Source organism: Oncorhynchus nerka, linkage group LG26 (assembly GCF_034236695.1).
Source record: "Oncorhynchus nerka isolate Pitt River linkage group LG26, Oner_Uvic_2.0, whole genome shotgun sequence".
Taxonomy (NCBI): domain Eukaryota; kingdom Metazoa; phylum Chordata; class Actinopteri; order Salmoniformes; family Salmonidae; genus Oncorhynchus; species Oncorhynchus nerka.
In genome coordinates, this window is record NC_088421.1 from 20,688,155 (window position 1) to 20,832,333 (window position 144,179).

The 144,179-nt window shown below is 42.7% G+C and overlaps 1 protein-coding gene across 1 annotated transcript; it reads right to left on the reverse strand.

Moving 5' to 3' along the window:
* Positions 1-4,907: 4,907 nt before the first annotated feature.
* On the reverse strand, positions 4,908-113,371 carry LOC115119781 (glutamate receptor ionotropic, NMDA 2C-like). Its single transcript, XM_065010238.1, has 13 exons — positions 113,283-113,371; positions 53,326-53,770; positions 36,897-37,495; positions 34,074-34,188; positions 28,676-28,887; positions 15,541-15,709; positions 12,501-12,654; positions 11,955-12,080; positions 11,517-11,746; positions 9,295-9,455; positions 8,745-8,932; positions 8,227-8,459; positions 4,908-7,154 (listed from the first exon to the last, which is right to left on the reverse strand). The coding sequence occupies exons 2-13, from the start codon at positions 53,752-53,754 to the stop codon at positions 5,526-5,528; spliced, it is 4,245 nt and encodes a 1,414-aa protein (XP_064866310.1). The 5' UTR covers positions 53,755-53,770; positions 113,283-113,371; the 3' UTR covers positions 4,908-5,525.
* Positions 113,372-144,179: the final 30,808 nt, after the last annotated feature.

Below are 144,179 nucleotides of genomic sequence, written 5' to 3' on the forward strand. Positions count from 1 at the left end.
CGACGCACAATTGGCCTAGCGTCGCCCGGGTTAGGGAGGGTTTGGTCGGTAGGGGTGTCCTTGTCTCATCGCGCACCAGCGACTCCTGTGGCGGGCTGGGCGCAGTGTGCGCTAGCCAAGGTGGCCAGGTGCACGGTGTTTCCTCCGGCGCATTGGTGCGGCTGACTTCCGGGTTGGATGCGCGCTGTGTTAAGAAGCAGTGCGGCTTGGTTGGGTTGTGTATCGGAGGATGCATGACTTTCAACCTTCGTCTCTCCCGAGCCCGTAAGGGAGTTGTAGCGATGAGACAAGATAGAAGCTACTACAACAATTCACATTACACTCCATGCAGTTTGGCTTCAGAGCGAAACACTCCACAGAAACGGCCAACTGCTTTCTTCTGGAAAATGTGAAGTCCAAGATGGACAAAGGGGGTGCTGTTGGGGCTGTGTTTCTGGACCTAAGGAAGGCTTTTGATACTGTTAACTATGAGATTCTCATCACAAAATTGTCCAAGTTCAACTTTTCCCCTGATGCCTTGAGATGGATGAAATCATACCTTGAAGGCAGAACTCAGTGTGTCAGAGTGAGCAATGAGCTGTCGCCCACTCGTAGCTATGATGTGGGCGTGCCCCAAGGGACCCTTGGGGCCCCTCCTGTTCAGCCTGTACATTAATGATCTGCCTTCTGTCTGTACTGGGTCTGAAGTTCAAATGTATGCAGATGATACAGTGATATATGTGCATGCAAAGAGCAAACAACAAGCTGCACAAGAACTCACTACTGTAATGGTCCAGGTTACAAAGTGGCTCAGTGACTCGTGTTTGCATCTCAATGTGAAAAAAACTGTTTGCATGTTCTTCACAAAGAGGGCAACAGATGCTACTGAGCCAGATGTCTATGTGTCAGGGGAGAAGCTCCAGGTGGTATCCGATTTTAAGTACCTTGGCATCATACTTGATTCCAACCTCTCTTTTAAAAAGCATGTGAAAAAGGTAATTCAAATAACCAAGTTCAACCTAGCTAATTTCCGATTTATACGAAATTGTTTGACTACAGAGGTAGCAAAACTGTACTTCAAATCTATGATACTCCCCCACTTAACATACTGCTTGACTAGTTGGGCCCAAGCTTGCTGTACAACATTAAAACCTATTCAGTCTGTCTACAAACAGGCTCTCAAAGTGCTTGATAGGAAGCCCAATAGCCATCATCATTGTCACATCCTTAGAAAGCATGAGCTCTTGAGTTGGGAAAATCTTGTGCAATACACCGACGCATGTCTTGTATTCAAGATCCTTAATGGCCTGGCTCCCCCTCCACTCAATATTTTTGTTAAACAGAAAACCCAGACATATGGCAGCAGATCCACAAGGTCTGCCATGAGAGGTGACTGTATAGTTCCCCTAAGGAAAAGCACCTTTAGTAAATCTGCATTCTCTGTGAGAGCTCCCATGTCTTGAATACACTGCCATCAGACACACATAACTGCACCACATATCACACCTTCACAAAATGCTTGAAGACATGGCTAAAGGTCAATCAGATTTGTGAACATGGTCCCTAGCTGTGTGTTGCCGCTTTCCATGTTGTCTGTTGTCTGTAGCTTGTGAGGTGTGGAAACACTTTGTTGCTTTTATGAATTTTGTCTTGCTGCTTTTTGTTCTATGTTGCTCTGTCTGTATGCTATGTCTTGCTTGTCCTATGTTGCTATGTCTTGCTTGTTCTATGTTGCTATTGTCTATATTGTAATTGTTTTTAATAACCTGCCCAGGGACTGCGGTTGAAAATTAGCCGGCTGGCTAAAACCGGCACTTTTACTGAAACGTTGATTAATGTGCACTGTCCCTGTAAAAATAAAAAATAAACTCAAACTCAAACTCAATTGGATACCACGAAATTGGGGAGAAAAAGGGGTAAAAATAAACAAATAAATAAATAATAATAATAATAATTTAAAAAATAAAATAAAGGAAAACCCTTTTGATTGGTACTATATAAACTCAGCAAAAAAAGAAACGTCCTCTCACTGTCAACTGCGTTTATTTTCAGCAAACTTAACGTGTAAATATTTGTATGAACATAACAAAATTCCACAACTGAGACTTAAACTGAACAACTTCCACAGACATGTGACTAACAGAAATTGAATAATGTGTCCCTGAACAAAGGGGGAGCGTCAAAATCAAAAGAAACAGTATCTGGTGTGGCCACCTGCTGCATTAAATACTGAAGTGCATCTCCTCCTCATGGACTGCACCAGATTTGCCAGTTATTGCTGTGAGATGTTACCCCACTCTTCCACCAAGGCACCTGCAAGTTCCCGGACAATTCTGGGGGGAATGGCCATAGCCCTCAAAGGTCCCAGACGTGCTCAATGGGATTGAGATCCGAACTCTTCACTGACCATGGCAGAACACTGACATTCCTGTCTTGCAGGAAATCACACACAGAACGAGCAGTACGGCTGATGGTATTGTCATGCTGGAGGGTCATGTCAGGATGAGCCTGCAGGAAGGGTACCACATGAGGGAGGAGGATGTCTTCCAAGTAACGCACAGCGTTGAGATTGCCTGCAATGACAACAAGCTCAGTCCGATGCTGCTGTGAAACACCGCCCCAGACCATGATGGACCGTCCACCTCCAAATTCTCCAAGGCCTCGGTGTAACGCTCATTCCTTCAATGATAAACGCGAATCCGACCATCACCCCTGGTGAGACAAAACCATAACTCGTCAGTGAAGAGCACTTTTTGCCAGTCCTGTCTGGTCCAGTGACGGTGGGTTTGTGCCCATAGGCGACGTTGTTGCCGGTGATGTCTGGTGAGGACCTGCCTTACAACAGGTCTACAAGCCCCCAGTCTAGCCTCTCAGCCTATTGCAGACAGTCTGAGCACTGATGGAGGGATTGTGCGTTTCTTGGTGTAACTCAGGCAGTTGTTGTTGCCATCCTGTACCTGTCCCACAGGTGTGCTGTTCGGATGTACTGATCCTGTTCAGGTGTTGTTACACATGGTGTGCCATTGCGAGGACGATCAGCTGTCTATCCTGTCGCGCTTAGGAGTCTCATAGTACAGACATTGCAATTTATTGCCCTGGCCACATCTGCAGTCCTCATGCCTCCTTGCAGCATGCCTAAGGCACATTCACGCAGATGAGCAGGGACCCTGGGCATCTTCCTTTTGGTGTTTTTCAGAGTCAGTAGAAAGGCCTCTTTAGTGTCCTAAATTTTCATAACTATGAACCTAACTTGTTTTTAACCTTTATTTAACTAGGCAAGTCAGTTAAGAACAATGATGGCCTAGAAACAGTGGGTTAACTGCCTTGTTCAGGGGTAGAACGACAGATTTCTACCTTGTCAGCTTGGGGATTCGATCTTGCAACCTTTCGGTTACACGTCCAACACTCTAACCACTAGGCTACCTGCCACTCCCAATTGCCTACCGTCTGTAAGCTGTTAGTGTCTTAACGACCGTTCCACAGGTTCATTAATTGTTTATGGTTCATTGAACAAGCATGGGAAAACGTGTTTAAACCCTTTACAATGAAGATCTGTGAAGTTATTTGGATTTTTACGAATTATCTTTGAAAGGCAGGGTCCTGAAAAAGGGACGTTTCTTTTTTTGCTGAGTTTATATGGGTGGGGACTCAGTCGGGGTCTCAACTCAATGTTGAGGGCAAAAATGTTATATACACTGAGTGTGCAAAACATTAACAACACCTGCTCTTTCGATGGTGTAGACTGACCAGGTGAATCCAGTTGAAAGCTATGATCCCTTAATGATGTCACTTGTTAAATCCACTTCAAAATGTGTAAATGAATGGGCAAGACAAAGGTTTGAAGTGCCTTTGAACAGGGTATTATAGTAGGTGCCAGGCGCACCGGTTTGGGTGTGTCAAGAACTGCAAAGCTTCTTGGTTTTTCACACTCAACAGTTTCCCGTGTGTATCAAGAATAGTCCACCACCCAAAGGACATCCAGCCAACTTGACACAACTGTGGGAAGCATTAGAGTCAACATGGGCCAGCATCCCTGTGGAACTCTTTCAACATCTTGTAGAGTCCATACCCCGACAAATTCAGGCTGTTCCGAGGGAAACTCAATATTAGGAAGGTGTTCTTAATGTTTTGTACACTCAGTATATTTTTTGGAAGTTGATCCGGGGGCCAGTTGCCCATCCCTGCCTTAGTCTGTTTTCAGGTAAGGCCCAGTGTGGACAATGATGGATGCCAAAGCTCCCCCTAGTCATTGGTAAATGAGTAAAGTGAGGTGTTGATGAACACCACCCTTTGAAGCCAGTGTGAAAGTGTGTGTGTGTAAATGTGTGTGTGTGTGTGTGTGCGTCTTGGCAGGATCACTGATAGGCTAATGTTATTGGAATCCCTTGATGAGCCCTGAGGGAAGATTTACTGTCACAGGTATCACTGCTCAGACAATAGCATGGCCATCCTGGTCATATAGACAATTCAAAGCCTCTGTTTGGATTTGTTACCTAACTGAACATGTTTCTATTCCATCTTTTTAAAATGTATTTACGATGTTCAGCAGAATACTCATACAGTGATTTGATAGATTGATGACATATCACAGTTTCTGAACAGATTATGTGGGGTGTTAGTAAAATACAAATGTGTTCTTGTCTTTTAAGGAGCTGTAGCTGACTTGTCTGCCCTATTGTTGGCATGTGAACTGAACACAGCGCTGTCTAGTGGATCTGATATCCAATGACCTTTCTGGATGAGTCAACAGAGGTGGCCCACTTAATGAACTGAAGCAGACAAACATCTAGAGTCCTGGGACCTGACCTGCTATTCCATTCTGCTGGCATTACAGATCATATGTTGAGTTTGACTTAGAAAAGGAAAATATAGACAATTCCAAAAGGGCCTTGAAGTGGCCTTGTCATTTATTAAAGAGTAGAGTAACAATGGAAATACAGATGATAATTAAACATGTTCCCTTTTAAAATCCAAGTCAAATTACATCAGTGACCACCGGAGCCAAAAAGCCTTAAACAGACAGCTTTCCCTAGAGCTCCTGGACTTACAAAAGTCGTGGAAGACATTTCTGTGGTTTGATAACAAAATTATTATTCTCTTTTTATATGTGTCTAAATTTAAATGGAAGGATACCAAAATGATTGAAGAGAAAAGTTAAATGTGTCTAAACTGAGTGAGCGGCTACAGTGTATTGTCATCCAGGTCTCTCGCTCTCTCTCTCTCTCTCTCTCTCTCTCTCTCTCTCTCTCACAGCAAGACAGCATTTAAAAATGTTTTAAATAACAATCAACAGGTTAAATTTGAAGGTATTAAATACTATTCAACATTGTCTTTTCTTTTCTTATCGCTTAATGTTTACTTGACAATGTCCCAGCAGTAACAGCCTTTCAATGTCCTCTACTTCCTTCCATCAGCCAAGGATATTATTGGTAGCTAATTCATTCGTTTTTGCCTAAACCAATGGCTGAGGGGGAGGCCCCAGGTAGGCTTTCCCCTCCCCAGATGGAGGGATAGTCCATCAGCCTGAAGGTATGGAGGGGGAGGGCTCAGACCTCAGACTCCAGACTGGATACCCTGCCCCAGGTCTTTGGCACATAGGGACTGTTGACTCTTCTGGCCACCAGGACCTCCCTCCGATCCCTGCTCCCAGACCCGGGCAGGGGGGGCTCCTCCCGCGACCGTCCCACCGCGCCCTCGTAGCCCCCAAACATATTGTTCTGGTACACCACCTGCCGGTCCCCCATACGGGGCACCAGGGCATTGTTGTTAGGGCAGTGGCTTGCACAGGGGAACAAGTGGCACATGTCCTTGTCGTAGAACTGCCCGGGCCCCTGGGGCAGTGGCCCCACGTATACAGGCAGGTCTGTGTAGGAGTTCAGGTAGGTGGAGTAGTGTCTGTGCACCACAGTGGAGGAAGAGCGCCGCAAGGCGGCTGCGTTCTGCAGGATAGCCTCCCTGTAGGATGGTAGCCGGGTGGACTGGGAGCACTTGAGCTTATGCTGCTTGTAGGGGTAGGAACGCATATGAGCCGGGTCTAGGTAAGCAGGCTCAGCGGCCAGGGGGTAGCACAGGTTGTTCCCCTGGCTGCCATACAGCTTGTGGGGCTTGGGGTTGGCCACCACTACGCGGGGGAACAGGTCAGGCATAGTGGAGGTGGAGGGCTTCTCGCCCAGCTGGCGGATCCTGTCACTGCTCCAGGTGGCCTTGAGAAAAGAGGCCCGGCGGTTGACCTTGTCCTTCCCCAGCAAGGGCACATCCTCCATTTCAGGCTCCAGGTAGGGCTTCATGCAGGAGTTGCAGCTGGCGCTGCCGCTGGGGTAGTGGCCCCCCATGCAGGCCATGGTTGATGCAGAAGGGGCGTGGTTGTTCAGGAGGTGGTTGGCCCTCAGCTCAGCCAGACAGGAGGTTGGCTCATCATAGTCGTTCCTCCCCCTGGTGTCTTGGGCCTCGGAAAACACGTAGCTGTGGGACCTCTTCTTCCTGCCCATGTGGTCAGGGGGGTAGCTGAACTTCCGTCCCAGGGGCCCCTTGTGGTGTTCCACATAGATGTCAGGCACCTGGAACTCTCTGTAAGGGACAAACGGGGAGGTGGGGTGCCGGGGCTGGGTCTCAACATACAGCCTGCTGCTGTGGTGGGGGTGTGGGTTGTGACTGGAGGTGCTAGGGGGAGCAGGGTCCCTCATGGCGATGTGGGGGCTGCTAAGGCTGGAGATGGGTAGGGTCCTCTCATAGAAGTGGTGGCTGCCACGGGCCGGAAGGGTGTAGCGGAGCGGGGTAGGCCGCGTCACCACCCTGGATTTGTCCAGCAGGGGCTGGGTGGCGCTGTCCGAGTAGTGGATTGGGAATGTGGAAGCGAGCGCCCTCTGGGGGTAGGGCGAGTGGTTGTCCGTGATGCTGGCGATGTAGGGCAGGCGGCTGTGGCTCATGTCTATAGTGGTTGCCACCCGAGGCGGCAGGCCAACCCGCACATTGTCGGCTCCTCGCCGGCTCCAGTTCTCTATGGTCTTGGTGGCATTGTCCAGGGAGTTCTCCACTCTGGTCGAGGTCACGATGTCCTTGGCTGTCTGCAGCATCTTCAGCATGTTGGCCTGGGTGTAGTTGGTGGTGACGTCAGGGTTCTGCAGGTTTCCGTTGCGGTCAGAGTCCTCCACACCGTTGAAGCAGCTGTAGATTCCCTGTAGAGATAGCGAAGGAGGAGGAGATTAGCATCCATCAAAAAGCCTTGTCAGGTTTTGGAACAGATCTACATTTCTCACCCTTCACAAAGTTTGACAAGATTAAATCCCACAGGTGTTAATTATCTTTGGCCATTGTTTCTAATCATGACTTTAGAAAACATTATTGCTTGTGTTGATAACATTCACTTTGAGCAAATACAATTTCTATTAACCTGTCTGACCAATGAAGTGAAGACAATTACACCGAGAAGTGTGAAAGCCAAATTAGATTCAGGATTGTCCAAAATAGTTTATAGACAATTTGTGTTGTTTTGAAAGCTTGTATGCATTCAGGTTGATGTTAAACACACAAAAAAATGTGCAAGACAGTAAATGAAAAAGCAGCAGCTGACCATGCACTTGCTGAATTAGTTTTCCAATTTTTATTCGGCCGGCTTTATTTTACTTTCAAATTGGGTCTCAGTCTAGAATGCTTAATGTCACCTCACCACGGTCAACACTGAGATGGATTGTTAATGGGCCTATTTAAATTCCATTTCAGATGGATCAGGACCGTAACAGTATTGCACGGTCTCCATAAAGTCATTTTATGGCTTTTTACTCATTTTATTTTTGCATCATTTTTATTTTAGTGCCCTTGAAATATCCTGATCATGTACATCTTTGACTTAGTGCATTACAAATATTTCCCAAGTGTTACTGTGAGGCAAAAATCTAAGAAAGACAGAACTTTATGGTCAGGAAGTCGAACATTTTTTTCTGCTGTGTTTGTGAAAAGAGAAACAACACATTTTATGGTTTCTTAGACTGCAAAATTATGCCGTTGTTGCTGCTTTCATTGAATTGTTGCTTACATTTTATGTCATTTCTTTATGGAATTCATTGCTATAAAAAATGGTTTTGTGCCTTAGATTAACAGATCAACTTTCCCATGGTGATTGGACCACATTCTCTGCAGAACCCAAGGCCTTCGCAATCTAAGACATGCCTCAGTGTGTACATCTCTATAGATTAGGCCTATGTACCCTTTCCACCCCTGTCCCTCGGAAGAAGGGTCAGCCACACCTACCCTGCTGATGGCGAGCAGGAAGTCGAGGCGTTCAGACTTGCGTACTGAGTGTCTCAGCTTCCAGTAGAGCAGATGTTCCCAGCTGAACACCAGGAGACTGAGCCCCATGGCCACCAGCAGCATGTAGAAGACGCCCGCCATGTTGTCTATGTCCAGCTTACTGCTCATCACCTCCTTCTTCTCGTTACGACAGATCCCTGTGAGCCACACTGTCTGCAGCTTCTGTGTGTCACCTGCAGCGAGCGGGAAGAACAGAACACAGAGAGGCTTGAAGGTGTTCATTAAAACACTCTTGCGCCGGTTGTTGTCATTGTGTGTCAATGCCAATCTCACACCCTCATCACTCCCCTCGACAAACCCTGACTCAGCATTTTACACTTGTTGTTCCCTGGATCACAGTCAAAACTCTATGTTACAGTACCTCTGAGTTGTCCATGGTGCAATGTACACCAGTATTTTCATTAAAGATTTACAATTAGCCACCCATCCCACTCCACACAGGGTTAATTGTAATTTACCATCCGCTAGGAACTGGAGCAGGGCCAGGTCTATAGGACGTTTCCATCGGGACTCCTTCTGCAAGGCGATGCCGTAGCCAGTGGTGGCAAAGACCTTCCCACTGCCGATGGTCACCAGCTTACAGCCCTCGTCTTTACCTGCCATGTAGTTCAGCACAGCAGCGTCATAGATGAAGGCATCCAGTTTCCTATAGATAATAACAATAGGGATTTATCTTGTGAGAAAATGCAATGATAGACAATTGTATTTTTTACTATTTACTTACCATTTAATAACTTATCTTATGAATTATAATTTCATCAAACATAAAATATTTGCTTAGGCATTTTAGAATGTGTTACGCTGATGGCCTTTCTAGGGAGTTTTTCCTAGCCACCGTGCTTTTACACCTGCATTGTTTGCTGTTTGGGGTTTTAGGCTGGGTTTCTGTACAGCACTTTGAGATATCAGCTGATGTACGAAGGGCTATATAAATAAATTTGATTTGATTTGATTTGATGTCTGTTTTCTGTCACTGACTATGTATAATGATTATTTACAGAGTGTTACCCTGATTTGAGGCTGTTGAGGGCGTCCTCCACACCCTTCTGGTTGTATTTGACCATGTGGGCATGCATCTCAGGGTAGTTGCTCCGGATGTTCCTCTCTGTGCTTCCATTTGGGACCGTACCAAAACGAAACGGTGGATACTGCTCCTGTGGCTTCTGGAACTGTTTGGGAAATGTAGAAGTTTGAATTATAAATGCATGAACAAGAAACATTTTGAACAGGATACCCAACATGTCTAGGAAGAATACATGCACTATTCATAAAAAAAATAAAAATACATTGACATACTTGAATATTAAGTAATAACATTTAATATGTTTTTCTTCCACCCTCTCCTAAGATCTGATGTCTCAACCCTTTTAGGTTCTAGATAGCACTTTATTTCTAAGAGTGTATGATATGCCAGGCAAACCCAGAGGCATGAATATAAACCTCAAAGAAACTAACACAATGACACTGATCACCTTGTCCTTGACTACACTAGACCACTGTCTCTTTGATATCTGCCTGTACCCTCAAGTGCTGTTCACTCAATTAAGTGGTCAGCTAAGGTTACCCTCTCTATAATTCCTCTCTCAATTCGACGATTAGAGGGCACAATGAACAGAAATTAAGTCCAGGCCATACTTTCCAGAGAATTAGAAAATTACTTCTTCCCCCTTGACTGTAATAAAAACTCCTAATTTCTCCTTATTTTGCCATGCCCCTTTGACGCAGAGTGGACCATGTTCATTTAAATACCCTGACTGTGCAATATACTGAAAATAAATTTTACTTGTTCATTAATGCAAATACTTCCATAAGCGATAATTCCTAGTAACCTTGGCTTGTCAGAATGAGAGAAATGTCCTCTGAGCCATTTCACATGAATTAATGAGACCTTTGGTGCCAGTCTTATGCATCCCACGTCTCACTGCTGTCTGGTGGAGGAGCTGGAGAGATGACAGAGTGTTGTCCTTGTTCCCATTTGTCCTGTATCCTGTACACTGGCTGCATTAGGATACTCAGCCTGTGTTCCTCATCTCACCCAACAGACCAATGTTGCTGCTATGTGAATGAGGGAATGCTGTAGCAGTGTGATAGTGCCCCCAGGCACAGGATGTCATACAATGCTCTGTGTTGTAAATGCCTGTTGGGAAGCAGTGAAAACCCTGACTAAAAGCATGGATGATGGTTGACCCATAGAGCTTGAGTCTAGCTGGCCAAAGTTAAGTGTATAGGATTCTTACAAAAATCTGTTAACATCTGACAGCTTGTACAGAAAGGAGAGACTAGCACAGACAGGGTCTAAAGAGGGAGGTGCCTGTCTGTACATGATGTCACTCTGAGGAAATGGCAAGGTCTTGTTCATGCATGACTCCATGCCTCTGAAGTGAACAGTCCCAGGAGGAGAAACAATCCTCTGTCACTACATAAACACCAGTTACTGTCCTTTAACCAGTTTGTATTCCGCACAAGCCTCTTGTTTGAAACACTTTCAGAAAACGTCCCTTTTTAGAGATCATACAGCTCAATTGAAATGTTCCACCTGCAGTGTCCAGTCAGTCTATTCTCTCTGAGCTTCTGTGGATTCTGCCCTGGTTGATCTGTAGACTCACTATCAAAATACACTTTATGGGTTCTCTTCTTTTTTCACAAAGTAGAGCTAATGGATTATGTGGGAAGAATATTAAATGAGTTCCCGGAATTCTAATGAGCAGTGGACAGCTTGGTCTTTCCCCTCAAATGCCTCTCTAATCCCTCAGTGCCTTAAAGCAGAGAGTCCACAAATCATTTCTAGCACTGAAGTTTTAACATGGACTTCCTTGTCAATACTGGTGTAGAGCACCTCCACAGGCCACACAAATATGCATAAGTTACTACTAGAATATATAATCACTGGCAGCTTGGCAAATCCACTGGTGTAATACAATCCAGGGGATTTTCACAGACATCATACCTAAAGACTTCAGGGATCTAATTTAATTTCACCACAGACGCTGGGAATCCTATTATGTTTTTAGTATGAGTGGAAAAAGTCACAGTCATGACATTGAGGCTCTGTCGTGGTTATTTGTATTCTCTCAAACCGTTCGCAGCCAGGCACTGTTTGCTCATCAGAAATAGGCCACTCTATATTTTGCCTAAGCCTAACATCAAACACTACAATATGTCCATAATTCTTTCCCCCTTTCAAAGACTGAACACAGACAGAATTACCAATGACTGATGAATCCTCCTACCTTTTTGTCACTCAGTCCAGAGACTGTGTCAGTGTATTGCTCCTGGATCATGAAGGCTGCCAGGTTGGCAGTGTAGGAGGCCAGGAAGATGACAGCGAAGAAGGCCCATACCAGGACCATGACCTTGCTGGTGGTGCCCTTGGGGTTCTCAATTGGAACAGAGTTGTTGAAGACGATGCCCCACAGCAGCCACACAGACTTCCCAATAGTGAAGGTGGGGCCTCCGGGATCTGGAGAAGGCAGGATGGTGGTTGTGGTAAAGACAGAAGGGATTCAGAGAGGACGTATATAACATGCGTTTGCTTTCCATTTCAATGTCATTTAATATTTTCTGTGATATAATATAGAGTTCTTTCAACCTACTTTTCCGTGACTTTCTACCTTTGCTGATACGGGAGGGTAGAGGTAGAGGGAAAGGTGGTCGGAGCTGACACTCACCCTTGGCGCTCACCAGACTCCGGTTGTACCCCACAGGGCTGCAGTACTCAAAGATAAACACTGTGACAGCTACCACCGTTAAGCACATCACAAACATCATCACCCACACCGCCGGACTGTAGGGCTCTATAGAGGAGGAGGGAGAGAGGAATCAGAACACCTATAGAAGAATCAGAACATCTTTCTGGCAAATGTTGAAACTATGTGCTCTGACAGCTGCTTGCTAGATAATGGCAAGGACAACGTGGTATTGTATTACCATAGTAGCACACTGTCAGCAGCTTCTGAAAGCTCTTTATGAAATATTAAAGTAAGTAGCGTAGTCTTGAACGAGTCTTTTGCGAGTCGACCCACTCATACTAGAAGAAGCCTTTCTCCTGTTTCTGTAGCGTGAGGCAGCTTGTTGTACGATATATTCAGTTGTGAGTTCTAAACTCTGTCCAGAGAAAGTAATATTTGCCATCTCTGTTTTCAGATGGTAAGTCATTTGTTATCTCTGTAGAGAAATGTTTTGTTTGTTTACATGAGCAGGTTTAACATGCTCACCAAGAAAGGCAGAGGGTGAGACGGTCCCATTGCTCCTGGCAACCATCACACTGATCCCCGTCTCCACAAACGGCACGGAGAAGTCGATAATTTCTGAGCGCTCTTCGTTTATGGTCAGCGAGCCAATGGCCATGTCCGCCCGCTTGTATACCACCTAGGGAGAACGGAAGAGGACATTGTTATGACATAGAAAGTCTACAGTCTATATGTTCCATGATCTGTAATAAATCGAATACTGTAGTAGGTGGGATTAGTGATGCCCCCTGTTGACCTGTTTGATTCATTTTATCTATCAACATTGATATGCAAGACTTAAATCCCTGTAGGTGATACACAGTGTGTACAGTATTATCCCTGATATACTACACAACCCATCCAGACAGATGCAGATAACAGCCCATGGTATCTACCCACCCATTCATGCAATGTCATCCATCATGCAATATCAATCCTACTTCCTAATCCATTAGATATTGCTGCATATAGCATAGACCTAATACCTGTTACGTAAGTCCCTGGCCCCGGCTGACAAAGTGTTACCAGCAGCAATTGGGCATTGTAAACACTGGCATACCAGACACCCCCGCAAGGCAGTGGGCCCACGAGCCATGGGGGCCCCACGAGCTCTGGCGGTCCATGCGCCTGTCATTGATGTCATCATTTTGACAGTAACCTTCCAAAAAGTAATTCATAAACCTTTTACATTTTCAGGAATGTGACTGAAAAAGTGAAGAAAAAAAAATTAACGGTTAAAGGTATAAGGGGATTTCAGTGAACAAATGTTGGGGTCAAGGCTACGACGGCGTACGACGGCGTCAATGCAACGAGTGGCACTTACTAAGGCGTACAAAAGCACATATCAGACCGAGAGCCTAATGCTTGTTAGGTCGTTCAGCATGAGCTTTAGTTCATAAAACAATCTCTTTGCAAAAGCAACAGTTACAGAGATGGTAAAAACAGCTTGATTGTCATAGCAACATCAAGGAAGCTGGGCAGAAGGGAGTTGTGCCAGTTCTGTAACATCTTTAACTTTAACAGTCTCAGGAAAGACTGTCTGGGTTGGCAATACTCAGTACAGAAAAACAGTCGTGCCCGCAACCTGGAGTTACAGGCTGTGGTGAAAACCTTTACAGACAAAAAGGGAGGACTTCAGAACACCAGGTTCAGGACAGAATTAAGGTACATTTAATTGATTTTGTGTAGGCTATTAGCCAGACAAAACCCGCTGAGTTCAACAATAAAGAGTGACTGAATTTATCCTCAAGCCGACAACTTTTTTTCCTATTGTTAGGCTACTTGATGTGACATTTTTTTTAAAGTTTATGAATAGCAGCTAAAGACGGTATATAGCAAAGATAGTACACTGCATAATGAAACAATCCCTAGTAAGCTTAGTAAGTGTTTTCAGGGTGGACAGACTGTATTGTTTGGCATTATTAGTCTGGTTTTATACACAACTTTCTATCCAATCTGGGAGAGAGCGCGAGGACGTCTCATGTCATGCAGGTTAAGGTAGCCTATACAAGACAGGTGTATATTTAAAAAGAAATCTATTGCTAGCTGATTAGTATGCTGTTGCATCTAATATTTATTTTACAATCTGCAATGGTTGAATTTCCAACTGTAATTACTGTAAATACATTATTGCCACGAGCCAGCAGTCTCAATATTACAGCATTGCGACTCCGTGTGTAGCTTTGTGAAATGTTAAGCTTAACATGAGAAAATGATGACCAAATAGGCCTACCAATAAACATGTATCCATTAGCTAATGCAAAGCTAAACCCTGGCACCATAGAAAGCCTATCATTGATTAGATAGGCATGCAGCTGCATAGACCTTGCAGAGATCCAGAGAAACTGCCAGTGGTTGTGAAGCTGATAACCCTATATAAAGGTTGTTGCTAGTCTAGTCAGAGTCAGTCCTGTTGTTCAACCCCTGGCAGATCCTCCTTCCCTTCCCCACAGTATGATATCTCCTCTTAATAACCTCTACTGACGTTTTCCCCTACAGAACTGTAATGTTTAACATGCTGATGGAATCGCCAGTGGGTTTACAGTCCAGGCACTCTGCCTGGCATTGTGTCAGCTGTTACCGGTGCTACTGTGGCCAATGCCCCAGTGAGAGCAATAGCTTCCCTGAAAACTAATGTTGTAACCTCAAACTCTTCCTGAACACAGTCAGCAAGGAGAATGAACTTCCAACAACTTCCTTCTGGAAAACTTCCCTGGTTTTCCAGAAAGTATGGTTGGATTCCAGATCTCCTACTTTTGCCCACCAATGGGATTTCGGGAAAACCAGGGAATTTATTGAAATGTTGCAACCCTGGTGCAACCCTTTATTTGGATTTGGACCATAATACCTATTTGTTTTTATTAAGGGATATTAATTCATCGTTATTCATTACTTTTTATTTTTAATATTTATCTGAACTCAGTGCCAACATTGTCACACCCTGATCTGTTTCACCTGTCTTTGTGCTTGTATCCACTCCCTCCAGGTGTCGCCCATTTGCCCAATTATGTGTATTTATACCTGTGTTCTGTGTTTGTCTGTTGCCAGTTTGTCTTGTCTGGTCAAGCCTACCAGCGTTTTCTCGTACTTCTGTTTTCTTTCTTGTCCCTGTTTTCTTGTTTTCCCAGTTTTGACCATTCTGCCTGCCCTGACCCTGACCCTGAGCCTGAGCCTGAGCCTGACCCTGAGCCTGCCTGCCTGCCGTTCTGTACCTTTCGGACTCTGCTCTAGATTACTGACCTCTGCCTGCCCTTGACCCATCATTTGCCTGCCCCCTGTTTTTGTAATAAACTTTTGTTATTTCGAACTGTCTGCATCTGAGTTTTATCATGAGGTCTGATAAACATAAACCTAAATCACCAATGTGAAGAATTGAAACACGACCAATTTGAATGGTGTCTCTGAGCTCAGAGGAGGCAGATATGTGAAATGGGGCTAAATTGATCACATTTAATGTATTTAATATGCTAACTTTTAGTCAGGTGACTAATTGTAATGCTTGTTAGAATAACCATCATCTCCTTACCTCTCCGATCATGCCGTTCCAACTGCCTCTGACCAGCTTGCCGTGCTTCCCGTTGGTGACCAGGTAGAGGTCGTATGAGAATTTGGTGGTGCGGGACAGCTTCTTCAGGATGTCTATGCAGAAACCCTTACAGCACAGTTTGGTGTAGGGCTCAGTATGACCTACAATACTGGGGAGACAGAGGACAATATAGTACACTAGAATAGTAAAGATTTCCTTAATCCTTCAACACTGTGACCTGGGTTAACACTATAGGAGCTAACCCAGCAAACCAAATTTGGTTCTGTGAAAGTTACCAGAACATTCATTAGGTCACGGCAAATGTTCTCATAAGACAAAACTGTCCAGTCGTGCTGATGATTCAAGAATGTTTGTATAAAACATTTGCCTCATGTTGCAAGAACATTCCTAGAACGCATTTAATCTCTTCTTTAAAGGTTCTCAGAATATTTTAGGTTGTGGGAACAATCTGGTGAGAACATTGTGGGGCCATAAGAAAATATATGTTCCCAAAACACAAAATCTGTCCAGTTGTGCAGATAATTCTGTTTAAAAAAAAATACAAAGTATGCTCAGTTGTGATAACATGCATACAATGTTTAAGTTAGTTTGCACAGCACATTCCTATAATGTTGTAAGAATGTTGACAGAACACCTGGTCTAAGTTCTTTAAAGGTTCCCAGAACATTTAATTAAGTTATGGGAGTTGTCTGGGATGTTGCAAGAATATTCTTGTGATATTCACACAGGATGCAAAAAACATTCCCACAGTGTTGCACAATTTCCAAATAAGTCCGTTTTTATGACGTTCATCATTTGTTTTAGGTTTAACATAATATTCCATTGAGGTTCACACAATATACATTTGACCTTGTCTGAAGGAATTGTTCAAGAAATGTTAAAAAATGTTATATTTAAGTTTTACCTAATATTACCACAACATTCTCAGCACGGGAATATGTAGCTTCTTAAAGCATGATAAAGCAGATTGGAATACATCCCCATTATGTTTCTCTTCTGATTTAATGACAATTTGCATTTGAAGGTGATCTAGAGACACATGGCATTTTAATTTCTTTCAAAGGACATTTGAACATTTACACATGATTTAATTCAGTCGCACACGACTCCAACACCATCATTAAGTTTGCATATGACACGACTGTGGTCGTGTGACGATGAGACAGCCACAGGGAGGAAGTCAGAGACCTGACAATGTGGTGCTAGCACTACAACTTCTCCCTCAACGTCAGCAAGACAAAAGAGCTGATCGTGGACTACAGGAAACAGAGAGCCGAGCACACCCCCATTCACATCGACGGGGCTGTAGTGGACCGGGTCGAGAGCTTCAAGTTCCTCGGGTGTCCACATCACTAAGAACCTATCATGGTCCAAACACACCAACACAGTTGTGAAGAGGGCACGACAACGCCTCTTCCCCCGCAGGAGGCTGAAAAGATTTGGCATGGGCCCTCAGATCCTCAAAAAGTTATACAGCTGCACCATTGAGAGCATTTGACTGCCTGATCACCGCTTGGTATGGCAACTGCTTGGCATCCGCAAGGCGCTACAGAGTATAGTGCGTATGGCCCAGTACATCACTGGGGCCGAGCTCCCTGCCATCCAGGACTTCTATACCAGGCGGTGTCAGAGGAAGTTGTCGAAGACTCCAGCCACCCAAGTCATAGACGGTAAGTAAGCATTTCACAGGAAAGTCTACACCTGTTGTATTCAGTGCATGTGACAAGTACAATTTTAATTTGATCATAGGACATTTCCTATGTTGACAATCTGCATATGTGGGTTCTGAATCTGCAATGTTTGGTTCACAAGCCAGGTCTGTTATCCTCTGCAACACCAGGGAAGCTCTCTTGCATTTTTCTTTTTCAGCATATAGCCATGGCAGTGTGGTCAGTCAGGAATTCCAGTTCAGCTGGCGTCTGAGACATGATTACTGATGATAGGACGACATAAACTGTATCTTGGAAAGTCGACACATTCTAGTTATCAGATTCACATGGAATTGTTGTGCAATTTAAATGTTTAAATATGAAACTATTTGTGAAAAGATTCAATGTAATTTCAGCTTCTTAATGAGAGAACGGTTTGTCACACCACTCTGCTCACTCAGAGGCCCCGCCCAAGTGAACAGACATGGGTTGTAAACTATGAAACACACCCTTCTTTCACCACTATATAAGCCCTGTTACAAAAATGTAATTTCCTGTTCCAAGGACGTGAGGACTTGCGGTCCCTACGTTGAAAGGACAAAGACCACCTACAGAACTAAGCCAACCTCAGCACGAACCTAACGAAATTAGCATTGAATTTCAATGTGAAGGTGACGACCTACATGCCGGAAGGATGAATTTCAACTATACCAGCCAGAATATAGCATGAGCTTAAAGTATGGCAACTTGTTATGAACTTTGAACTCTTATTTACTAAAGAAGTGATACCTACTAGCCGTTGCATTAGTGCAGCAACTTTAGACATGGGCAAGGAGAGGACGGAGTATCTGTTCTACCACACGACAACGGTACTACCAAGTAACCGTTCTACCACCAGACATTCTTCAAAGGACAACCCAGCCTTCCATCTACGGCCAACAGATCGAAGCGCAGCTCAGAGTAAATATTTGTGGCATTTTCCTTTTCAAAATTGGCGGTTATTTAGAATGCATAAGATTCTGTATTTATGATAGCATAGCTGCCTACGGCCCGATAGAGACACAAAGTATTTTTTGTTCCTCAGTCTTCCCGCTCTTTCATTCAAAACCCAACCCCCTTTCTTTGTGTAACCAGCCGTCACATCTGTTCCGTCCGCTAGGGACGTTTTCCTTTATGTCATAATTTGTAATCAATGTATGATCCATTCTGTGTAGATGTAATTCTGTGTGATTATTTAGGTATTTAGTAAATAAATCATTAAACCAAATGTAGTATTGCTTATTCAACTTGTTAGCCAGGGTTCGTAAAGATAACCAAGAATTTACAACTTTCAGATGAGACTAAATAAGGTGAAGATTAAATATTGACTGCTACTGATGTAAAGGATTACTAGGTCTTTAAGAGCTTTATAAACATTCCTCCGTGGTGCCCCGACTTTCTAGTTAATTACATTTACCTGATTAGCTTAATTAACCGCAACCTAGCAAATATTATGGGAAATTTCAACGATCCAATTTTGGTTTGCTGGGGTAACATTACTGGTACATTGTGTTATTACATTACCTGGAAATGTAATGAGAACTTTTGGAAATGTCTTGTGGTGGTTGTTCACAACATTTTAGTCAATGTTAGGAGAACATTACAAGGATATTTAATTTAAAACATAAAATTGTATAAATATAAAAAAACATTAATTCAATTATTTTTGAATGTTATCAAACATAACTGGAACTTAAAGGGAATCTTCGCTAATGTTCTGGAAATGTTCCCAGTTTGCTTGGAAGTGAGTCATTTTGACTCAATATGAACTTAAAATTGAAATATCTTATCATTTTTGAAGTTATCCCCCACTCCGTACTTGACCTTTAAGAGCCACATGCAGGTAAAAAGTTAAGCGTTTGGAGACATGAGCTCTATTTCAAAATATAACTTTTTCCAAGAATAACCACTGTTCCAGGAGCTCCACACTTGAGCATGAGGCAACAGATATCCTACAGTGTCATGTACTTTATAAGGATCGGACCAAGGTGCAGCGTGGTGTGCGTACATTCTTCTTTTATTAAAAGAATGAACACTGAACAAACTAACAAAACAACAAAACAAACTAAACGTGAAGCTAATACTGATAGTGCAGACAGGCAACTAAACATAGAATAAGAACCCACAAACACCAAAGGGGAAATGGCTACCTAAATATGATCCCCAATCAGAGACAACGATAAACAGCTGCCTCTGATTGGGAACCATATCAGGCCACCATAAACATACAAAAACCAAGACCTACAAAACCCTAGACATACAAAAACTCTAGACAATACAAAAACCCCAAGACAATACGAAAACCCCTAGACAATACAAAAACTAGCGTATCCACCCTAGTCACACCCTGACCTAACCAAAATATAAAGAAAACAGAGATATCTCAGGTCAGGTCGTGACATACAGTAACATAAACGAATGAAAATGATATACTTTTTTCTTTGAGATAATACTTTTTTCATTATCCAAGGCCTTCATTTATACAACCCAAATATTTTTTTCCCGATAGCATATATGAAATGTATGATCATATCTCCCTCAATATGATCAAGACAAAGGAGATGATTGTGGACTACAGGAAAAGGAGGACCAAGCACGCCCCCATTCTCATAGTGGAGCAGGTTGAGAGCTTCAAGTTCCTTGATGTCCACATCACCAACAAACTATTATGGTCCAAACACACCAAGACAGTTGTGAAGAGGGCACGACAAATCCCCCCTCAGGAGACTGAACAGATTTGGCATGGGTCCTCAGATCCTCAGAAAGTTCAATAAGCTCAAAAAGTTCTACAGCTGCACCATCGAGAGCATGGTTGCCTGACTGGTTGCATCACTGCCTGGTACGGCAACTGCTCAGCCGCTGACCTCAAGGCACTACAGAGGCCAGCCACCCTAGTCATAGATTGTTCTCTCTGCTACTGCACGGCAAGTGGTACCGGAGCACCAAGTCTAGGTCCTACCCCCAAGCCATAAGACTCCTGAACAGCTAATCAAATGGCTCCACAGACTATTTGCATTTTATGTTGTTGCTACTCTCTGTTAATTATCTATGCATAGTCACTTTAACTCTACCTACATCTACCACATTACCTCAATTACCTCAACTAACCGGTGCCCCAGCACATTGACTCTGTACTGGTACCCCCTGTATATAGTCTCGCTACTGTTATTTTACTGCTGCTCTTTCATTTTTTTTTTGTATTTTTTGTATTTTTTACTTGTCTATTTTTTATTTAAAATCTCTTAAGGATCCGCCCCTTTAAAAAATGTTTTGCCTAAAATGACGTACCCAAATCTAACTGCCTGACCTTGCCCTGAAGTAAGGATATGCATATTCTTAGTACCATTTCAAAGGAAACACTTTGACGTTTGTGGAAATGTGAAAGGAATGTAGGAGAATATAAAAGAAAAAACTGGTAAAAGAAAAAACCAACCGTTCTTTTGTAAAAAAACGTTTTACCATCATATTTGAAATGCAAGAGAAAGGCCATAATGTAATATTCCAGCCCAGGTGCAATTTAGATTTTGGTCATTAGATGGCAACAGTGTATGTGCACAGTTTTAGACTGATCCAATGAACCATGGCATTTCTGTTCAAATATTTGTATCAAGACTGCCCAAATGTGCTTAATTTGTTTATTAATAAGTTTTCATGTTCAAAATTGTGCACTTTCCTAAAACAATAGCATGGTATTCTTTCACTGAAATAGCTACTGTAAATTGGACAGAGCAGTTAGATTAACAGGAATTTAAGCTTTCTGTCTGGGAAATGTTGTTGTTACTTACAACCTCATGCTAATCACATTAGCCAACGTTAGCTCAACCGTCCCGTGGACGGGACACCGATCCCAAAGAAGTTTTAACACTTATTTTTCTTAAAACTGCATTGTTGGTTAAGGGCTTGTAAGTCAGCATTTCATTGTAAGGTCTACAATTTGATATATATTGTACCGTTAGAATGTTGGAGTCAAAATGACTAGGTTTGGCTTGAAGGGGTTCTCTCCAGGCCAGGGTTTCTAGTGTTAAGGCCAATACAAAGGCAGTCCAATTATTTCCTAGATCTGAAAGGAACAGCTATGCTTAAATCAAGAATGCAGACAACAAAAATATTGTTGTGAAATGTAATTAATCTGCTCACAGCTATCGGTTTTCTGTATATGAATATTGGTTTGTTTGTTACCATTGCAGCTTGTTATTGATTGAGACAGACAGGTGTGAGTTGATTAATATAAAGGTGGCCATTTGTCGATCATCCAGGGTTATTAATCAGTGGAGAAATGTTATTGGCTGAGAGTTTTTGGGGATATTCACAAGTCTTCACCTGATTCATGTTCTTATTGAATAACGACTACAGAGCTCCTGTACATGGATTGGATGTGAATGGAAGAGATGAGTGACCAATGGCATGTCATAATGATTCAATAACACATGGGGATGAATTAGGAACTCAGCTAATGTGGCCATTTTCAATCAAGATAGTCGATACACCAATTCCACCCATCAGGTTACAAACAGTAATAACATTGTTGTAAAGACATCTATTCTCGTTTCATAAAAGCCCATCGTTAACGTCACGCTACTGGAGCAATAGAGCAAGAGGCTTTATCTTATATGGCAAACATCTCATTAGCATGATTTCCTAAAGGAGATGTAGCAGGAAGAAACATACCAGAAGAAGGTGGAGGAGGGAGAGTGACAGAGAGAAACAGAATGGTATAAAAAGACCTCCTTGATGTGTGCCCAGGAGCTGACGTCAGGAGTGGGGTTGCAGGGAGAACTGGAGGGACTGGGCGGCTCCACAGGCCTGCGCATTATGTCATGGCTGCGACAGATGGACGGACAGCTGGGGCTGACCAAAACAAATCTGACACAAATTAATCACAAACAAACAAAGGCAGGAGTGAAACACAATGCTGGATTATTTGCTGCCTGGCTAATGGCGGGCTCGTCCATGGCAGATAACCAGCCTACATACTCAATCCTGTAGACCTTGCCCCATTACCAATGTCTTTGGGGCTTAAAGCAATACTTCCTCTTCAGGCATTGCTCTGTCTCTTTATTTCGGTGAAACGATTTGACCTAAACCTCAATGCAATACACACATCCTTATGCTAAGCCATGGTAACGAAGTGTACACCAGCATGGGGCCCACTACATGTGGAGCGGCTCGAATGACCCTGACAGAGTAGCTTTACCTGTATACACAACCACTGTACTGATCTACAGACACAGAGACAGAGAGAGAGAGAGACAGAGAGACAGAGAGACAGAGAGACAGAGAGACAGAGAGAGACAGAGAGAGACAGAGAGACAGAGAGAGACAGAGAGACAGAGAGAGACAGAGAGAGACAGAGAGACAGAGAGAGACAGAGAGACAGAGAGACAGAGAGAGACAGAGAGACAGAGAGAGACAGAGAGAGACAGAGAGACAGAGAGAGACAGAGAGACAGAGAGAGACAGAGAGAGACAGAGAGAGAGAGAGACAGAGAGAGACAGAGAGACAGAGAGAGAGAGAGAGAGAGACAGAGAGAAACAGAGAGAGAGAGAGACAGAGAGAGACAGAGAGAGACAGAGAGAGAGAGAGAGAACCCAGGGGAACTAAATGGACAGAACTAGCTGTGCATATCAAGTGGAGGAAGCTGACGCTGGTATAATCCATTCCTCTAAATTATCAACAGTTTCACACTAACTGGATTATGGGAGGGTCGTTGGAATATGTGGGTGGAAAACATAGTGACGTCATTAACAGTGTGTTGGAGACTTGAACAGGGTTCAAATTAAACATTGACTCTTGGGGGTCCCCAGCGTCTCTTAGGGAGACACAATGTCTCTTGGGGGTCCCCAGCGTCTCTTAGGAGCACACAATGTCTCTTGGGGGTCCCCAGCGTCTCTTAGGGGCACACAATGTCTCTTGGGGGTCCCCAGCGTCTCTTAGGGAGACACAATGTCTCTTGGGGGTCCCCAGCGTGTCTTAGGGAGACACAATGTCTCTTGGGGGTCCCCAGCGTCTCTTAGGGGCACACAATGTCTCTTGGGGGTCCCCAGCGTCTCTTAGGGAGACACAATGTCTCTTGGGGGTCCCCAGCGTCTCTTAGGAGCACACAATGTCTCTTGGGGGTCCCCAGCGTCTCTTAGGAGCACACAATGTCTCTTGGGGGTCCCCAGCGTCTCTTAGGAGCACACAATGTCTCTTGGGGGTCCCCAGCGTCTCTTAGGGGCACACAATGTCTCTTGGGGGTCCCCAGCGTCTCTTAGGGAGACACAATGTCTCTTGGGGGTCCCCAGCGTCTCTTAGGAGCACACAATGTCTCTTGGGGGTCCCCAGCGTCTCTTAGGAGCACACAATGTCTCTTGGGGGTCCCCAGCGTCTCTTAGGAGCACACAATGTCTCTTGGGGGTCCCCAGCATCTCTTAGGGGCACACAATGTCTCTTGGGGGTCCCCAGCATCTCTTAGGGAGACACAATGTCTCTTGGGGGTCCCCAGCGTCTTTTAGGGAGACACAATGTCTCTTGGAGGCGCACAACGTTGACATATTTGACTTTTTTCAAGGGACCACATTGATGTTGCAGCAGTTCGAGGATGTTAGAAACCTCTAATATAGAGCGAAGGAGAAAACAGACAGTCAGAAAGGGGAGAGGCTCATTCATAGCTCACCGACAGTGGCACCTAGGGAGGGGCGGTGTGGGGGACCAAGTGAACCATGATGAGATGCAGAGAGCACTAATGACACATCACCCTTAACCTCCCTCAGACATTCAGACTAATGGAGTGTGCCCTCAGCCCTCAGACACAGGGAAGAGGAGGAGGGCGAGGGGCAATGAGACGCGCAGACAGCCGATGGAGGCGCAGAGCTGCAGCCACAACAAAAGGAAACAACTGAAGTGTTTGGAGGAAACGAGCGGGTGGTGTGAGACATCACAGAGTAAACAGACAGGTCCCAACATCCCCTGTCTCACCAGCTGCCAGGGATCACTGCTGGGAGGTTAAGTGGGCTTCTGATTGCATCCAAACAGGTTGGGGAATATAAGAGAATATGTGTGTGTTTGTGTGTCTGTTTGTGTTGTGTGGTGTGTGTTTGTGTGCTTGTGGTGTGTGTGTGCACATGTGTGTTCACGTGTTTGTGTGTTTGCTACAAATGTGTGTGTGCTGTCACCACAAAAACAATTTGTGTAAATGGGTATCTGCTTGTTGTCTGAAGGAAATCCAAAGGCACAGTTGTTTTGGGTCCCTATATCCAGCAGGAATCCCTTGAAACATTCACCTTTGAAACAAACTTAATTGGACCACGGTGCTGTCCATTGTTCCTGCCAATGTGTGGCTCGGGGGGACTCACCCACTGCTGAACCCAGTCTCAGTTTTAATCAAATCAACCTATTATCATCTCGCTCTCATTAGGCAACATGGTTATATGATGACATCATCGTCTAACGTCAACGCTGCTGTTCTCCTAGGGATCACCAGCAATGGCAAGAGACTAATGCACTGACGTGTGGTCACTGTAAAGGTCTGCAACAAGCTAGTGAAGTGAAAAACGTTACAAAGAGCTTTACAGAAGAATAGGACTTGTCTCTCTGGACAACCTGACACATAAGTTTTATCAGTCTGACCACAGTGGAGCAGAGTGAACAGAGTGACTGTTTGTTTTGTCTCTTCAAGGAGGAATAAGCGTGTCTCCATGCGAAGCCGCACAGATGGTCCGGTACGCAGGCTTCCTCGTTTCTCTCGTCTGCTGAGGGCTTGAGGGATTGGAACAGAGGGCCCAGAAATACTCCCGCCTGACGGATGGCTCGTGGCGCTGGCACCCAGCTCGGACGAGTCGTGTAGGTGTGAGTTATGGGCGATACGGGCCTCGGCGGGAGTCTTGGGGCATGGAAGCGGTTTCTGAGAGAGGCCGCTGATGGCCCTTAATAAATGAGAATGCCAGGTCCTCTAGCTCCCTGTTCTGCCGGCCAGGAAATATGACTGGCGGCCAGGATTAAAAAAACACCACAGCCATGGGGTCCATTATTAGCATCAGCCCCCAGGGCTGGTCTTTAGGGCATGGCTGTTGGTGTTTTACCATTATCAATCATTGGGCCTCTATCTCAACCCACTAACTGCATCATTTAGTTGCTTACTTGGTTTAGCCAATTTCTCCCATATGAACTCAAGAAAAATGTTTCCATGTTCAACATGGCAAACTGCAATCTAAGTCAAGACAAAACACACTACAACTATGCAGATTATAATAATGGGTTGTTTTGGTCAATGCAAGCTAAAAAAAGATCTGGTCTGCTTCCCAAGCAGATTTTCACTGAATTGAGCTCATCCCCTCTTCTCATTAACAACCATTGTCAGTAATGGATAATGTTTCCTTTCCCCATATCCATTCACTAATGAACATCACTATCAGTCTCTAGGTGTCCAGGATTGATGAGGCGGCCTAATCGGCCCATCTAATTGATATCCCAGCAAGCAGCACATATATTTCCCTTATTGGGTCACACTGTGATTACTGTGATGTCTCACTCTGGCTGTCTGCTTTAATGAAGATCTCACCCCATTGTATGATAAGGACTCATGGCTGGGCTAACGGTAGGGGAAGAGACTGTTCATCCTATTCACACCTAATGGCACTCTCCAAGTTACAGTCCAAATGAATCAACCACAGCATGTTCTACATGTTGGAACGTGTCATTAATATGGTGTCTGTGGTAGTTCTTAGCTCAGTTTACGTTTAACATGTAGTGGCAACCCGTCATTCAGGGAAGGTGGGGGAGAGCCCCACCTGATTTGAGCCCCACCTGTTCAGCTAAATAATGTGTTGCCTGTTTTGCATGTTATTTTGGGATTAATATGTGTCAATTATCAGTTTGCAAACAAAAATAAAAACAAATAGTTATAAAGCTGCTTACAAACATGGTCTCTTTTTTTATTTCTTGAGTAAGGCAGCTCCAAAATGCAGGTGTTTCAGCCTAGCTCAGTGCTTTCTGTGGTGGTGGGGCAGCCAGTGGAAAATACGGAGAGTTCGTGATGTTCTTTAGTTGCACCGTGATTGGCTCAGTGTTCTGTCACTCATGGGGACACTACGTTACCGCAATATCTACAGGGAGAGCTCAAAAATTCAAACCCCATTGGGTGCTACAATAGAGTTACATTAGAAGGGCCCATCCAAGAAGGCTCAAGGTCATTGGCCACAGATAAAATGATGTCAAATTACATTATATCTACCATAGCTTGATCATGTCAACATCATACTTTCAAAATCGTAGCTAGCAAGCTAGACAAGCAGTCATCATCATGAATTAAGTCAACAGTCTACTGGCAAATTATTTTCATTCCTTGTCATATGAAGAAAAATTATAGATAAAACGTATTGGTGCTCATCGGCCATTGGACATAAACATTACACAACAAGTTGGTAATCACAAATTCAACAATGAGGGGTTTGGAAAAAATCAGTGGATAACTGCAAGCATTGCAAAGCAATCACGAGCCTGCTTCAGTGGAGTGGGTGTGTGGTCCAAGTCTGGGTTTAAGGGTATCTTTCCAAGCTTAAAAGGATAAACACTCACATGCCATGAGCCAGAAAAGGTTGAATACATCGGTCATGCTGGGAACTCTGAAACAACTGGGAACTGGGAACTCTGAAACAACTGGGAACTGGGAACTCTGAAACAACTGGGAACTGGGAACTCTGAAACAACTGGGAACTGGGAACTCTGAAACAACTGGGAACTGGGAACTCTGAAACAACTGGGAACTGGGAACTCTGAAACAAATGGGAACTGGGAACTCTGAAACAACTGGGAACTGGGAACTCTGAAACAAATGAGCTCTGACTGGGAAAATACGTTTTGAACGGTCATCCAACTCGGAACTCCGGCCTCTTTCTAGAGCTCTGACCTGAAGATCATTGACTTCATGATTCGACCTTGTTTATTTCAGAGTTCCCAATTGTCTTGAAAGGACCATAAATCCAGAGAATGACAGACTTTGATGACAAAGTTGGATTACAAACTTTGCCCACAAAGATTGCGGCTTCACCTTCCTGTTAAAGTGAGCACAACACAAGATGTTGAGTCCAAAATGTATTGTATGCTGCTGCATAAATGATGTAATATGCCAGGGAGATATGTATACTGTAGCTAAGAAAGTAATACTAGTCTATGTTGTGAAGTAATCTGTTAGTAGCCCATGTACCTCACCATAATAATTTGGTCCCTTTCCCCACATCATTTAGCCTACTGTTCTGACTTGGTGATGCACATGTAGCCTATAGTCTGTTTTAGAGAAATATAATAATTGAATATTGTAAGAGCTTTCATTGTCTGTTTATATGCCCCCTTTATTTATCCTATGGTTCTGACTTGGTATACAGGGAGAATACTGTAAGAACAACCCATATTCTGAATTCTGTCACTTTACATTTCAAAAGTGGTGAACAAATAGTTATATTGACTATGTCCGTCCTAGATCGCTCATTATTCTCTTAATCGAAATTACGGATGGCCTCTTATCCACTTGTCGTCCGCTTATGCCATAGTTTGTACATCTCAATTGTCAGTAGAACCACATTTTTGTTTTAAGCAAGTCAGCCATATCAGCTATGTTTTTTTTAAAGGCAGTAAACGAGGCTGAATTAACTGTTTCGCTGCCAGACAAAGCTCCGCTGATAGCCAGGTGTAGCAGTGTTAAGGATTCACTCAATGGTGCTGAACAGGTTTATGTAGGCCCCAATGCCACTCTAAATAATGCCACTTTAATAATGTCTACATATCTTACATTACTCATGTCACGTGTATATACTGTATTGAGACCCAATCACTGGACACTTTAATAAATGGATCACTAGTCACTTTAAATAATGCCACTAATAATGTTTACATATCTTACATTACTCATATCACATGTATATACTGTATTTTATTCCATCTACTGCTACTTGCCTATGCCACTCGGCCATCACTCATCCATATACTTACATGTACATATTCTCATTCACCCCTTTAGATTTGTGTGTATTAGGTAGTTGTTGGGGAATTGTTTGATTACTTGTTAGATATTACTGCACTGTTGGAACTAGAAGCACAAGCATTTTGCTACACTCACATTAACATCTGCTAACCATGTGTATGTGACCAATAAAATTTGATTTGAACAGTTTGTGGGCACTGTTTATCACGTTACAGTGCAATTAATGTATTATTTAGTGTTGTTTTGTGTTGTGTAGTGGCTTTGCTGGCATGCAGCTAAAAATGCTTTGGGGAGTTTGCCCCACCAAGATATACATGCTAAAATCGCCCCTGACAACAGGTAATGGTGAAACAGGATAATGGATGTACATCACCATAGTAGTACGCTACACTTTTATGCTCTGTTTCATTCTTCTCATCAGAAAAAGTTTGTGGTCATTAATATCAGAGAGGAATACTGTTCCACTCACGTCTCTGTCTTGTTGGACTGGCGGCGGCAGGGCACAGTGTTGCTGACACAGGTCCCAGTCATGGGGTCGACAGCCTCCACTATGACAAAGGGACGTTCCTCCAGTGTGGCCACAGTCAAGTGTCTGTTATCTGATACGGGCTCCAGATAGGTGCCGTAGCGAGGCCACACCGGGTATCTCATCTGCAGGATCCCCATCTCATAGTTCCCCACCTGGAAGAGGAGAAGGAGAAGGGAAAATAACAGGCATGAGTCATACTTTAGCTTATCGGTATTCAAACCTGCAATACAATCACATCTCAAACTACTCCTCAGAGATTTCCATGCAGCCGTGTGGGAAATGCCAGGATAGATTAAGACGAGGAAATGTTATTTCCAGGTCTGCATTTTTTGTTATCAATTTTCCTGTGTATTTTATTATAGAAAAAAAGGAAATACATTTTACTGTTGAATGCTAAGTGATGGATTCTCTCATTTCCACAAGGAAAACATACAGTCGATCAAATATATATCAGGATGCAGAAAGACAAGATCTTTGCCCATTTTAAATAGACCTCAACAATCCTGTTAGTTGCACCACCAGGTAGTTGCACCACCTGTGACGTCTCCTTGCACTAAGTTAGAGAGGTTTGTCTTGTCTCACTCTGAACATCTGTACTTAAGCTGTGAGGATCAGCCGGTCACAGAGGACCAAACTCTTTATCTGTTCTTTCCTCCATTACCAAACACAGTTGTCCATCTCAGTGGTGAGGAAGTAGTTCAGTATGATGAACAGCACTTCTCTGCTTCATTGCAGAGAAGTGATCACACACAGTAATTAAAGTGATCACGCACAGTGATTAAACTGTGGCTTTCACAGAGCCCAAAGCAGTAACACTTCTATTATTGTTCTCTATGGTTTTATGTGTTGAGAATGAGGTTGTAAACTTTGACATAGTGATGATGATTTAACCGTTCTTAATGGCACACATATTGTGCTTTTAATCAGTGAAGTTCCATAATTAAGAGTTGTTTAAGGTCAAACAAAGAGTCGAATAAGTATTCTCTCCAGAATGTTTTTGTGTTCATTGTTTTTTATGCCTCCTAATTATTACGGAGCGACATTAAAATGGATCGTGAACTGTGTTGATAATTGTATTCATTGTTACTGTGTTGATAATTGTATTCATTGTTACTGTGTTTGCACATAGAGCATATTGACCAACTTTTATGTTTCTGTCAATATATTGGCGGATTGTCACACGTATCAGCAACAAAAGACTGCAGGGTAAAACCATTTCATTGCTCACATTAACAACATTTAACAACATGTTTGTGTTCAATCAACTACCTCTACAATGGCAGAATACTTATCAATAACTTTTTAGAATGTATGGATTGCACTGCCATCTTTAATTCATGTCAGGGGTCACTAAAATTATGCTTGGCCAACTCTGAGGCATGTAAGATGCAATAAAGTGAGCATTGAAAGTTACAACCTTACAATAACAATAATAATATTTGACATATCCCGGCTGCCGAGTGGCACAGAGGTCTAAGAAACTGCATCTCAGTGTGAGAGGGGTCACTACAGACACCCTGGTTCAAATCCAAGCTGTATCACAGCGGTCTAAGGCACTGCATCTCAGTGTTAGAGGAGTCACTACAGACACCCTGGTTCAAATCCAGGCTGTATCACAGAGGTCTAAGGCACTGCTCTCAGTGTTAGAGGAGTCACTATAGACACCCTGGTTCGAATCCAGGCTGTATCACAGCGTTCTAAAGCACTGCATGTCAGTGCTACAGTCACTACAGACACCCTGGTTCAAATCCAAGCTGTATCACAACCGGCTGTGCTTGGGAGTCCCACAGGGCAGCGCACAATTGACCCAGCATTGTCCAGATTTGGCCAGTGTAGGCCGCCATTGAAAATAAGAATTTGTTCTTAACTGAATTGCCTAGTTAAATAAAGGTTACATGTAATAAAAAATACATTATTTTACAGCAGTCAAAGACTGCATAATTTGCTTACTTTGGATTGGCTGTTCTAAACGTTTTATCAGGGGGCCAACCCGTACCACTGACAAATGCCTTTGCTTCATAATAATCTCTCATACTGAAAGTTATCTGATTATTGCAGTCATTATTGTCAGATGTCACAAAGGACAACAAAATACAACTATTAGAATATCATCTGTTTTACTGGTCTGCTTAGTTATTCCTGTCTCTCCTGCCGGACTATTGATTAATCCTCTTGTCTTCCTTTCCCCCAGTTTATGGGCCTTGTCAATGGATCACAATGGTAAAAGAGAGCATAAGAGTGTCCCCTCACTCTTTTTAATGGCTTTACAGAGCCAAACCTCTTTGTTTGTGTCAAAGAACAGACTTGTCAGTTTGCCTTTGTAACATATTGGAGATGAGAGAGGAAGCCAAGATCTCAAATACCTATAGCCTGTCTGGATCCCCAGACTTCTTCTGCTTGTCTTCTTCTTCTTCTTCTTCTTCTTCTTCTCTTCTTCTCCTTATCCTCTTCTTCTCCTCTTGTTCTCCTTCTCCTCTTCTTCTCCTCTCCTCCTCTTCTTCTTCTTCTCTTCTTCTCCTCTTGCTCTCCTTCTCTTCTTCTCCTCTTCTTCTTCTCATTCTCTTCTCCTTCTCTTCTTCTTCTTCTTCTCTTCTCCTCCTCTTTTCCTTCTTATTCTTCTCTTCATCTCCCACTTCTTCTTCTCATTCTCTTTTTCTTCATCTTCTCTTCATCTCCTCCTCTTCTTCTCCTTCTCTTTTTCTTCTTCTCCTCTTCTTTTTCTCCTTCTCTTCTCCTCCTCTTCTTCTCCTTCTCTTCTTCTCCTCTTCTTCTCCTTCTCTTCTTCTCCTTCTCCTCTTCTCCTCTTCTTCCTCTTCTCTTCTTTTCTTCTTCTCCTCTTCTTCTCCTCTCTTCTCATTTTCTTCTTCTTCTCCTCCTCTTCTTCTCCTCTCTTTCTTCTCATTTTCTTCTTCTTCTTCTTCCTCATCTTCTTCTTCTTTTTCTTCCTCTTCTTCTTCTCTTCTCTACTTCTCCTTCTCTTCTTCTTTGAGCCTCAATTCGTTGGGGCATGGACTCTACTAGGTGTCGAAAGCGTTCCATAGGAATTCTGGCCCTTGTTAACTCTGATACTTAGTTAGCTGGATGTCCTTTGGGTGGTGGATCATCCTGATACACATGGGAAACTGTTGAGTGTGAAAACCCCAGCAGAGTTGCAGTTCTTGACACACTCAAACCAGTGTGCCTGGCCCCTACTACCATACCCTGTTCAAAGGCACTGCAATATTTTGTCTTGCCCATTCACCCTCTGAATGGCACACATACACAATCCATGTCTCAATTGTCTCAAGGCTTAAAAAGTATTCTTTAACCTGTCTCCTCCCCTTCATCTATACTGATTGAAGTGACATCAATAAGGGATCATAGCTTTCACCCGGATTCACCTGGTCAGTCTATGTCATGGAAAGAGCAGTGTTCCTAATGTCTTGTGCACTCAGTGTAAGTTCTTGTTATTCTTTTGAAGTATCATTTCAGGTAATTTTTTGAGTAGCTCAGAGATTTCCAGTAGCATGAGTCTTTTAGATCACGTCCAGCAGTAAGCTTGTTGAATTCTCATCCTCAAAGTGGACTCACTACAGTGCAGCAGCTACAGCGCATTCATTTTCTGTTGTATTTTTAACTGCAACCTTTCCATTGGCACAAGCTGTCAATAGACTACTACTCTCTCTCTCTCTCTCTCTCTCTGACCAACCACACATCTGATAGCCTTCAGTACAGCGCGCAGTCAGACCCTCCAATTACAGAGGCATATGCCTCAGTTTCAATAACATACCTGAAATTAATAGGAACCAACCTTGAGAGAACATCGATGGCAAGTAATAAGCTGGAGAAGGCCCGGAGCTGTTTACCCAGAAATGTGGTGTGGCCCAACATGCTCTGACACACATCAACCTCCATTCAACCACTGAATGCATTTAAGGAAGAAATCCGACCTCCACCTCCCTTCAGTGTCTACTCCCTACTGGGCATTACAGGTAGAGGGAAGGTGTGTTGTGAAGGTGGGATGAATATGTGAGACAAGGTTCTGTTCGCTAAGAGTCGGTGGCTCTGAGGTAGTGGAATACAAGGCAGGCTCATTTGAATAGCTGGTGTTTCTAGGGAGATCAGTCAGACGTGTAATCACACTAGGCCTGTGGTATGGAGAGACACCGGGTATAGTGGCCGGTTAGGACACTGTGATTGGTAGGAGGCAGTTAGACGTGTAATCACACTAGGCCTGTGGTATGGAGAGACACCGGGTATAGTGGCCGGTTAGGACACTGTGATTGGTAGGAGGCAGTTAGACGTGTAATCACACTAGGCCTGTGGTATGGAGAGACACCGGGTATAGTGGCCGGTTAGGACACTGTGATTGGTAGGAGGCAGTTAGACGTGTAATCACACTAGGCCTGTGGTATGGAGAGACACCGTGTATAGTGGCCGGTTAGGACACTGTGATTGGTAGGAGGCAGTTAGACGTGTAATCACACTAGGCCTGTGGTATGGAGAGACACCGGGTATAGTGGCCGGTTAGGACACTGTGATTGGTAGGAGGCAGTTAGACGTGTAATCACACTAGGCCTGTGGTATGGAGAGACACCGGGTATAGTGGCCGGTTAGGACACTGTGATTGGTAGGAGGCAGTTAGACGTGTAATCACACTAGGCCTGTGGTATGGAGAGACACCGGGTATAGTGGCCGGTTAGGACACTGTGATTGGTAGGAGGCAGTTAGACGTGTAATCACACTAGGCCTGTGGTATGGAGAGACACCGGGTATAGTGGCCGGTTAGGACACTGTGATTGGTAGGAGGCAGTTAGACGTGTAATCACACTAGGCCTGTGGTATGGAGAGACACCGGGTATAGTGGCCGGTTAGGACACTGTGATTGGTAGGAGGCAGTTAGACGTGTAATCACACTAGGCCTGTGGTATGGAGAGACACCGGGTATAGTGGCCGGTTAGGACACTGTGATTGGTAGGAGGCAGTTAGACGTGTAATCACACTAGGCCTGTGGTATGGAGAGACACCGGGTATAGTGGCCGGTTAGGACACTGTGATTGGTAGGAGGCAGTTAGAGCAAAATGCTAGCCTATAAGGTGGACAGTATGTATTTTGTAACAGGTGATGCAAAGGAAATGTAACAGCCCACAATATGCCCAAGTCAAGGCGTGTCATTGATAGTTCATGAAAATACACAGTGAATGAGGCAGTAATTCATGTGTTGTTAATAACACTTTTGGGAGTTTTTCCTTTTCGTAATGAGCAGGTTATATAGCCTTATTAACTTGTAGTCAGATAACACAAAGACTAACCCTAGTTTTACTGATTGGGAGGGATATAATGAAGTGTAATGTCTCACCTTATCCCACTGTCTCTCTCGATCTAAGGTGATGATGACCATAGCTGGGTTGATCAGATACCCTTCAGGGTTGAACGAGAAGTCGTTGTGTTCCCATGTTACGTTTAACATGTGCCTGAAAACAATGGAAATCAATCAAAGAGTTAAATACTCATTACAACATTATACTAATACTCGTTAATGTCCATTAATCCAATCTTCCGATGGTTTCATCCTATTTCTAAAGCACTACCTGCTGATTGTTTTGCACATAGCTATCGACATGTTGTGAACTTCCTGTCATCACGCACTGCGAGGCTGCTCTCTCACCTCTCCTCCCTCTCTCTCTCAGTCCAGCAGAGGTGATGAAAGCATGCTGGGTAATGAACGGGCCCTCTGTCTAGTCCATGTTAAAGGCTTGTTTAATCTGGTAATCTGTGATAATCTTATTAATAGGCGTAGTGATTTATAATCAAAAGCTCATTAAAAAGAGACCTAATTAAATGAGGTGTTGAGTCTATTGACCGCCGAGGAGAGAGCGAGGCACTGCTCCCTTTGAATAGGGAGGTCTGAGAGAAAGAACAATATTGTGCCAGGGAGGGAAATAAAAGAGTGGAGAGCAGACGGAGAGTGCTATACCAGGCTATGTTCTGCCTGCCGGACCCTCATATTACCAACTTTGGTCATTGCTATTCCACTCAGGATTGTTTTTGTCTTTAAAGTGGAAAATCGTAGGGGTTGGAAACAGCAGCATGACTCAAATCAAAGGCTGAAATACAGCTGCCCAGACGGTTCTCCTTTTTCATGAAGGATTTCGATTTACAAAAAGAGAAGTTATCTTTCCCTCATGCTAGCCACTTTCAGAAAAGAGAAAATTACTTCTGATGAGAAAGTGATGTTTTAATACCACTGAACTGTGTCAGATTTCATATTACGATCCTGGTCCACAATAATGTATAAAGAATACCACCCTGTACCCTGCCTGGAATCTCTCCAATCCTCCCAGTCCAGTCTCAATGACCTTGGCTAGTGCCAAATGCTGACGCTAAATCTGTTGTCCCTAAAGAAGCTGAGCCTCCCTTTGGCTGATTAAAAATGTTCTGGAACCAAATAGGATTTGCTCCATGTTCTCTGGCACAGATGGCGCAAGATTGCTCTTTTGGGCTGGGCTGGGCAGGTATGACAGGCCACATCATCTCTCTGTGATGCCAGTGCTTCCAACAGTGAGGTGATGGGACAGAGGTAGGACGGATGAGTTGGCAGGCAGGGGTTAAGAGAGTGACAGGGAGAGTACCATGTTGCCCCCCACCACAACATTAAGCTGATGGAAAGCCACAGCTAAATGACTGTTGAGCAACTGTTGACCGATGTTGCCAAGTCTCTCTCTCTGTTTCAAGTCAGTCCTTCTCAATCTGCTACAGTTACAGTTGATGTCGAAAGTTTATATACACTTGGGTTGGAGTCATTAAATATTTCAAACTCAGTGCCTCTTTGCAAGACATCATGGGAAAATCAAAAGAAATCACCCAAGACCTAAGAAAAAAAATTGACCTCCACAAGTCTGGTTCATCCTTGGGAGCAATTTCCAAATGCCTGAAGGTACCATGTTCATCTGTACAAACAATAGTACGCAAGTATAAACACCATGGGACTATGCAGCCGCCACACCGCTCAGGAAGGAAACGTGTTCTGTCTCCTAGAGATGAATGTACTTTGGTGCAAAAAGTGCAAATGAATCCCAGAATAACAGCAAAGGACCTTGTGAAGATGCTGAAGGAAACAGGTACAAAAGGATCTATATCCACAGCAAAACGAGTCCTATATCGACATAATCTGAAAGGCCGCTCAGCAAGGAAGAAGCCACTGCTTCAAAACCACCAGAAAAAAAGTCAGACAACGGTTTGCAACTGCACATGGGGACAAAGATCATACTTTTTGGAGAAATATCCTCTTGTCTGATGAAACAAAAATAGGACTGTTTGGCCATAATGACCATCGTTATGTTTGGACGAAAAAGGGGGAGGCTTGCAAGCCGAAGAACACCATCCCAACTGTGAAGCACAGGGGTGGCAGCATAATTTTGTGGGGGTGCTTTGCTGCAGGAGGGACTGGTGCACTTCACAAAATAGATGGCGTCATGAGATTGGAAAATGATGTGGATATATAGAAGCAACATTTGAAGACATCAGCCAGGAAGTTAAAGCTTGGTCGCAAATGGATCTTCCAAATGGACAATGACCCCATGCATACATCCAAAGTTGTGGCAAAATGGCTTAAGTACAACAAAGTCAAGGTATTGGAGTGGCCATCACAAAGCCCTGACCTCAATCCTATAGAAAATTTGTGGGCAGAACTGAAAAAGTGTGTGTGAGCAAGGAGGCCTACAAACCTGACTCAGTTACAACAGCTCTGTCAGGAGGAATGGGCCAAAATTCACCCAACTTATTATGGGAAGTTTGTGGAAGGCTACCCGACAGGTTTGAACCAAGTTAAACAATTTAAAGGCACCGCTACCAAATACTAATTGAGTGTATGTAAACGTCTGACCCACTGGGAATGTGATGAAAGAAATAAAAGCTAAAATAAATCATTCTCTCTGCTATTATTCTGACATTTCACATTCTTAAAATAAAGTGGTGATCCTAACTAACCTAAGACAGACACTTTTTTACTAGGATTAAACGTATTTGGTTTAAATGTATTTGGCTAAGTTGTATGTAAACTTCTGACTTCAACTGTATCACTTAATCGCTCCACTTTAGTTGGCTTCTCTTATTGCAATGAACAATCTCCAACCTACAGTATGTCAGTATGCCCCCCTTCCATCCCTCCACCTCCACTCACCTGAACAATGTATCATTAGAAGATGCCCTAACAGGGCTGTGGCAGTCGTTGTGGCCCTCGGGGATGAAGCCCCTCTGTTTGTGGAAGCTCTGCACCCCTTTGACCACGATGGCCACCCCATCCCGCACCCTCTTCCTCAGGCTCATCCGCCAGCGGTCGGTGATGATGCTAATGAGGCCCACAGGGAAGCTGTTTGGTGGGGGCATGTCTGGGTTCCCCACGGCAAGGCTAGGGAGGATCCAGATGTAGCCAGGCCCCAGCAGGCCGGCCTCTCCGGCCATACTGAAAAGGTACTGGGCCTCCTCGTGGGAGCAGTATACCAGCAGTACCTGGGCGTCGATCTGCTGCAGCAGGCGCCGTGCCCGGATGTCGTTCATGCCGTCGGCAGACATGTCGAAGGTCAGCACATCCTGCAGTTCCCACATGAAGTAGCTGGTGTCAGTGAAGGTCTTGACATAGTCCACGTAGACCTCGTAGCCCGGGTACAGGCTGGTGATGACCACGAAGCTGTCCCAGTTGTACTCCTCCATCACCTTGAACATGCCGTTTATCTGCTGCTCGATGGAGGAGCCCAGCTGGAGGAACGTGGAGCCGTCGCCCTGCAGAGAGACACAGACAGCAGAGTGAGAACAAATAACAGCCCTTTTTGGATTGTTAATTTAAGATCAATCAATTTGCTCAATTTATCTAACAAGCACAATTAATACCTACTGATCTAATGCAATGACTTTCTTAATAGCCTGCTTTGTGGCAATTATATGATTGTGTTTTATGTAATTCAGCCAGTCATATGTAAAAAATAGAATAATAATCAAGAAATGACAGTAGAATCCTGAGAGTAGCTTGACAGTGTGTCTGTGTGCCCCCTGTCCACACCATCCAGCTCTTGACCACCAGCCAGCCCACTCAGAAGTGGTGTGTAGTCTCTGGGCTGAGAGGCAGTACTCTGCAGTAAGTGATTCTGTTTGGTGTTGCTCTCCCTGTAGCCCAGGCACCATTCATCACTTTAACCCATGTGTCTCCCACTTGCCACAGCAACATTGGCCCTCATATATACTTGGCACTATCACTGAGCTCACTGTCACTGAGCCCAGCCCCTGTTTTCTCTTTTTATCTCACTTTTCTCAAGATGTCTCTCCTCTCTGACCTTGGAGAAAGGAGTATGAAAATGCTGTGTTGTGTTAACTAAAGTGATCCAGGAATTCCGAGGAAGATCAGAGCTGTTTCTTGTCTGTGTGTGTTTGTAAGAGCGTTTGTCTTGTTTAAGTATGTTCAGGGAACAGAATAATATATGTTTTTTTCCATCAATCTTGTTGAAATATTTATTTCAGTAATGGTCTTGGCATAACATGCTTCTGCAACCTGAGAAGGCTATGGGCTGACACAGGGCAGGGTTTTATTCTTGTGTTTCATACTAGAAAATAACAGAATCATTGTTTTTAAAACTGCATATGACCCATACAGTACATTTTCGGGTTGGATGCCATTGATATGTCTTGACTCTAAGAGAAGGTAATGATTGTTTAATGGTTTTGAATTAAGCACGCTGCTCATAGAAATCATTGCACCATAATTGCTTTGTAAAACAAATAGCATTGTAAATCATGTGCAACCCCAGTGAATCGTAATGATAAACAGTGTAATAAAGTGTAATAAAAAGTTACATAAATTACAGAGATTTGACTGTTTCACTGGTTGCATATCTGGGTTGATCATTAAGACTTTCACTTTTTAAATTACATTGCATAAACGGCAACATTATAATAAATAAAAAGTGTATAATTTTCTTTATCACCCCAAATAAATCTAAAAAGTAGATTTGATTATAAAAAAATTTACTTTTGCCCCTTCTAAGTGAGAATGATTTTGTTGAGGCTCAGTTTCTTGATATTATGCCATTTACACATGCAGTTCCTTCAGAAAGTGTTCACACCATTTGACTTGTTCCACATTTTGTTATGTTAGAGCCTGAATTTAAAATCGATTAAATTGAGTTTTTTTTGGTCACTGATGTACTGTCTACACAATACCCCATAATGTCAAAGTGGAATTATGTTTTTTGAAATGTTTACAAATGAATAAAAAATGAAAGTTGAAATGTCTAGAGACAATTATTCAACCCCTTTGTTATGGCAAGCCTAAATAAGTTCAGGAGTAAAAATGTGCTTAACAAGTCACATAATAAGTTTCATGGATTCACTCTGTGTGCAAAATAGTGTTTAACATGACTTTTGAATGACTACCTCATCTATATACCCCACACATACAATTATCTTTAAGGTTCCTCAGTCGAGCAGTGAATTTCAAACACAGATTCAATCACAAAGACCAGGGAGGATTTCCAATGCCTTGCAATGAAGGGCACCTATTGGTAAATGGGTAAAGGAGGGGGAGGAGGAGGATTATTTAAGATCTGTTTGAAGAGGTAGGGTTTCAGATGTTTTTGGAAGATGGGCAGGGACTCAGGGGGAAGCTGGTTCCTCCATTGGGATGCCAGGACAGAGAAGAGCTTGGACTGGGCATGGGTGGGGTGGGGTGGGAGGGCCAAGAGACCTGGGGTGGCAGAACGGAGTGCTCGGGTTAGGGTGTAGGGTTTGAGCATAGCCTGACGGTAGGGAGTTGCAGTTCCCCTTGCTGTTCCGTTGGTAAGCACCATGGTCTTGTAGTGGATGAAAGCTTCAAGAGGTAGGGTCGTACTCTATGGATGTTGTAGACCTGCAGCGCTTCCTGCATGAGGTAGGGTCGTACTCTACGGATGTTGTAGACCTGCAGCGCTTCCTGCGTGAGGTAGGGTCGTACTCTACGGATGTTGTAGACCTGTAGCGCTTCCTGCGTGAGTTAGGGTCGGACTCGACGGATGTTGTAGACCTGCAGCACTTCCTGCGTGAGTTAGGGTCGTACTCTACGGATGTTGTAGACCTGCAGCGCTTCCTGCATGAGGTAGGGTCGTACTCTACGGATGTTGTAGACCTCAAGAGTGAGTCGCTGCTTTGATGTTTGCAGAGAACGACAGGGTGTTGTCCAGGGTCACACCAAGGTTCGTTGCGCTCTGGGAGGGCAACACTAGAGTTGTCAACTGTGATGGAGAGGTCTTTGAGCGGGCAGGCCTTCCCCGGAAAGGAAGAGCAGGTCCCTCTTGTCGAGGTTAAGCTTGAGGTGGTGGGCCGATGTTCAGATATCTGCCAGGCACGCAGAGATGCGCGTCGGCACCTGGGTGTCAGAAGGGGGGAAGGAGAAAAGTAGTTGAGTGTCATCTGCATAGCAATGATAGGAGAGACCATGTGATGATATGATGGAGCCGAGTGACTTGGTGTATAGAGAGAAGAGGAGAGGGCCTAAAACCGAGCCCTGGGGGACAACAGTGGTGAGAGTAAGTTGTGCAGACAGATCCTCTCTATGTCACCTGGTAGGAGCAGCCTGCCAGGAAGGATGCAATCCAAGAATATGCAGAGCTTGAGACGCCCAGCCCTGAGAGGGTGGAGAGGAGGATCTGATGGTTCATGGTGTCAAAGACAGCGTATAGATCTAGGAGGATGAGAACAGAGGAGAGAGAGTCAGCTTTGGTAGTGCGGAGAGTCTCCGTGACGCAGAAAATAGCAGTCTCGGTTGAGGGACCCATCTTGACGCCTGACTGATTAGGGTCTAGAAAATAATTTTAATAGAGATAACGAGAAAGTTATCAAGTGTTTTGGAAAGAAAAGAAGGAAGGAAAGAAAAACATTTACAGAGTTTAATGGCTGTGATAGGAGAAAACTTTCAGTATTAGTAATTTTAGTTACTCCATAATACTAACCTAATTGACAGAGTGAAAAAAGTAAGCCTTTACCGAATAAAAATATTCCAAAACATGCATCTTGTTTGCAACAAGGCACTAAAATAATACTTCAAGAAAATGTGGCAAAGCAATTAACTTTTGTCCTGAATACAAAGTGTTAGGTTTGGGGCAAATCCAATATAACACATTACTGAGTACCACTCTCCATATTTTCAAACATAGTGGTGGCTGCATCATGTTATGGGTATGCTTGAAATAGTTAAGGACTGGGGAGTTTTTCAGGATAAAAAAAATAAGCTGAATGGAGCTAAGCACAGGCAAAATCCTAGAGGAAGACATGGTGCAGTCTGCTTTCCACCAGACACTGGGAGATTAATTCACCATTCAGCAGGACATCAACCTTACACATAAGGACACAAATATACTGGAGTTGCTAACCTAGAAGGCAGTGAATGTTCCTGAGTGGCCGAGTTACAGTTTTGACTTAGATCTACTTGAACATTTATGACAAGACCTGAAAATGGTTGTCTAGCAATGATCAACCACCAACTTGACAGAGCTTGAATAATTTTGAAAAGAATAATGGAAAATGTTGAACAATCCAGGAGTGGAACACTTTTAGAGACTTACCCAGAAAGACTCACAGCTGTAATCGCTGTCAAAGGTGATTCTAACATACTCTAATCAAGATATATATATTTTTTTTGTGTGTGTAGATTGTTGACAAAAAAATTACAGTTAAATCCATTTTAATCCCACTTTGTAACACAACAAAATATGGAAAAAAGTCGAGGTGTGAATACTTTCTGAAGGCACAGTGTGCCATTTTTCCTTGATGCTATCAGAGAAGTACCCAGAAGTCACTGCTTCACTCAAGCTGGACCTTACCTGTCCATTTCCTTCTCTAGGGGGACTGTGCCCTGTCTCTGTCATGGTCATGAAGCTTGTTGAGGTTTGGGGTTACAGAAAGCCAGGTATCCAGAGACCAGGACTACTCTGTTCTCTTGTTCTGCTGTTTCAATCTGTCTCCTTGTTGTCCTTCAGAGAAGTCTAAAGTAGGTTAGAACCATCTGTGTGTCCCCTGATGTCAGACATCATACTGGTCTATTCCTCTGAGTGTCTCCACTGACCGTTCTCATTGCTCATCCTCTCTGTTTCTATTTAGCAATCTGTTTACATTTAGCAATTTGTGTTCTACCATTTTCCATATACTTTTCCTTGTAGATGTGATACAGTAGAAGGGACAATAAAACATCTTGCAACATTAGCTTAGCAAGAGCAAGGGTGTTATGCAGATTAGTAGAGGAGCAGGTTGCCAATATGACATAAATCTGCAAATGTTCTAACTCCTCTCAGTGTCCCGCAGCAAATCTGTTTAAGTTCCTGCCTTCTTTCTGTGTGTGCAGTCTTTTTCCACCACTTGCATGCCACGAGTATTCATCTGGCAGAGCGTAAAATCAATTTGCTCCAGGCCATGTGTGTGTGTTTGTGTGTATATGTGCCTGTGTGTAGTATGTGTACACGATCACACTGTGACTCTCAGCCAAAAACACCCTAAGGTTCTATCTAGAGAAGTGTGGTAGCAACCACTGAATTAGAACTGTACTGTAGTCCAAATGAGCCCTGAGCACGGACAGCGGACAGCCATAGGCTCAGCTACAGCCGTACCCAGCATGCCTAAGCTCATTTTATTTATATAACTAGGCAAGTCAGTTAAGAACAAATTCTTATTTACAATGACAGCCTACCCGGACAACACTGGGCCAATTGTGCACCTCCCTATGGGACTCCCAATCACAGCCAGTTGTGATACAGCCTGGAATCAAACCAGGGTCTGTAGTGACACCTCGAGCACTGATATACAGTTCCTTAGACTGCTGTGCCACTTGGGAGCACTTAACCATGATGCATCAGGACACAACCCATATCTGATGATACACTCTGTTAGATAATACTGTCCGAATCACATGGCTTGGGGGGATTTAAGAGAATCTGGTTGGAAACAGGTGTCCATTACCAATACTACGTTCTCCTATAGGTGTAGGGCCAGATGATTGCCAGATGTTTGTTTCTTTATGTTGATGGTGATTAGTATATGGTGTTCTTGTTTCCATGAAAGGGTTGTGACTATAGACTGATGTCCCATTGTGCCTCTGTTCTGTAAGTGTGTACATTTCATAAAGAAGATTAAAAGGCATCTAGTTAACAGCTTAGCTTCCACTGGCACTGTGAGAATTTAGGACTACAAGGTTCTATCTGCAAAAAATATGATTCTGAGATAACTGGCTTTAAAGTTCCATCCCCTTATTGGTTTGAATGGTGTCAGCAATTTATTTATAGTATTATTTTGAACTGAACACCATGGTTTGGGGTATTTAGAGTACTATCTGCAGAAATGCAGATAGAACCTTAGTCCCAAACTGTGGATTCTGGTCAGTGGTCAGTTGTCTTCTGTAATCTGTTTACATTAACAAGATAGAGTGATGTGTCTTTGTATACTGTAACAAAAACACATATCTCATGTCTTCTCCCTAATTGTATGTTTTATATTAGCCAACTGGCTCTTTGCTTGAGTGCTTTGTGAGTAACAGACTAGCAGCTGAATGGTTTAGAAAGGGGTTGAATCGAGGTCAGATCAAATCAAATCCAATTTTATTTGTCACATACACATGGTTAGCAGATGTTAATGCGAGTGTAGCGAAATGCTTGTGCTTCTAGTTCCGACCATGCAGTAATATCTAACAAGTAATCTAACCTACCAATTTCACAACTACCTTATTAACACAAGTGTAAAGGAATGAATAAGAATATGTACATAAAAATATATGAATGAGTGATGGCCGAACGGCATAGGCAAGACGCAGTAGATGGTATAGAGTACAGTATATCCATATGAGATGAGTAATGTAGGGTTTGTAAATATTATATAATGTGGCATTGTTTAAAGTGGCTAGTGATACATTTATTACATACATTTTTCAATTATTAAAGTGGCTAGAGTTGAGTCAGGATGTTGGCAGCAGCCACTCAATGTTAGTGATGGCTGTTTAACAGTCTGATGGCCTTGAGATAGAAGCTATTTTTCAGTCTCTCTGTCCCCGCTTTGATGCACCTGTACTGACCTCGCCTTCTAGATGATAGCGGGGTGAACAGGCAGTGGCTCGGGTGGTTGTTGTCCTTGATGATCTTTTTGACCTTCCTGTGACATCGGGTGGTGTAGGTGTCCTGGGGGGCAGGTAGTTTGCCCCCGGTTATGCGTTGTGCAGACCTCACTACCCTCTGGAGCGCCTTACTGTTATGGGCGGAGCAGTTGCCGTACCAGGCTGTGATACCGCCCGACAGGATGCTCTCGGTTGTGCATCTGTAAAGGTTTGTGAGTGTTTTTGGTGACAAGCCAAATTTCTTCAGCCTCCTGAGGTTGAAGGGGTGCTGCTGCGTCTTCTTCACCACGATGTCTGTGTGGGTGGACCATTTCAGTTTGTCCGTAATGTGTACACCAAGGAACTTAAAACTTTCCACCCTCTCCACTACTGTCTTGTCGATGTGGATAGCGGGCTGCTCCCTCTGCTGTTTCCTGAAGTCCACGATCATCTCTTGTTGACATTGAGTGTGAGGTTATTTTCCTGACACCACACTCTGAGGGCTCTCACCTCCTCCCAGTAGGCCGTCTCATCGTTGTTGGTAATCAAGCCTACCACTGTAGTGTCGTCTGCAAACTTGATGATTGAGTTAGTGGCGTGCATGGCCTCCCAGTTATGAACAGGGAGTACAGGAGAGGGCTGAGAACGCAACCTTGTGGGGCCCCAGTGTTGAGGATCAGCGGGGTGGAGATGTTGTTACCTACCCTCACCTCCTGGGGGCGGCCCGTCAGGAGGTCCAGGACCCGGTTGCACAGGGCGGGGTAAGGCCCAGGGTCTCTAGCTTAATGGCGGGTTTGGTGGGTACAATGGTGTTAAATGCTGAGCTGTAGTCGATGAACAGCACTCTTACATAGGTATTCCTCTTGTCCAGATGGGTTAGGGCAGTGTGCAGTGTTATTGCGATTGCATCGTCTTTGGACCTATTGGGGCGGTAAGCAAATTGGAGTGGGTCTAGGGTGTCAGGTAGGTGGTCCTTGACTAGTCTCTCAAAGCACTTCATGATGACGGAAGTGAGTGCTACGGGGCGGTAGTCATTTAGCTCAGTTACCTTAGCTTTCTTGGGAACAGGAACAATGGTGGCCCTCTTGAAGCATGCGGGAACAGCAGACTGGGATAAGGACTGATTGAATATGTCCGTAAACACACCAGCCAGCTGGTCTGCTCATGCTCTGAGGACGCGGCTGGGGATGCCGTCTGGGCCTGCAGCCTTGCGAGGGTTAACATGTTGAAATGTTTTACTCACGTTGGCTGCAGTGAAGGAGAGCCCGCAGGTTTTGGTAGCGGGCCGTGTCAGTGGCACTGTATTGTCCTCAAAGCAAGCAAAGAAGTTGTTTAGTTTGTCTGGTAGCAAGACATCGTGGTCTGCGACGGAGCTGGTTTTTGTAGTCCGTGATTGACTGTGTCTGAGCTGTTGAATTGCGACTCTACTTTTTCTCTATACTGATTCTTAGCTTGTTTGATTGCCTTGCGGAGGGAATAGCTACACTGTTTGTATTCGGTCACGTTTCCGGTCACCTTGCCCTAATTAAAAGCAGTGGTTTGCGCATTCAGTTTTGTGCGAATGCTGCCATCAATCCACGGTTTCTGGTTGGGGAATATTGTAATAGATGCTGTGGGTACAACATCACAGATGCACTTGCTAATAAACTTGCTCACCGAATTCATCAATGTTGTTGTTCGACGCTATGCGGAACATATCCCAGTCCACATGATCGAAGCAGTCTTGAAGCGTGGAATCCGATTGGTCGGACTAGCGTTGAACAGACCTGAGCACGGGTGCTTCCTGTTTTAGTTTCTGTTGATAGGCTGGGAGCAACAAAATGGAGTCGTGGTCAGCTTTTCCGAAAGGATGTCGGGGGAGGGCCTTATATGCGTTGCGGAATTTAGAATAACAATGATCCAGGGTTTTGCCAGCCCAGGTCGCGCAATCAAAATACTGATAAAATTTAGGGAGCGTTGTTTTCAGATTAGCCTTGTTAAAATCCCCAGCTACAATAAATGCAGCCTCATGATATGTGGTTTCCAGTTCACATAGAGTCAAATAAATTTCGTTCAGGGCCGTCAATGCTTGGGGGGGAATATACACGACTGTGATTATGATCGGAGATAATTATCTTGGTAGATAATGAGGTCGGCATTTGATTGTGAAGAATTCTATGTCAGATGAACAAAATGACTTGAGTTGTTGTATGTTGTTATGATCACACCACATCTCATTAATCATAAGGCATACACCCCACCCTTCTTCTTAACAGAGATATGCTTGTTTCTGTCAGCAAGATGCATGAAGAAAACAGGTGGCTGTACCGACTCCGATAACATGTCTCGAGTGAGCCATGTTTCCGTGAAACAAAGAACATTACAGTCTCTGATGTCTCTCTGGAAGGCAACCCTTGCTCGGATTTCATCTACTTTGTCGTCAAGAGACTGGACATTGGCGAGTAGTATGCTCGGGAGCAGTGTGCGATGTGCCTGTCTACGGAGCCTGACCAGAAGACCGCTCCGTCTGCCCCTTCTGCGGCGCCGTTGTTTTGGGTCGCCGGCTGGGATCCGATCCATTGTTTTGGGTGGTGGGCCAAACAGAGGATCCGCTTCAGGAAAGTCGTATTCCTGGTCGTAATGTTAGTGAGTTGACGTTGCTCTTATATCCAATAGTTCCTCCCGACTGTATGTAATAAAACCTAAGATTTCCTGGGGTAACAATGTAAGAAATAACACATAAAAGAAACAAAATACTGCGTAGTTTCCTAGGAACGCGAAGCGAGGCAGCCATCTCTGTCGGCGCCGGATGAGAGATAAAGCCATATATATCACTGCACAGATGCTTTTATAGGACCACTGGTCAGTGGTCAAGATCCCCAATACAACATATTTTCTTTTCAGAATACAATGCTCTCTACACACAACATTTAGGCTACTGATTTTTTTTTAAACTGGACCAATGGTGGGCATTTGAAGGACTCTCACAGAAACAAAGAGCTGTCGCTAATTATTGATGGAGATGGAATGGAGATGGAATGGAGATGGTTTGGAATGGAATGGTTTAAAAAGAACAAAGGAAAAGAAATGAGGCTTTTCAATAAAACACAAAGTTGCAACTGCAAGGCCGGACACCTGAAATTGTGGTCCTAGGAGCTTGAGAGATTAGAGCAGGGGGTCTGTACTGTGTTGTAAATGATTCAGAAGTTGCAAAATAAATCTGAGGGAGGGAGGCCGGCAGCGAGTAGCCCTTCCAGAAGGGCCGGTGGAGAGAAAGAGGCTAACGTGCTCTCCCTTGTTCTCTCTCTTGTTCTCTCTTCCCCTATTCTTCCTCCCTTAGTGCAAGAGGAGCAGCCTGCTCTCTCTCTCTCTCTCGCGCTCTCTCTCTCTCCCTCCCCCTCTCTCTCTCTCCCTCTCTCCCCCCCCCCTCTCTCTCCCTCTCTCTCTCTCTCCCTCTCTCTCTCTCTGATGGTGAGTGACTTCTGGACATGGATCTTTGCTGCGGCATATGTCCGCCTGCAACTCCCAGCGTGATGTGCCCTGGCACTGTCGTCATGTGCTCGTCCTATGTGCTGACGTCACAGGGACCCTGCGCAGGGCCGAGGAACAGACATACACCGCCGTAGTCATTTGTCCTTCCTCACAACGATAGAGGAGATCCAAATGCAGTAACACATCGCACTGAATTACAATCATATTGTACGTGTGAGTGTTATTATATCAATTTTGAATGCATTTATATTACATTGTAACACTAAAGTGAGCACAAATGCATTAGTCTGTCTGAATTGTATTGTACTCGGTAATTCTCATGCCAAATGATCTAGTATTATATGCCTTTGACTTGCCGAAAACCAGGACAAAACATATATTAAGTAATTTTCTTATGCATTCATGCATCCCTACTGAGATTTCAGATTCCCATACAGTTCCTCTGAAAACCATCCCAGCCTATTTAGCCCTGTCTAGACAGTTCGTACTGTATCTGTGTCACTGGCCCCAGGATGCAAAGCAACGAGGTAGAGAGGGACACAAGTAGGTTTAGGATGTGAAGAAAGGAAGAGAGAAAAAGGTTGCTCTACTTTAGGGATGGGCCTCAGGCTCCCCTTCCTGCTTTAAGAAACGAGGTCTGCTGCTGCTGCTCGCCCTGCTTCCCACACCTCGCCGGACCACTGAAGCAAAGAGACTCTGGACCCAATCCTAACATATGCATAAATTATGCGTTAATGTCAATGGGAGATCTAAGATGTAATAAAAAAATGTTGGTTACATCCATAAATCTCAAATTAAGATTTGGTCCCCAATAATAGAAGGTGTGTGAAGTGAGATGGCTGGACAGACACAGTCTGAAGGTTGTCTTGTCTACCTGGGACTACTACTCATGTCTCCGTCTATTGGGCTTTGCTGCAAGTGTGTTGTGGTTAAACATTTGATACATGACTATACCCTGCTATTCCCCTTGTGAATCATGTTAAAACACGGCTTAGTCAAAAATCACATGTAATATAGTACATATCAAATCACAATTTGGGTACCGTTGTTTGTATCACAGGAGGTTGGTGACACCTTCTTTGGGGAGGACGGGCTTATAATGTGGTAATAAGTAATGGTTGGAATGGTAAATACACCAAACACATGGTTTCCTATCACCCCTCCCCCGCTTCCCCTCTCTGGCGCTCCATTACACACACCTGTCACCATCATTACGTGGATCTGCACAATATTGGAATCACCCGGACTTCATTACTTTGTTAATTGCCCCTCTATATCTGTCTGCTCCTCAGTTTGTTCCCTGTGTCAGCATTGATGTCGTTATGTTTTCCCCTGTCCTTGTTTGTAATTATCCATTACATGTTCACTCCCACACAATCATTTTTCTCTCACACAATAATAATAATTTCCTGTTGCTGCAGGATTATTTTCCAGCTGTGAGAAACTGGTCAAATGAAGATCCTACATATGTATTTCATCCTGAGAAGGAAGAGGAGGATAAGGCTCCTTTACCATCATGAAGCATCTTTACCATCATGTCGTACATAGTAGCTACCAGTCACCCCTGGTTGTAAATCCCCAGTGGGAATGAATGCACCAAAGCCCCCCTTGCGTTTTACCATTCCAGGCAGGTGTGTTAGCCATGATTGATTGGCAATGGTGAAGCAGATTTTATTTAAATTCCATCAGAAGGTGATATATGGCTACATGCCTCACAGCTAGATTATAATCCTCTGTTAAGGAAGCTCTCTCTCTCTGTTTGATGGCTGCAAACAGACAGTTGGGCTTGTCTGAATTTGTCCTATACTTCTTGATAAACCCTGTTTGTCCTCACCCACATACATTCCATTGATTGGATTCTTTGTGTCTGCTAGGCTATTGATTATCCAATGATTGTTTTAACTTTTTCTAATTGCGAGAAAAAAAGTGAATGATAGGTTTCTCATGGGTTATTGTAATTTAGCTAATCAACATGCTAATTGAGCAAAATCTCCTCAGGATAGGAATCTGTTCTCTGTTAATTTTCGCCTTCCTCTTCGAGCGAGATCAAACTCCAGGCTTTCTCAGAGACAACATTGTAAGTGATTGAGTTGGCTTGTCAACCAGCTTGGATGGCGTCCCACCAATCAATCAATGATTGAGCCATCGCTCAGGCTCATTGAAAAGCATCATAAGATGCAGCCATTCGCTGCATCTGAAGTGGTGACATTTAAGTGCCATCACATTTTAAATGAAGTCATGAATATTCATTTCTAGTGCGTAAGCACACAAACAGAGTTTTATTTTTTATTTTTTACCCCTTTTTCATGGTATCCAATTGTTTCTAGTAGCTACTATCTTGTCTCATCGCTACAACTCCCGTACGGGCTCAGGAGAGACGAAGGTTGAAGGTCATGCGTCCTCCGATACACAAACCAACCAATCCGCACTGCTTCTTAACACAGCACGCATCCAACCCAGAAACCAGCCGCACCAATGTGCCAGAGGAAACATCTTGCACCTGGCAACCTTGGTTAGAGCACACTGTGCCCAGCCCACCACAGGAGTCGCTGGTGCACGATGAGACAAGGACATCCCTAGCGGCCAAGCCCTCCCTAACCCGGACAACGCTAGGCCAATTGTGCATCACCCCATGGACCTCCCGGTCACGGCCGGTTACGACAGAGCCTGGGCCGAACCCAGAGTCTCTGATGGCACAGCTGGCACTGCAGTACAGCGCCCTTAACCACTGCGCCACCCGGGAGGCCTACACAAACACATTTTGTGAGCGTTTCCTATATTGATTACTGTTTTGTTGATGGACCCCGGGTTACTTTTAACAAATACACTTTCCCTCGCAGTCATCTCGGCCACACACAAAGTAAAGATTGAATCAATGAATCAATTTGTTGTGTAGAAAAATGTATTTAAATTCAATTGAGTTGAAATGCATCCATTTTTTAACCAGCTCTCTATTGAACTGCAACCCCATGAGGATTTGTATGAATGTGAATGCGTAATCAAGGTACTGTGAGTCCATGGCCCTGGCCGTCTCCTGTTGTGGAGGAACACGTTTCTCACGTTTATTATGAAAATCTCACAAACATGAGGGAGAGAAAATCCTATTTGAGCTGTGGATTAACTGATGGAAATCGAGGGTGGCGGGCAGACCTCATATTTTCCGCTACTCAGTTCCCTGTGTGCTGCATACTCAAACAACCAGCTACCGGAGCTGAAATTACTAGGATTGATTAAACATTACAATACAGCAGTATTCTCTTCTTGCTCTGACCGGCCGAGGTCAGCCAGCCTGCTTTATCACCCTCCATTTTCCCCCGCTGAATAAACGCTTTTTTTATGGTCGGTGGATTGGCGAGCTATGCCCCACCAGTCCTCTGTATCCTCAGCCTACATCAATTTGCATAGAACCAATAAAGATGTGATGCTCATAATGTGCATTCTCTGTCTCTGTGAGTTGTATTATGATGCTAATAATGTGCATTCTCTGTCTCTGTGAGTAGTATTGTGATGCTCATAATGTGCATTCTCTGTCTCTGTGAGTTGTATTATGATGCTAATAACGTGCATTCTCTGTCTCTGTGAGTAGTATTGTGATGCTCATAACGTGCATTCTCTGTCTGTGAGTTGTATTATGATGCTAATAATGTGCATTCTTTGTCTCTGTGAGTAGTATTGTGATGCTCATAATGTCAGTCTCTGTCTCTGTGAGTAGTATTGTGATGCTCATAACGTGCATTCTCTGTCTGTGAGTTGTATTATAATGCTAATAATGTGCATTATTTGTCTCTGTGAGTAGTATTGTGATGCTCATAATGTCAGTCTCTGTCTCTATGAGTAGTATTGTGATGCTCATAACGTGCATTGTCTGTCTCTGTGAGTAGTATTGTGATGCTCATAACGTGCATTCTCTGTCTCTGTGAGTTGTATTGTGATGCTCATAACGTGCATTCTCTGTCTCTGTGAGTAGTATTGTGATGCTCATAATGTGCATTCTCTGTCTCTGTGAGTAGTATTGTGATGCTCATAACGTGCATTCTCTGTCTCTGTGAGTAGTATTGTGATGCTCATAACGTGCATTCTCTGTCTCTGTGAGTAGTATTGTGATGCTCATAACGTGCATTCTCTGTCTCTGTGAGTAGTATTGTGATGCTCATTTACATTTACATTTAAGTCATTTAGCAGACGCTCTTATCCATAACGTGCATTCTCTGACTCTGTGAGTAGTATTGTGATGCTCATAACGTGCATTCTCTGTCTCTGTGAGTTGTATTGTGATGCTCATAACGTGCATTCTCTGTCTCTGTGAGTAGTATTGTGATGCTCATAACGTGCATTCTCTGTCTCTGTGAGTAGTATTGTGATGCTCATAACGTGCATTCTCTGTCTCTGTGAGTAGTATTGTGATGCTCATAATGTGCATTCTCTGTCTCTGTGAGTAGTATTGTGATGCTCATAACGTGCATTCTTTGTCTCTGTGAGTAGTATTGTGATGCTCATAATGTGTATTCTCTGTCTCTGTGAGTAGTATTGTGATGCTCATAACGTGCATTCTCTGTCTGTGAGTTGTATTATGATGCTAATAATGTGCATTCTTTGTCTCTGTGAGTAGTATTGTGATGCTCATAATGTCAGTCTCTGTCTCTGTGAGTAGTATTGTGATGCTCATAACGTGCATTCTCTGTCTCTGTGAGTAGTATTGTGATGCTCATAATGTGCATTCTCTGTCTCTGTGCGTAGTATTGTGATGCTTATAACGTGCATTCTCTGTCTCTGTGAGTTGTATTGTGATGCTCATAACGTGCATTCTCTGTCTCTGTGAGTAGTATTGTGATGCTCATAATGTGCATTCTCTGTCTCTGTGAGTAGTATTGTGATGCTCATAACGTGCATTCTCTGTCTCTGTGAGTAGTATTGTGATGCTCATAACGTGCATTCTCTGTCTCTGTGAGTAGTATTGTGATGCTCATAATGTGCATTCTCTGTCTTAGTGAGTAGTATTTTGATGCTCATAACGTGCATTCTCTGTCTCTGTGAGTAGTATTGTGATGCTCATAACGTGCATTCTCTGTCTCTGTGAGAAGTATTGTGATGCTCATAACGTGCATTCTCTGTCTCTGTGACTAGTATTGTGATGCTCAGTCTAATTAAAGTTTCTCTCTGTGGCTGAGCCCTTTGTGTAACGCTCTGGGAGAGGGATCATTGCTCCTAAACCTATGAGGCTTTACTCTAAAAGCAATTTAACGGCAGTCTAATCTGTATCACAAACATCCCTCTGATAATTTACTGGTGGCAAACTCCAGTGCATGATGCCGGGTAATACAACATTTCAAATCATTGCATAACTCTATTGACATGAGGGGTCCAACTGTAAACTATACATTTGTTACCAGCAAATACAAATATATTTCTCTAGTTTAACATCTTTGTGTCTGGTGGGACCAGAAGTTTAAAAATAGAACAAGGATGAAGTGGCAGAGGCTAACAGGTTTTGATTTTGACCTTCATATTTTAATGAGTGTATTAGATGCAGTATTTGGACATCCCTCTGCTACCTGGTTTAACACCTTATCTTGTTGTTTCAGTCTTTCTGGCCTAAGACCTCCAGACACAAAAAACCCACAGTGTCTGTATGGGCAGCATTAACATTCAGTGAGTTTATAATCATGTGCTGTAAGTCACCTGGAAATGGCAATGTGTGTCTGCTAATGTTCATTATGACTCTGATAATCACCAGACTAATGACGGTTGGCCTGTGTGTGTGTGTGGTGGAGAGCTTTCAAGATCTGAGTGCTTTGCTCACCTTGGGGGACCTGTGTTGTTGAGATTGTTGTTTTGGTTTTATTATTTGTACTGTGAGTTGTGCCAGGGGTCTTTCCCAGTTCTTTATTTCACAGTCACTAGATTATAAAGGGTTTAAAACCTTTGGGGAAACAAATAATGTGGCCTTCAAGGTTATTTCAAAAATAAAAAGAAGATGAACTTAAGCATGTTCCTCAGGCAGCCTAGACACCAAGTGTCCCCCAGCCCAATCCTGGTCACTGACCTTGTGTGGCAGGACCATGGCGGAGCCCCCGCTGATGCCCACGATGGGCACGGCCGTCTGCAGGGCAATGAAGTCCAGGATCTGTGCCACGGCTTCCGAGCCGATGTTGTCCTCAAACACCACACCATGTACGCGGTTGGCCGCCAGTGTGTCACAGATGCGTGTGAGCAGGGCCCGAGGGTTGGTGTTGTTTACCAGCACTGTGATGGGATTCACCTCCAAGGGCAGGTCCATGAAGTTCTCCCTGCTGAGACGCCCCTTGATCTCCTGCTGGTAGGCCGAGCCACTGAACACCACCGCCACGTTGACTGCTGGCAAGGGCGTTGCGAAAGGCCGACCTTGGCACCAGGGGGCAGTGCAGAGCAGCAACAGCAGCAGTAGCGGCCACCACCACGGGGAGTCGCTCAAGTGGCCTAGACGAACGCCCATCTCAGTCACCTACTGCCTGAGAGAGGGGACGAGGGTGGGGATGAGAGGAGGAGAGAAGAGAGATGGGTAAAGACATTTGTATTAGATACATGGGACCGTTTAGTGTCATTTGTGCAATGTGATAATGCTTAGTAATCCCTCCAGGCAAGCCAACCAAACCAACTGCCTGTAGTTTAGAGACATTTTAGCTTAATCTGTGAGTCATGTGCTTCATGTGCAGGTGTGTCTCTATGTAAGCGGCCATGAATGGTGGGTTGGGTCAGGTGGATGATGAGAGACCCAGGGTACTATTTTTTGCGTGAGTGTTTGGCGTGCAACACAAGGCAGTGAGCAGGTTGCTGTGCCTGCGGATGGCAGCTGTGGCCCCACTACTGTTGTACTCTGCAGTTGAATACAGCAGATGGTGCCTACTGTTTAATGCAACAAATGGAGAACAAGGATTTACCATTTATCTCTCGTGACGTTTTCCCCCCCTCTGAAATAATACTGCAGAGCTATTCCAATTTAATCGGCAAAACATCTGAATGCACGGGTATTATGTGCTGTGAATAGGTGGAGACCTGGTTTTGACCATGGAGGCTGATTTTAACGGCAGCTACATGCTGTATTTCTAAGGCATTGTTTACGGAAAATACCTAAAGTAACTTAACTTGGATGACAGTTTTCCCTTAGATGAGCCTTTGAAATGAATTGATACGATCAGTGTTTAAAAACACTGCATTGCTAATAGACTTCAATGCAATTCTCCCAAAGTACAGTGACACAGTGACACAGTGACACAGTGACAGTAACAAAGTTTGTTATTAAGGGATTGACTTTTAGTTTGAAATCATAAATCCTACATTCATGTTCCAGGTAATGAATAAATGATCATATCGACCAGGAACTTTATCTTGTTTTGATCTTCCAGATATTTATAGCTGCAGGGCAAAGTAGAAAGAATGATGTATTTCACAATGCAGTTGAATGGAGTTAGATCCTACAGCATTACATTCACCAATCCACGTAATGTCTGGACAGATACTGTGTCCCTCTGTCAGACAGTCATCCTCTATGACTTATCTGTCACACTGCCGCCTGCGGGCCTGACGCTGTGTGGTGTGTGTGAGTGTGTGCGTGTGTGTGTGGTATCCTGTCAAGGGGACCTGATTTAGCATGTGTTTGAATCACAGTGGGGTGATTACAATGTAATTCTCAGTATTCCTTGGCGGGTGTCATGGCCCACGGCATGATTGTGTCTCCCTATTAAGACATGTAGGATAGCTGGGGACCCACTGCAGTCCCCATTCCTCAGCCCCTGCCTGACAGAGGGAATGGGACGAGGGGCTTGTGTTAGCGGAGATGGAGTGTACCAGTAAACTGGCGGTGATGTTCCCATGGGGTAATTGGTTGGACTACGTGGTAATATAGTCTCCACTCTGAAAAGCTGCCTCCCAGAGGACCGTAGGGATTTCTGCATCACACTGCTGGTCAGGGACCTTATCAGCAGCACATGGCTGAGAAAGGACCATTATAGATTGTCATTAGTAGCCGGAGCAGCCTAGAATACCAATTATGGTACGGTTGCTGAGGATGGAAAGGCATTATGAAAGTTGCTAGATATTGACCATATCAAAAACATAATGGATTTGTTGTGCTGATTGACCTACATATTTTCCTTTCATGACATCATTGCCGAGTTTCCTCTGTCATAAAAATAGGCAATATTTCTTTCATTGATCATGCAGGCTGATTGTTAATCCCTTAAATTGTTAAGAACACAGAGCAGGAATGTATTGCTTTCCTTCAATGACATTACCCATGTCTTTTCCGGCCATTGTATGATGGAAGGGTTAATGTCTTTGAGGAGGATCTCATTAAAAGAGCTTGACCTTCCACATGTTTAATCAAGGCAGTGACACAGCTGAGGTGGATGTCTGAAGGTCACCTACATGGGGGATTACTGTGGTAAAATGGGGATGTGGAATTAAACACAACAGCCAATGAGTCATCATCGACTTAATCAGATGACTTATGTTTGTCGATATGCCCCCTATTACCAAGGTGTATTCCAAACAGAGACACAGCTATCGGGAGGTAATTACAGCACAGTGGAAACATTGATTTGACCATCTAGCCCAATTTGACCTTGCTGACAACAAAAGTGGAACTCACACCACTGTGATTTGCAATAACGCTGGGCAATATAGTCAAGAAACCTGTTCAAAGTTGTTGAACATTGCAGTCGTTCTGTAGCTTGATCACAACCCAAAGTCTCCAAAACACAGGAAAGAGGCTTTTATTACTGTGCTACATGGAGCTAAATCCACCCCCAAACTCGTACAATGGCTTGAGGCTTTATTCCAATGTTAGGGATCAAAACTCACTGTGGATATTTATTTTAGTCAGGGATATTGTAATAGAAAATGCAGGTCTGGGAACATCATTTACACTGTTTTTTTTTTTTCAGATCACGGTTTATTTGGTTCTTAAGCCTGGTTGGAACAGATGAGTGGTAAATACTGTAGTTTGGGACCATGGGAAAGAGACAGGTTGCTGTTTACGTCATGATGCAGTCATGAAAAGCTTGTTTTATGACTTTTGTGTCATGTTGAGTCAGTAGAAACAAACAAAATCCCACTGTGAAACTAGTGAACATGAACATAAGCAAACTCTATTGCGATATATCTATGATACTCTAAGTATGCAAACAGTCATTACTGTGAGACATGCAGGTATTGGGAGAAGATGTGCCTGAAGGAGATTTTCCCCAATCTACACAGACAAGAGATCATTTGTCTTCTACGCTATGACCTCTGTAATCTGGGGTTGGATTTTAGAATGCACTGCCATGTCAAATTCTTTGCTCTCTAGAGTTGTAATCTCTGTGAATCTGCAAGTCCCCAATTTTCAGCGCCTGGATTTGATATGTGTTAGTTGTCTGCTCAAATTTTCACAGCTCCAGCTCCCAGTCTCCTATCAGTGGGAATGTGTTCAGCTTAGCGACCTCTCTCTCTCACTTGACTCTGCCCAAGTCACCGCTGGCTGGCACACAGACCAGATTAGATCAAAGCTTCTGCCACTGTTCCAGTCTGGCACTTAGAAGGGCTCAGACCGTTTCCCCATGCACCGTTACTACTGAGCAAATCCCTGGTGTGACCGCAAAGATTATGCCATGCCTTTTTAAAACTGTCATCCAGCTAAAAGTGTTAGGGAGAGGGAGATGACAGAGTGAAACAGATACCAGATCTAACTATGTGACAGTTGATATTCTATCTCTGTTTAATGGCAGACAGTCCTAACAGAATCCTTCAAGATCTTCCCCTTGGTTTTCAGACCAGATGGGTTTACAATGAGGAATTGCTTAGCTCCCTCTAGTGGGTGAGTTGGTTAGAGCAGTTCCCTTAGAATATCAGTTGTCCTCTGCTGTTTCCTTATCAAACCAGAGAAGCTAATTATTTCCTTCTCTGTCCCACTTCTCTTATGTAGTCTGTGGGAGAACTGTCACTACTGTAACACATGTGACTAAATAACAGGGGTCAAGGAGTTACATGTGTTATTGTATTAACACCTGCCAGATTGTTTTGTCTGGACTGGCCTGAGAAATTAAATGATTTTAGTTGTACACCTTTTCAGCTATTCCTTTGACCTAAAGGTGATTGGTTGAAAGTCAGCTGAGATGACACATTTATTTGCTTACAGTGTTACTATTATCACATCTGTTCAGGAGCCTCTGCTCAGACATGACTGCACTCTCCTCATGCCCAATTCCCAGCCCTGCTCAATATCTTAAGACCATAGTGGTACAGTAAGTACATCTGGTTGTGGGGTGGGGGGTTGTTGTGCTCGTCACTGTTGACGTAAGGGGTCATTTCGTATTCAGTGCATGAAACTGCTGCTAAGACTTACACCTGTCTCATCCTGGGCACAGTTTGATCAATATGCTCCAAGGCTTGGAGAGGCATGCTGGTGCCTCGTGGCTCTCTGCCGGTAACTTTACCTCTTCTCTTGCTTTTCATCAATGAAACATCAGCTGACCAGCCCAATGTTTAATACCTATCACATTTTAGACTTGAGTAAGAAAACTTTATAATTTGTAGGTACTCAACAATGGGGTTAACATGAAAAAGACATACTTACATTAAATCCTATTAGAATTCCTTTATAATAAACCCTTTCAAGTCTAATCAGTATAAATCTCCTTTTCATTCCCATATATTATGCATGTGTTCAGTATTAAGGATTAGTTTAACCCTACACAGTGTAATTGACAATTTTACCTTCGCTAATGCAAAGACCGCCAACTAATTCATCCGATCGTTATGGTCACAGTTAATTTCCCATTCACCTGTGATTATGGGTTTAGCTAAGCCATGAAGATAAAATATTGTCATTCTAATCCCCCAAAATCCATTACCTTTCAACTAATCTGGTAATTCATGAGCATTTTGAATACACTTAAATAGGAATAATAAAATGCTTTTGTGAAAACAGTGAATCGGCTTCTTCCAGTCATGCATTGTCGAGTAAATTAGAATCAATTAGACTTTTACTGTTAACCACTGAGTATCCTCTCAACTCCTATTCATTGGCCCTCACTGCTACCGTGGTTTCCAGACTCTGTTTAGCTCGGCTCTATCTAAAGAGCTTTGTGGACCATCTGATAAACAAAACAATACATGTAGCCAGAACCCAGGCTTTAGCTGCGACCCAGGAGGATATAGCTGCAACCCAGGAGGATATACTGTAGCTGCGACCCAGGAGGATATACTGTAGCTGCGACCCAGGAGGATATACTGTAGCTGCGACCCAGGAGGATATACTGTAGCTGCGACCCAGGAGGATATACTGTAGCTGCGACCCAGGAGGATATACTGTAGCTGCGACCCCGGAGGATATACTGTAGCTGCGACCCAGGAGGATATACTGTAGCTGCGACCCAGGAGGATATACTGTAGCTGCGACCCAGGAGGATATACTGTAGCTGCAACCCAGGAGGATATACTGTAGCTGCGACCCAGGAGGATATACTGTAGCTGTGACCCAGGAGGATATACTGTAGCTGCGACCCAGGAGGATATACTGTAGCTGCGACCCCGGAGGATATACTGTAGCTGCGACCCAGGAGGATATACATGTAGCTGCAACCCAGGAGGATATACATGTAGCTGCGACCCAGGAGGATATACTGTAGCTGCAACCCAGGAGGATATACTGTAGCTGCGACCCAGGAGGATATACTGTAGCTGCGACCCAGGAGGATATACATGTAGCTGCAACCCAGGAGGATATACTGTAGCTGCGACCCAGGAGGATATACTGTAGCTGCGACCCAGGAGGATATACTGTAGCTGCGACCCAGGAGGATATACATGTAGCTGCAACCCAGGAGGATATACATGTAGCTGCGACCCAGGAGGATATACTGTAGCTGCGACCCAGCCTGGGTCCCGGTCCACCATCTGGGGAACACTTAACTAGTCCATTGCCAATAACATGGCTCCCTCATTGTGATGTAAAGTAATGTAATATCAAGCTGGATCTATAATCCTTAGTGCCAAAAGCCTCTGCCTCTTTGTTCTATACTTTAGACAACATTCAATAAATGCTATATTGCACATCATATAATATTACCTAAATTCCTGGTGCTACTGTCAGCTATACAAGGATAGAACAAAGCACTCTGAGAATATTTTGACTTGGTATAGTCAATAGTTTAGTTCACAGAAGTATTACTGTTAAGTGACATTTGTTTCCTGCCTTTGCAGATGGTGACCAAAATAGAACAAGTGGGGGAAGCAGCTTTGTGACAATACTGCACACGGATAAAAACAGACTACTAGAGTAGCCACACTCACAGTGTTTATATTCTAGCTCCACTAACAGAACAACATGGTGGTTTGAGAGTTAATATTTTCTCTTAAAGACAACTTAGCCTTTAGACACATTGCCTCATCTGGAAGGATGTGACTTTGACATATCTGCCATGTCTCAAATCAGACACATGCACCTGCTTGTCCCCTCCACCAAGACGTAATGGCTTGTATTGTTGTCACATTTTATCTAGGTCAATATTCAACTCAATTTTACATCCCAATGCCAGGTGTCACCACAATATTGGATGCAGTGCAAGGTGAGTCCCTCTCAGCTGTGACTCTATGTCTGCCGTCTGGTGATTTGATCATCGTGGGCCCTAGCGGAGCGCGGACAGGGCCTGTCAACCTGTTATATCCCTGACACCTCCCTGTAGATTTACTTCTTTAGTCCTGATGAGATTATTCTCCATATCAGGGCCTCATAATAAACTGGAGCTATAGGCTGTCATAGTAAAAATGTATCCTACTGTCCAATATTCAGCCCCATGTTCCCTCTACCCTACCTGCTTCCATACAGTGAACTCCCAGTCTGCATGTTTCCAATCCCAGCAGCCTCTGATTGATCTCCCACCCCATGACCCCGGGGAAGAAAATCACATCAAACTGATACACTCAAAGATATTGGTTTATGTCACCATCCAAATCAAGATCCCTGCTCTGCTTTGCTCTCCTAAGCCACGAGCATGCTGGACATAATTCATACATGCTGTTGCATTAAGTGTAAATGACAAGTGATTGATCCGCTGTGGAATGAAACCCCGATTAATCTGAGAGTAATGATCTCTCTGACCGTCTCTGCATGGGGGGAGATTTTTGGAGATAGGTTTCTTCTAACATGCCTGTGCTTTAAATCAGAAATCCACACGTTGTGGGCGACACCATGCCGCCTCACTTCTTGCGTAGTGTTTTCACTTTGAACGAAACAAGGGTGTCGAGCCCTGAGGCGCCTTGGGCTGGCCTTCTAGGCTAGCTGTGTCTTTTTGCTACTTGAATGGCCCTGCTGCCCCAGAGCTCGAGAGGAAGTCATTTACAACCTAAAGTTATCACTTCCAAAAACAAACACAGCAGATGAAGCAAACAAACATAATTCTATGTTCTTGGATCTGAATCAACTCGACCCCAAAAAATAAAAAGAAGTGAGAAAAAGACTGCTCAAGACCAATCCATAAACCGGAAAAATATTGGAACTGCCCTATCCCATCTGGACAAGAGGAATACCTGTTCATAATGCTGTTTATTGACTGTAGCTCAGTATTCAACACCATAGTACCCTCCAAACTCATCATTAAGCTCAGGGCCCTGGGTCTGAACCCTGCCTTGTGCAACTGGGTCCTGGACTTCCTGACGGGCTGCCCCCAGGTGGTGAAGGTAGGAAACAACACCTCCACTTTGCTGATCCTCAGCACTCCCTGTTCACCCATGACTGCATGGCCATGCACGCCTCCAACTCAATCATCAAGTTTGCAGATGAAACAACAGTAGTAGGCCCGATTATCAACAATGACGAGACAACCAGCAGGGAGGTGAGGGCCCTGGGAGAATAGTGCCAGGAAAATAACCTCTCACTCAACATCAACAAAACAAAGGAGTTGATCGTAGACTTCAGGAAACAGCAGAGGGAGCATGCCCCTATCGACATCGACGGGACTGCAGTAGAGAAGGTGATTCCTCGGCGTACACTGACGTACACTGACGAGCTGAAATCTGAAATGGTCTGATCTGAAATGGTCCATCCACACAGACAGTGTGGTGAAGAAGGCACAACAGTGCCTCTTCAACCTCAGGAGGCTGAAGAAATTTGTTTTGGCCTCTAAAACAAACTTTTACAGATGAGAGCATCCTGTCCAATTGAGAGCATCCTGTCGAGCTGTATCGCCGCTCGGCATGGCAACTTCACCGCCCGCAACCGCAGGGTCTCCAGATGGTGGTGAGGTCTACCCAACGTATCACCGGGGGCAAACTACCTGCCCTCCAGGACACCTACAGCACCCGATGTCATAGGAAGGCCAAAAACATCATCAAGGACATTAACCAACCCAGCCATGGCCTGTTCACCCCTCTATCATCCAGAAGGCGAGGTCAGTACAGGTGCATCAAAGCTGGGACCGAGAGAGTGGAAAAACAACTTCTATCTTAAGGCCATCAGACTATTAGATAGCCATCACTAGCCGGCTTCCACCCAGTTACGTAACATTGCACCTTAGAGGGTGCTGCCCTATATACTGTACATAGACTTGGAATCACTGGCCACTTTAATAAGGGAACACAAGCCACTTTAATAATGTTTAAATAATGTGTACATACTGTTTTACTCATCTCATGTGTACAGTGCCTTGCGAAAGTATTCGGCCCCCTTGAACTTTGCGACCTTTTGCCTCATTTCAGGCTTCAAACATAAAGATATAAAACTGTATTTTTTTGTGAAGAATCAACAACAAGTGGGACACAATCATGAAGTGGAACGACATTTATTGGATATTTCAAACTTTTTTAACAAATCAAAAACTGAAAAATTGGGCGTGCAAAATTATTCAGCCCCCTTAAGGTAATACTTTGTAGCGCCACCTTTTGCTGCGATTACAGCTGTAAGTCGCTTGGGGTATGTCTCTATCAGTTTTGCACATCGAGAGACTGAAATTTTTTCCCATTCCTCCTTGCAAAACAGCTCGAGCTCAGTGAGGTTGGATGGAGAGTATTTGTGAACAGCAGTTTTCAGTTCTTTCCACAGATTCTCGATTGGATTCAGGTCTGGACTTTGACTTGGCCATTCTAACACCTGGATATGTTTATTTTTGAACCATTCCATTGTAGATTTTGCTTTATGTTTTGGATCATTGTCTTGTTGGAAGACAAATCTCCGTCCCAGTCTCAGGTCTTTTGCAGACTCCATCAGGTTTTCTTCCAGAATGGTCCTGTATTTGGCTCCATCCATCTTCCCATCAATTTTAACCATCTTCCCTGTCCCTGCTGAAGAAAAGCAGGCCCAAACCATGATGCTGCCACCACCATGTTTGACAGTGGGGATGGTGTGTTCAGGGAGATGAGCTGTGTTGCTTTTACGCCAAACATAACGTTTTGCATTGTTGCCAAAAAGTTCAATTTTGGTTTCATCTGACCAGAGCACCTTCTTCCACATGTTTGGTGTGTCTCCCAGGTGGCTTGTGGCAAACTTTAAACGACACTTTTTATGGATATCTTTAAGAAATGGCTTTCTTCTTGCCACTCTTCCATAAAGGCCAGATTTGTGCAATATACGACTGATTGTTGTCCTATGGACAGAGTCTCCCACCTCAGCTGTAGATCTCTGCAGTTCATCCAGAGTGATCATGGGCCTCTTGGCTGCTTCTCTGATACAAGTCTTCTCCTTGTATGAGCTGAAAGTTTAATAATTTTGCACGCCCAATTTTTCCGTTTTTGATTTGTTAAAAAAGTTTGAAATATCCAATAAATGTCGTTCCACTTCATGATTGTGTCCCACTTGTTGTTGATTCTTCACAAAAAAATACAGTTTTATATCTTTATGTTTGAAGCCTGAAATGTGGCAAAAGGTCGCAAAGTTCAAGGGGGCCGAATACTTTCGCAAGGCACTGTATATACTGTATTCTATTTTACTGTATTTTAGTCAATGCCACTCCAACATTGCTCAATCTAATATTTATATATTTCTTAATTCCATTCTTTTACTTGTAGATTTGTGTTTATTGTTGAGAATCGTTTATATATACTACTGCACTGTTAGATACTACTGCACTGTTGGAGTTAGGAAGACAAGCATTTCGCTACACCTGCAATAACATCTGATAAATATGTGTATGTGAGCAATACAATTTGATTTGATTTGAATACATTTTCAAAGGTGGAACAGTGACGCTGAAATGGTCACCGTTCTCATGGACTGGTAACACAGGAGGTTGGTGGCACCTTAAATGGGGAGGAATGGCTCGTGGTAATGGCTGGAGCTGAATAGGTGGAATGGTATCGAATACACAATGTGTTTGATGCCATTTCATTCGCACCGTTCCAGCCATTATTATGAGCAGTCCTCTCCTCAGCAGCCTCCACTGAGTTACCAGTCAGTAAGTGTTAGGTTGCGTGTTTAGCCTGCTAGCTACGTTAGCTGCTAAACTTAGTGTGTTCAATGTTCAAGCTAGCTAACAAGGCTACTTAGCTAGCTAGCTAACATCTTCTGTATTTGGTCTGTTTTGTACTCAAAGGAATCTAACAATGGCATCATAAACCTACACTGCACAAACCCCCAATGCCTTTATTTCAACTGACTAACATTAGCTAGCAAAAGCAAGATATGCAGATTGTTGACATGATAGTGTTTCATTTGTAAATACCTAACCAGCTAGCTAGGTGGTCAACAGCATTTTCGGTCCAGGTACACCCCAAACAATGCATGTATGCATACCATTTGGTAAAGTAACATCACACAAGCATGTATTTTCAGGGAGATACTTATGTTGTGCTTTGTAATTCAATAATTGTTTTGTTGTTAATTGACCAAGTTAAGAAATGCTGTATACATTTTCTGTTGTACTTTGTGATTCAATAATTGTTTTGATTGAAATTGACCAAAATAGTTATCTATGTTTGCCTGTTCAGCACATTGCCTACCTATATACAGCATTGATTCCTACTTAGTGTGAACTACCCACCAGAACGGCTGAATGAATATCCAGCGTGGTCAGTCAAATAAACAATGGTTCATCTTCATGACGTATTGGTGGACTATTGGCCATACTATGGTCACTATTGGCCACAGACAGACTTGTCCCTCCTGTCCCACTACCAACCAAGCAAGAATATCTCCAGGAGCATCAGTGCTAAGGGCTTGGTAGGAAACTTTTGTTAATACAGAATGGCAGACATTACGCTCGTTAGAATTACATAGTGAGTATATTACCTACCCTCTCTCTCAGGTGAGACCATGGCCAGTATATTATTACCTACATCCTCTCTGTCAGGTGAGACCATGGCCAGTATATTATTACCTACATCCTCTCTCTCAGGTGAGACCATGGACAGTATATTATTACCTACATCCTCTCTCTCAGGTGAGATCATGGCCAGTATATTATTACCTACATCCTCTCTCTCAGGTGATACTATGACCAGTATATTATTACCTACATCCTCTCTCTCAGGTGATACTATGGCCAGTTTATTATTACCTACATCCTCTCTCTCAGGTGATACTATGACCAGTATATTATTACCTACATCCTCTCTCTCAGGTGATACTATGGCCAGTATATTATTACCTACATCCTCTCTCTCAGGTGATAATATGACCAGTATATTATTACCTACATGCTCTCTCTCAGGTGATACTATGACCAGTATATTATTACCTACCTCCTCTCTCTCAGGTGATACTATGGCCAGTATATTATAACCTACATCCTCTCTCTCAGGTGATACTATGGCCAGTATATTATTACCTACATCCTCTCTCTCAGGTGATACTATGGCCAGTATATTATAACCTACATCCTCTCTCTCAGGTGATACTATGACCAGTATATTATTACCTACATCATCTCTCTCAGGTGTGACTATGGCCATAATATTATTACCTAAAACCTTTCTCAGGTGAGACTATGGCCAGTATATTATTACCTACATCCTCTCTCTCAGGTGATACTATGGTCAGTATATTATTACCTACATCCTCTCTCTCAGGTGAGATCATGGCCAGTATATTATTACCTACATCCTCTCTCTCAGGTGATACTATGGTCAGTATATTATTACCTACATCCTCTCTGTCAGGTGCGACTATGGTCAGTATATTATTACCTACATCCTCTCTGTCAGGTGATACCATGGCCAGTATATTATAATCTACATCCTCTCTGTCAGGTGCGACTATGGTCAGTATATTATTACCTACATCCTCTCTCTCAGGTGATACTATGGCCAGTATATTATTACCTACATCCTCTCTGTCAGGTGCGACTATGGTCAGTATATTATTACCTACATCCTCTCTCTCAGGTGAGACTATGGCCAGTATATTATTACCTACATCCTCTCTGTCAGGTGCGACTATGGTCAGTATATTATTACCTACATCCTCTCTGTCAGGTGCGACTATGGTCAGTATATTATTACCTACATCCTCTCTGTCAGGTGATACTATGGCCAGTATATTATTACCTACATCCTCTCTCTCAGGTGAGACGATGGTCAGTATATTTTTACCTACATCTTACCTACATCCTCTCTCTCAGGTGAGACCATGGCCAGTATATTATTACCTACATCCTCTCTCTCAGGTGAGACGATGGTCAGTATATTTTTACCTACATCTTACCTACATCCTCTCTCTCAGGTGAGACCATGGCCAGTATATTATTACTTACATCCTCTCTCTCAGGTGATACTATGACCAGTATATTATTACTTACATCCTCTCTCTCAGGTGATACTATGACCAGTATATTATTACCTACATCCTCTCTCTCAGGTGATACTATGACCAGTATATTATTACCTACATCCTCTTTCTTAGGTGAGACCATGGCCAGTATATTATTACCTACATCCTCTCTCTCAGGTGAGACTATGACCAGTATATTATTACCTACATCCTCTCTCTCAGGTGAGACCATGGCCAGTATATTATTACCTACATCCTCTCTCTCAGGTGAGATCATGGCCAGTATATTATTACCTACATCCTCTCTCTCAGGTGAGACTATGACCAGTATATTATTACCTACATCCTCTCTCTCAGGTGAGACTATGACCAGTATATTATTACCTACATGATCTCTCTCAGGTGAGATCATGGCCAGTATATTATTACCTACATCCTCTCTCTCAGGTGAGACCATGGCCAGTATATTATTACCTACATCCTCTCTGTCAGGTGATACTATGACCAGTATATTATTACCTACATCCTCTCTCTCAGGTGATACTATGACCAGTATATTATTACCTACATCCTCTCTCTCAGGTGATACTATGACCAGTATATTATTACCTACCCTCTCTCTCAGGTGAGACTATGACCAGTGTATTATTACCTACATCATCTCTCTCAGGTGATACTATGGCCAGTATATTATTACCTCTCTCTCAGGTGAGACATCAGTATATTTTACCTACATCTTACATCCTCTCTCTCAGGTGAGACCATGACCAGTATATTATTACCTACATCCTCTCTCTCAGGTGATACTATGACCAGTATATTATTACCTACATCCTCTCTCTCAGGTGATACTATGACCAGTATATTATTACCTACATCCTCTCTCTCAGGTGATACTATGACCAGTATATTATTACCTACATCCTCTCTCTCAGGTGATACTATGACCAGTATATTATTACCTACATCCTCTCTCTCAGGTGATACTATGACCAGTATATTATTACCTACCTCCTCTCTCTCAGGTGATACTATGGCCAGTATATTATAACCTACATCCTCTCTCTCAGGTGATACTATGGCCAGTATATTATTACCTACATCCTCTCTCTCAGGTGATACTATGACCAGTATATTATTACCTACATCATCTCTCTCAGGTGATACTATGACCAGTATATTATTACCTACATCCTCTCTCTCAGGTGATACTATGGCCAGTATATTATTACCTACCTCCTCTCTCTCAGGTGATACTATGGCCAGTATATTATAACCTACATCCTCTCTCTCAGGTGATACTATGGCCAGTATATTATTACCTACATCCTCTCTCTCAGGTGATACTATGGCCAGTATATTATTACCTACATCCTCTCTCTCAGGTGATCCTCCTCTCCTCAGGTGATACTATGACCAGTATATTATTACCTACATCATCTCTCTCAGGTGATGACTATGGCCAGTATATTATTACCTAAAACCTCTTCTCAGGTGAGACTATGGCCAGTATATTATTACCTACATCCTCTCTGTCAGGTGCGACTATGGCCAGTATATTATTACCTACATCCTCTCTCTCAGGTGATACTATGGTCAGTATATTATTACCTACATCCTCTCTCTCAGGTGATACTATGGCCAGTATATTATTACCTACCTCCTCTCTCTCAGGTGATACTATGGCCAGTATATTATAACCTACATCCTCTCTCTCAGGTGATACTATGGCCAGTATATTATTACCTACATCCTCTCTCTCAGGTGAGACTATGACCAGTATATTATTACCTACATCATCTCTCTCAGGTGAGATCATGGCCAGTATATTATTACCTACATCCTCTCTCTCAGGTGATACTATGGCCAGTATATTATAACCTACATCCTCTCTCTCAGGTGATACTATGGCCAGTATATTATTACCTACATCCTCTCTCTCAGGTGATACTATGACCAGTATATTATTACCTACCCTCTCTCTCAGGTGAGACTATGACCAGTGTATTATTACCTACATCATCTCTCTCAGGTGTGACTATGGCCATAATATTATTACCTACATCTTACCTACATCCTCTCTCTCAGGTGATACTATGACCAGTATATTATTACCTACATCCTCTCTCTCAGGTGAGACCATGGCCAGTATATTATTACCTACATCCTCTCTCTCAGGTGAGACTATGGCCAGTATATTATTACCTACATCCTCTCTGTCAGGTGCGACTATGGTCAGTATATTATTACCTACATCCTCTCTGTCAGGTGCGACTATGGTCAGTATATTATTACCTACATCCTCTCTGTCAGGTGCGACTATGGTCAGTATATTATTACCTACATCCTCTCTGTCAGGTGATACTATGGCCAGTATATTATTACCTACATCCTCTCTCTCAGGTGAGACGATGGTCAGTATATTTTTACCTACATCTTACCTACATCCTCTCTCTCAGGTGAGACCATGGCCAGTATATTATTACCTACATCCTCTCTCTCAGGTGAGACGATGGTCAGTATATTTTTACCTACATCTTACCTACATCCTCTCTCTCAGGTGAGACCATGGCCAGTATATTATTACTTACATCCTCTCTCTCAGGTGATACTATGACCAGTATATTATTACTTACATCCTCTCTCTCAGGTGATACTATGACCAGTATATTATTACCTACATCCTCTCTCTCAGGTGATACTATGACCAGTATATTATTACCTACATCCTCTTTCTTAGGTGAGACCATGGCCAGTATATTATTACCTACATCCTCTCTCTCAGGTGAGACTATGACCAGTATATTATTACCTACATCCTCTCTCTCAGGTGAGACCATGGCCAGTATATTATTACCTACATCCTCTCTCTCAGGTGAGATCATGGCCAGTATATTATTACCTACATCCTCTCTCTCAGGTGAGACTATGACCAGTATATTATTACCTACATCCTCTCTCTCAGGTGAGACTATGGCCAGTATATTATTACCTACATCCTCTCTGTCATGATCTCTGAGACTATGACAGGTGAGATCATGGCCAGTATATTATTACCTACATCCTCTCTCTCAGGTGAGACCATGGCCAGTATATTATTACCTACATCCTCTCTGTCAGGTGATACTATGACCAGTATATTATTACCTACATCCTCTCTCTCAGGTGATACTATGACCAGTATATTATTACCTACATCCTCTCTCTCAGGTGATACTATGACCAGTATATTATTACCTACCTCCTCTCTCTCAGGTGATACTATGGCCAGTATATTATAACCTACATCCTCTCTCTCAGGTGATACTATGGCCAGTATATTATTACCTACATCCTCTCTCTCAGGTGAGACCATGGCCAGTATATTATTACCTACATCCTCTCTGTCAGGTGATACTATGACCAGTATATTATTACCTACATCCTCTCTCTCAGGTGATACTATGACCAGTATATTATTACCTACATCCTCTCTCTCAGGTGATACTATGGCCAGTATATTATTACCTACCTCCTCTCTCTCAGGTGATACTATGGCCAGTATATTATAACCTACATCCTCTCTCTCAGGTGATACTATGGCCAGTATATTATTACCTACATCCTCTCTCTCAGGTGATACTATGACCAGTATATTATTACCTACATCATCTCTCTCAGGTGTGACTATGGCCATAATATTATTACCTAAAACCTTTCTCAGGTGAGACTATGGCCAGTATATTATTACCTACATCCTCTCTGTCAGGTGCGACTATGGCCAGTATATTATTACCTACATCCTCTCTCTCAGGTGATACTATGGTCAGTATATTATTACCTACATCCTCTCTCTCAGGTGAGATCATGGCCAGTATATTATTACCTACATCCTCTCTCTCAGGTGATACTATGGTCAGTATATTATTACCTACATCCTCTCTCTCAGGTGAGACTATGACCAGTATATTATTACCTACATCCTCTCTCTCAGGTGAGACTATGACCAGTATATTATTACCTACATCATCTCTCTCAGGTGAGATCATGGCCAGTATATTATTACCTACATCCTCTCTCTCAGGTGATACTATGGCCAGTATATTATAACCTACATCCTCTCTCTCAGGTGATACTATGGCCAGTATATTATTACCTACATCCTCTCTCTCAGGTGATACTATGACCAGTATATTATTACCTACCCTCTCTCTCAGGTGAGACTATGACCAGTATATTATTACCTACATCATCTCTCTCAGGTGTGACTATGGCCATAATATTATTACCTACATCTTACCTACATCCTCTCTCTCAGGTGATACTATGACCAGTATATTATTACCTACATCCTCTCTCTCAGGTGAGACCATGGCCAGTATATTATTACCTACATCCTCTCTCATCCTCTCTCTCTGTCAGGTGATACTATGGTCAGTATATTATTACCTACATCCTCTCTGTCAGGTGCGACTATGGTCAGTATATTATTACCTACATCCTCTCTGTCAGGTGATATGGTCAGTATATTATTACCTACATCCTCTCTGTCAGGTGATACTATGGCCAGTATATTATTACCTACATCCTCTCTCTCAGGTGAGACGATGGTCAGTATATTTTTACCTACATCTTACCTACATCCTCTCTCTCAGGTGAGACCATGGCCAGTATATTATTACCTACATCCTCTCTCTCAGGTGAGACGATGGTCAGTATATTTTTACCTACATCTTACCTACATCCTCTCTCTCAGGTGAGACCATGGCCAGTATATTATTACCTACATCCTCTCTCTCAGGTGATACTATGACCAGTATATTATTACCTACATCCTCTCTCTCAGGTGATACTATGACCAGTATATTATTACCTACATCCTCTCTCTCAGGTGATACTATGACCAGTATATTATTACCTACATCCTCTTTCTTAGGTGAGACCATGGCCAGTATATTATTACCTACATCCTCTCTCTCAGGTGAGACTATGACCAGTATATTATTACCTACATCCTCTCTCTCAGGTGAGACCATGGCCAGTATATTATTACCTACATCCTCTCTCTCAGGTGAGATCATGGCCAGTATATTATTACCTACATCCTCTCTCTCAGGTGAGACTATGACCAGTATATTATTACCTACATCCTCTCTCTCAGGTGAGACTATGACCAGTATATTATTAGATCATGGCCAGTATATTATTACCTACATCCTCTCTCAGGTGAGACCATGGCCAGTATATTATTACCTACATCCTCTCTGTCAGGTGATACTATGACCAGTATATTATTACCTACATCCTCTCTCTCAGGTGATACTATGACCAGTATATTATTACCTACATCCTCTCTCTCAGGTGATACTATGACCAGTATATTATTACCTACCTCCTCTCTCTCAGGTGATACTATGGCCTATATTATAACCTCTCCTCTCTCTCAGGTGATACTATGGCCAGTATATTATTACCTACATCCTCTCTCTCAGGTGAGACCATGGCCAGTATATTATTACCTACATCCTCTCTGTCAGGTGATACTATGACCAGTATATTATTACCTACATCCTCTCTCTCAGGTGATACTATGACCAGTATATTATTACCTACATCCTCTCTCTCAGGTGATACTATGACCAGTATATTATTACCTACCTCCTCTCTCTCAGGTGATACTATGGCCAGTATATTATAACCTACATCCTCTCTCTCAGGTGATACTATGGCCAGTATATTATTACCTACATCCTCTCTCTCAGGTGATACTATGACCAGTATATTATTACCTACATCATCTCTCTCAGGTCTCAGGTGAAAACCTTTCTCAGGTGATACTATGGCCAGTATATTATTACCTACATCCTCTCTCTCAGGTGAGACTATGGCCAGTATATTATTACCTACATCCTCTCTCTCAGGTGATACTATGGCCAGTATATTATTACCTACATCCTCTCTCTCAGGTGATACCAGTATATTATTACCTACATCCTCTCTCTCAGGTGATACTATGGCCAGTATATTATTACCTACATCCTCTCTCTCAGGTGAGACTATGGCCAGTATATTATTACCTACATCCTCTCTCTCAGGTGAGACTATGGCCAGTATATTACCTTCATCTCTCTCAGGTGAGATCATGGCCAGTCCTCTCCTCTCTCAGGTGATACTATGGCCAGTATATTATTACCTACATCCTCTCTCTCAGGTGATACTATGGCCAGTATATTATTACCTACATCCTCTCTCTCAGGTGATACTATGACCAGTCTACCCTCTCTCAGGTGAGACTATGACCAGTATATTATTACCTACATCATCTCTCTCAGGTGTGACTATGGCCATAATATTATTACCTTCTTACCTACATCCTCTCTCTCAGGTGATACTATGACCAGTATATTATTACCTACATCCTCTCTCTCAGGTGAGACCATGGCCAGTATATTATTACCTACATCCTCTCTCTCAGGTGAGACTATGGCCAGTATATTATTACCTACATCCTCTCTGTCAGGTGATACTATGGTCAGTATATTATTACCTACATCCTCTCTGTCAGGTGATACTATGGTCAGTATATTATTACCTACATCCTCTCTGTCAGGTGACTATGGTCAGTATATTATTACCTACATCCTCTCTGTCAGGTGATACTATGGCCAGTATATTATTACCTACATCCTCTCTCTCAGGTGAGACGATGGTCAGTATATTTTACCTTCTTACCTACATCCTCTCTCTCAGGTGAGACCATGGCCAGTATATTATTACCTACATCCTCTCTCTCAGGTGAGACGATGGTCAGTATATTTTTACCTACATCTTACCTACATCCTCTCAGGTGAGACCATGGCCAGTATATTATTACCTACATCCTCTCTCTCAGGTGATACTATGACCAGTATATTATTACCTACATCCTCTCTCTCAGGTGATACTATGACCAGTATATTATTACCTACATCCTCTCTCTCAGGTGATACTATGACCAGTATATTATTACCTACATCCTCTTTCTTAGGTGAGACCATGGCCAGTATATTATTACCTACATCCTCTCTCTCAGGTGAGACTATGACCAGTATATTATTACCTACATCCTCTCTCTCAGGTGAGACCATGGCCAGTATATTATTACCTACATCCTCTCTCTCAGGTGAGACTCATGGCCAGTATATTATTACCTACATCCTCTCTCTCAGGTGAGACTATGACCAGTATATTATTACCTACATCCTCTCTCTCAGGTGAGACTATGACCAGTATGATCTCAGTATATTATTACCTACATCCTCTCTCTCAGGTGAGACCATGGCCAGTATATTATTACCTACATCCTCTCTCTCAGGTGATACTATGACCAGTATATTATTACCTACATCCTCTCTCTCAGGTGATACTATGACCAGTATATTATTACCTACATCCTCTCTCTCAGGTGATACTATGACCAGTATATTATTACCTACATCCTCTCTCTCAGGTGATACTATGGCCAGTATATTATTACATCCTCTCTCTCACATCCTCTCTCTCAGGTGATACTAGGTGATACTATGACCAGTATATTATTACCTACATCCTCTCTCTCAGGTGATACTATGGCCAGTATATTATTACCTACATCCTCTCTCTCTCTCAGGTGATACTATGGCCAGTATATTATTACCTAGGTGATACTATGGCCAGTATATTATTACCTACATCCTCTCTCTCAGGTGATACTATGGCCAGTATATTATTACCTACATCCTCTCTCTCAGGTGATACTATGGCCAGTATATTATTACCTACATCCTCTCTCTCAGGTGATACTATGGCCAGTATATTATTACCTCCTCTCTCTCAGGTGATACCTACATCCTCTCAGGTGAGACTATGGCCAGTATATTATTACCTACATCCTCTCTCTCAGGTGATACTATGACCAGTATATTATATATTATTACCTACATCCTCTCTCTCAGGTGATACTATGGCCAGTATATTATTACCTACATCCTCTCTCTCAGGTGATACTATGGCCAGTATATTATTACCTACATCCTCTCTCTCAGGTGATACTATGGCCAGTATATTATTACCTACATCCTCTCTCTCAGGTGATACTATGGCCAGTATATTATAACCTACATCCTCTCTCTCAGGTGATACTATGACCAGTATATTATTACCTACATCCTCTCTCTCAGGTGAGACCATGGCCAGTATATTATTACCTACATCCTCTCTCTCAGGTGACCAGTATATTATTACCTAGGTGATACTATGGCCAGTATATTATTACCTACATCCTCTCTCTCAGGTGATACTATGGCCAGTATATTATTACCTACATCCTCTCTCAGGTGATACTATGACCAGTATATTATTACCTACATCCTCTCTCTCAGGTGATACTATGACCAGTATATTATTACCTACATCCTCTCTCTCAGGTGATACTATGGCCAGTATATTATTACCTACATCCTCTCTCTCAGGTGATACTCATCTCTCTCAGGTGAGACCATGGCCAGTATATTATTACCTACATCCTCTCTCTCAGGTGGTGATACTATGGCCAGTATATTATTACCTACATCCTCTCTCTCAGGTGATACTCAGGTGATACTATGGCCAGTATATTATTACCTACATCCTCTCTAGGTGAGACATGGCCAGTATATTATTACCTACATCCTCTCTCTCAGGTGATACTATGGCCAGTATATTATTACCTAGGTGATACATCCTCTCTCTCAGGTGAGACTATGACCAGTATATTATTACCTACATCCTCTCTCTCAGGTGATACTATGGTCAGTATATTATTACCTACATCCTCTCTCTCAGGTGAGACATGGCCAGTATATTATTACCTACATCCTCTCTCTCAGGTGATACTATGGCCAGTATATTATAACCTACATCCTCTCTCTCAGGTGATACTATGGCCAGTATATTATTACCTACATCCTCTCTCTCAGGTGATACTATGACCAGTATATTATTACCTACCCTCTCTCTCAGGTGAGACTATGACCAGTGTATTATTACCTACATCATCTCTCTCAGGTGTGACTATGGCCATAATATTATTACCTACATCTTACCTACATCCTCTCTCTCAGGTGATACTATGACCAGTATATTATTACCTACATCCTCTCTCTCAGGTGAGACCATGGCCAGTATATTATTACCTACATCCTCTCTCTCAGGTGAGACTATGGCCAGTATATTATTACCTACATCCTCTCTGTCAGGTGCGACTATGGTCAGTATATTATTACCTACATCCTCTCTGTCAGGTGCGACTATGGTCAGTATATTATTACCTACATCCTCTCTGTCAGGTGCGACTATGGTCAGTATATTATTACCTACATCCTCTCTGTCAGGTGATACTATGGCCAGTATATTATTACCTACATCCTCTCTCTCAGGTGAGACGATGGTCAGTATATTTTTACCTACATCTTACCTACATCCTCTCTCTCAGGTGAGACCATGGCCAGTATATTATTACCTACATCCTCTCTCTCAGGTGAGACGATGGTCAGTATATTTTTACCTACATCTTACCTACATCCTCTCTCAGGTGAGACCATGGCCAGTATATTATTACCTACATCCTCTCTCTCAGGTGATACTATGACCAGTATATTATTACCTACATCCTCTCTCTCAGGTGATACTATGACCAGTATATTATTACCTACATCCTCTCTCTCAGGTGATACTATGACCAGTATATTATTACCTACATCCTCTTTCTTAGGTGAGACCATGGACAGTATATTATTACCTACATCCTCTCTCAGGTGAGACTATGACCAGTATATTATTACCTACATCCTCTCTCTCAGGTGAGACCATGGCCAGTATATTATTACCTACATCCTCTCTCTCAGGTGAGATCATGGCCAGTATATTATTACCTACATCCTCTCTCTCAGGTGAGACTATGACCAGTATATTATTACCTACATCCTCTCTCTCAGGTGAGACTATGACCAGTATATTATTACCTGATCCTCTCAGGTGAGATCATGGCCAGTATATTATTACCTACATCCTCTCTCTCAGGTGAGACCATGGCCAGTATATTATTACCTACATCCTCTCTCTCAGGTGATACTATGACCAGTATATTATTACCTACATCCTCTCTCAGGTGATACTATGGCCAGTATATTATTACCTACATCCTCTCTCTCAGGTGATACTATGGCCAGTATATTATTACCTACATCCTCTCTCTCAGGTGAGACCATGGCCAGTATATTATTACCTACATCCTCTCTGTCAGGTGATACTATGACCAGTATATTATTACCTAGGTGATACTATGACCAGTATATTATTACCTACATCCTCTCTCTCAGGTGATACTATGGCCAGTATATTATTACCTACCTCCTCTCTCTCAGGTGATACTATGGCCAGTATATTATAACCTACATCCTCTCTCTCAGGTGATACTATGGCCAGTATATTATTACCTACATCCTCTCTCTCAGGTGATACTATGACCAGTATATTATTACCTACATCATCTCTCTCAGGTGTGACTATGGCCATAATATTATTACCTAAAACCTTTCTCAGGTGAGACTATGGCCAGTATATTATTACCTACATCATCTCTCTCAGGTGAGATCATGGCCAGTATATTATTACCTACATCCTCTCTCTCAGGTGATACTATGGTCAGTATATTATTACCTACATCCTCTCTCTCAGGTGAGACATGGTGATATTATTACCTACATCCTCTCTCTCAGGTGATACTATGGCCAGTATATTATTACCTACATCCTCTCTCTCAGGTGAGACTATGACCAGTATATTATTACCTACATCCTCTCTCTCAGGTGAGACTATGACCAGTATATTATTACCTACATCCTCTCTCTCAGGTGAGACTATGGCCAGTATATTATTACCTACATCCTCTCTCCTACTATGGCCAGTATATTATAACCTACATCCTCTCTCTCAGGTGATACTATGGCCAGTATATTATTACCTACATCCTCTCTCTCAGGTGATACTATGACCAGTATATTATTACCTACCCTCTCTCTCAGGTGAGACTATGACCAGTATATTATTACCTACATCATCTCTCTCAGGTGTGACTATGGCCATAATATTATTACCTACATCTTACCTACATCCTCTCTCTCAGGTGATACTATGACCAGTATATTATTACCTACATCCTCTCTCTCAGGTGAGACCATGGCCAGTATATTATTACCTACATCCTCTCTCTCAGGTGAGACTATGGCCAGTATATTATTACCTACATCCTCTCTGTCAGGTGAGGTCAGTATATTATTACCTACATCCTCTCTGTCAGGTGATACTATGGTCAGTATATTATTACCTACATCCTCTCTCTCAGGTGATACTATGGTCAGTATATTATTACCTACATCCTCTCTGTCAGGTGATACTATGGCCAGTATATTATTACCTACATCCTCTCTCTCAGGTGAGACGATGGTCAGTATATTTTTACCTACATCTTACCTACATCCTCTCTCTCAGGTGATACTATGACCATGGCCAGTATATTATTACCTACATCCTCTCTCTCAGGTGAGACGATGGTCAGTATATTTTTACCTACATCTACATCCTCTCTCTCAGGTGAGACCATGGCCAGTATATTATTACCTACATCCTCTCTCTCAGGTGATACTATGGTCAGTATATTATTACCTACATCCTCTCTCTCAGGTGATACTATGACCAGTATATTATTACCTACATCCTCTCTCTCAGGTGATACTATGACCAGTATATTATTACCTACATCCTCTTTCTTAGGTGATACATGGCCAGTATATTATTACCTACATCCTCTCTCTCAGGTGAGACTATGGCCAGTATATTATTACCTACATCCTCTCTCTCAGGTGAGACCATGGCCAGTATATTATTACCTATGAGATCATGGCCAGTATATTACCTACATCCTCTCTCTCAGGTGAGACTATGACCAGTATATTATTACCTACATCCTCTCTCTCAGGTGAGACCAGTATATTATTACCTACATGTAGGTGATTATGGCCAGTATATTATTACCTACATCCTCTCTCTCAGGTGATACTATGACCAGTATATTATTACCTATGGTGATACTATGACCAGTATATTATTACCTACATCCTCTCTCTCAGGTGATACTATGACCAGTATATTATTACCTACATCCTCTCTCTCAGGTGATACTATGACCAGTATATTATTACCTACATCCTCTCTCTCAGGTGAGACTATGGCCAGTATATTATTACCTACATCCTCTCTCTCAGGTGAGACCATGGCCAGTATATTATTACCTACATCCTCTCTCTCAGGTGATACTATGGCCAGTATATTATTACCTACATCCTCTCTCTCAGGTGATACTATGACCAGTATATTATTACCTACATCCTCTCTCTCAGGTGATACTATGACCAGTATATTATTACCTACATCCTCTCTCTCAGGTGAGACCATGGCCAGTATATTATTACCTACATCCTCTCTCTCAGGTGATACTATGACCAGTATATTATTACCTACATCCTCTCTCTCAGGTGATACTATGACCAGTATATTATTACCTACATCCTCTCTCTCAGGTGAGACCATGGCCAGTATATTATTACCTACATCCTCTCTCTCAGGTCAGATCATGGCCAGTATATTATTACCTACATCCTCTCTCTCAGGTGATACTATGATCAGTATATTATTACCTACATCATCTCTCTCATGTGTGACTATGGCCATAATATTATTACCTAAAACCTTTCTCAGGTGAGACTATGGCCAGTATATTATTACCTACATCCTCTCTGTCAGGTGCGACTATGGCCAGTATATTATTACCTACATCCTCTCTCTCAGGTGATACTATGGTCAGTATATTATTACCTACATCCTCTCTCTCAGGTGAGATCATGGCCAGTATATTATTACCTACATCCTCTCTCTCAGGTGATACTATGGTCAGTATATTATTACCTACATCCTCTCTCTCAGGTGAGACTATGACCAGTATATTATTACCTACATCCTCTCTCTCAGGTGAGACTATGACCAGTATATTATTACCTACATCATCTCTCTCAGGTGAGATCATGGCCAGTATATTATTACCTACATCCTCTCTCTCAGGTGAGACCATGGCCAGTATATTATTACCTACATCCTCTCTCTCAGGTGATACTAGGTATATTATTACCTACCTCCTCTCTCTCAGGTGATACTATGGCCAGTATATTATTACCTACATCCTCTCTCTCAGGTGATACTATGGCCACCTACATCCTCCAGATATTATTACCAGTACATCCTCTCTCTCTCAGGTGAGACTATGACCAGTATATTATTACCTACATCCTCTCTCTCAGGTGAGACTATGGCCATGGCCAGGTAATATTATTATATTATTACCTACATCCTCTCTCTCAGGGTGATACTATGGGTGATACCAGTATATTATTACCTACATCCTCTCTGATCAGGTGATACTATGGCTCTCTCTCAGTATATTATTACCTACATCCTCTCTCTCAGGTGAGACTATGGCCAGTATATTATTACCTACATCCTCTCTCTCAGGTGAGACCATGGCCAGTATATTATTATTACCTGACATCCTACATCTCTCAGGTGATACTATGGCCAGTATATTATTACCTACATCCTCTCTCTCAGGTGATACTATGGCCAGTATATTATTACCTACATCCTCTCTCTCAGGTGATACTATGGCCAGTATATTATTACCTACATCCTCTCTCTCAGGTGAGACTCTGGCCAGTATATTATTACCTACATCCTCTCTCTCAGGTGATACTATGGCCAGTATATTATTACCTACATCCTCTCTCTCAGGTGAGACATGGCCAGTATATTATTACCTACATCCTCTTCTCAGGTGAGACTATGGCCAGTATATTATTACCTACATCCTCTCTCTCAGGTGAGACTATGGCCAGTATATTATTACCTACATCCTCTCTCTCAGGTGATACTATGGTCAGTATATTATTACCTACATCCTCTCTCTCAGGTGAGACCATGGCCAGTATATTATTACCTACATCCTCTCTCTCAGGTGATACTATGGTCAGTATATTATTACTCCTCTCTCAGGTGATACTATGACCAGTATATTATTACCTACATCCTCTCTCTCAGGTGATACTATGGCCAGTATATTATTACCTACATCACCTGAGATCCTCTCCTCTCTCTCAGGTGAGACCATGGCCAGTATATTATTACCTACATCCTCTCTCTCAGGTGATACTATGACCAGTATATTATTACATACATCCTCTCTCTCAGGTGAGACCATGGCCAGTATATTATTACCTACATCCTCTCTCTCAGGTGATACTATGGCCAGTATATTATTACCTACATCCTCTCTCTCAGGTGATACTATGACCAGTATATTATTACCTACATCCTCTCTCTCAGGTGATACTATGGCCAGTATATTATTACCTACATCCTCTCTCTCAGGTGATACTATGGCCAGTATATTATTACCTACATCCTCTCTCTCAGGTGAGACCATGGCCAGTATATTATTACCTACATCCTCTCTCTCAGGTGATACTATGGCCAGTATATTATTACCTACATCCTCTCTCTCAGGTGATACTATGGCCCAGTATATTATTACCTACATCCTCTCTCTCAGGTGATACCTGACCAGTATATTATTACCTACATCCTCTCTCTCAGGTGAGACTATGGCCAGTATATTATTACCTACATCCTCTCTCTCAGGTGATACTATGGCCAGTATATTATTACCTACATCCTCTCTCTCAGGTGATACTATGGCCAGTATATTATTACCTCATCCTCTCTCAGGTGATACTATGGCCAGTATATTATTACCTACATCCTCTCTCTCAGGTGATACTATGACCAGTATATTATTACCTACATCATCTCTCTCAGGTGAGACTATGGCCAGTATATTATTACCTACATCCTCTCTCTCAGGTGAGACCATGGCCAGTATATTATTACCTACATCCTCTCTCTCAGGTGATACTATGACCAGTATATTATTACCTACATCCTCTCTCTCAGGTGATACTATGACCAGTATATTATTACCTACATCCTCTTTCTTAGGTGATACTATGGCCAGTATATTATTACCTACATCCTCTCTCTCAGGTGATACTATGGCCAGTATATTATTACCTACATCCTCTCTCTCAGGTGATACTATCCTCTCTCTCAGGTGATACAGTATATTTATTACCTACATCATCTCTCTCAGGTGTGACTATGGCCATAATATTATTACCTTAGGTGAGACTATGGCCAGTATATTATTACCTACATCCTCTCTCTCAGGTGATACTATGGCCAGTATATTATTACCTACATCCTCTCTCTCAGGTGATACTATGGTCAGTATATTATTACCTACATCCTCTCTCTCAGGTGAGATCATGGCCAGTATATTATTACCTACATCCTCTCTCTCAGGTGATACTATGGTCAGTATATTATTACCTACATCCTCTCTCTCAGGTGAGACTATGACCAGTATATTATTACCTACATCCTCTCTCTCAGGTGAGACTATGACCAGTATATTATTACCTACATCATCTCTCTCAGGTGAGATCATGGCCAGTATATTATTACCTACATCCTCTCTCTCAGGTGAGACCATGGCCAGTATATTATTACCTACATCCTCTCTCTCAGGTGATACTATGACCAGTATATTATTACCTACCTCCTCTCTCTCAGGTGATACTATGGCCAGTATATTATAACCTACATCCTCTCTCTCAGGTGATACTATGGCCAGTATATTATTACCTACATCCTCTCTCTCAGGTGATACTATGACCAGTATATTATCTACCTGACATCCTCATCATCTCTCTCAGGTGAGACTATGGCCAGTATATTATTACCTACATCCTCTCTCTCAGGTGATACTATGACCAGTATATTATTACCTACATCCTCTCTCTCAGGTGAGACCATGGCCAGTATATTATTACCTACATCCTCTCTCTCAGGTGAGACTATGGCCAGTATATTATTACCTACATCCTCTCTGTCAGGTGCAGGTGATACTATGTCAGGTGCGACCAGTATATTATTACCTACATCCTCTCTGTCAGGTGATACTATGGCCAGTATATTATTACCTACATCCTCTCTCTCAGGTGAGACGATGGTCAGTATATTACCTTCTTACCTACATCCTCTCTCTCAGGTGAGACTATGGCCAGTATATTATTACCTACATCCTCTCTCTCAGGTGAGACGATGGTCAGTATATTTTTACCTACATCTTACCTACATCCTCTCTCTCAGGTGAGACCATGGCCAGTATATTATTACCTACATCCTCTCTCTCAGGTGAGACCATGGTCAGTATATTATTACCTACATCCTCTCTCTCAGGTGATACTATGACCAGTATATTATTACCTACATCCTCTCTCTCAGGTGATACTATGACCAGTATATTATTACCTACATCCTCTCTCTCAGGTGATACTATGACCAGTATATTATTACCTACATCCTCTCTCTCAGGTGAGACTATGACCAGTATATTATTACCTACATCCTCTCTCTCAGGTGAGACCATGGCCAGTATATTATTACCTACATCCTCTCTCTCAGGTGAGATCATGGCCAGTATATTATTACCTACATCCTCTCTCTCAGGTGAGACTATGACCAGTATATTATTACCTACATCCTCTCTCTCAGGTGATACTATGGCCAGTATATTATTACCTACATCCTCTCTCTCAGGTGATACTATGGCCAGTATATTATTACCTACATCCTCTCTCTCAGGTGATACTATGACCAGTATATTATTACAGGTGATACTATGGCCAGTATATTATTACCTACATCCTCTCTCAGGTGATACTATGGCCAGTATATTTTTATTATAACCTAGGTGATACTATGGCCAGTATATTATTACCTACATCCTCTCTCTCAGGTGATACTATGGTCAGTATATTATTACCTATCCTCTCCTTTCTCAGGTGAGACTATGGCCAGTATATTATTACCTACATCCTCTCTGTCAGGTGAGACTATGGCCAGTATATTATTACCTACATCCTCTCTCTCAGGTGATACTATGGCCAGTATATTATTACTACATCCTCTCTCTCAGGTGAGACCATGGCCAGTATATTATTACCTACATCCTCTCTCTCAGGTGATACTATGGCCAGTATATTATTACCTACATCCTCTCTCAGGTGAGACATGGTATACCTATGGTGAGTATGACCATTTATTACCTACATCCTCTCTCTCAGGTGAGATCATGGCATGGCCATCCTCTCTCAGGTGATATTATTACCTACATCCTCTCTCTCAGGTGATACTATGACCAGTATATTATTACCTACATCCTCTCTCTCAGGTGATACTATGGCCAGTATATTATTACATCCTCTCTCTCAGGTGATACTATGGCCAGTATATTATTACCTACATCTCTCTCTCAGGTGATACTATGACCAGTATATTATTACCTACCCTCTCTCTCTCAGGTGAGACTATGACCAGTATATTATTACCAGTGACTATATTATTACCTACATCCTCTCTCTCTGGTGATACTATGGCCAGTATATTATTACCTACATCCTCTCTCTCAGGTGAGACCATGGCCAGTATATTATTACCTACATCCTCTCTCTCAGGTGAGACTATGGCCAGTATATTATTACCTACATCCTCTCTGTCAGGTGATACTATGGTCAGTATATTATTACCTACATCCTCTCTGTCAGGTGATACCATGGCCAGTATATTATTACCTACATCCTCTCTGTCAGGTGAGACTATGGTCAGTATATTATTACCTACATCCTCTCTCTCAGGTGATACTATGGCCAGTATATACATCCTCTCTGTCATTGCGACTATGGTCAGTATATTATTACCTACATCCTCTCTCTCAGGTGAGACTATGAGTATATTATTACCTACATCCTCTCTGTCAGGTGATACTATGACATCCTCTCTGTCAGGTGATACTATGGTCAGTATATTATTACCTACATCCTCTCTCTCAGGTGAGACTATGGCCAGTATATTATTACCTACATCCTCTCTGTCAGGTGCGACTATGGTCAGTATATTATTACCTACATCCTCTCTGTCAGGTGAGACTATGGTCAGTATATTATTACCTACATCCTCTCTCTCAGGTGAGACCATGGCCAGTATATTATTACCTACATCCTCTCTCTCAGGTGAGACTATGGTCAGTATATTATTACCTACATCCTCTCTCTCAGGTGATACTATGGCCAGTATATTATATTCCTCTCTCTCAGGTGATACTTACCTACATCCTCTCTCTCAGGTGATACTATGGCCAGTATATTATTACCTACATCCTCTCTCTCAGGTGAGACCTGGCCAGTATATTATTACTCCTCTCTCTCAGGTGAGACTATGGCCAGTATATTATTACCTACATCCTCTTTCTCAGGTGATACTATGGCCAGTATATTATTACCTACATCTAGGTGATACATCCAGTATATTATTACTCATCCTCAGGTGAGACCATGGCCAGTATATTATTACCTACATCCTCTCTCTCAGGTGATACTATGGCCAGTATATTATTACCTACATCCTCTCTCTCAGGTGATACTATGACCAGTATATTATTACCTACATCCTCTCTCTCAGGTGATACTATGACCAGTATATTATTACCTACATCCTCTCTCTCAGGTGAGACTATGGCCAGTATATTATTACCTACATCCTCTCTGTCAGGTGCGACTATGGTCAGTATATTTTTACCTACATCTTACCTACATCCTCTCTCTCAGGTGATACTATGGCCAGTATATTATTACCTACATCCTCTCTCTCAGGTGATACTATGACCAGTATATTATTACCTACATCCTCTCTCTCAGGTGATACAGGTGATACTATCCTCCAGGTGATGGCCAGTATATTACCTACATCCTCTCTCTCAGGTGATACTATGGCCAGTATATTATTACCTACATCCTCTCTCAGGTGATACTATGGCCAGTATATTATTACCTACATCCCCTCTCAGGTGATACTATGGCCAGTATATTATTACCTTCCTCTCTCTCAGGTGAGACCATGGCCAGTATATTATTACCTCTCCTCTCTCTCAGGTGATACTATGGCCAGTATATTATTACCTACATCCTCTCTCTCAGGTGAGACTATGACCAGTATATTATTACCTACATCCTCTCTCTCAGGTGAGACTATGACCAGTATATTATTACCTACATCATCTCTCTCAGGTGAGATCATGGCCAGTATATTATTACCTACATCCTCTCTCTCAGGTGAGACCATGGCCAGTATATTATTACCTACATCCTCTCTCTCAGGTGATACTATGGCCAGTATATTATTACCTACATCCTCTCTCTCAGGTGATACTATGGCCAGTATATTATTACCTACATCCTCTCTCTCAGGTGATACTATGGCCAGTATATTATTACCTACATCCTCTCTCTCAGGTGATACTATGGCCAGTATATTATTACCTACATCCTCTCTCTCAGGTGATACTATGACCAGTATATTATTACCTACATCCTCTCTCTCAGGTGAGACTATGGCCAGTATATTATTACCTACATCCTCTCTCTCAGGTGATACTATGACCAGTATATTATTACCTCATCAGGTGATACTATGGCCAGTCCTCTCTCTCTCTCAGGTGATACTATGACCAGTATATTATACCTACATCCTCTCTCTCAGGTGAGACCATGGCCAGTATATTATTACCTACATCCTCTCTCTCAGGTGATACTATGGTGTATATTATTACCTACATCCTCTCTCTCAGGTGATACTATGGCAGTATATTATTACCTACATCCTCTCTCTCAGGTGAGACCATGGCCAGTATATTATTACCTACATCCTCTCTCTCAGGTGATACTATGGCCAGTATATTATTACCTACATCCTCTCTCTCAGGTGATACTATGGCCAGTATATTATTACCTACATCCTCTCTCTCAGGTGATACTATGGCCAGTATATTATTACCTACATCCTCTCTCTCAGGTGATACTATGGCCAGTATATTATTACCTACATCCTCTCTCAGGTGAGACTATGGAGACCAATACTATGGTCAGTATATTATTACCTACATCCTCTCTCAGGTGAGACTATGGTCAGTATATTATTACCTACATCCTCTCTCTCAGGTGAGACTATGGCCAGTATATTATTACCTACATCCTCTCTCTCAGGTGAGACCATGGTCAGTATATTATTACCTACATCCTCTCTCTCAGGTGAGACTATGGTCAGTATATTATTACCTACATCCTCTCTCTCAGGTGAGACCATGGCCAGTATATTATTACATCCTCTCTCTCAGGTGAGACATCCAGTATATTATTACCTACATCCTCTCTCTCAGGTGAGACTATGGCCAGTATATTATTACCTACATCCTCTCTCTCAGGTGATACTATGACCAGTATATTATTACCTACATCCTCTCTCTCAGGTGATACTATGACCAGTATATTATTACCTACATCCTCTCTCTCAGGTGATACTATGGCCAGTATATTATTACCTACATCCTCTCTCTCAGGTGAGACCATGGCCAGTATATTATTACCTACATCCTCTCTCTCAGGTGATACTATGACCAGTATATTATTACCTACATCCTCTCTCTCAGGTGATACTATGGCCAGTATATTATTACCTACATCCTCTCTCTCAGGTGAGACCATGGCCAGTATATTATTACCTACATCCTCTCTCTCAGGTGATACTATGGCCAGTATATTATTACCTACATCCTCTCTCTCAGGTGATACTATGGCCAGTATATTATTACCTACATCCTCTCTCTCAGGTGAGACTATGGCCAGTATATTATTACCTACATCCTCTCTCTCAGGTGATACTATGACCAGTATATTATTACCTACATCCTCTCTCTCAGGTGAGACTATGGCCAGTATATTATTACCTACATCCTCTCTGTCAGGTGCGACTATGGTCAGTATATTTTTACCTACATCTTACCTACATCCTCTCTCTCAGGTGATACTATGGCCAGTATATTATTACCTACATCCTCTCTCTCAGGTGATACTATGACCAGTATATTATTACCTACATCCTCTCTCTTAGGTGATACAGGTATTATTATACTCCTCTCTCTCAGGTGACCAGTATATTATTACCTACATCCTCTCTCTCAGGTGATACTATGGCCAGTATATTATTACCTACATCCTCTCTCTCAGGTGATACTATGGCCAGTATATTATTACCTACATCCTCTCTCAGGTGAGACCATGGCCAGTATATTATTACCTACATCCTCTCTCAGGTGATACTATGGCCAGTATATTATTACCTACATCCTCTCTCTCAGGTGATACTATGGCCAGTATATTATTACCTACATCCTCTTCTCAGGTGATACTATGGCCAGTATATTATTACCTACATCCTCTCTCAGGTGAGACTCAGGTGATACTATGGCCAGTATATTATTACCTACATCCTCTCTCTCAGGTGATACTATGGCCAGTATATTATTACCTACATCCTCTCTCTCAGGTGATACTATGGCCAGTATATTATTATTACATCCTCTCTCTCAGGTGATACTATGGCCAGTATATTATTACCTACATCCTCTCTCTCAGGTGAGACCATGGCCAGTATATTATTACCTACATCCTCTGTCTCTCAGGTGATACTATGACCAGTATATTATTACCTACATCCTCTCTCTCAGGTGATACTATGGCCAGTATATTATTACCTACATCCTCTTTCTCAGGTGATACTATGGCCAGTATATTATTACCTACATCCTCTCTCTCAGGTGATACTATGAACAGTATATTATTACCTACATCCTCTCTCTCAGGTGAGACTACCTACATCCTCTCTCTCAGGTGAGACCATGGCCAGTATATTATTACCTACATCCTCTCTCTCTATGGCCAGTATATTATTACCTACATCCTCTCTCTCAGGTGAGACCATGGCCAGTATATTATTACCTACATCCTCTCTCTCAGGTGATACTATGGCCAGTATATTATTACCTACATCCTCTTTCTCAGGTGATACTATGGCCAGTATATTATTACCTACATCCTCTTCTCAGGTGATACTATGGCCAGTATATTATTACCTACATCCTCTCTCTCAGGTGAGACGATGGTCAGTATATTTTCATTACCTACATCCTCTCTCTCAGGTGAGACCATGGCCAGTATATTATTACCTACATCCTCTCTCTCAGGTGATACCATGGTCAGTATATTATTACCTACATCCTCTCTCAGGTGATACTATGACCAGTATATTATTACCTACATCCTCTCTCTCTCAGGTGATACTATGACCAGTATATTATTACCTACATCCCTCTCTCTCAGGTGATACTATGACCAGTATATTATTACCTACATCCTCTCTCAGGTGATACTATGGCCAGTATATTATTACCTACATCCTCTCTCTCAGGTGATACTATGACCAGTATATTATTACCTACATCCTCTCTCTCAGGTGAGACCATTGCCAGTATATTATTACCTACCTCCTCTCTCTCAGGTGAGATCATGGCCAGTATATTATTACCTACATCCTCTCTCTCAGGTGATACTATGGCCAGTATATTATTACCTACATCCTCTCTCTCAGGTGATACTATGGCCAGTATATTATTACCTACATCCTCTCTCAGGTGATACTATGACCAGTATATTACCTTACATCCTCTCTCAGGTGATACTATGGCCAGTATATTATTACCTACATCCTCTCTCAGGTGAGACTATGGCCAGTATATTATTACCTACATCCTCTCTCTCAGGTGAGACTATGGCCAGTATATTTACCTACATCCTCTCTCTCAGGTGATATCATGGCCAGTTATTATTACCTACCTCCTCTCTCTCTGGTGATACTATGGCCAGTATATTATTACCTACATCCTCTCTCTGAGACCATGGCAGGTGAGACCATGACCAGTATATTATTACCTACATCCTCTCTCTCTCAGGTGAGACTATGGTCAGTATATTATTACCTACATCCTCTCTCTCAGGTGAGACCATGTATATTATTACCTACACTCCTCTCTCTCAGGTGATACTATATATTATTACCTACATCCTCTCTCTCAGGTGAGACCATGGCCAGTATATTATTACCTACATCCTCTCTCTCAGGTGAGACTATGGCCAGTATATTATTACCTACATCCTCTCTCTCAGGTGATACTATGGCCAGTATATTATTACCTACATCCTCTCTCTCAGGTGAGACCATGGTGAGACCATGCCAGTATATTATTACCTACATCCTCTCTCTCAGGTGAGACCATGGCCAGTATATTATTACCTACATCATCTCTCTCAGGTGATACTATGGCCAGTATATTATTACCTACATCCTCTCTCTCAGGTGATACTATGGCCAGTATATTATTACCTACATCCTCTCTCTCAGGTGATACCATATGGCCAGTATATTATTACCTACATCCTCTCTCTCAGGTGATACTATGGCCAGTATATTATTACCTACATCCTCTTTCTCTCAGGTGATACTATGGCCAGTATATTATTACCTACATCCTCTCTCTCAGGTGATACTATGGCCAGTATATTATTACCTACATCCTCTCTCTCAGGTGATACTATGACCAGTATATTATTACCTACAACCTCTCTCTCAGGTGATACTATGGCCAGTATATTATTACCTACATCCTCTCTCTCAGGTGATACCATGGCCAGTATATTATTACCTACATCCTCTCTCTCAGGTGATACTATGGCCAGTATATTATTACCTACATCCTCTCTCTCAGGTGATACTATGGCCAGTATATTATTACCTACATCCTCTCTCTCAGGTGATACTATGGCCAGTATATTATTACCTACATCCTCTCTCTCAGGTGATACTATGGCCAGTATATTATTACCTACATCCTCTCTCTCAGGTGATACTATGGCCAGTATATTATTACCTACATCCTCTCTCTCAGGTGAGACTATGGTATATTATTACCTACATCCTCTCTCTCATATTATACTATGGTGAGACCATGGCCAGTATATTATTACCTACATCCTCTCTCTCAGGTGAGACCATGGCCAGTATATTATTACCTACATCCTCTCTCTCAGGTGAGACCATGGCCAGTATATTATTACCTACATCCTCTCTCTCAGGTGAGACCATGGCCAGTATATTATTACCTACATCCTCTCTCTCAGGTGATACTATGGCCAGTATATTATTACCTACATCCTCTCTCTCAGGTGAGACCATGGCCAGTATATTATTACCTAAAACCTTTCTCAGGTGAGACTATGGCCAGTATATTATTACCTACATCCTCTCTCTCAGGTGAGACCATGGCCAGTATATTATTACCTAAAACCTTTCTCAGGTGAGACTATGGCCAGTATATTATTACCTACATCCTCTCTCTCAGGTGAGACCATGGCCAGTATATTATTACCTACATCCTCTCTCTCAGGTGAGACCATGGTCAGTATATTATTACCTACATCCTCTCTCTCAGGTGATACTATGACCAGTATATTATTACCTACATCCTCTCTCTCAGGTGATACTATGACCAGTATATTATTACCTACATCCTCTCTCTCAGGTGATACTATGACCAGTATATTATTACCTACATCCTCTCTCTCAGGTGATACTATGACCAGTATATTATTACCTACATCCTCTCTCTCAGGTGATACTATGACCAGTATATTATTACCTACATCCTCTCTCTCAGGTGAGACCATTGCCAGTATATTATTACCTACCTCCTCTCTCTCAGGTGAGATCATGGCCAGTATATTATTACCTACATCCTCTCTCTCAGGTGATACTATGGCCAGTATATTATTACCTACATCCTCTCTCTGAGGTGAGACCATGGCCAGTATATTATTACCTACATCCTCTCTCTCAGGTGATACTATGACCAGTATATTATTACCTACATCCTCTCTCTCAGGTGAGACCATGGCCAGTATATTATTACCTACCTCCTCTCTCTCAGGTGAGACTATGGCCAGTATATTATTACCTACATCCTCTCTCTCAGGTGAGATCATGGTCAGTATATTATTACCTACCTCCTCTCTCTCTGGTGATACTATGGCCAGTATATTATTACCTACATCCTCTCTCTCAGGTGAGACCATGACCAGTATATTATTACCTACATCCTCTCTCTGAGGTGAGACTATGGTCAGTATATTATTACCTACATCCTCTCTCTCAGGTGAGATCATGGCCAGTATATTATTACCTACCTCCCCTCTCTCTGGTGATACTATGACCAGTATATTATTACCTACATCCTCTCTCTCAGGTGAGACCATGGCCAGTATATTATTACCTACATCCTCTCTCTCTCAGGTGAGACCATGGCCAGTATATTATTACCTACATCCTCTCTCTCAGGTGATACTATGACCAGTATATTATTACCTACATCATCTCTCTCAGGTGAGACCATGGCCAGTATATTATTACCTACCTCCTCTCTCTCTGGTGATACTATGACCAGTATATTATTACCTACATCATCTCTCTCAGGTGAGACCATGGCCAGTATATTATTACCTAAAACCTTTCTCAGGTGAGACTATGACCAGTATATTATTACCTACCTCCTCTCTCTCTCTGGTGATACTATGACCAGTATATTATTACCTACCTCCTCTCTCTCTGGTGATACTATGGTCAGTATATTATTACCTACATCCTCTCTCTCAGGTGAGACCATGGCCAGTATATTATTACCTACATCCTCTCTCTCAGGTGAGACTATGAGTATATTATTACCTACATCCTCTCTGTCAGGTGATATTGGTCAGTATTTATTACCTACATCCTCTCTCTCAGGTGATACCATGGCCAGTATATTATTACCTACATCCTCTCTGTCAGGTGAGACTATGGTCAGTATATTATTACCTACATCCTCTCTCTCAGGTGATACTATGGCCAGTATATTATTACCTACATCCTCTCTGTCAGGTGATACTGTCAGGTGAGACTATGGCCAGTATATTATTACCTACATCCTCTCTCTCAGGTGAGACTATGGCCAGTATATTATTACCTACATCCTCTCTGTCAGGTGAGACTATGGTCAGTATATTATTACCTACATCCTCTCTGTCAGGTGAGACTATGGTCAGTATATTAATACCTACATCCTCTGTCAGGTGATACTATGGCCAGTATATTATTACCTACATCCTCTCTCTCAGGTGAGACGATGGTCATGGCCAGTACATCTTACCTACATCCTCTCTCAGGTGAGACCATGGCCAGTATATTATTACCTACCTCCTCCTCTCTCAGGTGAGACCATGGCCAGTATATTATTACCTACATCCTCTCTCTCAGGTGAGACTATGGCCAGTATATTATTACCTACATCCTCTCTCTCAGGTGAGACTATGGCCAGTATATTATTACCTACATCCTCTCTCTCTCAGGTGATACATGGTGAGACCTACATCTCTCTCTCTGGTGATACTATGGCCAGTATATTATTACCTACAACCTCTCTCTCAGGTGATACTATGGCCAGTATATTATTACCTACATCCTCTCTCTCAGGTGAGACTATGGCCAGTATATTATTACCTACATCCTCTCTCTCAGGTGATATCATGGCCAGTATATTATTACCTACATCCTCTCTCTCAGGTGATACTATGGCCAGTATATTATTACCTACATCCTCTCTCTCAGGTGAGACCATGGCCAGTATATTATTACCTACATCCTCTCTCTCTCAGGTGAGACCATGGTTAGTATATTTTTACCTACATCTTACCTACATCCTCTCTCTCAGGTGATACTATGACCAGTATATTATTACCTACATCATCTCTCTCAGGTGAGACCATGGCCAGTATATTATTACCTACCTCCTCTCTCTCTGGTGATACTATGACCAGTATATTATTACCTACATCATCTCTCTCAGGTGAGACCATGGCCAGTATATTATTACCTAAAACCTTTCTCAGGTGAGACTATGACCAGTATATTATTACCTACCTCCTCTCTCTCTGGTGATACTATGACCAGTATATTATTACCTACCTCCTCTCTCTCTGGTGATACTATGGTCAGTATATTATTACCTACATCCTCTCTCTCAGGTGAGACCATGGCCAGTATATTATTACCTACATCCTCTCTCTCAGGTGAGACTATGGCCAGTATATTATTACCTACATCCTCTCTGTCAGGTGCGACTATGGTCAGTATATTATTACCTACATCCTCTCTGTCAGGTGATACCATGGCCAGTATATTATTACCTACATCCTCTCTGTCAGGTGCGACTATGGTCAGTATATTATTACCTACATCCTCTCTCTCAGGTGATACTATGGCCAGTATATTATTACCTACATCCTCTCTGTCAGGTGCGACTATGGTCAGTATATTATTACCTACATCCTCTCTCTCAGGTGAGACTATGGCCAGTATATTATTACCTACATCCTCTCTGTCAGGTGCGACTATGGTCAGTATATTATTACCTACATCCTCTCTGTCAGGTGCGACTATGGTCAGTATATTAATACCTACATCCTCTCTGTCAGGTGATACTATGGCCAGTATATTATTACCTACATCCTCTCTCTCAGGTGAGACGATGGTCAGTATATTTTTACCTACATCTTACCTACATCCTCTCTCTCAGGTGAGACCATGGCCAGTATATTATTACCTACATCCTCTCTCTCAGGTGAGACGATGGTCAGTATATTTTTACCTACATCTTACCTACATCCTCTTTCTTAGGTGAGACCATGGCCAGTATATTATTACCTACATCCTCTCTCTCAGGTGAGACCATGGCCAGTATATTATTACTTACATCCTCACTCTCAGGTGATACTATGACCAGTATATTATTACCTACATCCTCTTTCTTAGGTGATACTATGGCCAGTATATTATTACCTACAACCTCTCTCTCAGGTGATACTATGGCCAGTATATTATTACATACATCCTCTCTCTCAGGTGATACTATGGCCAGTATATTATTACCTACATCCTCTCTCTCAGGTGATACTATGACCAGTATATTATTACCTACATCCTCTCTCTCAGGTGAGACTATGGCCAGTATATTATTACCTACATCCTCTCTCTCAGGTGATACTATGACCAGTATATTATTACCTACATCCTCTCTGTCAGGTGCGACTATGGTCAGTATATTTTTACCTACATCTTACCTACATCCTCTCTCTCAGGTGATACTATGGCCAGTATATTATTACCTACATCCTCTCTCTCAGGTGATACTATGACCAGTATATTATTACCTACATCCTCTCTCTCAGGTGATACTATGACCAGTATATTATTACCTACATCCTCTCTCTCAGGTGATACTATGACCAGTATATTATTACCTACATCCTCTTTCTTAGGTGATACTATGGCCAGTATATTATTACCTACATCCTCTCTCTCAGGTGATACTATGGCCAGTATATTATTACCTACATCCTCTCTCTCAGGTGAGACCATGGCCAGTATATTATTACCTACATCCTCTCTCTCAGGTGATACTATGGCCAGTATATTATTACCTACATCCTCTCTCTCAGGTGATACTATGGCCAGTATATTATTACCTACATCCCCTTTCTTAGGTGATACTATGGCCAGTATATTATTACCTACATCATCTCTCTCAGGTGAGATCATGGCCAGTATATTATTACCTACATCATCTCTCTCAGGTGAGATCATGGCCAGTATATTATTACCTACATCCTCTCTCTCAGGTGAGACCATGGCCAGTATATTATTACCTACATCCTCTCTCTCAGGTGAGACTATGACCAGTATATTATTACCTACATCATCTCTCTCAGGTGTGACTATGGCCATAATATTATTACCTAAAACCTTTCTCAGGTGATACTATGGCCAGTATATTATTACCTACATCCTCTCTGTCAGGTGATACTATGGCCAGTATATTATTACTTACATCCTCTCTCTCAGGTGATACTATGACCAGTATATTATTACCTACATCCTCTTTCTTAGGTGATACTATGGCCAGTATATTATTACCTACATCCTCTCTCTCAGGTGATACTATGGCCAGTATATTATTACCTACATCCTCTCTCTCAGGTGAGACCATGGCCAGTATATTATTACCTACATCCTCTCTCTCAGGTGATACTATGACCAGTATATTATTACCTACAGCCTCTCTCTCAGGTGATACTATGGCCAGTATATTATTACCTACATCCTCTTTCTTAGGTGATACTATGGCCAGTATATTATTACCTACATCCTCTCTCTCAGGTGATACTATGACCAGTATATTATTACCTACATCCTCTCTCTCAGGTGAGACCATGGCCAGTATAATATTACCTACATCCTCTCTCTCAGGTGAGACCATGGCCAGTATATTATTACCTACATCCTCTCTCTCAGGTGATACTATGGCCAGTATATTATTACCAGGTGAGACCATGGCCAGTATATTATTACCTACATCCTCTCTCTCAGGTGATACTATGGCCAGTATATTATTACCTACATCCTCTCTCTCAGGTGAGACCATGGCCAGTATATTATTACCTACATCCTCTCTCTCAGGTGAGACCATGGCCAGTATATTATTACCTACATCCTCTCTGTCAGGTGCGACTATGGTCAGTATATTATTACCTACATCCTCTCTGTCAGGTGCGACTATGGTCAGTATATTATTACCTACATCCTCTCTGTCAGGTGATACTATGGCCAGTATATTATTACCTACATCCTCTCTCTCAGGTGAGACGATGGTCAGTATATTTTTACCTACATCTTACCTACATCCTCTCTCTCAGGTGAGACCATGGCCAGTATATTATTACCTACATCCTCTCTCTCAGGTGAGACGATGGTCAGTATATTTTTATTCTTACCTACATCCTCTCTCTCTCAGGTGAGACCATGGCCAGTATATTATTACTTACATCCTCTCTCTCAGGTGATACTATGACCAGTATATTATTACCTACATCCTCTCTCTCAGGTGATACTATGACCAGTATATTATTACCTACATCCTCTCTCTCAGGTGATACTATGACCAGTATATTATTACCTACATCCTCTTTCTTAGGTGATACTATGGCCAGTATATTATTACCTACATCCTCTCTCTCAGGTGATACTATGGCCAGTATATTATTACCTACATCCTCTCTCTCAGGTGAGACCATGGCCAGTATATTATTACCTACATCCTCTCTCTCAGGTGATACTATGGCCAGTATATTATTACCTACATCCTCTCTCTCAGGTGATACAGGTGAGACATCCTCTTTCTTAGGTGATACTATGGCCAGTATATTATTACCTACATCATCTCTCTCAGGTGAGATCATGGCCAGTATATTATTACCTACATCATCTCTCTCAGGTGAGATCATGGCCAGTATATTATTACCTACATCCTCTCTCTCAGGTGAGACCATGGCCAGTATATTATTACCTACATCCTCTCTCTCAGGTGAGACTATGACCAGTATATTATTACCTACATCATCTCTCTCAGGTGTGACTATGGCTAATATTATTACCTAAAACCTTTCTCAGGTGATACTATGGCCAGTATATTATTACCTACATCCTCTCTGTCAGGTGATACTATGGCCAGTATATTATTACTTACATCCTCTCTCTCAGGTGATACTATGACCAGTATATTATTACCTACATCCTCTTTCTCAGGTGATACTATGGCCAGTATATTATTACCTACATCCTCTCTCTCAGGTGATACTATGGCCAGTATATTATTACCTACATCCTCTCTCAGGTGAGACCATGGCCAGTATATTATTACCTACATCCTCTCTCTCAGGTCTCCAGTATATTATTACAGGGTGATACTATGGCCAGTATATTATTACCTACATCCTCTTTCTTAGGTGATACTATGGCCAGTATATTATTACCTACATCCTCTCTCTCAGGTGATACTATGACCAGTATATTATTACCTACATCCTCTCTCTCAGGTGAGACCATGGCCAGTATAATATTACCTACATCCTCTCTCTCAGGTGAGACCATGGCCAGTATATTATTACCTACATCCTCTCTCTCAGGTGATACTATGGCCAGTATATTATTACCTACATCCTCTCTCTCAGGTGAGACCATGGCCAGTATATTATTACCTACATCCTCTCTCTCAGGTGATACTATGGCCAGTATATTATTACCTACATCCTCTCTCTCAGGTGAGACCATGGCCAGTATATTATTACCTACATCCTCTCTCTCAGGTGAGACCATGGCCAGTATATTATTACCTAAAACCTTTCTCAGGTGAGACTATGGCCAGTATATTATTACCTACATCCTCTCTCTCAGGTGAGACCATGGCCAGTATATTATTACCTAAAACCTTTCTCAGGTGAGACTATGGCCAGTATATTATTACCTACATCCTCTCTCTCAGGTGAGACGATGGTCAGTATATTTTTACCTACATCTTACCTACATCCTCTCTCTCAGGTGAGACCATGGCCAGTATATTATTACCTACATCCTCTCTCTCAGGTGAGACCATGGTCAGTATATTATTACCTACATCCTCTCTCTCAGGTGATACTATGACCAGTATATTATTACCTACATCCTCTCTCTCAGGTGAGACCATGGCCAGTATATTATTACCTACCTCCTCTCTCTCAGGTGAGATCATGGCCAGTATATTATTACCTACATCCTCTCTCTCAGGTGATACTATGGCCAGTATATTATTACCTACATCCTCTCTCTGAGGTGAGACCATGGCCAGTATATTATTACCTACATCCTCTCTCTCAGGTGATACTATGACCAGTATATTATTACCTACATCCTCTCTCTCAGGTGAGACCATGGCCAGTATATTATTACCTACCTCCTCTCTCTCAGGTGAGACTATGGCCAGTATATTATTACCTACATCCTCTCTCTCAGGTGAGATCATGGTCAGTATATTATTACCTACCTCCTCTCTCTCTGGTGATACTATGGCCAGTATATTATTACCTACATCCTCTCTCTCAGGTGAGACCATGACCAGTATATTATTACCTACATCCTCTCTCTGAGGTGAGACTATGGTCAGTATATTATTACCTACATCCTCTCTCTCAGGTGAGATCATGGCCAGTATATTATTACCTACCTCCTCCTCTCTCAGGTGAGACTATGGCCAGTATATTATTACCTACATCCTCTCTCTCAGGTGAGATCATGGTCAGTATATTATTACCTACCTCCTCTCTCTCTGGTGATACTATGGCCAGTATATTATTACCTACATCCTCTCTCTCAGGTGAGACCATGACCAGTATATTATTACCTACATCCTCTCTCTGAGGTGAGACTATGGTCAGTATATTATTACCTACATCCTCTCTCTCAGGTGAGATCATGGTCAGTATATTATTACCTACCTCCTCTCTCTCTGGTGATACTATGGCCAGTATATTATTACCTACATCCTCTCTCTCAGGTGAGACCATGACCAGTATATTATTACCTACATCCTCTCTCTGAGGTGAGACTATGGTCAGTATATTATTACCTACATCCTCTCTCTCAGGTGAGATCATGGCCAGTATATTATTACCTACCTCCTCTCTCTCTGGTGATACTATGGTCAGTATATTATTACCTACCTCCTCTCTCTCTGGTGATACTATGACCAGTATATTATTACCTACATCCTCTCTCTCAGGTGATACTATGACCAGTATATTATTACCTACATCCTCTCTCTCAGGTGAGACTATGACCAGTATATTATTTCCTACCTCCTCTCTCTCTGGTGATACTATGGTCAGTATATTATTACCTACCTCCTCTCTCTCTGGTGATACTATGACCAGTATATTATTACCTACATCCTCTCTCTCAGGTGATACTATGACCAGTATATTATTACCTACCTCCTCTCTCTGGTGATACTATGACCAGTATATTATTACCTACATCCTCTCTCTCAGGTGAGACCATGGCCAGTATATTATTACCTACATCCTCTCTCTCTGGTGATACTATGACCAGTATATTATTACCTACCTCCTCTCTCTCTGGTGATACTATGACCAGTATATTATTACCTACATCCTCTCTCTCAGGTGATACTATGACCAGTATATTATTACCTACCTCCTCTCTCTCTGGTGATACTATGACCAGTATATTATTACCTACCTCCTCTCTCTCTGGTGATACTATGACCAGTATATTATTACCTACATCCTCTCTCTCTGGTGATACTATGACCAGTATGACAAAGCATAACAGAAAATGCATACAGCACCCTCTAAATCAGACCGTCCCCACCCATATCTACCTGAGAAATACATGTTTGTGTGATGTTACCGTACCAAATGTATAGCTAGATGCATTTTTTTGGGGGGGGGGGGTTGTCCTGGGCCAAAAATCCTGTTCACCACCTAGCTAACTAGCATTATCATCTACATGCGAAACAATCTGCATATCTAGCTATAGCTAGCTAAGGTTAGCTAGCTGAAATAAAGGCATTGGGCATCTTGTAGGATTTATGCAGTGTAGCTACATGATGCCATCGTTAGATTCCTTTGAGTACAAAACAGTCTAAACACAGAAGATGTTAGCTTGCTAAGTAGCCTTGTTAGCTAGCTTGAACATTGAACACTCTAAGGTTAGCAGCTAACATAGTTAGCAGGCTAAACAACCCAACTCTTACCTAACATTACCCACCATGACAACGGTGGCCATCTGGAGTCACTATTCCACCTTTCAAAATGTATTCACATTTTTCTGGAGTTTATGGATTGGTCATGAGCCTTCTTTTTCTCGCTTCTTTGTCTCTTTTGGGGTCGAGTTGATTCAGATCCAAGAACCGAGAATGATGCTTGTTGGCTTCACACCACCTTCACCTGCTGTTTGTTTCTGGCGGCTGTAATGTTAGGTTGCAAGTGACTTTCACTTTCTCTCCAGCTCTGGGGCAGCAGGGTCATTCGAGTTAGCGGGATTAACACAAAGACACTCCTAGAAGGCCAGCCCAAGATGGCTCAGGGCTCAACCCCCTTGTTTTCATTCAAAGTGAAAACACAACAAAAGAAGTGGGGAGCATTGGGTCGCCCACAACCTGCTGATTTCTGATTTAAGATTACACTTTTGGATTTGAGGGTGTGTAAGGTAGAATGGGTTTGGACGTTTACAGTGTGTCCTGTCTCTGTGGTGTTAGTAGGGCAAAGGCCAGCAGGTTATGTCCTGTCTCTGTGTGTCAGTGGTACAATGACAGGCAGGTTGTTGTTAATAACTTAACAGATGTCCTGTCTCTGTGTGTCTGTCAGTGGTACAATGACAGGCAGGTTGTTAATAACTTAGCAGATGGGTAATAATGCAGGACTACTACATGTTCAGGTCATCTTCATGCAGCTGCAGCTCAGGAGTAATGGGGTAATGTCTCATACTATATTGAAAGTGCACACAACACATTTGTTGCCCTCACAAACAGACAGGTCATATAGAACCAATTTCACATCATTGCCAGACCCATTAGGAAGTGTCATGACGTTGGCCTGGGGGATAGGTTTATGACAGTCATAAATACCTCTTCCCCCCTTTTCCCTTCTCTAACCTACTGAGGTTACATTTAAAAAAACCTTGGTTAACATAGAGATTCTGGGAACATCAGTATGTGGGGGGAAATTAACTATATTCTGGAAATCCGATCCATATGCAGTGGTACTTAACCTCTTAAGTCGACCCTCTACTTTTTTGAACATTCTGTTAAAAATCGCGCAACATTTCAGCGCCCTGCTACTCACGCCAGGAATATAGTATATGCATTTGCTTAGTCTGTGTGGATAGAAAACACTCAGACGTTTATAAAACTGGTTAAATCACTGCTGTGGCTTTACCAGAACGGCATTTACATCGAAAAGCACAGGAAAAACTGATCACTGAAAATGGGAAAATATATCCATGCGCTACTTGAACCCATTGATAAAGGTGAACCACAATTAATTGACTGAGGTTGTAGTACCTACAGCTTCCACACGGTGTCTAGAGTCTTGTCATTTCCCTTCAAGTTTTTTCTTGGTCAAACACATGCAGGGCACCGTATCTCCTCAGGTCTAGGACCGGATATTTTCGTTGAGTTTGTAGCCGGACATTTTTCCAGACGGACAGCTAATGATCTTTACATCGCCTCCTGATGAATTTTATCGCTTATTAACGTTTACTAATACCTAAAGTTGCATTACAAACGTATTTCGAAGTGTTTTGTGAAAGTTTATCGTCGACTTTTTGAATTTTAAAAAATGACGTTACGTTTTGAAACGATGTTTTTTTCGTTTATCACACAGTCTACATATAACGATATCTAGGCTTTATATGGACCGATTTAATCGAAATAAAGACCCAAATAGTGTTTATGGGACATCTAGGAGTGCCAACAAAGAAGATGGTGAAAGGTAATGAATGTTTTCTATTTTATTGTGCGGTTTGTGTAACGCCGAAATGCTAATTATTTTGTTTACGTCCCCTGCGGGTCTTTTGGGGTGTTACATGCTATCAGATAATAGCTTCTCATGCTTTCGCCGAAAAGCATTTTAAAAATCTGACTTGTTGCCTGGATTCACAACGAGTGTAGCTTTAATTCGATACCCTGCATGTGTATTTTAATGAACTTTTGAGTTTTAACTAATACTATTAGCATTTAGCGTAGCGCATTTGCATTTCCAGAGCTCTAGTTGGGACGCAAGCGTCCCGAGTAGAAGCAAGAGGTTAATGAATATGATGTCAGTTCGGTTGTCATCTGAGACGTTCTCATCAATGATAAGATGACAAACTCTACAGTGGAAAGTCTACACATCAGAGTTATCAGATTCACATGGAATTGTTGTTCAATTTAGATGTTTGAATATGAAATTATTTGTGATGGGATGAAATGTGATTTTAGCTTCTAAAATGTGAGATTTGGATTTTCATAAAATAGGGCTGCTCAATCAGTGGCCCTCCCCTGTGAAGGGACAAGGGCTATAAAACTTTTCAAACACACCCTCCTCTCCCTTCCTATATAAGCCCTTGACGACAACAGAACTTCATGTTCCAATGAGGTAGGATGACGATCTTATGTCAGAATGGTTCAGATAAAACGACAGAACGAAGCCACCATCAGCATGAGCTTTGGTAGCGAATGGTATGAACTTTGAACTCTTATTCACGACAGAAGTGATACCTCCTAGCCGTTGAGTTAGCGACCTCAGCTGCAAACGCAAGTTAGAAAGGAACAGACAGAGTATCCCATCTACCACACAACGACGTTACTACAACTTATCCAAGTGACCACCAGAGACATTCTTCAAAGGACAGAGGACTCGGTTTGGCAACAAGGTCTTCCATCTACCACCAACCTACTGAAGCGCAGCTCAGAGTAAATATTTATTGCATTTTCCTTTTCTTAATTTAGAATGCATAAGATACTGTATTTACGATAGCACAGCTTCGCCTTTGTTCCTGTCTTACCACTCTTTCACTCAACCCAGCCCCTTTTCCTTTGTGTAGCAAGCTGTCAAATCTGTTCCTAGGGACGTTTTCCTTTATGACGTAAAGAATTATCCAGGTATAATTCATTCTTTGTATATGTAGTTCTGTGTGATTGGTTAGGTATTTCGTAAATAAATAATTAAATCCAATTTTGTATTGCTGATTCAAATTGTTAGCCAGGGTTCTTGTTTACAGGCCTCCTGGGCCATATACAGCGTTCCTTACTGAGTTCCCTGAATTCCTATCGGACCTTGTAGTCATGGCAGATAATATTCTAATTTTTGGTGACTTTAATATTCAAATGGAAAAGTCAACAGACCCACTCCAAAAGGCTTTCGGAACCATCATTGACTCATTGGGTTTTGTCCAACATTTCTCCAGACCTACTCACTGCCACAGTCATACTCTGGACCTAGTTTTGTCCCGTGGAATAAATGTTGTGGATCTTATTGTTTTTCCTCATAATCCTGGACTGTCGGACCACCATTTTATTAAGTTTGCAATTGCAACAAATAATCTGCTCAGACCCCAACCAAGGATCATCAAAAGCCGTGCTATAAACCCAAAGATTCCTTGATGACTCCCTCTGCCTACCCAAGGACGTCAGAGGACAAAAATCAGTTAACCACCTAACTGAGGAACTCAATTTAAACTTGCGCAATACCCTAGATGCAGTCACACCCCTAAAAACAAAAAAACATTTGTCATAAGAAACTAGCTCCCTGGTATACAGAAAATACCCGAGCTCTGAAGCAAGCTTCCAGAAAATTGGAACGGAAATGACTCCACACCAAACTGGAAGTCTTCCGACTAGCTTGGAAAGACAGTACCGTGCAGTATCGAAGAGCCCTCACTGCTGCTCGATCATCCTATTTTTCCAATTTAATTGTGGAAAACAAGAACAATCCAAAATGTATTTTTGATACTGTCGCAAAGCTAACTAAAAAGCAGCATTCCGCAAGAGAGGATGGCTTTCACTTCAGCAGTGATAAATTGATTAACTTCTTTGAGGAAAAGATCATGATCATTAGAAAGCATAGTACGGACTCCTCTTTAAATCTGCGTATTCCTCCAAACCTCAGTTGTCCTGAGTCTGCACACCTCTGCCAGGGCCTAGGATCAAGGGAGACACTCAAGTGTTTTAGTACTATATCTCTTGACACAATGATGAAAATAATCCAAACCTTGACCCAGAAAATATAAAAAACTATCGGCCTATATCGAATCTCCCATTCCTCTCAAACATTTTAGAAAAAGCTGTTGCGCAGCAACTCACTGCCTTCCTGAAGACAAACAATGTATAGGAAACGCTTCAGTCTGGTTTTAGACCCCATCATAGCACTGAGACTGCACTTGCGAAGGTGGTAAATGACCTTTTAATGGCGTCAGACTGAGGCTCTGCATCTGTCCTCGTGCTCCTAGACCTTAGTGCTGCTTTTGATACCATCGATCACCACATTCTTTTGGAGAGATTGGAAACCCAAATTGGTCTACACGGACAAGTTCTGGCCTGGTTTAGATCTTATCTGTCGGAAAGATATCAGTTTGTCTCTGTGGATGGTTTGTCCTCTGACAAATCAACTGTAAATTTTGGTGTTCCTCAAGGTTCCATGCATCCTATTTGCAATAAGGTTCTAAAGTAATACTGCAAAAAATGTGGCAAAGAAATGAACTTTTTTGTCCTGAACACAAAGCATTATCTTTGGGGCAAATCCAACACAACACATCACTGAGTACCACTCTTCATATGTTCAAGTATGGTGGTGGCTGCATAATGTTAGAAGCCTCCTCCATAAGTTTGTTCTATTCACTGCTTTAGCACACTCTGCCAACCCGGATGTTCTAGCTGTGTCTGAATCCTGGCTTAGGAAGACCACCAAAAATTCTGAAATTTTAATTCCAAACTACAACATTTTCAGACAAGATAGAACTGCCAAAGGGGGCGGTGTTGCAATCTACTGCAAAGATAGCCTGCATAGTTCTGTCCTACTATCCAGGTCTGTACCCAAACAATTTGAACTTCTACTTTTAAAAATCCACCTCTCTAAAAACAAGTCTCTCACCGTTGCCGCCTGCTATAGACCACCCTCTGCCCCCAGCTGTGCTCTGGACACCATATGTGAACTGATTGCCCCCCATCTATCTTCAGAGCTCGTGCTGCTAGGCGACCTAAACTGGAACATGCTTAACACCCCAGCCATCCTACAATCTAAACTTGATGCCCTCAATCTCACACAAATTATCAATGAACCTACCAGGTACCTCCCCAAAGCCTTAAGCACGGGCACCCTCATAGATATCATCCTAACCAACTTCCCCTCTAAATACACCTCTGCTGTCTTCAACCAAGATCTCAGCGATCACTGCCTCATTGCCTACATCCGTAATGGGTCAGCGGTCAAACGACCTCCACTCATCACTGTAAAACGCTCCCTGAAACACTTCAGCGAGCAGGCCTTTCTAATCGACCTGGCCGGGGTATCCTGGAAGGATATTGATCTCATCCCGTCAGTAGAGGATGCCTGGATATTTTTTTAAATGCCTTCCTAACCATCTTAAATAAACATGCCCCATTCAAGAAATTTAGAACCAGGAACAGATATAGCCCTTGGTTCTCCCCAGACCTGACTGCCCTTAACCAACACAAAAACATCCTATGGCGTTCTGCATTAGCATCGAACAGCCCCCGTGATATGCAGCTGTTCAGGGAAGCTAGAAACCGTTATACACAGGCAGTTAGAAAAGCCAAGGCTAGCTTTTTCAAGCAGAAATTTGCTTCCTGCAACACTAACTCAAAAAAGTTCTGGGACACTGTAAAGTCCATGGAGAATAAGAACACTTCCTCCCAGCTGCCCACTGCACTGAAGATAGGAAACACTGTCACCACTGATAAATCCACAATAATTGAGAATTTCAATAAGCATTTTTCTACGGCTGGCCATGCTTTCCACCTGGCTACTCCTACCCCGGTCAACAGCACTGCACCCCCAACAGCAACTCGCACGAGCCTTCCCCATTTCTCCTTCTCCCAAATCCGTTCAGCTGATGTTCTGAAAGAGCTGCAAAATCTGGACCCCTACAAATCAGCCGGGCTAGACAATCTGGACCCTTTCTTTCTAAAATTATCTGCCGAAATTGTTGCCACCCCTATTACTAGCCTGTTCAACCTCTCTTTCGTGTCGTCTGAGATTCCCAAAGATTGGAAAGCAGCTGCGGTCATCCCCCTCTTCAAAGGGGGGGACACTCTTGACCCAAACTGCTACAGACCTATATCTATCCTACCATGCCTTTCTAAGGTCTTCGAAAGCCAAGTCAACAAACAGATTACCGACCATTTCGAATACCTTCTCTGCTATGCAATCTGGTTTCAGAGCTGGTCATGGGTGCACCTCAGCCACGCTCAAGGTCCTAAACGATATCTTAACCGCCATCGATAAGAAACATTACTGTGCAGCCGTATTCATTGATCTGGCCAAGGCTTTCGACTCTGTCAATCACCACATCCTCATCGGCAGACTCGACAGCCTTGGTTTCTCAAATGATTGCCTCGCCTGGTTCACCAACTACTTCTCTGATAGAGTTCCGTGTGTCAAATCGGAGGGTCTGCTGTCCGGACCTCTGGCAGTCTCTATGGGGGTGCCACAGGGTTCAATTCTTGGACCGACTCTCTTCTCTGTATACATCAATGAGGTCGCTCTTGCTGCTGGTGAGTCTCTGATCCACCTCTATGCAGACGACACCATTCTGTATACTTCTGGCCCTTCTTTGGACACTGTGTTAACAACCCTCCAGGCAAGCTTCAATGCCATACAACTCTCCTTCTGTGTCCTCCAATTGCTCTTAAATACAAGTAAAACTAAATGCATGCTCTTCAACCGATTGCTACATGCACCTACCCGCCTGTCCAACATCACTACACTGGACGGCTCAGACTTAGAATACGTGGACAACTACAAATACTTAGGTGTCTGGTTAGACTGTAAACTCTCCTTCCAGACCCATATCAAACATCTCCAATCCAAAGTTAAATCTAGAATTGGCTTCCTATTTCGCAACAAAGCATCCTTCACTCATGCTGCCAAACATACCCTTGTAAAACTGACCATCCTACCAATCCTCGACTTTGGCGATGTCATTTACAAAATAGCCTCCAATACCCTACTCAACAAATTGGATGCAGTCTATCACAGTGCAATCCGTTTTGTCACCAAAGCCCCATATACTACCCACCATTGCGACCTGTACGCTCTCGTTGGCCCTCGCTTCATACTCGTCACCAAACCCACTGGCTCCATGTCATCTACAAGACCCTGTTAGGTAAAGTCCCCCCTTATCTCAGCTCGCTGGTCACCATAGCATCTCCCACCTGTAGCACACGCTCCAGCAGGTATATCTCTCTAGTCACCCCCAAAACCAATTCTTTCTTTGGCCGCCTCTCCTTCCAGTTCTCTGCTGCCAATGACTGGAACGAACTACAAAAATCTCTGAAACTGGAAACACTTATCTCCCTCACTAGCTTTAAGCACCAACTGTCAGAGCAGCTCACAGATTACTGCACCTGTACATAGCCCACCTATAATTTAGGCCAAACAACTACCTCTTTCCCAACTGTATTTATTTTATTTATTTATTTTGCTCCTTTGCACCCCATTATTTTTATTTCTACTTTGCACATTCTTCCATTGCAAAACTACCATTCCAGTGTTTTACTTGCTATATTGTATTTACTTTGCCACCATGGCCTTTTTTGCCTTTACCTCCCTTCTCACCTCATTTGCTCACATTGTATATAGACTTGTTTATACTGTATTATTGACTGTATGTTTTGTTTTACTCCATGTGTAACTCTGTGTCGTTGTATCTGTCGAACTGCTTTGCTTTATCTTGGCCAGGTCGCAATTGTAAATGAGAACTTGTTCTCAACTTGCCTACCTGGTTAAATAAAGGTGAAATAAAAAATAAAAAATAAAATGCTTGTCATTGGAAAGGACTAGAGAGTTTTTTAGGATAAATAAACGGAATAGAGCTAAGCACTGGCAACATTCTAGAGGAGAACTTGGTTCAGTCTGCTTTCCAACAGACGCTGGGAGACAAATTCACCTCTCAGCATTACCTAAAACACAAGGCCAAATATACACTGGAGTTGCATTACCAAGACGGCATTGAATTTTCCTGAGTGGCCTAGATACAGTTTTGAATTAAATTGTCTTGAAAATCTATGGCAAGACCTGAAAATGGCTGTCTAGCAATGATCAAAAACCAACTTGACAGAGCTTGAAGAATTCCTTTAAGAATAATGGGAAATATTGTACAATTCAGGTGTCCAGAGCTGTAATGGCTGCCAAAGGTGATTCTAATCTGTATTGACTCAGGGGGTTGAATAATTTTCTAATCAAGATATGTTAGTGTTTAATTTTCAATTCATAAAAAAAAACGTTAAAATGTTCTTCCACTTTGACATAACAGAGTATTTTGTGAAGATCTTTGTCAATAAAATCCCAATTAAATCTATTTGAATCCCACTTTGTAACACAACAAAATGTGGAAATGGTCAAGGGGGTGTGAATGCTTTCTGAAGGCACTGTAAATCACAGTGTCAAGTGAGAAACGGTTGGGTCGACATGGTCGTGGTGGTGTAAGCTTTGGGTTGTAGTCCTGGCCTTTGGCCGTGCTGTCTGTGGCCCTCATGTGTGTCTGTATGGTATGTGGAGCAGAGATCAGGATAAAACCCTGGTTAAGCCGAGGTCCATGGCTGACGATGGAGATGGGAGAATCCCCTCCCAGTCCAGATGTCACCATCCTGCTCTGACAGCTGACTTGCTGGCTGCTGCCCACCCATCCACCCTGACAGACCCCTCACACAAGCACCCACGTATGAACATACCACTTTGTTTTATAATCTACCTCTGGGATACAGTATACTATACGGTAACCATCCCATCGAGTGTTTGCTGATTTAAACATTCTGTTGCCATGTGCTGAGACCAGCGACAACACTAAGTTCCGCCTCTCTCCCTGACATCTCACTAACATGCCAAAACTGGGCCAAATCCATGTCAAAGCTATCAGATTCTTCTCATACACATGGTTACAAATGCTGTTCTACAGAAACCCATGAAAGCTATAGTCGTAAAGCATCTGACTTTTATACGTTTTCAGTGGAGCTAAAGTATTGATTGAAGTGACAGTGTTGGTGCCAAACAAACTGAAGGTACTGATAAACTGAATGTACCCTTATTAAGTTCTTTAAATGAGCCCTGAGGGACTTCTTTTGCCCAAAACTCCAACTTTGTGGTGTCACTTTGCCAAGGCTGCATCACAGAACCCCAAACCTGATTCATATAAATGAATCATGCCCACTCCAAGCTGTTCAAATGGAATTAGAGATGTTCTTTAGATTTTGACGTGGACAGCCATGGCATCGATATCTAATTGCAATAAGCAGCACATCAATACTCAGGAATGAAATCTAAGGTTGTAGTTGTAATTGTGAAATATTATGTACGACACAACAAGCGTGAATAGATGGCAATTAGGCTACTACATTTTTTTCCCATTACAAATCACACATCCACACACACACACACATTCTCACAGATGCACACTCATACGATCTAAGGTGGGTGTCAGTGTCAGTGTCCGAGAGAGAGAGAGAGAGAGAGAGAGAGAGAGAGAGAGAGAGAGAGAGAGAGAGAGAGAGAGAGAGAGAGAGAGGATGAGAAGACGCCGCTCTGCTCCCCCAGCCAGGCAACATTGTGTCAGTTTTCCTTTTCAACAGCGACAGGACGTTAGACAAGGTGCACACAGCACTGCACACTGAATACAAATGGGGACCGGAGTCTCTGTTGCCCGTGAAGCAGTACAGCGGCAATAAACTTCTGGAGGAGAACGACACTGACTGAAGCCAGCCTCTAAATTCCCCTTTAAAATCTCACCGGAGACCTCTACCCCCTGCTACGTGAGTGCTGCAGGGGCATACTGTAACATACACACCAGGCAGCAAACACGTATAACTGTTACAGTTCATGTGTTTCTCAACATGTATGGTGCCCTAATTATTCACTACTTTATGAGGGCCATATATCACTGGGAAAGGATTACGTGATGACGCAGCGTCGTTGGTTCTGGGTGGAATTTACTACTTCTTTGACGTTGGCTCGATTGCTCTGGTATGAAGCCACCTTCCCCCTGCAGTAAATTGTTTACTGCTCAGTGTGTGCTTGTCTGGCTGGTCCCTGTGGCTTGATCAATTTGCAGCTCATGCATGTGTGTGTCTTGTTTGTTTGTTCAGGTGTAAAGGCCCCTTGTCATTTTACCAGCCTCCTGTCTCCACCTCCCTCCTATCCCCCTTCTCCATGCCCTTTCTCCACTCAGAGTTGAGGGATGTGTTGCTGTGTGGAGGGACAGGGGGAGACTGGGTGAGGATGGGGTGAGGACGGATAGCTCTACCATTTCATTAAGTTGATCAGCTCTGAGTGTCGTGGGGCAGGCTGGACAGCTGACGAAGCAGCAGATAACCCTGAGACAAGAGCTCTGGAGGTCATTGGAGACACACTGGGATGGGAGGGAACAAACAGCCAGCTAATGGGACTTGGTGAGGGTCTCCTAGTTTGGCTCAGACCAGGCAGAGTGCACATTTCACAACTGACCACTGAGGACAGTTGTTTTAGACAAGAACCAACTTTTTCTTTCTCCCCACAGACTCACCTTCAGCATGTATGTGTAACTGATGTGAAATGGCTAGCTAGTTAGCAGGGTGCGCACTAATAGCGTGTCAATCGGTGACGTCACTCGCTCTGAGACCTTGAAGTAGTTGTTCCCCTTGCTCTGCAAGGGCCGCGGCTTTTGTGGAGCGATGGGTGACGATGCTTCGAGGGTGGCTGTTGTCTATGTGTGCAGAGGGTCCCTGGTTCGAGCCAAGGTAGGGGCGAGGAGAGGGACGGAAGCTATACTGTTTCAAATGCACAGATTAGGTGCACATGCACACACCATTAAAGCAGGACAAACACCCAGTGGAGAATGCTGTGATTATGCTGTGATTATCCTCATGTTTGTGCTCTATGAGACTAAACTACACAGCTAAAGAGAAAGTTAAGTGTAAACATTGGCGAACCCTTTCTGTGTGCAGTGCTGTGTGTGTAATAGTGTTTGAGTATGACTGTGTGATGTAGTGGAGGATGGCTGGATTAAGCCCAGCATCGGTTAAAAACATCTCGGCTTGATTGCTGATTTGATTTATTCTCTAGGTGACCTACTGTACGCCCCTCCCCCAGTCCCGTGTCCTTCAGGGTTTAACCCTTTTGTTGCCCTGCTCTATACTGTCACTCAGGGTTGGGGACGTCAGGATATTTTCAACCCTAAAAGCCTAAAAACCTCTTTTAAAAAAGGACTCCAAAAACAATATACAAGTAGACAGGTGAGGTATTGTACATTTTGGTCTCCCATGGTAGGATGGATCGAATGAGTGTGTGTGCCTCTGTTCGTTGGTGAGTCAGAATGTGTGTGTATGTATGTGTGCATGTGCGTGTGGGTGCTTGTGGGTGCTTGTGTTTTTGCAATAGTGTGTGTGTGTGTGTGTGTGTGTGTGTGTGTGTGTGTGTGTGTGTGTGTGTGTGTGTGTGTGTGTGTGTGTGTGTGTGTGTGTGTGTGTGTGTGTGTGTGTGTGTGTGTGTGTGTGTGTGTGTGTGTGTGTGTGTGTGTGTTTTAGCGTCAGTGTGTGAGTGAGTGCTTGTGTGTGCATCTGTGTGTGTGTGTGTATTCCATGCTGTGTGATGGACCAGTTCTAGAAGAGGAGAGCCAGCATACCCAGGGATCAATGCATCTGTTCCCCTGTCACACAGAGCCTTGCTACCAACGATGGGACGATCTCATCTGCTAACCCTCTCCCCCCAAACACACACACACACACACACACACCCTTATTCACTATACATCTCATCAGGGAAACCACGATATGGAAGGAATAACATAATGAACAGCCATTTTTCACTGGAACAACCGGTGCTAAGCTGTCTACTGTTTATAATACATTATTTAATTCTGCTCACACATTTTTCTCTCCCAAGTGAAACTCTAAGAGAAAAAGTAGACACAGTAATGCATAATGCCAATGTACTATGTTGGCATACTAATCTCCAACCTGTTAGGCAGGTAATGCTTGGCCACGCATGGAACTAGACAATCTGCCTTGGTTAGAACCAGGCTCACACACACTCCAGCTGGTCTAAAAATACCACAGGTATTAGGAAATGGTCTCGGAAGCACTGAGGTGAAATGCCTCCCCCAAAAATGATAAAACCGGGTGGTTGATCTTTTTTTCTTAATGTGTTTTTTCAGAGCAGTGCCACTGTCTTACAGGAAACCCTAACGGGGTTCATACAGTGTATATGGATATCCACGTTGATAAGTTCTCCCTGCTTGGGGTTCTCTCACCGGTATCTGACCTTGAACGTTGTTGTGGATACGGTCATTGTAGTTTGAATAACGTGGTCCGTTTAAAAATCACATTTCAACAATCAATTTAACAAGCAAATTGTGAACAATTTGACATGTGTCTCAAATTAAAGTGACTGAACATGTCCTGTGTAGGAGGTTGAGAAACAGAGATAGAACATTTGGGATTGATAACTGTGTCCACACCGGAATACACTTTTGAAATGCCCTTCAAGACAGGGCTGAATGATAGCCACTGTCCTCATAAACTATGCCATCAAGGCACTTTCTAATAAATATCTCTCTCTCTCTCCCTCTCTGTCTTTCTCTTTCTCTCTCTCTCTCTCTCTTTCTTTCATTCATTCATTATTTCATTCTTCATCTTTCTCTTCTTCCTTCAGTTGAAATACAAACGCAGGGTGGGAGTGCCATAACAGAAGACAATTGGCAGGTAGAGTTTGTCTACAGAACGTCAAGGAACTGCTCTGTATTCATGAAATTAAAGCACTGGGATGGATGCTAGTATAATTACAGAAGGCTCATTCACTCTCTTGTCCCAAAGGACCAAAGTCACTCCTCAGTGGCAATTCAATTTCTCTGGCAGTTTCAGCATGCAGTGTACAACTGCAGTCCTTCTCAGCTGTTCTGTTTTTCCTGTTTATAATGATGAATCGAACTTTGCCAAATCCTCTGTGACACTGTGAAGTAAAGCCCAGCCATAGACACACAGGCACAGTCAAACTGCCACACGGTCACACAGCCAACAGCCAGTCCTTTGACGCCTTACACAGGTCCTGTGATCTAGTCCCCACAGTTCACAGTAAACTGTTTATTTTAGTTCTAACTTCCAAGCATACATTACATTTCATCTGACTTGAGTGGGAGGAGGATGGGTATCTACACCGTCTCTTTACTTTCGAAGAGCAAAACAAACACATGTAGCACCTGTGACAAAGCAGCAGCCTCCTCACTTCTGAGATACATTACAATATTGACAGCAGCCCGTTGCAATCACATTTTGGGGGGGAATGATTTCCATCCAGCCGACCCCTCTCTGTCCGGTACAAGCAGGCAGTCTGAGACAGTAAAGTGCGGTGGGTCTGGGTACAGCTCTAGGCTAGGCAGTGGTAGGGGAAGGGAAAGGGAAGGTGATCCATTACCTGCGTTGGCAATCCGCATCCAGCCCTGGCTCCCACCGGCTCATTCCGTGGCTTCAGCTGTCCTGCTTCTCTTTTTTCCCTTGTCTCCCTTCCCTCACTCCCCCGCTCCCTTCCTTTCGGCACTTGTTTGAGTCTATTTCAGTAGCAACAGAGGAGCCCGCTGTGACCGTGGCATGGTTTCCAGCACTTTGGCAGAAGGTCACATTATCTCTTGCTGGTAAGGGAGGTGGGGTGGGGGGGGGGGGTGGAAGTATGGATAGAGTGATAGAGGGTGATTGAAGAAAGCAGGTGCCAGAGGAAAGAAGGAACAACTAATAAACAGAATGAGGCAGTCCACGGCCGTAGTGACAGGCTAATTTCCAGTGTAAGGTGTAGAAGTTGGAACAGCTAGCCCCAGAGAGGTTGCGTTGTGCGAGATGGGCTGTGTCTGTGTGCGAGTATGTGAGTATGTGTGTGCTCAATAGGGCAGAGAGCGTATATATGTACTCATTGTTATGAAGCATACCGAATAGGTGTGTGTGTGTGTGTGTGTGTGTGTGTGTGTGTGTGTGTGTGTGTGTGTGTGTGTGTGTGTGTATGTGTATGTGTACAATTTCTGTGTCTTGGCTGGTCTTCAGCAGCCTCTCACCTCTGATAACACATCTAATCTGTATCCACTTCCTGGCCAAGAGAAAATATCTCAGAAGTGGCCCAATAACGCAGAGTTAGAGCCATAAAAAAACACCCGAAAACAAGTGGTCGATTCAGTGAAATTCTTCACGTCTTCCGACAGTCAAGACTCTGCGCCCGACGCCCTCTTCCTTCTCTCACTGCCCACTGCTGTCTCGCCCAGGTGAAAGAAACAGATGTACTCCATCTTTTTGATGACACACTCATCAACTATATGTCAATTTCTCATCGAATTCATGTCTGCAGGATAACCTGAGCCTCCGGTTGCTCCCCGTGCTCTCCAGCAGCACGCTGGCCCCTCCATTAAGTAAGACACAGTGCTGTCCAGATGCTGGGCTTGGGTCTGCTAGCTCCAACACCCACAGACAGATGGCCCAGACAGAGGACAGCAGCAGCAGGTCAGACGCTTCCAAATCGCTCTTGATGCAGGTTGTTGCATGGATCCCTGAAACCTTTAGTGGCCGTGTTCAATGCACTTGTTGTTCCCGTGTGCCCCTTCCTCTTCTTGCACCTGTATCCCTCCTTCCCCCTGTGTTGCCTGTAGCCTCTTTACTCTGTCCCGTTGTAATCCTGGCTTCTACACTCCATGTCACAGGAAGGGCTTGTGAGTCCTAATCATTATGTAGTAAGGATTTATCCTTTGATTCTCTCTCTCCCTCCCTCTCTCTCTCACTCACTCACTCACTCTCCCTCCCTGCTTACTATTTCTCCACCCCTCCCCTCGGTCTCTCCCTCCCGACTGCTCGGCACTGCCCGATATCAGCAACTCATTTAACGTGACTCCATATCCTTTCTGTCTGTCTGTCTGTCTGTCTGTCTGTCTGTCTGTCTGTCTGTCTGTCTGTCTGTCTGTCTGTCTGTCTGTCTGTCTGTCTGTCTGTCTGTCTGTCTGTCTGTCTGTCTGTCTGTCTGTCTCTCTCTCTCTCTCTGTGTGTATCTTTCTCTCTCAAGTACCCCTTCACACTGATTCATTCATTGAGTTCTGTCTGTCTTTCTGCTCCTGACTCCATCACATCAACAGGTCTAGCATTTAAATGCTCACCTGGAAAACATGGTATGCCTTACCTTCTCTCTACCCCTCCTCTCTCTCCCTCACTTAAGCTCTCTCATGTCTCCCCTGTGCTTTCTCCCCCTAACTCTATTTTCATTACTCACTCTCTTCTCTCTCCTATATATTTATCTGTTCTCTCTCTCTCTCTCTCTCTCTCTCTCTCTCTCTCTCTCTCTCTCGCTCTCTCTCTTTCACTCTCTCTCATGCTCTCTTTCTCTCTCTCTTTTTCTCTCCCCCTCTCTCTCTTTCTCTCTTTCTCTCTCTCTCTCTCCCTCTCTCTCAATTTAAATTTTAAATTGAAGGACTTTATTGGCATAGGAAATGTATGTTTACATTGCCAAAGCAAGTGGAATAGATAATAAAGAAAAGTGAAATCAACAATCAAAATTAACAGTAAATATTAAACTTTAAAAAGTATTTCTCTCTCTTTCTCTCTCTCTCTCCCCTCTCTCTTTTTTAATTCCCCATCGTGTCTCTGTCTATAATTTTTGTCTCTTTCCCTCTGTGTCGCTCCAAATATCTGTCTCTCTCTCTCTCTCTTTTTGTCTGCCCTCCGTCTGTCTGTGATCTGACACTGAAGTGCACTTCAGTACTTTTGGGAGACACTATTGTAAGTGAATGCAAATACTGTAGGTTTTGAGGAAAGGACCCAATGACAACAAAATAAGTAGGGAACCATTCACAATCATCCCTCAGGTATACATCAGTACAGAGTCAATGGCTTATTTACTTTAACTCTCTTTTAGAAGGGACTGATTCCCTCTCTTGTCTCATTTATGTAACATGGTGATTGATTCAGCTCACTGGGAGTGAATAAGCTACTTGGCTAAGAGCTCCGGAGCAGGAGCCAAATACCTGAATTTGGTGGATTTCCAGATGCTGCCTCGCTATTGAGTCAGCGTCACAATCCTCAGTCTGGACAAGGAGTGAGCTGTGAAGTGAACTTATGCTTACAAGTGTAAGCGTTGTTTACATCATTTGGAGAGACTGCATTTGATCATCCATCATCTGTTCCCTCTTCCTTATACTGTAGCATAGCGACTGTGACTGTGCCAATCTGTGGTAACCATAACAATAGTTATCTCAATTTTAATTGGTTACCAGGGATTCTGATTTACATGTTCTCTCTCATCTCTTATTTCTATTGCATTTCTGGCTTGATAAATAGTCCCATGTTTTGACCTGCTTGTCCCAACAAATACTATCATAAAATAGGGAAACTAGCAATTTCGAAGGAAGGAAGAGGCAATCATAAAAGGAGAGCTAAAATGATATTTTGGAGAGAAATACAGTGCTGGATAGAAGATTGAAATTGCTGTGAAAAAATGTCAGGGATACTTTAAATCATGTTTTGCACTGTGCTTCCTCTCTTCTCAGTAAAGCAGAAATGAAGTGAATCTGTACAGAAGATGTTTGTCTTGCAGTCTGGTTGGTGTTGTGCAGTGATATAAAAATCTTGAGTAGCCTGCAAATGATTTGACTACGCCACCACATGCAAGCACACATGCACATGAATACATGCATGCTTACGTACACAGGAATGAACAGCCTTCATCAGGTGGCCTTTTCATACTGTCATCTCCTCATCAGAATATCCACAGAAGCAAGGCATGTGCAATGGGTTTAAAGAGTTTTTGAAGAACGACATGGGATTTTACATCCTATTGCAAAACAATAGGGAAAACACTCTCCCACTTCTGTTCGAGACAAGGGACTGCCAAACAACACACTAAACTATCTCAGGAAAAATATCGCTGCAAAAATCTATATTTTTTTCTATCTAAATGTATCTCATGAGCCTGTCATGGCAGCGCTGAGCGATGTGTCGCTACTGTGATATGTTCCTCTTTAGCTGTTGGGAGAGGCCCAGGGGCTGTGATATGTTCCTCTTTAGCTGTTGGGAGAGGCCCAGGGGCTGTGATATGTTCCTCTTTAGCTGTTGGGAGAGGCCAGGGGCTGTGATATGTTCCTCTTTAGCTGTTGGGAGAGGCCCGGGGGCTGTGATATGTTCCTCTTTAGCTGTTGGGAGAGGCCCGGGGGCTGTGATATGTTCCTCTTTAGCTGTTGGGAGAGGCCAGGGGCTGTGATATGTTCCTCTTTAGCTGTTGGGAGAGGCCCAGGGGCTGTGATATGTTCCTCTTTAGCTGTTGGGAGAGGCCCAGGGGCTGTGATATGTTCCTCTTTAGCTGTTGGGAGAGGCCCGGGGGCTGTGATATGTTCCTCTTTAGCTGTTGGGAGAGGCCCGGGGGCTGTGATATGTTTCTCTTTAGCTGTTGGGAGAGGCCCAGGCGCTGTGATATGTTCCTCTTTAGCTGTTGGGAGAGGCCCAGGGGCTGTGATATGTTTCTCTTTAGCTGTTGGGAGAGGCCCGGGGGCTGTGATATGTTCCTCTTTAGCTGTCGGGAGAGGCAAGGGGGCTGTGATATGTTCCTCTTTAGCTGTTGGGAGAGGCCCAGGGGCTGTGATATGTTCCTCTTTAGTTGTTGGGAGAGGCCCAGGGGCTGTGATATGTTCCTCTTTAGCTGTTGGGAGAAGCCCAGTGGCTGTGATATGTTCCTCTTTAGCTGTTGGGAGAGGCCCAGGGGCTGTGATATGTTCCTCTTTAGCTGTTGGGAGAGGCCCAGGGGCTGTGATATGTTCCTCTTTAGCTGTTGGGAGAAGCCCAGTGGCTGTGATATGTTCCTCTTTAGCTGTTGGGAGAGGCCCAGGGGCTGTGATATGTTCCTCTTTAGCTGTTGGGAGAGGCCCAGGGGCTGTGATATGTTCCTCTTTAGCTGTTGGGAGAGGCCCAGGGGTTGTGATATGTTCCTCTCTAGCTGTTGGGAGAGGCCCAGGGGCTGTGATATGTTCCTCTTTAGCTGTTGGGAGAGGCCCAGGGGCTGTGGCTGTGTGACCCCATCGATTTCCCCATATAATAAAAATCTATGGATTCTCTGCTCTTGATCAACAGTTTATAAAGATGGCATTCCCTGATCGATAACTAATCAATAAGGCAAACAGATGGGAGAGATGTAAAGCAAGAGATAAGGAGAGTGTAGGGAGCGGCTCTAATGGATGCGTACAGTAGTATGTCTGCTTCTGAAGGTTGGTACAAACAGTCTTCCTCCCTGTGCCGTTTTGAATAGAAGCATTTGGTAGACCCTCCATGTGGTCCCAGTATTAACGTCATTACAGCTGATGCCTCATATCTCATTGGCTCACCATATTTTCTCCACTCCATTCTACGTACTTACAGTAATTGGGGTTTACTTGAGTGCCAGGGTCTTGATGTCATAGTCAGTGTTTCTTCCTGTTTATATTGAAGCTTTAGGGGATGTTAGGGATGTAAAACAGCACACATGTCAGGGGCAGGAGCAGTGGGAAAGGGAGGCATATGCACTCTCTCCATGACCTGACTGTCCTGCTTCAACAGGCAATATAGCTACCATCCATCCCTCCCTACATAGCTCCTCGAAATAGCTACCATCCATCCGGCCCTACAAAGCTCCGCAAAACAGCTACCATCCACCCCTCCCTACATATCTCCCTGAAAACAGCTACCATTCATCCCTCCTTACATAGCTCCTCAAAACAGCTACCATCCACCCCTCCCTACATATCTCCCTGAAAACAGCTACCATCCATCCCTCCTTACATAGCTCCTCAAAACAGCTACCATCCATCCCTCCCTACATAGCTCCTCAAAACAGCTACCATCCATCCCTCCCTACATATCTCCTCAAAACAGCTACCATCCATCCCTCCCTACATATCTCCCTGAAAACAGCTACCATCCATCCCTCCTTACATAGCTCCTCAAAACAGCTACCATCCATCCCTCCCTACATAGCTCCTCAAAACAGCTACCATCCACCCCTCCCTACATATCTCCCTGAAAACAGCTACCATCCATCCCTCCTTACATAGCTCCTCAAAACAGCTACCATCCATCCCTCCCTACATAGCTCCTCAAAACAGCTACCATCCATCCCTCCCTACATAGCTCCTCAAAACAGCTACCATCCATCCCTCCCTACATAGCTCCTCCCTCAAACAGCTACCATCCATCCCTTCCTACATAACTCCTCAAAACAGCTACCATCCATCCATTCCCTACATAGCTCCTCAAAACAGCTACCATCCATCCCTCCCTACATAGCTCCTCAAAACAGCTACCATCCATCACTCCTTACATAGCTCCTCAAAACAGCTACCATTCATCCCTCCCTACATAGCTCCCTCAAAACAGCTACCATCCATCCCTCCCTACATAGCTCCCTCAAAACAGCTACCATTCATCCCTCCCTACATAGCTCCCTCAAAACAGCTACCATCTATCCCTCCCTATATAGCTCCTCAAAACAGCTACCATCCATCCCTCCCTACATAGCTCCCTCAAAACAGCTACCATCCATCACTCCCTACATAGCTCCTCAAACAGCTACCATCCATCCCTCCCTACATCGCTCCTCAAAACAGCTACCATCCATCCCTCCCTACATAGCTCCACAAAACAACTACCATCCATCCCTTCATACACAGCTCGCTCAAAACAGCTACCATCCATCCCTTGCTACCTAGCTCCTCAAAACAGCTACCATCCATCCCTTCCTACATAGCTCCCTCAAAACAGCTACCATCCATCCCTCCCTACATAGCTCCACAAAACAGCTACCATCCATCCCTTCATACACAGCTCTCGCAAAACAGCTACCATCCATCCCTTCCTACCTAGCTCCCTCAAAACAGCTACCATCCATCCCTTTCTACATAGCTCCCCAAAACAGCTACCATCCATCCCTCCCTACATAGCTCCCTCAAAACAGCTACCATCCATCCCTCCCTAAATAGCTCCTCCCTCAAACAGCTACCATCCATCCCTTGCTACCTAGCTCCTCAAACAGCTACCATCCATCCCTCCCTACATAGCTCCTCAAAACAGCTACCATCCATCCCTCCCATATATCCATCTCCCTCAAAACAGCTACCAATCCATCCCTCCAGCTACCATCCATCATAGCTCCTCAAAACAGCTACCATCCATCCCTCCCTACATAGCTCCCTCAAAACAGCTACCATCCATCCCTCCTTACATAGCTCCTCAAAACATCTACCATCCATCCATTCCCTACATAGCTCCTCAAAACAGCTACCATCCATCACTCCCTACATAGCTCCTCAAAACAGCTACCATCCATCACTCCCTACATAGCTCCTCAAAACAGCTACCATCCATCACTCCCTACATAGCTCCTCAAAACAGCTACCATCCATCCCTCCCTACATAGCTCCCTCCATTGTTCCTCACCTTCCTGTGTCATTGGAGCAGTGATTGTAGCTGTTAGATCATCACCGGGGGCTGAGTGGCGATGCTGAGGATTAGATGTGGAACAGGTGGGCCTGGGCGGATCTGGGCTGGTCTGGTCACACATGTCAGGGGCAGGAGCAGTGGGAAACGGAGGCATATGCACTCTCTCCATGACCTGACTGTCCTGCTTCAACAGGCAATATAGCTACCACCCATCCCTCCCTATATAGCTCCTCAAAACAGCTACCATCCATCCCTCCCTACATAGCTCCCTCCAAAGGGAGGCATATGCACTCTCTCCATGACCTGACTGTCCTGCTTCAACAGACAGTATGGTGGTGGGGCACCTCTGACCCAAAATAAAACTCAATAAAACTCAAACAGCATCACAGACAGCCGTGCTTGAAACCCTGGCATTGCTCCTTTTTTCTCTACCCCCGATTTTGGGGCTATTTTGAGCCATGTTCCTGTGACAGGATCAAGGAAAACTGGAGGGAAAAGGCCACACTTGGCGTCACAGAGCCCAGGGGTGAGGCCACATATATCCTGCCATCTCTGAGTATTGACCAACGGCAGCCTCACTTACATCCTGAAACCTGCATCACCCCCTGTACACTGAGCTCTCACTGACACTCACCCTTTCTAAACCCTCTCTGTCTCTCTCTGTCTCACTGTATCTCTATCGCTCCATTTCTCTCTCTCTTTCGCACCCTCCCTCCCTCCCTTCGTTTCTGTCTCCGTTTTTCTCTCCCCCCCCTCTCTCCAACATACACACACTAACATGAAAATGATAAGCAAATTGATCATCTTAACATCCCTCCATCACAATATATTACAGTGTTGGTATAATTGTTTCATTGTATTCACACTGTCTAATTGTTTAATTGTTTCACTGTATTCATACTGAATGTATCCGATGATCTGTCCCCGAACACTAACCCTAGCGTCATGTCCACATTCCAGCTCAACCCTAACCCTAGCCTCAACCATCACCCTGACCCTAGCGTCATGTCCACATTCCAGCTCAACCCTAACCCTAGCCTCAACCATCACCCTGACCCTAGCGTCATGTCCACATTCCAGCTCAACCCTAACCCTAGCCTCAACCATCACCCTGACCCTAGCGTCATGTCCACATTCCAGCTCAACCCTAACCCTAGCCTCAACCATCACCCTGACCCTAGCGTCATGTCCACATTCCAGCTCAACCCTAACCCTAGCCTCAACCATCACCCTGACCCGAGCTTCATGTTTACATGCCAGTTCAACCCTAACCCTAGCCTCAACCATCACCCTGACCCGAGCTTCATGTTTACATGCCAGTTCAACCCTAACCCTAGCCTCAACCATCACCCTGACCCTAGCGTCATGTCCACATTCCAGCTCAACCCTAACCCTAGCCTCAACCATAACCCTGACCCGAGCGTCATGTCCACATTCCAGCTCAACCCTAACCCTAGCCTCAACCATCACCCTGACCCTAGCGTCATGTCCACATTCCAGCTCAACCCTAACCCTAGCCTCAACCATCACCCTGACCCGAGCTTCATGTTTACATGCCAGTTCAACCCTAACCCTAGCCTCAACCATCACCCTGACCCGAGCGTCATGTTTACATGCCAGTTCAACCCTAACCCTAACCCTAGCCTCAACCATCACCCTGACCCGAGCTTCATGTTTACATGTTTTCAACCCTAACCCTAGCCAGACCCGAGCTTCACATGCCAGTTCAACCCTAACCCTAGCCTCAACCATCACCCTGACCCGAGCTTCATGTTTACATGCCAGTTCAACCCTAACCCTAGCCTCAACCATCACCCTGACCCGAGCTTCATGTTTACATGCCAGTTCAACCCTAACCCTAGCCTCAACCATCACCCTGACCCGAGCTTCATGTTTACATGCCAGTTCAACCCTAACCCTAGCCTCAACCATCACCCTGACCCGAGCGTCATGTTTACATGCCAGCTCAACCCTAACCCTAGCCTCAACCATCACCCTGACCCGAGCGTCATGTTTACATGCCAATTCAACCCTAACCCTAGCCTCAACCATCACCCTGACCCGAGCTTCATGTTTACATGCCAGTTCAACCCTAACCCTAGCCTCAACCATCACCCTGACCCGAGCGTCATGTCCACATTCCAGCTCAACCCTAACCCTAGCCTCAACCATCACCCTGACCCGAGCTTCATGTTTACATGCCAGTTCAACCCTAACCCTAGCCTCAACCATCACCCTGACCCGAGCGTCATGTCCACATTCCAGCTCAACCCTAACCCTAGCCTCAACCATCACCCTGACCCGAGCTTCATGTTTACATGCCAGTTCAACCCTAACCCTAGGGCTTGATTCAATCCGTAGTGCTGAATATCTGTGCTACAGCGCAATAAAAATGTAAAGACAATGTTCCTGCGTTAGTGTAGACCGTATTCATAGTAAACGGAGATACTGTAAACTTCAGCGATACGGATTGAATCGAGCCCCTAAACTTTTCCATAACCATTTTCCTCTTGCATTAATCTTATGGTGCAATTTGGATATTCCGTCCCCTTCCGTGTCTGCACATTTGTTTGTGCTGTAAATGTTGATAGATGATTAACTCTCATTAACAAGAAACATCCCATCCAAACAGTAATTCTTGACACAGAGACACAGACTCTGCTTGGATGATGCTCCAGGCACAGTCCTCTGCTGTTTTCCATTCATCTCTCTGAATGGGAGCGCTGTAGACAGGTGATTATTCAGGGCACGGGGGTATGGTGTGCCATGGCATTGAGAGGCAATAGATCCAGGGACTACAGGGCATTGTTCCACCACATCATAAGGAAGGGCCTGCAGCTGTACTGCTGAGTCCAGTGCTGCAGAGGAAATGTCTGGTGGCGTATCCAGTGTACTGCCCAGCAGATTTCATGAGACAGGTAAGGTTGGCACTGCTGGCATCTCCCACTACCAGCCAGGGCCGAGAGTCCTGGGGGTCTGGACATAACCTGTCATGTCATTAAGCATCTGTGCACTCAGGGGCCTAAGCCAAGTCCAGGTCTGTTGAACTGATGGATGATGCAATCACTGTAAACAACAGCACAAAACCGTACCAGCCATGGTTCCCTTTTAATCAATAAATATATACTGTGCTGGTGAATGTATGATCCTATAAAAATCAAAGCAACAACGATAGCAACACAACTATAAAGGGACTACTTGCATCGTAATCATTCTAATGACGGTTACTTGAGGTGTTGTTGTTGATATTTAGACTCAAGCCAAGGCATTAGTTACACATACCCGTGAGATGCTGTACACGGCATATGCTGGGGATAGTCAAGACAGATTGATCAATGCTGAGTAAAGTGTCAAATCTCATTACCCCATACCAGAATTCAGCTCACTATTCATCCAACACACCATTACACTTCCAGCAGAAGCTTACCACTTTGCATAGCAGCCTCATGTGCAAATGGGTGTTAGCTCTAGATGGACTATCTACGTGTGCATCCAGAATATGTCTCTGGGTAACAAGCACACATGGAATTCTCATGCTAGAAATCCAACTGTTCTCCCTCCATAACTCATTTCTATAGGGGCAGCAGAGAATAGCAGAGAACCAGTAGGAGAGCTAGAGAGAGTTAACTACTCTTAAACCCATATGAATGTCCAGACCCCCTATTACTAGTCTGTTCAACCTCTCTTTCGTATCGTCTGAGATTCCTAAAGATTGGAAAGCGGCCGCGGTCATCCCCCTCTTCAAAGGGGGAGACACTCTAGACCCAAACTGTTACAGACTTATATCCATTCTACCCTGCCTTTCTAAAGTCTTCGAAAGCCAAGTGAACAAACAGATCACCGACCATTTCGAATCCCACCGTACCTTCTCCGCTATGCAATCTGGTTTCCGAGCTGATCACGGGTACACCTCAGCCACGCTCAAGGTCCTAAACGATATAATAACCCCCATCGATAAAAGACAGTACTGTGCAGTCATCTTCATCGACCTGGCCAATGCTTTCGACTTTGTCAATCACCATATTCTTATCGGCAGACTCAACTGCCTTGGTTTCTCTAATGATTGCCTCGCCTGGTTCACTAACTACTTCTCAGATAGAGTTCAGTGTGTCAAATCGGAGGGCCTGTTGTCCAGACCTCTGGCAGTCCATATGGGGGTGCCACAGGGTTCAATGGCCGACTCATTCCTCTGTATATATCAATGATGTCGCTCTTGCTGCGAGCGATTCTTTGATCCACCTCTATGCAGACGACACCATTCTGTATACATCTGGCCCTTCTTTGGACACTGTGTTAACAAACCTCCAAACAAGCTTCAATGCCATACAACACTCCTTCCGTGGCCTCCAACTGCTCTTAAATGCTAGTAAAACGAAATGCATGCTCTTCAACCGATCGCTGTACGCACCTGCCCGCCCGACTAGCATCACTACTCTGGACGGTTCTGACTTAGAATATGTGGACTGTAAACTCTCCTTCCAGACTCATATTAAGCATCTCCAATCCAAAATTAAATCTAGAATTGGCTTCTTATTTCGCAACAAAGCTTCTTTCACTCATGCTGCCAAACATACCCTCGTAAAATTGACTATCCTACCGATCCTTGACTTCAGCGAAGTCATTTACAAAATAGCCTCCAACACTCTACTCAGAAAATTGGATGCAGTCTATCACAGTTCCATCCATTTTGTCACCAAAGCCCTATATACTACCCAACACTGCGACCTGTATGCTCTCGTTGGCTGGTCCTCGCTACATATTCATCTCCAAACCCACTGGCTCCAGGTCATCTATTAGTCTTTGCCAGGTAAAGCTCCGCCTTATCTCAGCTCACTGGTCACCATAGCAACACCCACCCGTAGCACGCGCTCCAGCAGGTATAGTTCACAGGTCATCCCCAAAGCCAACACCTCCTTTGTCCGCCTTTCCTTACAGTTCTCTGCTGCCAATTAATGGAACGAATTGCAAAAATCACTGAAGTTGGAGACTTATATCTCCCTCACTAAATTTAAGCATCAGCTATCTGAGCAGCTTACCGATTGCTGCAGCTGTACATAGCCCATCTGTAAATAGCCCATCCAACCAACTACCTACCTCATCTCATATTTGTTTTTGTTTTTCTACTCTTTTGCACACCAGTATTTCTACTTGCACATCCTCATTACTTCGCCACTATGGCTTATTTATTGCCTTACCTCCTTACTTCATTTGCACACACTGTATAGATATTTTTCTATTGTGTTATTGACTGTACATTTGTTTATCCCATGTGTAACTCTGTGTTGTTGTTTTTGTCGCACTGCTTTGCTTTATCTTGGCCAGGTCGCAGATGTAAATGAGAACTTGTTCTCAACTGGCCTACCTGGTTAAAAAAAGGTGTTCTCAACTGGCCTACCTGGTTAAATAAAGGTGTTCTCAACTGGCCTACCTGGTTAAATAAAGGTGTTCTCAACTAGCCTACCTGGTTAAAAAAAGGTGAAATAAAAATAAAAATTTTTTTTTTTACTATATATTCATTGATAGCATGCATTCCTGGGGAACAAAGATAATGATAGTGTATTGGTATGATCTAGATATATGCATCCAATCTTAATACAAATGTGTTACAATGTTGTTACTATAGTAAATGCAGTGAAGAACAACCTAACACAGTTAGAATTCCAACCAAGCACCATGTACAGTATTATGAAGGTGTCCTGTCTGTCATGCATGGATCTCATTGAGGACACTCTCTGTAGGGGACCGTCACTTGTTAGCACCTGCCTGTCACACTGACTGTGTATGAGTGCTGTGGTGTCCCTATGACTTCACACACATGCCGAGACTGAGAAGTGTGTCCTCAGCACCAGTCTGAGTTCCTCGTCTCAACACCAACGTGTCAGCGCCCTCTAAAGGCCAACAGGGAGAATGCAACACTGAACCGTTCCTCTAACAACTGAACAAATTTGCTGCACATGATATAAAATGGAGTGGAAACAGTATATAAAGTAGTCTAAAAACAAAAAGCTCAAGTCAAAAGGTTGGCCTATCCCTTCAGACTCCTATAAGAGTGGCCCTAGCGCTCCACCTGGCCAGCTCAGATGACATGCAGGAGGAAGTGCCAAGCCAGCGCTGTAATCCACAGGGTGAATAAAAAATGGATTTAGCTGGAACCGAGGGCCTTTAAACTGACTACAGCTCAGAGACAGAATCGTACATATTAATCACCTCGGTCAACCTCAGACACATACTATACATCCAGAAATACAGTCAATAGACTGGAGTGGTAAATAACCACAACATATTCTGATTCTGATTCCAGCACAGATATGGGTCTACAATACAAGTCTAGACTGGAAGATAATATGGTAAGATAAGCTGTGGACGCAATGATTTTGGAGAGCCTTTTTCCTGGCGCCAAGCTCTCTCTCTCTCCGGCCGCTCTCTCTCTCTCCTGTCCTCCAACAGACGGTCGCAGCGAAGCCACACTCCAAATCCGGTGTGCAGATGGACACCAGTGCCAGATCTAATCCTGAGCGGCTTGGCACTGGGGGTAGAGAGAGTGAGGGAGAGAGAGACAGGGAGAGAGAGAGAGAGAGAGAGAGAGAGAGAGAGAGTGGTGGGTGTTGGGAAGAAGGAAACAGTACTGGACATTTGGTTAGGCGGTGCAAATTGAATCTGTTCCCTCACCCTCATTCTGTTAGCAGCATAAGCAGCTGGGCCCTATAGCTCCCTGTACTGAGCCCAGGCAGCATCCAGACTGACGCTAGCAGATTGCTTGGCTTTTATTATTTTCCGACCCTTGATTATGTGGCCAAAACACTGAATGTCTGGTAAACTCTCTTTTCCATTTGCTTCAAAGTCTGCAATTCCCTCTACTCCAGCTCTCCTTCAAGGAGTGACCTCATCCTGTCTGTTCTGCAGCCCAGGAGAGGAGGAAAGGAGGAGAGGGGACGGAGGTTATCACAGAACCCTCCATCACTCCCAGCAACACGTTCTCCTGTTCAATCCCTCATCAGCCACTCATGAACAAGGGGCACCATGCCAGAGACATGCCACTATACTCCTTGCCCTCAGTCACATTGACATTGCGGACGATTTTCTTTAACATCAGCACACTTCCACTCCCTCTTCTCTCTCTATCTCTTTCTCACTGTTTCTCTGTCTCTCTCTCTCTCATTCTTTCTCCCTCCCTCTCTCGGTCCAGTGGCTGAGGGAGAAGGCCTGTCCTGTGCCAAGGTGTTCTAATGCATGCCTCTCGGAGCACCTCATTTCCCACCTGACCCCGCCACTACCCATAAAGCACTGGGTCACCAGCCGCCCACTCGCCTCATCACACAAATTGTGTCAGCACAGGGCACCAGGGTCCTTTTCTGTCCAGCCCAGCACTTTTGTTTCCATTTATAGCGGAGTCTTTTCAGCGATTCTTATCATTATTTCCCCTAATGGGTAGATGGAGGGTGGGTGGGTGGATTTCAATGACGCAGAATCCCGGTGCTAACGACAGCACCTTTAAAATGTTGTAATTGTTATTAAGCCCAAATCATATTAAGCCGTTCAGCTGGAGTTCGGCTCGGCCACTCTTTCCTCTTGCCTTTGTAGTTCACGTCTGAAGGGTGCACACTTTTCTGACATGGCTAAAACAGAGACAACAAAATATACTGTACATAGTGTTTCATCCCGGTTTGCAGCCCTGTGAGTTAAAGAGTGGTGCAGGACATTCAGTCATGTCGTTTGTGTGCACTCTGTGGGTCAAATTCAATCAAGCATCCCTTAAAGCCATCTTTATCTCTCACTGGCTCTATACCTCCCTGTTGGAGGTCACACCCAAGCTGGATACATTTGGCAAAGGTCCTGCAGATTCTCATGGCACATATATGTATTTCACTTACAGTACCAGTCAAAAGTTTGGACACACCTACTCATACAAGGGTTTTGCTTTATTTGGACTATTTTCTACATTGTAGAATAATAGTGAAGACATCAAAACTATGGAATAACACATATGGAATCATGTAGTAACCAGAAAAGTGTTAAACCCTTTGTCTTGATGACAGGTTTGCACACTCTTGGCATTCTCTCAACCAGCTTCACCTGGAATGTTTTTCCAACAGTCTTGAAGAAGTTCCCACATATACTGTACTGAACACTTGTTGGCTGCTTTTCCTTCACTCTGCGGTCCAACTCATCCCAAACCATCTCAATTGAGTTGAGGTCTGGTGATTGTGGAGGCCAGGTCATCTGATGCATCTCTCCATCACTCTCCTTCTTGGTCAAATAGCCCTTACACAGCCTGGAGGTGTGTTTGGTCATTGTCCTTTTAAAAAAACAAATGATAGTCCCAACTAAGTGCTAACCAGATGGGATGGCGTATTGCTGAATAATGATGTGGTAGCCATGCTGGTTAAGTGTGCCTTAAATTCTAAATAAATCACAGACAGCAAAGCACCCCCACACCATCACACCTCCTTCTCCATGCTTCATGGTGGGAACCACATATGTAGAGATCATCCGTTCAGGGAGAACTGTTGTACTCTGCGTCTCATAAAGATATGGCGGTTGGAACCAAAAATCTAAAATTTGGACACCAGACCAAAGGACAGATTTCCACCGGTCTAATGTCCATTGATCGTGTTTCTTGGCCCAAGCAAGTCTGTTCTTCTTATTGGTGTCCTTTAGTAGTGGTTTCTTTGCCACAATTCGACCATAAAGGCCTGATTCACAGTCTCCTCTGAACAGTTGATGTTGAGACGTGTCTGTTACTTGAACTCTGAGATGCATTTATTTGTGCTGCAATTTCTGAGGCTGGTAACTCTAATGAACATATCCTCTGCAGCAGAGGTAACTCTGGGTCTTCCATTCCTGTGGCGGTCCTCATGAGAGCCAGTTTCATCATAGCGCTTGATGGTTTTTGCAACTGCACTTAAAGAAACGTTCAAAGTTCTTGACATTTTCCGCATTGACTGACTTTCATGTTTTAAAGTAATGATAGATTGTCATTTCTCTTTGCTTATTTGAGCTGTTCTTGTCATAATATGGACTTGGTCTTTTACCAAATAGGGCTATCTTCTGTATACCACTCTACCTTATCACAACACAACTGATTGACCTAAATGCATTAATTAAGAAGGAAATCAATTCCACAAATTAACATTTTAGGAGGCACACCTGTTACTTGAAATGCATTCCAGGTGACTACCTCATGAAGCTAGTTGAGAGAATGCCATGAGTGTGCAAAGCTGTCATCAAGGCAAAGGGTGGCTACTTTGAAGAATATTTGTTTAACACTTTTTTGGTTACTACATGATTCCATATGTGTTATTTAATAGTTTTGATGTCTTCAGTATTATTCTACAATGTAGAAAAAGAGTAAAACTTTTGACTGGTACTGTATGTCAACATCACACAATGACAAACACGTTTCTTCATAGAAGCCTGAAGGTGGTCTTGTTGGTTTGGCTTGGTGTTTCATTGTGTATGCATGATTGGATCACAGACTCAGTAGATTAAAACCGCAAAGCATGAAATTATAGTCAGAGAGAAGCAGAGGGATTTCTTGCTACAGAGCAGCATGGACAAACCAGTGAGATAAGAGTGGGTAAAGTGCTGAGTATTGGGACTTGGCAAATCTGCTGACATCACAGTGTAAGTTACAAAAACTATTCTCCCGATACCTCTCTGGATAAGAGCGTCTGCTAAATGACTTAAATGTAAATGTAAATGTGTGCTAATCATTCACCAAGAGCCATCAAACTCAACTCTGGACCTCGAAGCCAGTGCCATTCTGTTTTTTCATTGTTCCCCTCTAATCAGGGACTGATTTATACCTGGGACACCAGGTGGGTGCAATTAATTATCAGGTAGAATAGAAAACCAGCAGGCTCCGGACATCACAGGGTAAGAGTTGAATAGCTGTGACCTAGAGCAACAACTGCTGATGAGGTGAGTTTAGAGAGGGATAGGATGCCCTCTCCTGGACAGAGCCAAACATACAACATGGGTGAGGTGAGATAACACATAACAGCATTGATTACATAACAGCATTGATAACACATAACAGCATTGATAACACATAACAGCATTGATAACACATAACAGCATTGATATTACATAACAACATTGATTACATAACAACATTGATTACATAACAGCATTGATTACATAACTGCATTGATAACACATAACAGCATTGATTACATAACAGCACTGATAACACATAACAACATTGATTACATAACAGCATTGATAACACATAACAACATTGATAACACATAACAGCATTGATTACATAACATCATTGATAACACATAACAACATTCATTACATAACAGCATTGATAACACATAACAACATTGATTACACATAACAACATTGATTACATAACAGCATTGATAACACATATCAACATTGATTACATAACAGCATTGATAACACATAACAGCATTGATTACATAACAGCATTGATAACACATAACAGCATTGATTACATAACAGCATTGATAACACATAACAACATTGATTACATAACAGCATTGATAACACATGACAACATTGATTACATAACAGCATTGATAACACATAACAGCATTGATTACATAACATCATTGATAACACATAACAGCATTGATTACATAACAGCATTGATTACATAACATCATTGATAACACATAACAACATTGATTACATAACAGCATTGATAACACATAACAGCATTGATTACATAACAGCATTGATAACACATAACAACATTGATTACATAACAGCATTGATTACATAACAGCATTGATAACACATAACACCATTGATTACATAACAGCATTGATTACATAACAGCATTGATAACACATAACAGCATTGATTACATAACAGCACTGATAACCCATAACAGCATTGATAACACATAACAACATTGATTACATAACAGCATTGATAACACATAACAACATTGATTACATAACAGCATTGATTACATAACAGCATTGATAACACATAACAAAATTGATTACACATAACAACATTGATTACATAACAGCATTGATAACACATAACAACATTGATTACATAACAGCATTGATAACACATAACAACATTGATTACATAACAGCATTGATTACATAACAGCATTGATAACACATAACAGCATTGATTACATAACAGCACTGATAACACATAACAACATTGATTACATAACAGCATTGATAACACATAACAACATTGATTACATAACAGCATTGATTACATAACAGCATTGATAACACATAACACAATTGATTACACATAACAACATTGATTACATAACAGCATTGATAACACATAACATTGATTACATAACAGCATTGATTACATAACAGCATTGATAACACATAACAGCATTGATTACATAACAGCACTGATAACACATAACAACATTGATTACATAACAGCATTGATTACACATAACAACATTGATTACACATAACAGCATTGATTACATAACAGCATTGATAACACATAACACAATTGATTACACATAACAACATTGATTACATAACAGCATTGATAACACATAACAACATTGATTACATAACAACATTGATTACATAACAGCATTGATTACATAACAGCATTGATACCACATAACAACATTGATTACATAACAGCATTGATTACATAACAGCATTGATACCACATAACAACATTGATTACATAACAGCATTGATTACATAACAGCATTGATTACATAACAACATTGATTACATAACAGCATTGATTACATAACAGCATTGATACCACATAACAACATTGATTACATAACAGCATTGATAACACATAACAACATTGATTACATAACAGCATTGATACCACATAACAACATTGATTACATAACATCATTGATTACATAACAGCATTGATAACACATAACAACATTGATTACATAACAGCATTGATTACATAACAGCATTGATACCACATAACAACATTGATAACACATAACAACATTGATTACATAACATCATTGATTACATAACAGCATTGATAACACATAACAACATTGATTACACATAACAGCATTGATAACACAAAACAGCATTGATAACACATAACAGCATTGATAACACATAACAGCATTGATAACATAACAGCATTGATTACATAACAGCATTGAAAACACATAACAGCATTGATTACATAACAGCATTGATAACACATAACAACATTGATTACACATAACAGCATTGATAACACAAAACAGCATTGATTACATAACAGCATTGATAACACATAACAGCATTGATAACACATAACAGCATTGATAACATAACAGTATTGATTACATAACAGCATTGATTACATAACAGCACTGATAACACATAACAACATTGATTACATAACAGCATTGATAACACATAACAACATTGATAACACATAACAGCATTGATTACATAACATCATTGATAACACATAACAACATTCATTACATAACAGCATTGATAACACATAACAACATTGATTACACATAACAACATTGATAACACATAACAACATTGATTACATAACAGCATTGATAACACATAACAGCATTGATTACATAACAGCATTGATAACACATAACATCATTGATAACACATAACAGCATTGATAACACATAACAACATTGATTACATAACAGCATTGATAACACATAACAACATTGATTACATAACAGCATTGATAACACATAACAGCATTGATTACATAACATCATTGATAACACATAACAGCATTGATAACGCATAACAGCATTGATTACATAACATCATTGATAACACATAACAACATGCATTACATAACAGCATTGATAACATATAACAACATTGATTACACATAACAACATTGATAACACATAACAGCATTGATAACACATAACAGCATTGATTACATAACAGCATTGATAACACATAACAACATTGATTACATTCAGCATTGATTACATAACAGCATTGATTACATAACAGCATTGATAACACAAAACAGCATTGATTACATAACAGCATTGATAACACATAACACCATTGATAACACATAACAGCATTGATAACATAACAGTATTGATTACATAACAGCATTGATTACATAACAGCACTGATAACACATAACAACATTGATTACATAACAGCATTGATAACACATAACAACATTGATAACACATAACAGCATTGATTACATAACATCATTGATAACACATAACAACATTCATTACATAACAGCATTGATAACACATAACAACATTGATTACACATAACAACATTGATTACATAACAGCATTGATAACACATAACAACATTGATAACACATAACAGCATTGATTACATAACATCATTGATAACACATAACAACATTGATTACATAACAGCATTGATAACACATAACAATAACAGCATTGATAACACATAACAGCATTGATTACATAACAGCATTGATAACACATAACATCATTGATAACACATAACAGCATTGATAACACATAACAACATTGATTACATAACAGCATTGATAACACATAACAACATTGATTACATAACAGCATTGATAACACATAACAGCATTGATTACATAACATCATTGATAACACATAACAGCATTGATAACGCATAACAGCATTGATTACATAACATCATTGATAACACATAACAACATGCATTACATAACAGCATTGATAACATATAACAACATTGATTACACATAACAACATTGATAACACATAACAGCATTGATAACACATAACAGCATTGATTACATAACAGCATTGATAACACATAACAACATTGATTACATAACAGCATTGATAACACATAACAACATTGATAACACATAACAACATTGATTACATAACAGCATTGATAACACATAACAACATTGATAGCATAACAGCATTGATAACACATAACAGCATTGATAACACAAAACAGCATTGATAACACATAACAACATTGATAACACATAACAGCATTGATTACATAACATCATTGATAACACATAACAGCATTGATAACACATAACAACATTCATTACATAACAGCATTGATAACATAACAGCATTGATTACATAACAGCATTGATAACACATAACATCATTGATAACACATAACAACATTCATTACATAACAGCATTGATAACATAACAGCATTGATTACATAACAGCATTGATAACACATAACAGCATTGATAACACAAAACAGGATTGATAACACATAACAACATTGATTACACATAACAACATTGATTACATAACAGCATTGATAACACATAACAACATTGATTACACATAACAACATTGATTACATAACAGCATTGATAACACATAACAACATTGATTACATAACAGCATTGATAACACATAACAACATTGATTACATAACAGCATTGATAACACAAAAGCATTGATAACACATAACAGCATTGATAACACATAACATTGATTACATAACAGCATTGATAACACATAACAACATTGAGCACATAACAGCATTGATTACATAACAGCATTGATTACATAACATCATTGATAACACATAACAACATTCATTACATAACAGCATTGATAACACATAACAACATTGATTACACATAACAGCATTGATTACACATAACAACATTGATTACATAACAGCATTGATAACACATAACAGCATTGATTACATAACATCATTGATAACACATAACAACATTCATTACATAACAGCATTGATAACACATAACAACATTGATTACACATAACACCATTGATTACATAACAGCATTGATAACACATAACAACATTCATTACATAACAGCATTGATAACACATAACAACATTGATTACACATAACAACATTGATTACATAACAGCATTGATAACACATAACAGCATTGATTACATAACAGCATTGATAACACATAACACCATTGATTACATAACAGCATTGATTACATAACAGCATTGATAACACATAACAGCATTGATTACATAACAGCACTGATAACACATAACAACATTGATTACATAACAGCATTGATAACACATAACAACATTGATTACATAACAGCATTGATAACACATGACACAATTGATTACACATAACAACATTGATTACATAACAGCATTGATAACACATAATAACATTGATTACATAACAGCATTGATAACACATAACAACATTGATTACATAACAGCATTGATTACATAACAGCATTGATACCACATAACAACATTGATTACATAACATCATTGATTATATAACAGCATTGATAACACATAACAACATTGATTACACATAACAGCATTGATAACACAAAACAGCATTGATTACATAACAGCATTGATAACACATAACAGCATTGATAACACATAACAGCATTGATAACATAACAGCATTGATTACATAACAGCATTGATAACACATAACAACATTGATTACATAACAGCATTGATAACACATAACAACATTGATAACACATAACAACATTGATTACATAACAGCATTGATAACACATAACAACATTGATAGCATAACAGCATTGATAACACATAACAGCATTGATAACACAAAACAGCATTGATAACACATAACAACATTGATAACACATAACAGCATTGATTACATAACATCATTGATAACACATAACAACATTCATTACATAACAGCATTGATAACATAACAGCATTGATTACATAACAGCATTGATAACACATAACAGCATTGATAACACAAAACAGGATTGATAACACATAACAACATTGATTACACATAACAACATTGATTACATAACAGCATTGATAACACATAACAGCATTGATAACACATAACAACATTGATTACATAACAGCATTGATAACACAACAGCATTGATAACACATAACAGCATTGATAACACATAACATTGATTACATAACAGCATTGATAACACATAACAACATTGAGCACATAACAGCATTGATTACATAACAGCATTGATAATACATAACAGCATTGATCAAATAGCTAGACCATTCACACCTTACATTTAGTTTGAATATCACCACAATATTTCACCACTCGCCCCTATGTGGTAGGGGTAGAAAGTTGTGTGCTATACATCATTACATCCTGTGCTAATCTCTAAAGGACTTCCAGCCAGGTAGTGATGTGAAGCTACATCCATACTGTAGCACCAGTAGTAGCAGCAGTGTCTAGACCAGATGGCTGAGTGGTGATCTGATGGATGAAGTATCTACTGCTCCAGACACCCGGCCTGATGGTCCCGTCCTCCTCTCTCTCTCTGAGCCCTGGCCACAGGGATACAGGACCACAGGTATAGTATAGAGCAATGCAACTCATCTGTCCACAAAAACACTGACTACAAGTATAGCTGTGCAAAGCTGGATAGTATTCAGACATCAGTAAAAGCAACGAAAAGGTTGCAACAAGGCTTGGTTTATGAAATCCTGCTGACATCAGGCACACACTGCACACTGATATGTGAAAGATCAATTGATATATGAATCAACTGGGTTTAAAGCAGATCGATACGTATATTCACCATCGCTCCATGGGATTGGAGAGATGGTGTAAGCCTAAACGCAGTAGTCCATTCATATTTGATGGAGTGTTACTCAGGCTCTATGTCACGTTCTTTCAAAATCGAACCCAGAAGCAGACCAGGACAAGGAGAGTAGGAAGAAGGTGAGTATTTATTTACAAGTGAATGTGAATGGGTAGATGTATCCAGGTGGCGTAGCGGGCAGCGGTGGTGAGTTGATGAGAGTAAATAGGTGGATCCAATGGGGTAGCGGAATCCTCCGACGACCAGGCGGGAATGGGGTAAATGATCCGGGTGAGTAATGTTCATGGCTAACGATCCGGCAGGGAATGGATGTCAGGTCAGAGCTTTTGAAGGGGAGAGGTGATGATCAGGACAGGTGTGCAGATTACTGATGGGATACAGGTGCGGGTGAACATCGATCTCCCAACAAGCTAATTCGCCCGGCAACCAGACAGGGTGCGTTCCAGGACACCGGAAACACACTCCAGGACAGAAACACAGGCAAACACAGACTCAGGAAGCGGGATTCATGACACTCTACTAAAATGTGATCTGGTCTATGGTTTACAATAAAGGGCTTTGAATAGATACACACCTGATATTTCACGTTGAGTGTCACGGTCCAATCAAAAGTAGCATGTGGTCATTCAATACTACAAAATGCAATAGCACACTGAAAGCATGATTACCAGAGAAATCTAACCACTTTCATTTAAACTCTATTAAAGTTAAAGATTTGTTGTTCATTAGATAATATGTTTTTTTAAATATCAAAGTTGATTATAACCCTTTATTAAAGTGGTACAATTTTAAGTATTTGTAGATGTTTCATATGGCTTATTATATATTTTTAATTGTACTTCTTTAGTAAAGAGTTTGTTAATGCCTTTGTTAATATTACAGTAAATATAGGCATAATTAGTTACCTACTTGTTACCTACATGTTAATTAAGAAGTTAACTGTTCAAAATGTTCTAGAATCTCAAGGGTCCTAAATAAGAAGGGACAGGCTGGAAAGTCCTGAGGTATTTCAATCTTTACAGCAGATCTCCATATCTAATCCTACTGTGTTCCATTTGTCCAGCACGCAGCACCTCAGGCAGCCTTGCCCTTCTATCAGGCACTGGAGGCTGCTGCTCTTTGTTATATATGCCATGGCTTGATGTATAGGGTCTTTTAGCCCCCGGTTTGGCTCAAATCCGAGGGCCCATTTGTACAGATGGGCTTTTACGTGGGCCATTTTAGCAAAGTACCCACCCCATAAAGCCAAAGTGCCTCATTGCTTCATAATTGTGTGATTATGGTCATTTCCTGTGGTCGAGGTGATAGATTATAATTTAGTCCAACAGAGGCTTTTATCATTTTTTTATCTTCTCGCTTGACCTTAATCAACCACGGGATGTTTGAACAAAGCCCAAAGACAATATTTCAGATGAAAGGTGTGCATGGTGAGATCACACAACCTGTGATGGGGGAGCCTATTGTATTAAAGGACGTATGGCCTAATTAGAAACAAGTGATAAAACATGTAATGACGTTATACAGCTGAGTAATAATAACACGTAGTGACTCGTAGGTTAAGGTAATGTAACCTGTACGAGGCTATGGTGCCACCAAGTGGGGAAACCTTGATATTACAATCTGTAAAGCGGATGGACAAACAATTGCATCACATTTACCATCAAAAAACAAGGCTCTGATGCTTTCTGATCCCCATTTTACAAACCAATGAAATCTAAAGATACTGCTAAATGTATACAATATAAATCCCATTTGATGATGTCATCCAAACTTCACCTAATAAGCATACATGCGTTTCCTCTTCCTGTTCTTCTAAACCACTTATTCATGATATACGTACAGGTAACTGCCAAAATAAAGGAAACACCAACATAAAGTGTCTTAATAGGGTGTTGGGCCACCAGAACAGCTTCAATGCACCTTGACACAGTCTACAAGTGTCTGGAACTCTATTGGAGAGATGTGACACCATTCTTCTATGAGAAATTGCATTATTTGGTGTTTTGTTGATGATGGTGGAAAACACAGTCTCAGGCACCAATCCAGAATCTCCTATAAGTGTTCAACTGGGTTGAGATCTGGTGACTGAGGCACAGATACACACACACACACACACACACGCACGCACACACACACACACACACACTTTTTCTAGCCATGGTAGCCAAAATAATGGGCAACTGGGCATTTTTATACATGACCATAAGCATTATAGGATGTTTTAATTGCTTAATTAACTGAGGAACCACACCTGTTGGGAAGCAGCTGCTTTCAATATTCGTTGTATCCTCCATTAACTCAAGTGCATTTCTTTATTTTGGCAGTTACTTGTAGATCACTTACCATAATAAATGGAAGCATATATGCGGCGTTCTTGTGCTAGTCAAAACTAGGAAAACTCAGAAATGTTCGACTTGCTAACTGGTTGAATGTGGCACGTGTATAACTATACTGAACAAAAATATAAATGCAACATGCAATAATTTCAACGATTTTACTGAGTAACAGTTAATATAAGGAAATCAGTCAATTGAAAGAAATGAATTAGGCCCTAATCTATGGATTTCACATGACTGGGCAGGGGCGCTGCCATGGGCATAGGCCCACCCACTCGGGAGCCAGGTCCTTCCACTGGGGAGCCCCCCCTAGGAGTTGTGCCCCGTCCCCCTTCCACCTGCCACATCTCCCCCAGCTCTCGGTGTCATTGTGATGTCCCATCAAGGGATGTTCTGTCCTTAGGGAGTCCACACACACTACACACACTGCTACAGTAACTCATCTTCCTCTACACTGTAACAGTCAGGCCAAAAATACACTACCTTTTGGTTGAAGTAGACAAGTTTATTCATGATAATAATGATGATGATGAGGATGATGATAATATTAATAATTAGTCATAATTATAATAACGTTAATGTCATAATAAATATAACTCTTAATCTGAAGCACATAAGAGAAGCATACAGAAAGAGAAATAAAGAACACAAAGTTTAGAATACAGAGCCAGAGGAGAGGGGACTTTTAGAGACTTTTACCTTTCAATATATCCATTGAATTTTTTAACATTTTTTTACTTTATTTAACTGGAACATTTACAAAAAGGAGAAAGAGATATATTTAAAAAATCCTTATAAATAAATGTGTCATTATAGAACAAAATACAAGATTTTGGGAGTCAGAGGGGAGGGGGGATATTATGTACAGTAGGTTCAGGAATACAAAAGGGACGGTAGACTCACACAGTAGAACGGGAGGGGGTGGTACAGTAGTAACTCTCTCTCAGAGGGATATCCTGCTCATGTCACAGCTCAAGCCATTGTGCTCAGGGCTCAGAAAGATAAGGACTGGTACTTGCAGTCTACACAGAGATCAGGAGGGTGGCCTACTGCCTGCCTGCCTGACATCCCACCTGCTGTTTCTTCACACTCACATTTCACCTGAAACTGACTGGGAGTTAGTTAGCCACATACACTATGTAACTTTCACAATCAAATCTACATCTATACACTAAACCTGCTTATGATCATTGCCTTCCTCAACAGGACCTGTTACTTAATGTGATGATGAATATACATGTTATTTCCATAAGGGTGTCTGTAATATAGCTAAGAGAAAGTAGTTGGGGCCCTGCAGGGCCAGAGTAGTTGGGGCCCTGTAGGGCCAGAGTAGTTGGGGCCCTGTAGGGTCAGAGTAGTTGGGGCCCTGCAGGGTCGGAGTAGTTGGGGCCCTGTAGGGTCAGAGTAGTTGGGGCCCTGCAGGGTCGGAGTAGTTGGGGCCCTGCAGGGCCGGAGTAGTTGGGGCCCTGCAGGGCCAGAGTAGTTGGGGCCCTGCAGGGCCGGAGTAGTTGGGGCCCTGCAGGGCCAGAGTAGTTGGGGCCCTGCAGGGCCAGAGTAGTTGAATGACTCTCTGGAGCACTAGCAATCTGTTGGCAATCAGCAAGTTGTTAAGCAGTTCTGTAGCATATTTCTAGGCCAAAACGTGTGTCTGTGATTCTCTGTATTTGAGTGTGTGTTCATGTGTCTTTGTTTAAAGATGCATTATGAAGGTTTCATATAATTTCAGCCAGTAGTTTTTCGGTCCCCGAAAACTGTGCACAATTGTGTACAACGTCATCCATTTTGTCTTGCAAAAAGAATGTGCATGATATGTTACGAAATCCAATTCATACAGCATGTTACGAATTTGTAAGTGCTTAAGATCCTGTCCAATCTCTTTAAGTGCAGGGGGAGGGGAAGATCAGTTCACACAATCACCATCACGCTTTCAGTCATATAACACATGATCACATGTTACAGTATATCAGGGGTATAGCTTGTAGGAGGGTGCCCCTTATCTACCCCCTCTACTCCCTGACACCACCACAGCCCATATAATAGATATGTATATATATATATATGTATATATATATATTTATATACAGAAAAAGAATACATACTTGTTGGACACCCTAGACATTAAAATACATTCAAGAACTGAACCAACATTCTTGTTTAAACACATGTTTACAGTGACTCTCCTGATATAAAGTAAGGTTGCTTCAACAAATTAAAACGTTTTTTTCTTCTTTAAAAGTTTTCAGTGCTGCAAATCACACAAATAAATATTCTCAGAATACATTGACAAAACAACATTGTAATTGACATGTTTCAGCCCTCATTCCTTTATTACCATTGGATGGGCACTAGTTCTATAATGTTTATCAAGCGACATAGCCCATATGCCTTAGGCTTGTGTTTTGGTTATGCACCTGCTGATGTATTACAATTAGATTATTTGATTATAATTCAATTGTTACATGGACATTGATGAGTATTTCTCTTCTCTGGAAACGTGCGTCGTTAGTTAAATGCACCCTGGCTTGTTGGTCTGTCTGTTTGAGATACTTTGTCCACTGGTGCAGATAGAGACACAAAGGCTTGGGCTTTGACCCTGGCAGGAGAGGAAAGTCAGGGACTAACGCATCAAACTCTCTTTCTCTCGTCGTGAATCAGAGACCTCTGCTGGGGCTTGGAGAGGAAAGAGAGCTTACTCATTTCTCTACTGGCTTACCCACAGGGAAGTAGACCAGTGACAGTACTGCCCATGGAGAGTGGACCAGTGGTGCTGCCAGGGGGAAGTGGAGTCATGACGACAGTATCCACAGGGAAGTAGACCAGTGACAGTACTGCCCATGGAGAGTGGACCAGTGGTGCTGCCAGGAGGAAGTGGAGTCATGACGACAGTATCCACAGGGAAGTAGACCAGTGACAGTACTGCCCATGGAGAGTGGACCAGTGGTGCTGCCAGGAGGAAGTGGAGTCATGACGACAGTATCCACAGGGAAGTAGAGCACAGCAGTGACTACCCATAGGAAGTTGGCCAGTGACACTGCAACAGGAAGTGGAACAGTGGAACAGTGGTACCAGCGCAAGGAAGGAAGCGGATCAGTGAGACCACGAAAAGACCGCACACAGGAAGTGTAACCATAGAGACCTCCAGCTGGAAGTTAACCTTTGACTCCGACCCACAGAAAGTGGACTTGTAATACAATGCTTTTGCCCGGATGCTGAACCCTCCTAGCCTGCCACTGTAACATTAATGTATGTATATATATATATATATATATATATATATATATATATATATATATATATATATATATATATATCACCTCCTCTTGTCTGTCAGTGACAGGAGTGGTGTGCCAGAGAGAGAAGAGCAGGACTCTCCCTCTCCACCACAGAATCAGCATCGAGGGCCAACTGTTCGTCTTCCTTACCAAAAACATAAAAACATATTTGTACATATATACTGTTTTATACACATTTTTTACTTGTAAATCACAAGCTGTAAATCACAAAAGTATAGAAAAATAAAATGTGTTATAATAATAACAGGATGCTTTCTCTCTTTTTTCTCTCGTTGTCTTTCTCTTCTATCCGGCAAAGGTGGTCCCTGGAAACTGGCTCACTCCGTCTGTAGCGCTTGTGGCTGGTTTTGACACCGCCGCGGCACCACTCCACACGCACGCCTCCCGTCCTTCCTCACCAGCCTCAGTAGAGGGACTCCTTCTCTTCTTCTCCTGTTGTTTTCTTAAAGCTAGTTCTCCTCTTCTCGTTGTTTTCATCTGTGATGTCCATCAATACTGAGCACAGCGTTGCCTTTGTTATTTACTGGAGGTGAATAGGAAGAAGAGCAGGGAGACATGGGTAAGTATGCAGAACATCTCTGATTGACACATATAGACAGACAACCTACTTGTGCATTTCACTACTTTTAATCATAAAGTTTGTTCTGTTAAGTTTGCTGTGTTAAGTTTGCTGTGTTTCCTATTCCAAAAAACCTATTCCAAAAAACCTATTCAATATGATGATTCCATACCAGAAACCAGAATGTCAAAATTCTTAAAATTCTTGAATATAAACGTTGAGAAAATGTATTGAATAAAAAGTACACTATTCTCACAAAAGTTCCCCTCCATCTTTGTTAAAGCACTGCACCCCAGGGAGGGGGAAAGGTACACAATGTCAGGTTAAGACGGGCTGACGGATTGATGTCAAACCACCCGATTGAGAAGCATGCTTAAATCAACTGAAAGGGAAGCTTTTGAGGGAAAAAAGAGAGCATTCTTTTTTCATGCCAGTCTGAAAGTCATACAGCACAAGAGTGAGCTTTAAAGAGCGTAGGCCAAAGCAAATGTTACTTTTCCCCACAGAACAGAGGGCCATTATCACTCTACTGGAGTTTACAGTGTACAGTGAAGAGAGTCATACTGAGGCCTATAGCAGTAGTGGAGAGGGGGAGAGAGGGAGGAGAGTGAGGGAGAGAGGGAGAAGAGAGAGAGCGAGGGAGGAGAGAGAGGGAGGAGAAGGAGGAGAGCAAGAGGGAGAAGAGAGATGAAGAGAGGGAGGAGAGAGAGGGAGAAAGAAAGGGAGGAGAGAGAGGGAGAGAGGGAGAAGAGAGAGGGAGAGAGGGATGAGAGAGAGGGGAGAGAGAGGGAGAGGGAGAAGAGAGAGGGAGAGAGGGAGAAGAGAGAGAGAGAGAGGGGGAGAAGAGAGATGGAGAGGGAGGAGAGAGAGGGAGAGAGGGAGAAGAGAGAGGGAGAGAGGTAGGAGAGGAAGGAGAGAGAGGGAGAGAGAGAATAGAGAGGAGAGAGAGAGAAGAGAGGGAGAGAGAGGGAGAGAAAGGGAGGAGAGAGAGGAGAGAGGGAGAGAGTGAGAAGAGTGAGGGAGAGGAGAGAGGGGAGAGCGGGAGAAGTGAGATGTAGAGAGGGAGGAGAGAGAGGTAGAGAGGGAGAAGAGAGAGGGAGAGAGGGAGGATAGAGAGGGAGAGGAGGAGAGAGAGGGAGAAGAGAGAGGGAGAGAAGGAGAGAGGGAGAAGAGAGAG

What these genes read in the sequence shown, in the direction of transcription:
- LOC115119781 (XM_065010238.1), bottom strand. Translation starts at nt 53,754, where the DNA reads ATGGGCGTTCGTCTAGGCCACTTGAGCGACTCCCCGTGGTGGTGGCCG. An exon ending in TCTAATGATACATTGTTCAG is followed by an intron (nt 34,189 to 36,896) that starts GTGAGTGGAGGT and finishes CATTGTTTTCAG; the next exon opens with GCACATGTTAAACGTAACAT. An exon ending in GGAACGGCATGATCGGAGAG is followed by an intron (nt 12,655 to 15,540) that starts GTAAGGAGATGA and finishes CGTTCTCCCTAG; the next exon opens with GTGGTATACAAGCGGGCGGA.